Source organism: Bubalus kerabau, chromosome 1, assembly GCF_029407905.1.
Source record: "Bubalus kerabau isolate K-KA32 ecotype Philippines breed swamp buffalo chromosome 1, PCC_UOA_SB_1v2, whole genome shotgun sequence".
Taxonomy (NCBI): Eukaryota; Metazoa; Chordata; class Mammalia; order Artiodactyla; family Bovidae; genus Bubalus; species Bubalus kerabau.
Window position 1 is genome coordinate 132,413,678 of NC_073624.1, and position 144,179 is coordinate 132,557,856.

At 41.2% G+C, this 144,179-nt stretch overlaps 3 protein-coding genes and 2 long non-coding RNA genes across 10 annotated transcripts in view; 2 read left to right on the forward strand and 3 right to left on the reverse strand.

The window, feature by feature from the left end:
* Window positions 1-2,059: 2,059 nt before the first annotated feature.
* Window positions 2,060-24,603, reverse strand: LOC129654842 (uncharacterized protein C1orf131-like). The gene is made up of 4 exons (XM_055584606.1): window positions 24,576-24,603; window positions 23,632-24,399; window positions 3,153-3,549; window positions 2,060-2,967 (listed from the first exon to the last, which is right to left on the reverse strand). Exons 1-4 carry the CDS (start codon window positions 24,601-24,603, stop codon window positions 2,523-2,525), a joined length of 1,638 nt encoding a protein of 545 aa, XP_055440581.1. The 3' UTR covers window positions 2,060-2,522.
* LGALS8 (galectin 8) lies at window positions 23,983-48,231 on the forward strand. Of its 3 annotated transcripts, none has more exons than XM_055588919.1 (11): window positions 23,983-24,118; window positions 26,624-26,771; window positions 36,885-36,973; window positions 37,863-38,073; window positions 39,528-39,647; window positions 40,585-40,641; window positions 41,469-41,495; window positions 41,617-41,739; window positions 42,231-42,319; window positions 43,215-43,380; window positions 46,129-48,231. In XM_055588919.1, the coding sequence occupies exons 2-11, from the start codon at window positions 26,727-26,729 to the stop codon at window positions 46,276-46,278; spliced, it is 1,077 nt and encodes a 358-aa protein (XP_055444894.1). In that variant the 5' UTR covers window positions 23,983-24,118; window positions 26,624-26,726; the 3' UTR covers window positions 46,279-48,231. The 3 variants fall into 3 exon arrangements, with proteins under 3 accessions (XP_055444894.1, XP_055444912.1, XP_055444903.1); XM_055588928.1 differs by lacking the exon at window positions 23,983-24,118 and adding an exon at window positions 24,930-25,080; XM_055588937.1 differs by lacking the exon at window positions 41,617-41,739.
* Window positions 48,232-49,054: 823 nt separating this feature from the next.
* On the reverse strand, window positions 49,055-100,059 carry HEATR1 (HEAT repeat containing 1). Of its 2 annotated transcripts, none has more exons than XM_055588909.1 (45): window positions 99,904-100,059; window positions 99,427-99,587; window positions 98,698-98,914; window positions 96,497-96,638; window positions 94,904-95,005; window positions 94,337-94,477; window positions 93,187-93,398; window positions 92,895-93,028; window positions 91,015-91,117; window positions 89,778-89,888; window positions 89,226-89,343; window positions 87,747-87,854; window positions 82,925-83,020; window positions 82,383-82,471; window positions 81,212-81,423; window positions 80,732-80,857; window positions 79,967-80,154; window positions 77,962-78,145; window positions 77,678-77,814; window positions 76,512-76,704; window positions 72,472-72,641; window positions 71,923-72,081; window positions 69,481-69,723; window positions 69,089-69,220; window positions 68,170-68,273; window positions 67,883-68,026; window positions 67,142-67,260; window positions 66,926-67,047; window positions 65,075-65,203; window positions 63,164-63,394; window positions 61,987-62,113; window positions 60,643-60,803; window positions 58,101-58,147; window positions 57,872-57,995; window positions 57,132-57,272; window positions 56,339-56,628; window positions 55,213-55,363; window positions 54,094-54,252; window positions 53,799-53,933; window positions 53,550-53,654; window positions 53,293-53,461; window positions 52,472-52,626; window positions 51,819-51,977; window positions 50,338-50,446; window positions 49,055-49,358 (listed from the first exon to the last, which is right to left on the reverse strand). In XM_055588909.1, the coding sequence occupies exons 2-45, from the start codon at window positions 99,566-99,568 to the stop codon at window positions 49,270-49,272; spliced, it is 6,429 nt and encodes a 2,142-aa protein (XP_055444884.1). In that variant the 5' UTR covers window positions 99,569-99,587; window positions 99,904-100,059; the 3' UTR covers window positions 49,055-49,269. The 2 variants fall into 2 exon arrangements, with proteins under 2 accessions (XP_055444884.1, XP_055444879.1); XM_055588904.1 differs by having other exon boundaries at window positions 93,187-93,434.
* Window positions 100,060-118,223: 18,164 nt separating this feature from the next.
* On the forward strand, window positions 118,224-120,163 carry LOC129641809 (uncharacterized). The gene is made up of 3 exons (XR_008709456.1): window positions 118,224-118,360; window positions 118,780-118,950; window positions 119,597-120,163. It is a non-coding gene; the product is annotated as an uncharacterized LOC129641809 (long non-coding RNA).
* A 9,055-nt stretch (window positions 120,164-129,218) lies between these two features.
* Window positions 129,219-144,179, reverse strand: part of LOC129658059 (uncharacterized) — a 53,729-nt gene continuing 38,768 nt past the window's right edge. Inside the window, exons 1-5 of one of the 3 annotated variants that reach the window (XR_008717250.1) lie at window positions 139,813-140,230; window positions 134,265-135,306; window positions 133,360-133,742; window positions 130,939-131,112; window positions 129,219-129,600 (exon numbers count right to left, since the gene is read on the reverse strand). This is a non-coding gene — a long non-coding RNA (uncharacterized LOC129658059). Of the gene's footprint in view, window positions 129,601-130,938; window positions 131,113-133,359; window positions 135,307-139,812; window positions 140,231-144,179 lie in introns of those variants that run through there. The other 2 variants (XR_008717251.1, XR_008717249.1) reach the window with 2 other exon arrangements.

The following is a 144,179-nucleotide window of genomic DNA, read 5'->3' on the forward strand; positions in this document are numbered from 1 at the left end:
TCTCGGCACTGTACAGAACATTTGATTTTGTACCATGTTCGGGATCCCAGGTGGAGCAATGGTAAAGAATCTGCCTGCCAGTGCCGGAGATGCAAGAACTCGGGTTCTATCCCTGTGTTGGGAATATCCCCTGGAGTACGAAATGGCAGCCCCCTCCAGTATTCTTGCCTGGAGAATCCCATGGACAGAGGAGCCTGGTGAACTACAGGCCATAGTGTGACAAAGAGTCAGACACGACTGAGCGTGCACAAGCACGTACGTGTGGTGTTTTCGTGAGGCTGCATGTGACGTGCTCTCATTCGTGAGGCTGCGTGTGACGTGCTCTCATACGTTAGCCCAAATATACTATGGGAAAGTGCAGATGAGCCTTCCACATTTATTATGGACATTTAGGGAAATGGAACCCACAGCGTGTGCTTATTTAGTGTTTTGTGGTTCCAGACCCTCAAGTCAGAGGGTCATCTCTCCTTGGATCCTGACACCCCTTTGTGATAGAAGGAGGGGGTCCCAGCATGACAAATGTCCTGTGGGACATGTTTCCAAATTTCCAAACTGCAGATTTCAATCTCAAAGCTGACATTTTTTTCAAGTTTTTTTTTTTGATGTGAACCATTTTTAAAGCATTTTGAATTTAAAATTTGGTTTTATTGAATTTGTTATGATATTGTACTGTTTTATGTTTTGGTTTCTTGGCCAAGAAGTGTGTGGGATCTTAGTTCCCTGATCAGGGATTGAACCCGTACTCCCTGCATTGGAAGGCAAAGTCTCAACCACTGGACCACCAGGGAATTCCCCCCAAGCTTAGACAGAACTTACCCTCATAGATACCTGAATGTGGCTATGGTTCATAAATGTCAGCTGAAATTACCTTTGAGTTGGATCAGAAATGTTAAGACACAAGAGTGCAGATGGTTCAGCTATGGCCAGAGCTAAGAATGCTCCTTTATCTTTATGTTCAGGAATTACAGAGAAACCACGAGACCACAGAGCACCACCCACTCATCTCTCCATTTGGCAGCATTAGTTCCAAAGCCCTAATGGCTAATAATTTCCATCACTGGCTATAAAAGCTTAAGTTTCTTTTATAATTGCATAGCGGAAGTTCCAGGGTAGAAGGGATTAAAAAAAATAGGAGTTGATATAAGTATGTTGTTTTAATTTCACTCTATCATTATTTGCACACATCGACATCTACATTCATTGGCATTTACCTTAGGAAAAGTTGTAATTATTAACAGTATGATATTAGCAGAGAGAGATTTAACCAAAAATTGTTTTTAATTAAAGTTCATTCAGATTCTAGACTTTGACCAAATGAAGGATGACTTTCATCTGTGTTACATACAGAAATAGCAAAAGTAAATCTCAACTGAAATAGAACTATAACACAATTCTGTAATAATCCCAAATAATTTTCTTTAAAGTTTATTTTTAGTAGATAAATACTGTATTAGCCTGACTATGCTGATACTTTACAAAGGTCAAAGTGGAAAGGAAAAGAATTACTTTATGCCTGATTGATCAAATAATTGTTAAACTGCATTCATTAATACTTAAAAGCTTTGTTCTGGAGGAATCCATGTTGAATTGACCACACTATGAACCAATCTGCTTTTGATGAGGTCCTTTTTCTATTAGAAGGATGAATTCTTTTTAGCTAAGTTCCAAGGTACACTCTCTTAAACAAAACTCTCACCTGAAATGTCATGGTGTTATGTGTGGCAATATGCATTTTAGTTGGTTGCAGTAGAAAATTACTACTTGCAAGGGAATGGAAAGCAAAGTAGACACCACACACACACCCAGGATGTATGCACACAGAGGAAGACTCACGTGGAAGGAAGAAATGGCAGCCACTCCAGTATGCTCGCCTGGAAAATCCCATGGACCGCGGAGCCTGGTAGGCTACCGTCCATGGGGTCGCAAAGAGTCAGACATGACTGAGTGACAAATAAAGCACAGAGTTATTTAAATTATTAAATAACTTAATTTATTTATTTTTTTTTTTTTTTTTTTTTTTTTTTTTATCAAAAAGTTGTGTTTTATTTATACAGCTTCTTACAAAGTAGATTTTATACACCTTAGGTAGGCTGAAAATGTAAACTGCTTTTCCCACAAAACAACTGACAGATTATCACATTCTTAATTCTTTCATGATTAAACATTTTTAGAAAATTATAAACCAATTTTAAGCTAATTATTAGCATCTACAAATCTGTAAAATTATGAAATATCTACAAGTAAACGCACAAGGCACCAGTGAAAGTGAAACTTGAGTGAACCTCGCTGAAGAATTTTAAATATTCTTCTCAACAATTCGACTTCAGATTCACGTTGCAGTTGGCCCAATGTGGTTATCATAAAAAGACAGATACTTCAGCAGCTAGAAATTAATTATTTCTTTTCCTTAAGATAAAAAAGTCTGTGAAATACAAAATAAATAAGAATAATCTGGAAGTCTTGTAGGGGTCCAGTTTCGGTCCATTTGGCACTTTCCCATTCCTCTATTTTATAAAATAACATCATTTAGCCACTCTGGAAGAATTTATTTTCTTGATATCAACTTGGCTCAGAATCAATGTCCCATTTTTGAATTTTCCAACCTGTCCAATCTGTCCACTTGACAAAATACTTGGAGCAGACTTCTTCTTTTTTGATTTCCTGTCTTCCTGCCCTTTCCTCTTCTTTTTCTTGAAAATATCTGTGTCCTTGGCCGTTCTCTTTTCTTCTTCCTTTGCTGCCTTCTTTTCTTTGATGTGCTCCTGCAAAACCTTGTAATTCACATAACTATTTTTCGGAGGCCGAGCACCCAGCATAATGGCACGTTCCTGTTCCAGGACTCTCTCCTTTCCTTTTCCATAGCCTGTGATCCCAAACCGGTGCACTTCCAAGCGAGCCTTTTCTAAGTTAAATTCTTGTATAGCCACATCTTTATCAAGATGGTTTTGGTCTTTAGTTTTGGTCTCTCTGACTGGATCCACTAAAGAGCAGGGGACTTGGTACAGCTGAAGGGTGATGCTCAAGGTAGCCCTGGAATACTGCAGGCTTCCCAGGTGGCTCAGCAGAAAAAGAATCATCTTGCCAGTACCTCTTGTGTTCACATGAGTACTTCAGACAACAGACAGCAACAGGAACTCACATGGAGAATCGACTTTGTGTTCTCGTCTTGATCTGGCTTCTGTTTTCTTTTTTTACTTCGGCTGTGAAACTGTACCACTTCTACCAGCTCCCTGTCATTCCTTGGGGGAGAGCAGGCTGCTGCAGCTGCAGAGACTACAGGTCCTGCAGGGGAACCACTGGGGGTCACAGCAGGAGCGCCCTGCAGCTCTTCCTGGAGCTCCTGGAAGAAGCTAGCAGCACTCTTCCTCTGGCCTCTGACAAGAGATTCGGGTTGGGGAGCTGGCTCTGTTGCCAAGGATGCCAGGGTCCCCGTACCTCTCTTCTTCTCTCTCTTTTTTCTGACTCTTTTCTCTTCTGTTTCATCTTCTGTCTCTCCAAAGTCGTAGAGGTTCTGGAGCAAAGAGTCCAGAAGGGCCTGAGAACCGGGAGCTAAATAACTTAATTTAAATTAAGTTAAATTTAAATGACTTAATCTTAAAAGTATAAGATTTTAAATAGGGCTTAATTTCCTCTAAAGTCAGGAACAAGACAAGGGTGCCCACTTTCACCATTACTATTCAACATAGTTTTGGAAGTTTTGGCCACAGCAATCAGAGCAGAAAAAGAAATAAAAGGAATCCAAATTGGAAAAGAAGAAGTAAAGCTCTCACTGTTTGCAGATGACATGATCCTCTACATAGAAAACCCTAAAGACTCCACCAGAAAATTACTAGAACTAATCAATGACTATAGTAAAGTTTCAGGATATAAAATCAACACACAGAAATCCCTTGCATTCCTATACACTAATAATGAGAAAACAGAAAGAGAAATTAAGGAAACAATTCCATTCACCATTGCAACGGAAAGAATAAAATACTTAGGAATATATCTACCTAAAGAAACTGAAGACCTATATATAGAAAACTATAAAACACTGGTGAAAGAAATCAAAGAGGACACTAACAGATGGAGAAATATACCATGTTCATGGATTGGAAGAATCAATATAGTGAAAATGAGTATACTACCCAAAGCAATCTATAGATTCAATGCAATCCCTATCAAGCTACCAGCAGTATTCTTCACAGAGCTAGAACAAATAATTTCACAATTTGTATGGAAATACAAAAAACCTCAAATAGCCAAAGCGATCTTGAGAAAGAAGAAGGGAACTGGAGGAATCAACCTACCTGACTTCAGGCTCTACTACAAAGCCACAGTTATCAAGACAGTATGGTACTGGCACAAAGACAGAAATATAGATCAATGGAACAAAATAGAAAGCCCAGAGATAAATCCACGCACATATAGACACCTTATCTTTGACAAAGGAGGCAAGAATATACAATGGATTAAAGACAATCTCTTTAACAAGTGGTGCTGGGAACTCTGGTCAACCACTTGTAAAAGAATGAAACTAGAACACTTTCTAACACCACACACAAAAATAAACTCAAAATGGATTAAAGATCTAAACGTAAGACCAGAAACTATAAAACTCCTAGAGGAGAACATAGGCAAAACACTCTCTGACATACATCACAGCAGGATCCTCTATGACCCACCTCCCAGAATATTGGAAATAAAAGCAAAAATAAACAAATGGGACCTAATTAACCTTAAAAGCTTCTGCACATCAAAGGAAACTATTAGCAAGGTGAAAAGACAGCCTTCAGAATGGGAGAAGATAATAGCAAATGAAGCAACTGACAAACAACTAATCTCGAGAATATACAAGCAACTCCTACAGCTCAACTCCAGAAAAATAAATGACCCAATCAAAAAATGGGCCAAAGAACTAAATAGACATTTCTCCAAAGAAGACATCCAGATGGCTAACAAACACATGAAAAGATGCTCAACATCACTCATTATCAGAGAAATGCAAATCAAAACCACTATGAGGTACCATTTCACACCAGTCAGAATGGCTGCGATCCAAAAGTCTACAAGTAATAAATGCTGGAGAGGGTGTGGAGAAAAGGGAACCCTCTTACACTGTTGGTGGGAATGCAAACTAGTACAGCCACTATGGAGAACAGTGTGGAGATTCCTTAAAAAACTGGAAATAGACCTGCCTTATGATCCAGCAATCCCACTGCTGGGCATACACACTGAGGAAACCAGAAGGGAAAGAGACACGTGTACCTCAATGTTCATCGCAGCACTGTTTATAATAGCCAGGACATGGAAGCGACCTAGATGTCCATCAGCAGATGAATGGATAAGAAAGCTGTGGTACATATATACAATGGAGTATTACTCAGCCATTAAAAAGAATACATTTGAATCAGTTCTAATGAGGTGGATGAAACTGGAGCCTATTATACAGAGTGAGGTCAGCCAGAAAGAAAAACACCAATACAGTATACTAACGCATATATATGGAATTTAGAAAGATGGTAACAATAACCCTGTGTACGAGACAGCAAAAGAGACACTGATGTATAGAACAGTCTTATGGACTCTGTGGGAGAGGGAGAGGGTGGGAAGATTTGGGAGAATGGCATTGAAACATGTAAAATATCATGTATGAAACGAGTTGCCAGTCCAGGTTCAATGCTCGATTCTGGATGCTTGGGGCTGGTGCACTGGGACGACCCAGAGGGATGGAATGGGGAGGGAGGAGGGAAGAGGGTTCAGGATGGGGAACACACGTATACCTGTGGCGGATTCATTTTGATATTTGGCAAAACTAATACAATTATGTAAAGTTTAAAAATAAAATAAAATTAAAAAATAAATAAATAGGGCTTAAATTGTTTGCCTGGATTGCCCATCAGTATTCAAGATAACTTGTATGAACAAGTCTTCCATTTTTGTGGCACTAAATAATAAATATTCAATAATATAGAGGGACTTCCCTGGTGATCCAGTGGTCAGACTCTGTGCTTCCACTGCAGGGGACCCAGGCTCAACTCCTGGTTGGGAAACTAAGATCCCACAAGCTACATGGCCATAAAATATATAGAAAATGCATGGTCATAGACAAAGATGCTGCGCCTGTTACCTTGTAGGGTAATTTTTATGTGGTGCTGCCCTCTGCTGGAGAATGAAACTTATTTGCATCCTTTCAGGCTTGGTTAAGACCAGCCTGTGTGCGTGTCAGTCACTAAGCTGTGACCCCATGGACTATAGCCCACCAGGCTCCGGCTCCTCTGTCCATGGAATTCTCCATGGCAAGAATACTAGAGTGGGTAACCATTCCCTTCTCCAGGGGTCTTCCTGACCCAGGGATCAAACCCCTGTCTCTTGCGTCTCCTGTACTGGCAGGCAGATTCTTTGCCTTCTGAGCCACCTGGGACCACCTAGCCCTAAGACCAGCCTAGAACCAACCTTCTTTTGATTATTGGTTGTATGTTAGAACCCTTAGAAGTAGCGCACTAAAAAACGGAAGAGTGCAATCATTTTACAGACGGACAAATATTAATGGAATGAGGCTAGCATAATTGAGATAAGGGTTCCTGTCCCCTGAAAGTATCCCCATCATGACAACATCCATCACTCAGATGAAATGTGGAACAGTCAACCCTAGTTACAGTTCCTCACTCTGGGAATTCTCCCTAAACACTCAGTAGGACTTTTCCTCAGTGGAGATTTAAGATTAGCTGTCTGTGGTATCTTTTGTTTTCAGTTTAATGATGCTTCGTCTTGAACATCACAAGAATAGTGGCTTCTGTGTAAAAAGGCAAAGGGATTGATCTCCCTCAGTTACAGCAGACCTCAGGGCAGAGTGCTACTTGTGTCTGCCTCTGTGATACATAAAAGAAACACGGTATTTTAAATACAATCCTAATAACTAAGATCTAGCAAATTTTCTTTCTTTCAGATGAGTGAATATATTGCATTTAGTTTCGAGGCAAGACTATCCTCCTTATATTAATAACATTTTTCCACTTCTGTCCTCCCTGTTCTAGAATCTTCCTCTCCTCTGGGTTCATGTTTCTGCTCTCTTTATTGCTTGTTTTAGGGCCAGTTCCTCAGTCTTTGAATCAGATATGCCTGTGGCCTTCTTAATCCCGGTGACCTGCTAACATTGGCTTCCTTTTTTTGGCTTATACATATAGGGGATTGTCTTTCATATTTAATGACACTTTGGACCTAAGAACATTGAAACTGTTTTCTACCCTTGTAACCAAAACATCTGCAACTGCGTGTACTAGAGGAAGTGACTGAGAAACAGTCTCCCTCCTGATTCTGTGATTTCTTGCCTGGGAGTTCCAGCTCCACCTTCTGAAATGTGTGCACTCGTGTATAAATGGACAAGGGCAAATCTTGCTTCCCATTTGTTTGGAGGGTGTCGGTCGTGATGCTGAGCCAAGTGCTGGGCAAGTGGGCGCTGCACCTGGGGGTCCCATCACCTAGAGGAAGACCCAGAGGAGGGGAGGCTGTTCTCTTTGTCCCCATGGCCATCTGAGCCAAGGAAGCCCCTGAAATCAACTCCACAGTTGAAGAGATCAAAGCAGTCAACAGTGCAACTCGAAATGAAATGATTGCGTTTATCAACCCTTTTGGAAATGTAAAAATTATAGCTTCTCATGGTCCCTGAGCTGAGCTGAGCTCTTCTGCTTGATGTGACCTCCAATGACCATTTTCCTTTGAGACATACCCTCGAAAGCTCCATGGAGGACTTCTTCAGCAATGCTTTTATATGACTGAATTTTTGTGATCCTTTATATGTCTTCATGCTGTACTTTTGAAGATGCCTTCATTTTGATGTCTTGCATGATTTTATATGTTCCTTTATAAATAGAAATTAAACTATCATAATGGGTGCTACAAAATTAAATGGATGTCCACCATAACTCTAATTGGTGCTTTTATGCAGATTCTAACACAATCGTTGATTCCTTTGTTCTCTTGGTCAGTCATCAGTCAGAAACCTAGTGACTTTCTATAATACGTCCCAGGGATGCAAAGATAAGCAAGACCTTCCTACCCTCCGGGAGTTTTAGATGAGGGAGAGTCATTGTACATGACGAGAGACATTCCTGGAGAGGGTGCCACACATACCCAGGAACGGGCAGAACTAAGTGAGAATCGCCGAGGTAGGAGGAAACTCGGGTGAATAAGTAGTCTGATGAAGTGTTTTGGATGTTGTAATACCTGCACGTGAAGAGTGTTTTCACAGTCACTTTCTGCCTCTCCTAACTTTCTCTCTCTGGCCCAGGCTGGTCTACTGAGCTGCCATACGCCCCAACTACCAGCTTGACATCTCCATGCAGCTGCTTCCCAGGTACCTCAAATCAAACCCGTCCTGAAGAGAACCCATGGCTCCCCCGTCCACACTTCCTCTTCACCAGAGTTCCCTATCTGACCATCTACCTTGCTGGTACATCACTCTCAAGACCCCCTCCCAAATGTCTCCTAAATCTCTTCCCTCTACTCCATCCTCACAACCGTCCCAAGCCAGACAGCACCCTTTCTCATCCTGCAACAGCCTCCCAAGTGGTCTCCAACCACTGGACGAATCCTGCCACCCCCACATTAACTCCTTTGATGGGCTCCCACTGAAGATAAAATCCCAAATTTGCAGCATGGCCTCTAAGGCCCCGTGACTTGCGTGTGTGGCTTGTCATCGTGTCCACTCTCCCACAGCGCCTGAAGCTTTAGCCGCACTAGACTGAGGTCCTCAGCTCCCCACACTGCAGCTACACTCAGACCTGGTCCCGCCGCCCTTCCCTAGCCCAGCCTCTTCAGGCCCCATGTCTTGCCTCTAACACCGCTATTACCAGGAAAGTGCCCCTGCCTCTCAGACTTGGTTGTCTTCCTGTTATATTTACCCCACAGCCTCATCGCCGTAATAACCTGATTACTGGTGTCAAGCCCGCTGGGCTGCAAACCACAGATGGGGCCTTGTTTATGGTTCACTATTATCATTAGCACTAACTGGCCTGGAGTGATTCGAAATATGCTGAAGAAATGAAATGGAACTAAGAAAGTAATACTTTAAATAAAGTGAAAGCTTAAAAAAATATTTCAAACAGTATCATGGTTCTTGAGGAGGAAAAATGTTACAAATAGAAAATACCCCAAATGAGGGGTTTTACATACCAAACCGTGAATGCCTCTGGGACACAGGACACTTTTATTTTAATGAGATTCATCCCCTTCCATTCATTTTCTGCTTCAAAGATCAAAGCAAAAATCTCCTGGAATTAGATGGCAATCAATCTTTCACAGAGTTGTGAACCTACTACAAAGCCCCTGAATTGTGGGCTTTAAAGTGCTTTTTCACATGGTGAAGTTTATGTTATGTGAATTGTATCCCAATAGGAAAAAAAACAAACTTAAAAAATAAAGCTGAACCCACAGGGGAGAGTGAAGCAAAAACAGCAGCTCCGAGCAGCTGAGGGAAGCCGGGAGAAGGCGGAGGGGAAAGTGAGGAGGAGGCTGGACTTGAAGCCAGTGAAGATTGCTCTGTGAGTCCAACCAAGCAGGGTGCCTTCCGGCTCCCTGACAGCCAGGATGCTGAAAGCGCTCTGGACCCTGCTGTCCTCTGCAGAGCTGAAGATCCTGCTTCTCAGAGGGGCTGTGGAGCGAAGGACCCTGCTCCAAATACCACCAATTATCCCACCTCTTTACCTTCAGGCCCCTCAGCCTCTTTCCCAGGAAGATACAGACCAAAACACCAAGACAGCCAAGTGATCAGGGCAGTAGCAGTTGGATTTGTCCAGGGTACAGAAAATCATCATGTTTGCTGTAGACTCAATAAAGTAGCAACATGGGAGAACTGACTGGAAAAGGGAAACAAAGAGAAATAAATGGCAAGAATTGGTTCTTTCTCTATGTGTATGTCTCTGAAAAAAGCCAGATCAAAAAAGGGTTATTCTTCTGGAGTGACAGATTTGGAAGAGCTGCTTATACCTCTTATAGATGATTTCTGTTTCTAGTTTTAAATAGAAACTAATAGGGGAAATCACAGTAAGTCAGTCAGCAAACATTTACGGAGCATTTACTATGGGCAAGCCCTCAACTGAGTTCTGAGAATACAATGATAGACCCCAACCCTCAAGGGACCAACAAATCCAGGGATGAAGACAGACAAGAAAACAGGCATCTGTTGTGTTAGGAAGCCAAAGTTTATCTTTGATAGCTAGAATTTCGAATTCAGTCCATATTTTTGTGGGGGAACAAATGGTAAGTTCCATCAGGGCAATTTAATAAAGGAACTAATCACAAGAGTGAAAGGAACCCAAGGAGGAACTAACAGATGTAGGCATCTTTAGGTTTAAAGGAGCAAGTCGAGGGAGAGGTCACTGGGAACACAGATGGTAGCTCATGTTTTTAGCACTGATTATTTTATTATGACACAGTTTATCACTCAGCTTACTGAAGGAGATCTTGGTTGCTTCCAAGTTTTGGCAGTTATAGTTTCGTTATATTGCTATGTAAACATCTATGTGCAGTTTTTTGTGTAGACATAAAGTTTTGTGCTTATTTGAGCAAATACCAGGGAGTGCAATTGCTGGAACACATGGTAAAAGTATTTTGGTGTTTGTTAAGGTCTTTGATCTATTTTTAAGTTGGGTGTCTGTTGTTGCTTTTGTTTAGCTTTAAGAGTTCTTGATATATTCTGTATAAATCCTTTAATAGAGGTGTTCTTTGCCAGCATGCTGTCCCAATCTGGGGCTTCTCCTCTCATTCTCTTGATACTGTCTTTTGCTAGCAGAAGTCTTTAATTTTACCGAAGTTCAGATTATCAGTTAATTATTTCATGAACCCTGTCTTTAGTGTTGTATCAAAAAAGTCATCACTGTACCCAAGGTCATCTAGGTTTTCTCCTGTATTACCTTCTAGGAGTTTTATAGTTTTCCATTTAACTGTTAGGTGTAAGATCCATTTGGAGCTAATTTTTGTGAAGGAGGTAAGGTCTGTATCTAGATTCATTTTTTTGAATGTAGATGTCTGATTGTTCCGGAACCACATGCTGAAAAGGATATCTTTACTCCATTTTATTCCCTTTGCTCCTTTGTCAAAGACCAGTTGCTTCTTTTTATGTGGCTTTGCTTCTGGGCTCTCGGTTCTGTTGATCTGTCTGTTTATTCTTTCAAGAATACTATGGGATTCTTGATTACTGTACCTCTACAGCAAGTCTTGAAGCTAGGGAGTGTCAGTGTTTCTGTTTTGTTCTTTCAATAGTGTGTGGGCTATTCTAGGTCTTTTACCTCTCCATATAAACTTTATAATTAGTTTGTTGATATCCATCAAATACTTGGATTATATTTGATTTCGATTACATTGAGTCTATCAATCAATTAGGGAAGAACTGACATCTTGATAATATTAAATGTGCCACTTCTAGGAATCAATCCCAAAGAGATAGTGTGGCTATATACAAAGACACGTACCCAAAGTTATCACTGAAGAATTACTTATGACAGATGAGAAACAACCCAGGTATCCACAGGTTAAGTAAACTATGCAATGTTGACACAATGGAGTAATGTGCAGCTATAGAAATGAAATGAGGGGTGTCTCTGTGTACTACTGTGGAGTGATCTTCAAGCTATATGTGAAGTAAAAAGAGGAACGTACAGAACTATTCATGGTGCGCTACTTTTTGTCCAAGATGAGAATATGAATAGGTAGAGGTAACCATCCACAAATGTTACCTGCAGAAAGAGGGAGGAACTAGGATGGAGAGCACAGGGGGAGAAGTTAGAATTCCTTGAATGTATCTTGTTTGTAAATTTGGCTTTGAATTCATGTAAATACGTCACAAAATTATAAACCAGAATTAAACCAAAGTTAAATAAATATAAAGCAAGCCCCAAGAATTGAAAGCACAATGAAACAAATGAGTGTAAATAGTATATTAAGGTGGTGGCTTACTCACAGAGATACAGTATTTCAATTACTTAAAAAAAATTGTGTTTAACACATAAAATTTAGCATTGTAACCATTCTAAGTGTACAGTTCAGTGGTGTTAAGTACATTCACACTGTTGCACAACCAATCTCTAAAACTTTGTCATCTTTCAAAATTGAAACTCTCTACCCATTAAACAACTTCCCATTTCCTCTTCCCCCAGCCAATGGCAACTACTATTTTACTACCTATGAATTTGACTACTTTAGATGCCTCATATAAACAGAATCACACAGTATTTGTCTTCTTGTGACTGGGTTATTTCACTTTGCATAATGTCCTCAAGGCTCATCTATGTTGTAGCATGTGACCAAGCTTCCCTCCTTTTTTAAGGCTGAGTAATACTGTATCATATGAATATGTGACATTTGGTTTACCATTCAACTGTCAGTGGGCATTTGGGTTGCTTCCACCTCTGGGCTATTGCGAATCATGCTGCTATGAACATGGGTATGCAAATATCTCTTTAAGAGCCTGTTCTTAGTTCTTCTGGATATATACGCAGAAGTGGGATTGCTGGATCATATGGTAATTCTATTTTTAATTTTTTGAGGAACTTCCATCCTGGTTTCCATAGGGGTTGCACAACTTGGTACTCCCAACAGTGCAAAAGAATTCTGATTTTCCATATCCTTGCCAACACATTATTATTATCATTTTATTATAGCCATCCTAATGAGTGTGAGGTGGTATCTCACTGTGGTTTTGATGTGCATTTATCTAACTACTAATGATGTTGAGCACCTTTTCTTATGTTTGTTGGTCATTTGTATATTATCTTTGGAGAAATGTCTTTTAAAGTCCTATGCACATTTTTGAACTGGATTATTTGTCTTTTTGCTGTTGAGTTGTAGGAGTTCTTTATATATTCTGGATATTAACCCCTTGTCAGATGTAATTTACAAACACCTTCTGCCATTCCACGGGTTGCCTTTACATTCTGTAGGTTGAATCCTTTATACACAGAATCTTTAGGTTTGATGTCCTATTTGTGTATTTTTAAATTTATTATCTGTGCTTTTGGTGTTATATTTAAGAAATCATTGCTAAAATCCAATGTTATGAAGTTTTATTCAAGGAATTTTATGGTTTCAGCTTTTGTGTTTAGTTCTTTAATCCATTTTGAGTTAATTTTTATAGAGAGTGTAAGATAAGCATCCAAATTCATTCTTTGGCATGTGGATATGCAATTTTCCCAGTATCATTCATTGAAGGGACTGTTGTTCCCCCATTGAGTGGTCTTGGCACCCTTGCTAAAGATCATTTGACCGCACACATGAGGGTTCACTTCAAGGTTCTCTATTCTGTTACGTTGGTCTAGGTGTCTGTCTTTATGCCAGTACTACACTATTTTGCCTACTAACTTACTTTCTGAAATCAGGAAGTGTGAGACCTTCAACTTTGTGTTCTTCAAGACTGTTTTGGTTTTTCAGGGTCCCTTGAGATTCCATATAAATTTTTGGATTTTTTTTTGTTCTGCAAAAACATTGTTGGGATTTTGATAGTGCTTGCAGTGAACTTATAGATCACTTTGGGTAGTATTATCAAATTACTTTAAAACACAGAAATGTAATTATTAATATATGTGTGTGTGTGTGTATATATACATATATATCTCCGTATCTTATGAGATATAGCCTAAGGATAGAAAAATATTGCAAATAAACGTTGGTTTGGTTTTGTAATCATATGGTTATGATAATATTTATCCTTTTACCCTGAAACTATTATATAAGATAAAGCAAATAAGTAATTATATAATTTTTTTAGAAACTTTTTTATAAGAAAAGTGAGGTATAAATATAAAAAAAGCTCAGTGAAAACACTGTAATACTAAACTGAAAGAAATCAGTATAAACTCAGATATTTAAAAAATAAAACTTTTCTTCTAGCTCTATTCATTAGGAAGTCTAGAAACCAACCCAGATGCCATGAGTACCCCTCATCAAAACTGTAGTCTCTATATGCCATTTCCCACTACAAATTTCCTTGGAGAAACTACTACATCTAAGTTTGGCAGGAAATGAAAATGGTAGCTTGCGACATCTTGTCATACCAGAAAGCAAGGAAGTTAAGATCACTATGATGAGTCAAAAGAAGTCAGAAGCCAACTCAAAGGGTTGGTTAAAGATGGGATAACTTAAGTATCAGGAAAAATAGAAACATACCAAATATATTAATATTCATGAATTCATAATGATATTTTAGAAAACTAACTCATTGGTTACCTTTTGTGGAGGCTAGGAAACCAACTTATTATTAAGAAAACTAAGTAAAGGGAAGGAATCAAGCAAACGACCTGCCTTTCTGGCATAAACTTCAGCTTGGGGTTACCAAATAGGAAACAATATTTCCTTATAAAAGAAATCCAGCTCATAAATGCAGGATAATGTTATCACTGATATATCACTTTTCAGTTTTTCATGAAATAATGGATCCAGGCAGTGGTGGGGAGAAAAATAACTGATGGGAACTTTGTACTAGATGGATGGATCAGGCTGAGAACATCTCAAACCCCTGACCAGTCTTGATTTCATACAGAGAAAAACCACCCGTGTTGCACAGGTGAAGTATCACTAGCCAGTGAGGTTTCCCTGCTGCTGCTGCTGCTGCGTCGCTTCAGCCATGTCCAACTCTGTGTGACCCCATAGATGCCAGCCTACAAGGCTCCGCCGTCCCTGGGATTCTCCAGGCAAGAACACTGGAGTGGGTTGCCATTTCCTTCTCCAATGCATGAAAGTGAAGTCGCTCAGTCATGTCTGACTCAGTGGCCCCATGGACTGCAGCCTACCAGGCTCCTCTGTCCATGGGGTTTTCCAGGCAAGACTACTGGAGTGGGGTGCCATTGCCTTCACAGGAGGTTTCCCTGAGGTGTGGTTATTGCTAATAGGAAAGCAACCAGAGGACTTCCCCAATGGGTCAACAGCTGAGACTCCGTGTTCCCAGTGCAGGGGCCCGGGTTCAATCCCTGGTCAGGGAACTAGATCCTGAAATCCACAACTAAGAGTTAGCATGCCATAGCTAAAGATCCTGCCTGCAGCAACTAAGATCAGAGATCCTGCATGCCACAGCTAAGACCTGGTGCAGTCAAATAAATAAATATTTAAAAAGAAAAGAAGAACAACCAGACTTGAAGCTTCTTCTGCTGACTTGTAATTGGAAATACATTCCACTATGAAGTCATCTGGGCAAGAAACTGAACCTGATCTTATTAACATTAAAGTCTAACAAGGAGTTTTGAAGTTTTTTCAGATTAATGGAGTCTGAGATTCACTTCAAAGTGATCTGGGGGTGGGGAGAGAGTGGGTTAGGAGCAGATGAAACAAGATAGGACTTGCTGATAAGATATGTCCATGCTGGACCTAGACTGTGAGTGGATGTGAATTCATCCCACTCTCTCTTATGTGTATGTTTTGAAATTTTCAAAATAATTTTTTTTTTATTTTGTAAGTATTTGGACTCAATAACATTTTTCTATTTGGAAAAACCACCTGGATTTCTTACTTGCTCCAACCTGTCACAAAAATTCTTCCCTTGATCTTTTGCTTGTCACTTTATTTTATAATGAGCTATGTAAATACAAGCTGGAAGGAGATTAGCTGTGTGCAGGAGGGGTTGGTTAAATATTGAGAGAGAGAGACTGAGGGAGGCCTTTTAACGATTTTATGTATTGCAGCAACTATGAAGGAACAAAGATCACAATGAAGATTAACAGTTACTAATATCACTCTTTTTCACTTTTAAAAAATTCATATATGTGATTACTGAATGTCTAACTCCCACTAGATTTAAGGAAAGATTGGGCTTTCCTTGTGGCTCAGATGGTAAAGAATCTGCCTGCAGCGTGGGAGACCTGGGTTTGATCCCTGGGTTGGGAAGATCCTCTGGAGAAGGAAAAGGCTACCCATTCCAGTATTCTGGCCTGAAGATTGCCATGGACTGTATAGTCCATGGAGTTGCAAAGAGTTGGACACAACTGAGTGACTTTCACTTCATTTCATCTTCCCAGGTTGCACAGTGGTAAAGAATCCATCTGCCAATGTAGGAGACACCCTGGAGAAGGAAATGCAACCCGCTCCAGTATTCTTGCTTGGAAAGTTCCATGGACAGAGAAGCCTGGCAGGCTACAGCCCATGGGGTCACAAAGACTGAGCAACTGAGGACACATGCACACACATACATACACACAAACATATATATATATATATATAATTTTTTTTTTGGCCACACTGTGCAACATGTAGGATCTTATTTCCCCAACCTGGGATTGAACCTTGCCCCTGGCATTGGAAATGCAGAGTCTTAGCCACTGGGCCATTGGACCACCAGGGAAGTCCTTGGGAAAGCTATATTTTTTACCCACTGTATCTCCAGTGTGTAGCATTTTGTTCAATTTATATACATGTGTGTGTGTATACTTAAAGTTTTAAAGGGTTCTATTTTGTTTTGACTTTTAAATAATTTCAGATATATTCTTATATCAAATAACAGTACAACATGTTCTAGTTAACATACCATAGCCTGCCAAGGCATTCAAGAAAAGTATTTTGAATATGGGACAGCATCTCATTCTTGGAGCCACTGGGATAAATTAATCCACAGTCCTCTGAAGAGCTCTCCTGTCTCCAAGATTCTTTTATTTTATGACAAAGCCATAGTTCTAGAAGCTTGTTTCTCAGACCTGAAAAGACTAGATTTGGGACATGATCCTGTAGAACATAAGAGGTAAGCCTAATCAATCAACACAGGGGGTCTAGGGGGTAAGAAAAGACTTTGAGTTCTATGTGTGGTACCAGTATTGGGGTGTGGGAGACATTAGTTCAAAGCTAGAGGATTCAAAGAGGACATGAGTCCATGTAGAATGGGGGTGGGGAGAGTCAGAAGTAGATGACACCAACCATAAAAATTTCCTTGGAAAGGAGACACACGTATAAGAAATATGAGTGCTATGATAGTGTGAAGAATGCATTCCTAAAGACTGCATAATTTAAAGCCTGCAAAATTCAAGACTAATTTTCTCACAAGAATAAATGGAAACCAGTGTATGTGTTCTCAGAGTTCATAAATCTATATGTATTGTGGCAACTTTTTAATACTGCTTTTATTTATCATCATTATTGCTAAAGGTTCTAGAGTTCTGGCTCCTAAATTCATGGTGGAAAAAAAAAGTAATTATTTAGATTTCTTTATAATGTTTTATCACACGTAACTTGTATTCCGTAATTATTGATATGGGAGCATATTTTCCCAGCAGTGGCACCACCATTTAATGAATGGAGGGCCAACATTTCAAAAATTACTATAATAACAAAGATAACACAGCAGCACAATAATAAGCAAAATCACTACCAGAAATGTTTCCTGGCTTGAAACAACATAGTTCACATCATTGACAAAATATGGCAGGTGTTTGTTTAGTCAATTAATCCTGTGAACAGTATATACAGTTTAAATTCATAAGTCTAAAATCATGTGATTTTTTTTTTTAAATTGGGGCAACATATATTACTTCATATTTTAATTCTTTAATTATAGTTGATTTACAATGTTAACATTAGTTTCAGGTTTATATCAAAGTGATTCAGTGCCATATATTGTTGCTCAGTCACTAATCGTGTCTAACTCCACGATACCGTGGACTGTAGCATGCAAGGCTTCCTTGTCCTCCACTATCTCCCAGAGTTTGCTCAAATTCATGTCCACTGAGTCAGTGATGCTGTCTAACGATCTCATCCTCTGCTGCCTGCTTCTCCTTTTGCCTTTGATCTTTCCCAGCATAAGGGTCTTTTCTAATGAGTCAGCTCTTCGCATCAGGTGGCTAAAGTATTGGAGCTTCAGCTTCAGCATCAGTCCTTCCGATGAATATTCAGGGTTGATTTTCTTTTTAGGATTGAATGGTTTTATCTCCTTCCAGTCCAAGGGGCTCTCAAGAGTCTTCTTCAGCACCACAATATAAAGGCATCTCTTTGGCACTCAGCCATTCAGTGCCGTATGTGATATATACATATAGATATATACACACATACATATAGGATATATATATAGGATTGGGTTGGCCAAAAAGTTCATATGGGTTTTTCTGTAACATCTCATGGAAAAACCTGAAAAACTTTCTGGTCAACCCAATATATATTCTTTTTCAAATACTTTTCCATTATCAGGATATTGAATATAGTTCCCCATGCTATACAGTAGGTCCTTGGTCCTTGTTTATTTTATATATAGTATTGTGTGTGTATTTAGTATTTTTATATCACACTATTCTTAAATTTGTACTTTATGAATGTGGCTTCTTGAGTAAGGGAAGAGGACAATAAAGATAGATGAAAAAAAAAATTGATCCAACCAGAAATGATCCCTCATCTTTGGAAGTCCAAGGCAATTGTCTACAATTTGTAACATTTGGTCTTGTGAACATTTTAGAGAGTTATAAGCAGTATTTTAAAATGAAAAATGAGAGTGCTTCATTCAAGAGTACGGTTTTGTGAAATTTTTGTTTCCACGCTTTTAAATGGGTATGTAACAAGTCACAAAGTAAATGTATTTCTTATTGTGGCTTACTTGATAAAAGGCACCACTGTAGTATCTTCTGCTTAAAAAACAAAAATAGAAACAAAACAAGAAAATAAAAATATTCCCTTTACTTCACTGCTTCCTTAGCCTTAGCACTTTTTGTTCCTCTTCACAGCAAAACTTCTTAAGATATTTATAGTCATTGTTTCCACCACCTCACATGCCTCAATCCACTTCAGGGTCAGTCACCAGTGACTCTATTTGCTAAATTCATCGGTCACTTCTGTGTTCCTTGACCTCTTAACAGCACAACTGGTTGTTCAACTCTCTTAAAACACTTCGTTCCTTTGGCTGCTATGACACATGTGCAGTAGGTCTCCATGGCCACCCCTTCTCAAGTCTCTTTTATTGTTTTTTCTTCTTTTTTTTCTCCCAAGGGCTCTGTCCAGGTCAACTTCTCCATCTATCTACTCTCCCATGTGACCTCATCAAAGTCCATGACTTCATAACATATCATTTCTCCCCCATTTACTCTGCTTAGCCGTGCTGGTGGTCTCTTTGCCTGAAAACCTTCAACGTGTTCTCAAGAGCCCAAAAGACTGCATTATCTATTCCTTCAGTCAACAGTGCTCTTCCCCAAGATCTTCATGCAATTGCCTCCCATCTTTTTTACTTTTTTATTTTTTAAAATTTTTATTGGAGTATAGTTACTTTACTCTTTTTTTTTTTAAATTGAAATATAGTTGATTTACAATGTTGTGTTTCAGGTATACAGCAAAGTGATATATATAATATATATATATATATGTATATGTGCCAAGTTGCTTCAGTTGTGTCTGACTCTCTTCAACCCTGTGTAGCCCCTCTCTGTCCATGGGATTCTCCAGGCAAGAATACTGGAGTAATTTGCCATTCCCTTCTCCAGGGGATCTTCCTGACCCAGGGATTGAAACCACATCTTCTTTGTCTCCTGCCTTGCAAGTGAATTCTTTACCACTGAGCCACCAAAAAAACCTGTGTGTGTGTGTGTGTGTGTATATATATATATATATATATAAACAGCTCATGCAGCTCAATATTAAAGAAAAACCCAATAAAAAATTGGCAGACGACCTAAACAGACATTTCTCTAAAGAAGATATACAGATGGCTGACAGGCACATGGAAAGATGCTCAACATACCTAATTATTAGAGAAATGCAAATCAAAACTACAATATGCTGTCATCTCTCACTGGTCAGAATGGCCATCATCAAAAAGTCTACAAATAAGAAGTGCTGGAGAGGGCATGTGTATATATATATATATATATATATATATATATATATATGTGTGTGTGTGTGTGTGTGTGTGTGTGTGTATGTATATAATATATATATAGAGAGATTATTTTCCATCATAGGTTATTGAATATAATTTCCTGTGCTATACAGTAGAAACTTTATCCATTTTATACACATTGCTGTATATCTGTTAACCTGAAACTCCTAATTTATCCCTCCTCTCCTTTTCCTTTTTGGAAACCAAAACTTTGTTTTCTATGTCTGAGTCTATTTCTGTTTTGTAAATCAGACCATTTGTAACCTTTTTTTTTTTAAGTTTCACAGAGAAGGGATATCATAGATATTTGTTTTTCTCTGACATTATTCCCTTAGTACAATAATCTCTAGGTCCATGCAATGCTGCAAATGGCATTATTTCATTCTTTTTTACGGCTGAGTAATGTTCTGTTGTACATATGTGTGTATGTGCATATATACACTACACCTTCTTTATCCATTCATCATGTGTCAGTAGACACTTAGGTTGCGCCCACGTGTTGGCTATTGTAAATAGTGCTGCTGTGAACATTGGGGTGCATGTTTCTTTTCAAATTAGTTTTTGTCTTTTGTGGATATAAGCCCAGGGGTGGGATTGGTGGGTCATATGGCAAGTCTATTTTTAGTTTTTAAAGGACTCTCCATTCTGTTTTCCACAGTGACTGCACCAACTTACATTCCCACCAACAGTGTACGAGGGTTCCCTTTTATCCACACCCTCTCCAGCACTTATTATTTGTAGACTTTTTGATGATGGCCATTCTGACCAGTGAGAGATGATAGCATATTATATTTTGATTTGATTTGCATTTATTTTTATTTGATTGCATTTGATTTTATTTGCATTTCTCTAATAATTAGGAACACTGAGCATCTTTCCACGTGCCTGTCAGCTATTTGTATATCTTCTTTAGAGAAGTGTCTATTAAGGTCTTCTGCCAATTTACTATTGGGCTGTTTTTTTTAGTATTGAGCTGCATGAGCTGTTAATATATCTTGGACTTTAAGCCCTTGTCAGCTGCAAGCTTGCAAATATTTTCTCCCAGTCCATAAGCTGTCATTTCGTTTTGTTTAGCTATCTCCTTTCTTTGATTTACCAGTAGCTTAAACTTCACCTTTTTGGAGAGACTTTCCCAGGCATGCAACTAAAGTAGTCACCCAAGTGCTCCCAATTACATCATCTTAATCTTCTCCAAAATGCATCACTCCCTGTGTCCCCCACTGGAATGCAGAGCCACTGAAACAAGAACAGTCAGGGTAAAGGCTGGTGGCTCAGGGGTTAGACTACGTGCTCCCAATGCAGGGGGCATGTGGTTCGATCCCTGGTTGGGAAACTAATGTCCCCATGCTGCACAATGAGGTCTAAAAGAAAAAAAAAATTGCTACTTGCCATAAACAAGAGAAGTCAAAACTGCTCCTGTCCTCATGGAGCTTGTAGTCTTGTGGATGAAGTAAAATAAAAAAGTAAATAATACAGCATACTAGATAGAATATGGTAAATGCTAGAGAGTAATAAAGCAAGAAAGAGTGATACAGGATTGTGTGTGTGTGTTTTGGGAGGGTGTCTACAATTTTAAATACAATGGTCAGGAAGGACCTCACTGAAAATTGACACTGAGTAGACTTTTAAGGAGGTAAAGGAAACATCACAAGGAAAGGTTCTGATCTGGGAGTGTGACAAGCACACAGGTGTGGTGAGAACACCACAACGGCCAGTGTGGTCAGGACAGAAAAAGGGAGGAGGAGCATGGTAGGAAGTGAAAAGTCAGAGCGCACAGGGGTGGGGCCAGAACATGAAGTGTAACAGACTTGCACTCAAAGAATAAGCAAAAAGTAGAAGGGGGAGCCTGGTGGGCTGCCATCTATGGGGTCACACAGAGTCGGACACGACTGAAGTGACTTAGCAGCAGCAGCAGCAGCGGAAGGTTTGAGAGAGGAGTAACACTGTTTGGATTGTGTGTTGTCATGATCTCTCTGGCTGTTGTGTTGAGAACAGACTGCAGGGGGGAAGGGCAAAAGCAGGGAAATCAATGAAGAAGCTATTGTAATAATCCAAGGAAAAGAGGTGGGACTTCCATATATTATATCTCTTCTCTGCGTTTAGAAGGGCCCTGAAAGGCAAATACTACAAAGCTCTTTGTCTACTTGTGTTCCTCACCACTGTGCCTTGTCATGGTGGGCACTGAGTATATATTTGTTGATTTTTAAAGATATAAAAAACATACTGAGCTCACTGAACAAAACAGGGACCAAAGTTTTTCTAAGAATAAATTTTTTGGATTTGCACACCTTTTAGTCCAACACTACTGCACCAACCCAGGATTTCTGGCCCTTTCACAGTCCTGTGTCATGCTTCAGTCTTGTTGGACTCTTGGAGACCCTAGAGCCCACTAGGCTCCTCTGTCCATGGGATTTTTCAGGCAAGAATACTGGAGTGGGTTGCCATGCCCTCCTAGATCTTCCCCACCCAGGGATCGAACCCGAGTCTCCTGCACTGTGGGCAGATGTTTTTTTACTGTTGCTAAGCCACTGTTATTTAGTCGCTCAGTCGCGTCCGACTCTTTGAGACCCCATGGACGACAGCAGCCAGGCTTCCCTGTCCTTCACTATCTCCAGGAGTTTGCTCAAACTCATCCATTGAGTGATTGATGCCATCCAACCATCTCATCCTCTGTCGTCCCCTTCTCCTCCTGCCCTCAATCTTTCCCAGCATTAGGGTCTTTTCCAGTGAGTCAGCTCTTTGCATCAGATGGCCAAAGCCACTGGGGAAGCCCATTTACACAGTCCCATTTACACCTAAATTCCATTTACCAAAGAAATAGAGCATTGATGTATATTTATTTCAACTTTGTGGAGAAAGGTAATCAACCCAGGCAAAGTTGTGAAGACATTCAGTTGCTCCTCACTTAATCAATAACCTGTCATTTTAACCTAACATTTAGAGTGTCAACTTCATGCAAAGCATTATTACATTAGGCATTGGGGAATATACAGGACATTTTCCTCTTCTCATTTAAATCCGTGTTGAATAGATCCAACAAGGCTAAGTACAAATTCCAGGTAGTGTATCTTAAAGGTTAAATTCAGCTACTGAAGTTGAATCCTGAAGAGTGAAGCAAACTTGGAAAATGAATAGGAGGAGAGAAATGTAATAGGGAATCAGAATGTGAGTTCGATGGTATGGAGTGTGTAATGAATGCCTCAATTTAAATAAAAAATAATAAAGCCCAAGGATACCGAGGAGAAGGTCCAGGGCAGGGACAGCAAAACCTGCCTTTCAAAGGAAACCTGGATAAAAGTCAAGCAGAGACAAGTAGGAAGATAATAACTTCATGATCCCTATCAGAAAACAAAGTGGACCAGGTGTTCAAGGTAGCTTACGTAATTTTGTACTTGCTGACTTTTTTTTTACGGCCAGTAGGTCAAACTGGCAGTCAGTATGGGCCCTGGACAGGAAAGCTGGTTATTTGTGAACACCTACAACTGGGCTCTGTACCGCTGACATTTTTTCCTGATAAAACTAAAAAAACGGCAACACACAAAACTGGTGGAGAAGCCGCAGTGACTTAAGTCCAAGTTAGATTCAATGTTTGGCGGCTCCAGACTGGACGAAGTCCAGCTATGCTGAACCCATTTCCCCATTACTTTACTTACACCCGAAGGTGTGGCCCAAAACGGGGTGCTTCGAAATCAGGTTCTCTTTCATTGCACTGGTTGGACTCTGACCCCAGGCAGACAAGGAAGCAAACCTAGAGAAATAAATACCTGACACCTACCCCGTTGACCCCCGCGACCAGGGAAGGTCAGAGACGCCCCCCTCCCTACCCCAGTCCGCGTGGAAGGGGCCCTCGCCGGGTCCAGGGGGGCCTGTGCGGCGTCCACACCGGTGCTGGAGGCCGCGCACACGCAGGCGGAGGGAGCAGGTGGTCCCTCCTCTCTGCCGCACTTCCCGGCCCCTCAGTCCCGACTGCAGGAAAGAGTCTAGGAATTTTGTAAACACACTCTGCCCCCTCCCTCTCTGCCGTCCCGCAGCAAGCCGGTCGCGCTCCGCGTCCCCAGGCTGTGCAGGAGGCCCAGCCCGGTGGCGGGCAGCATTGAGGCCGGGCCCCCAGCCCAGCGGAGCCGGGAGCGCGACCCGGACACAAACGCAACGCCGACGGCGACGCCCGGGGCGCTCGAACCGGGAAGTGGCGGCGGACTGACTCCTCTCGCTTCCGGTCGCCGCCCGCGCGCGCCCGGCCGGGAACGCGGACCACGCGCCGCTGCGGACCGACAGCTTCCAGTGCTCAGCGCCTGCGACGCCAGTCCCGGGGTGAGTCGTCGGGGGGCTGTCGCCGCGGTGGGTGCGCCGGCCGAGCAGGGGGCCGGGCGTTTTTGGCCCTGCGTCAGAGTCAGACGGCGGGACTGGCTCCCGTCTCCCCGTCTCGCGTGTTGTCACCGCGGAGGATCCGGCTGGGCGGCGGGCATTGCCCGGCGCGCGGCGCCCCAGGGATGAGTCGCGGTCCCGGGTCGCGGCCCCCGGGCCCTCGGCGCTGGCCCCGCTGCTGACCACCCCCTCCTTCGGGGCTGCCTTCGCACCATTGACCTCCCCGCCTGGGGCTGAGCGCCGCCTTCACTCGGTGGGATCGCGGTCGTTTCCTTCCCAGTGTTTTAAATTAAATGACGGGCTCTTCAAGTTGAATGGCAGACCTCCTTGGTCCTCCCGGACTCTGAACACTCTTTTTGTGAGATGCAGAGTCATTGACTGTAGGATTAAACGTTAGGGAAACGCAAGTCCTTTAACTGCTTCAGCATCATGATGGCTTCTTGGGATGCGAACCAAGTGTTAATTAATTAGAGCAGGACTCGTGCCTGTGGATGTTTCCGGGAATGATTGGTTTCACACGGGCCTATGGCTTAAATTGGATCACTCTCTGGACACAAGTAAATTCTGAATGTGGCCGTGGAATCTCTGTATCCTTTCTTTTTTGGTCTTGTTGATACTTCCCGAGTTTGATGGTGCAAAACAAAAAGTTTTGAGATTTTTGACTAACGTAGCAAGTTAATAGATTGCGGTCACATTTATAAACCAAGAAGGATACAGTTGTGTTTTTTTTTTTTTTTTTGCCAACTTTATTGGGGTATATGTGACAAACAGAAATTGTATATATTTAGGGCATAAAACTTGATGTTTTGATTACACCCACTTATTTCTTACAGATCTTTGATCAGAAATTAGGGGGACCAGGATGAGTGTTACTAGCTAAGTTAGGTGATTTCGGTGTCAAAAGATAAGTGCCGGTGTTAGCAGTTTGGGCTCTATTCTCTCGGGCATAGCCCACTTCCAGGATACTTGAGTTTGTTTTCGTAGTTTCTTTCTTACAGTTTCCTTGTGTGCCCACCTACACTCCCTCTCAAATGCCAGCAATCATGTGTTGAATTCTCATGCTTCACATCTCTGATTTCTTCTTGAAACCACATCTCTCTGGCTTCCTTCTTTATTAAGGGCTCATGTAATTACATGGGGCCCACGAGATAATCGGAGAAGGCAATGGCACCCCACTCCAGTACTCTTGCCTGGAAAATCCCATGGATGGAGGAGCCTGGTAGGCTGCAGTCCACGGGGTCGCTGAGGGTCGGGCACGACTGAGTGACTTCACTTTCACTTTTCACTTTCATGCATTGGAGAAGGAAATGGCAACCCACTCCAGTGTTCTTGCCTGGAGAATCCCAGGGAAGGGGAAGCCTGATGGGCTGCTGTCTATGGGGTCGCACAGAGTCGGACACAACTGAAGCGACTTAGCAGCAGCAGCAGCACTAGATAATGGAGGACAATCTCCTTGTCTTGACATCAGCTGATTTGTAACTATAATTTCACCTACAAAATCCCTCTTGCTGTAATTTAACATAACCACTCAGTTTGTTACATCCAGCGTTGGAAATGCAGTTTTTTTTCTTAATAGATTCAAAGTGATAGATGTGATCAGTGTGTATTGCCCTTTGGTATAATGATAGAATAAGTGGAAGTAAAATGTCAGAAGCTTTAGTTCTGTTTCTCTTTTAGTTCTCCTTTGTCTTCAGGTCTTCCCTGGAGCTGTTAAATGTGGTACTGATGGGTCCTTTTATCTTGAAAACTGTTGCTGATCCTCCACACCCCACTTTTTTTCTAAGCCACAGGGAAGTTAATATTTGAGGCATTGGATTTTTTTTTTCTTTCAACTTGTTTAATTTGGAGGAGGAAGAGCATTCCCTTCTACTAATAACAATATATAAAACTTCTAAAGCATGTGCTATTCCATTGTTTTATTTATTCATTTAATCTGTAGAATAAACCTGTGAGGTGAACACTATTATTATTCTCATTGTACAGATGAGAAAGTTTAAGTGAATATCTCTGATGATTTATAGGGGTATTTCCTACCATTTGGTTTAGTATTTTAATAATAAGTTTTTGTTTTTGTTTTTGTTTTTGTTTTTGTTTTTGGCCGTGCTATACAGCTTGTGGGATCCCAGTTCCTTGACCAGGGATTGAACCTGGGCCACAGCAGTAAAAGCCACTAGCCACTGGGAACTCCCAGTAATAAGTATTTTTAATAAAGTTTCCAAGTTAGAAATGTTCTACAGATATATTTTTTAAATTTAATATGTCCTGTCCTCATAATACAAAATTATTTAGTAGAGTACATTTGATAAGAGTTGGAGTCAGATCTTTGATTGTAATAGCATCCTGTTATTTGATAAATATCAGTAAAATAATTTATATATTTAAAAATAGTTATAATATGAAGGAAAATGGTGTATGCTTATTTTTCTTTCCCTCTCTTTTGATTTTACATAGGGCACGTGCCTCGGCTTCAATCTGGGAATTCTTTAAGTGAAACGTATTTAAAATCTTAGACCATACCCGGAAGAGAGCCCAGTCAACAATAAGGTGGAAGAGAATGATGTTGTCCTTAAACAATCTACAGAATGTCATCTATAACCCGGTAACTGATCTCCACAATCACTTTTTGCCTGTGACAGTGTTGAGAGCAAGTCCAAAGAGTAATATCAGATTGGCTGGAAAGTTAGTTCAGGTTTTTCAATAACATCTTACGGGAAAACTCAAATGAAGTTTTTGGCCAACCCAATAATTACCTGGGAGATAGTGGAGGACAGAGGAGCCTGGCATGCTGCAGTGTAAAGAATCAGGACATGACTTAGCGACTGAACAACAACAAATAATTACTCATTGCAGGGGGTGGGTGGGGGCAGAAGTAAAGTTCAGTAAACATAAATGGAGCAGCTGCTATGTGATGGAATTGCAGTGGGTGCTGACTAAAAGCCATTTCCAGCCCTTGCAGCCCCACAGATGCTTAAATTCAATATTCAGCTCTCCTCTCAGTACCCACAATTCAGCATCTGGGAATTCAGCCAATCGCCAATAGATAGTACGTATTTACTGAAAAAAAAAAAAAAAAAAAATCCAAGTGTAAGTGGATTCAGACCTGTGCAGTTCAAACCTGTGTAGTTCAAAGGTCAGCTGTACGAGGTGATGAGACATGCTGTAAATAAAGAACATGGAGGAAGAGCGATGGGAAAGCCACTCTGATCTTGGTGGGAAGAAGGCTCAGACCATCATAAGATGTAATTTCCAGAGGGAATGGATTTCTTTCTGTACGCATTTTCATTTTCTTTTTTAACTAGACCTGTTCGTGAGAAGTTCATTTCTCAGCTTTCCCTCTGCCTTTCAAATCCTGCTTGTTACTTGAACAGGGGGAATGTTCAAAGCCAGTGGTAAGGTGGAGAAGGAGAAAAACTAATAGTCTTGTGTGAACCTCAGGCCAGTTCAGGAACCCGTGAATGTAATTGCTAGAATTTCAGTAATGAACTGGTTTAAGTTCCTGTGGTGGGAGAATCTTTAGAAATGTCTAGTTTCTATATGTCCGAAACTGAATCTTGAATTTAGATCCAAGACAGAGTTGCTGCTTGTTTGGTTTGCTTTTGTTTTTTTTTGGTAAACCCTCTGTAGGAGATTCCTGGTAAGAGTCCTTCTAGTAAGGCCTTCAGCCAGTCTTATTAGTGTAAGTGAGTTCAGTTTTTTGTTATTTTCTTTGTAGCTCTAGCTCTTTTTTTCCCCCTAATGTTTACTGTCATTGTGTAAGAATGAGGTACAACCACCATATAAAGCAAAGTCAGTTTTGGAAGAAATAGCCTTCACTTCTAGTAGGTTTAAAAAGGAACACTTGCTGAACACTTGAATTTCTAGGTTTAAAATGTCAGCTAGACATTTTAAAAGATTTTGTGCATCTCAAGAATTAAAAACATCTCAAAGTTGTAGACTTGACTTTCTGCAAAGATTGAAAGAAAAAAAGAAATACTCTCCCTGCCAAGGGGAACCGAAATGTAACCCTTGCTCAAGCCAGGAGGGGTGGATGGTCAGGTTAATGTTCAGCTCTGCCCTGCATCACAGAGACACCTTATTTGAGTGTTATTTAGAAAACAATTTTATAACCTGAGATCTTCGCCTGTCTTGATACTAGCGCACTGATGTTTGCTCTGGTTTCTGGGGTTAGCACCCTCAACTGCAGAGTTGAAACAAAAATCAGCTGACGTTTCATTTCCTGAGGACAGGGCACTTGGAACAGATGCTGCATTCAGGACTCCTGGTGCTGTTCTGAGAATGGTTCATGACAGCATGTTTCCAGAGTAGATATCTTCCTGCATTCTGGGTATTTCCTTAGTGATCAGTTCACTCAACTGGGAAGTGTTGATGGAGTTTCTACTATACTCTTCATTAAGCTTGTGAAAACACAGAACTGCCGTCTTTCTATTTTTATCTCTTTATATTTCTAACATTTTGGTCCACGTGTATTGTCTCTTATATGTTAAATTTCAGTTCCTACTGATATGAATTCTATTCATTCACATCAGTAAAGAAACATAGAGTTAGTTTTAAGGCATTTCTTATTTTGAGAGCATGGAGTACAGAATGTGTCAATTATAAAACTGAAGCTTCTTTCAAAATTATTTTTTAATGCATAATGTTTTTTTGAATAATATATTGGTTTGGCCCAAAAGTTGATTCAGGTTTTTCTGTCATGTTATGGAGAAACCCAAATGAACATTTTGGCCACCACACTTGTCTGCATGGTTTGCTTGATTGTATAATTTCAAAAGTATAACTATTTCAACAATGTATTCCAAATACAGATGCAAACTGGATTGCTTTGGGGATGTTGAATAGCCTTCACAAGGGCTTTGTCTTGGTTTGGGGCAGCTGCCACCAGCTAAAACAGTATAATTAAAATCAGTTCAATAAAAATGACTTAAAATATATTTAAAAATGGTGGTAGACAAATTCTGTTCATATTCACTCTTGGAAAAGATTAAGTCAGTTGTATAACTGGCCTGTATAATTTTTTTCCTATTTAGTATATTTCATCGACAAGTTCAGTTGATAGAATTCCAAGACTTAAGAAAGTCAGGCTCACTTTTCTTTCCACTCAAATTGAGTGAGTAATTTGGAAGACAGTATCTTCATACCAGAAGTTCCTTCAGTGAAATCTCTTGTTTGGCAACTCAATAATCTGCTTAAATATTTTATTATTGTTGTTTATAGAGGTCTTAGGATGTGATCAGGTGTGAGTTGAGAAGTTATTTAGAAATTAATCCATTTGGTTCTCGCTTTTAGTTAACAAGCCTTTTGCTAATATTAATCCCACCCTGAAAAGCTCATGATTCCAATTTCCTTAGGGACCTTACTTCCACATTGATTCTTTTTTCCTTAGTATTCTAAGGACCTCCCTTTCTACCTTGCAGTTTAACCTTAAAACACAAAACGATAAAATATCTTTTTAATCTCTGAAGATCCTTCCTATTTGTTCCCTTGTTCTTTTGCTAACTTCCTTCCTGAGACAGTCGATTTCTGTTGTCTTGATTTCTGCACCATGACTCTGCATTTTGATTTTTTTTTTCTGAATCCTAATTTTTTTGAAATTCCAAGTTTATATTGGCATATTGGTGATTTACAGGGTTGTGTTAGTTTCAGGTGTATAGCACAGTGATTCAGTTATAAATATACACATATCCATTCTTTTTCAGATTTTTTTCCCATGTAGATAATCACAGAGTACTGAGTAGAGTTCCCTGTGCTATATAGTAGGTCCTTATTGATTATCCATTTTGTAAGTAGTAGTGTGTGTATGTTAATCCCAAGCTCCTAATTTATTCCTCCCTGCGCTCTTGTGTTTTTACCTGTAGTTTCATTTCTTTCTTGTCTTTTTACCACTCTCGTCTTCAGTGTCTCTCTTTATTTCTTTGCTCTCTTTTCAGTTCATTCAGTCATGTGCAGCTCTTTGTGACCCCATGGACTGCAACACGCCAGGCTTCCCTGTCCATCACCAACTCCCTAAGCTTGCTCAAACTCATGTCCATCGAGTCGGTGATGCCATCCAACCATCTCATCCTCTGTCGTCCCCTTCTGCCTTCAGTCTTTCCCAGCATCACGGTCTTTTCCAGTCAGTCAGTTGTTTGTATCAGGTGGCCAAAGTATTGGAGTTTCAGCTTCAGCATCAGTCCTTCCAATGAATACTCAGCACTGATTTCCTTTAGGATGGACTGGTTTGATCTCAGGGACTTCTCTATAGCTCAGATGGTAAAGAGTCTGCCTGCAATACAGGGGACCTGGGTTCAATCCCTGGGTCAGGAAGATCCTCTGGAGAAGGAAATGGCAACCCACTCCAGTATTTTTGCCGAGAGAATTTCATGGACAGGGGAGCCCGGCAGGTTACAGTCCATGGGGTCACAAAGAGTCGGACGCGACTAAGCAACTGACACACAGTTTGATCTCCTTTCTGTCCAAGGGACTCTCGAGTCTTCTCTAACACCACAGTTCAAAAGCATCAATTCTTTGGCCCTCAGCTTTCTTTACGGTCCAACTCTCACATCCATACATGACCACTAAAACCATAGCTTTGATTAGGTGGACCTGTGTTGGCAAAGTAATGTCTCTGCTTTTGAATATGCTGTCTCAATTTGTCATAGCCTTTCTTCTAAGGAGCAAGTGTCTTTTACTTTCATGGCTGCAGTCACCATCTGCAGTGATTTTGAAGCCCAAGAAAAGGAAGTCTGTCACTTTTTCTGTTGTTTCCCCCTCTGTTTGCCATAAAGTGATGGGACCGGATGCGTGGTCTTTGTTTTTTGAATGTTGAGTTTTTCACTCTCCTCTTTCACTTTCATCAAGAGGCTCTTTAGTTGCTCTTCACTTTCTGCCATAAGGGTGGTGTCATCTGCACATCTGAGGTTATTGACATTTCTCCCTGAAATCCTGATTCCAGCCTGTGCTTCATCTATTTCTGTGTTGACTGATCACCTTTTGAATATGTGTACAGTTTGTATATCGTTCTGTGACCTCCAGCTCACTTAGATGCCCTGCCGGCCCTTCAGGACTGTGAGTTCAAAACAAAACTCCCATCTTCTTTCCAAACCAGTTTCCCTTTTGTGGATGTCCATTTCTTTCAGTGTCCTTCCATGCTGCCAAGCCCCCAACAGTTTGAAGTTAATCTGTCGTCAAAATTTTAAATTCATTTATCCCAAATTCAAATGACTTTTCCTTATTATTATGTTAAAAATACAAAGAAAAGATATGTACAACGTTTTTAAAATTCAAGCAGTATTTCAGGATTTCATTAAAACATAAATTTTCCTTCTACCTTGATGCTCATTTACCCTCCCTAAAGGTAACTTTTCTACCAGGTTTTTGTATATCCTTCCTGAGACTATATGTGAATATCCAAGAGTGAACATATGTTGTGTGTATCACCTTTTGTATACTGTTTCTTTACATGCATGTATCATATTGGATAAGCTGTGCTATACTGTGCTTTATTCCATTTAACACATTTTGGAGGTGTCAGCATAGAGTTTCCTCACTTATTTTAGTGGCTGTGTAATTTGCCCACTGTGTGGATGTACTGTGACTTATTTAACCAGCCCCCTGTTAAAGGGCTAGATCTATTTATGATTATCCAGGGCTGTAGTGTACATCCTTAGAGCTGCATCTTTGTGCACATGTGCTAGTATTTTACAAGAGAAATCTATAAAAGTGGAATCACTGTGTCAGAGAGTATGATATCCGTTTCATTATCTTTTGGTGGAGGCAGGAGTGAGGTCTTCCTTCCTTATTTTTCCATGTTAGAGACATTCCCTTTTTGAAATTGACTTCTTTGACATGACTGCCCTGCTCTGTCAGATCCTTCTTTCTTCTTTCTTTTCTCACTCCCTGCATTGAAGTCTCCCATATACCCTCAGTTGTAATGATTCACCAGCTCAGTCATGCCTGTGGCTGTGATGTGTCCCAGTGAAAGGATGGAGAGCAAAAACCACAAAGGGTAGAGGCACATGGGGCCAAGTCCAGGGGGAATCGGAACAGGATTTCAAGGGTATCCTGCCAGTGGTGTCACAGGGGATGGACTTAAATCTCCCAGCAGCTAGCTGTGACCGTGTGACATTTTCTCTACTAGGGAAGCTCATTAGAGACTCACCACCCGGGGTCTTTATTGGGAGATGTTGTGTAGATAGCATCTGCCTGCTGCTGCTGCTGCTAAGTCGTGTCAGTCGTGTCTGACTCTGTGCAACCCCATAGACGGCAGCCCACCAGGCTCCCCCGTCCCTGGGATTCTCCAGGCAAGAACACCGGAGTGGGTTGCCATTTCCTTCTCCAATGCATGAACTGAGTGAAGTCACTCAGTTGTTTCCTACTCTCAGCGACCCCATGGACTGCAGCCTACCAGGCTCCTCCATCCATGGGATTTTCCAGGCAAGAGTACTGGAGTGGGGTGCCGTTGCCTTCTCCGTAGCATCTGCCTAGCAGGTACCAAAACTCCAGACTCCCAGCAGGAAAGCAGGTGTTCAGCATAAGTCATGTTTGCACAAACAGTTGAGGTGGGTAACCCCCCCTTCTCAGTTAGGGTGGTGGGTGCTCTCCCTAAATTCACGTTTCTTGGAAGGAGGCCTTTCAAAGCCAGCAGCCAGGTCTGCTGTGTTGACACCGCACAGCCTGTAACTGACCACCATTGAGACTTTGCTCCTGACTTCCTCTCTCAGTTTGTCTAGTATCTCTCATTTCATTAAGTCATCATATTTTCTCTGAGTGCTGAGTCTTGGCCATTCACTTAATGTTGGTCCTGAGTCTCCCACTCCTTTCAGTGTATTTCCCCTTAGATGTCTTGCCAACCTTTCACACTAAGGGTGTTCACAGCTAAAGTCATCATCTTCCTTCTGAAATTTGTTTCTTCCACAGTTTTACCATTTTAGGTGGGGGCCCCATGTAGACAGTTTTCTTTGATATAGCTCAGTGTTTATCTTCTCCCACCCCCACCCGCTCAGCATCTGCTGCCATTAGCGTGGATCAGGCTCTTATCTCTCCACGCCAGGCTTACTTGCTGCCAGGCGGCCTCCCCGATATTCCCCTGCCCACTGGATTGTTGTTCCCAATGCCACTTTTGTCTTGTTACTCTAACGTCTGTCTCTAACTCTGTCTTTAACTGCTCCCTTACTGTTTACTGTCTCCCGGATAAGTTTTGTCTTTCCCTGCCTCTCTGTCTTCGTAGCTGGACATTTCTACCTGAACTGGCTTCCTTCTCCTTTCTGCCTAACCATACTTTTTCCCCAGGTCACATCATACCTCATTCATCAGCTGTGGCCACCTCAGTTACAGCTCTTTATATATTTTTCTGAAGCATTTATTCAACACTTCCTTCCTGCCCCATTTCTGGGAAGATGCTGACTTGGCCAGGGCTGGTAGTTGCAAAAACAGAAGCCAGCTGCTAATTTGAGCAGAAAAGGAATGTATTAAGTGATGTCAGCAGGCTGGACCAAAGAACCAGGCTTGTCACCCATGTCATCACAGACAGCAGCCCGAACCGGGCTCAGGGCTGTCTGCGCAGCCGACCAGCGGTCCTCTGCGCCCTGGCGGCGCCGGCGCCACTGCTGCCTCTGGCCCACGTGGAGCTGCTGCCCCCTCGGCCCGAGTGAGCACGGCAGGATTCTGGCTGCGGCTTGTCATGACGTCCAGCTTAGAGTCTGAACTGGGGGTGCTGACGGGCAGATCTGCATCGTGTGCCTTCATCACAGCTTGGATGAGGCTCGTGTTCATAAGATAGAGGGTTTCCCATCTGGAAGGAGGTTCCAATTCGAAAAGCTAGACAGAGTGTCACGTTTCCACTAATCATCTTTTGGAGGGTATCTGACTTCTTCCCAGATGTATCATCAGCTCCTCCTGGATGGACGGAACTCATACTTCTTTCCAGCTGCAGGCTGCCTGACCCAACCCTGGTGTAGAGCAGACATCTGATAAATGACATAAAAAAGGCAAAGCAGTATGAATCAGCTGGGATGTTCAGGCAGGTTAATGCCAAACCTGAGTAAGGCTTAAGTTTATGATACTGTCTCCAGTGTGTTCAGGTCTGTATTGTATTGTTTCATGTAAACTATTTGTGAAACATCAAAGCCTCAAAGCTTGGAATTGCCTTGAAAACAGCACCCTTCTCCCTTTCCACAGGAGCCTATTTGTGAGGGAGTAAGTGGGCTGAGGGGCTTTTGTTTCCTTCACATGGTCCAAAAAAGTTGAGTATTGCTGATGGCTCAGCAGGTAAAGAATCCGCCTGCAATGCAGGAGACCCTGGTTCATTTCCTGGGTTGGGAAGATCCCTTGGAGGAGGAAATGGCAACCCACTCTAGTATTCTTGCCTGGAAAATCCCATGGACAGAGTGGAGCCTGGCGGGCTACAGTCCATGGGGTCACAAGGAGTCAGACATGACAGAGCAGCAGCAGCAGTGGTATTAATATAAATTAGGGTGCATTCCTAAGTAGAAAGTATTAATATGGCAAACAAACAGCAAATGGCCCAAATTTATAGCACAGTTGTTTCTCAGACTGATACAATAAAAAAATCTGTGGTAATAAACATTATAAATGCTTATTATATAAATCTGGAAAATATACAAATATATAAAGAAGAAAATTAAAATCTCATTCCTCAAGAAAAGTGTTGTAACAGTTTTGGCTTACTTCTTTAGTGTTTTCTCTTTCCTTTTTGATGTTTATTATTAACTTGGCTGAGACCACACTGTATGGAGTTTTGTAGGCTACTTTCTCACTGATAATTATTTCACTAACAGTTCTGTGTTATTAAATATTCTGCATAAATATAAGTTGTGCTCAGTTGCTAGTCATGTCCGACTTTTTGGACTGTAGCCTGCCAGGCTCCTCTGTATTCTCCAGGCAAGAATACTGGAGTGGGTTGCCATTTCCTACTCCAGGGAATCTTCTGGACCCAGGGATCATACCTGCATCTCTTGTGTCTCCTGCATTGGCAGGTGGATTCTTTTACCACTGAGCCACCTGGGAAGCCCAAATATAAGTTGAAAATATAAAAAAAAATTGAAGTCACAAAAACGGTTCTCATTTTATTAAGAGATATACATCATGAAAGATGCTGCTGTTTATTCTTGCCTGTGGCCAAGAGACTTCCACGTTCTCTATACACAGAAACCATCCAGTCTGATGTGTGGCTGTGGCCATGCTCTACACATCTGTTATATTTTTCCTTTTCTGGTTTGATGCCCCATTCATCTCCCCCACGCTGCCCCCAGCAATGGCTGTGACACCAGATGGTCACTGGCTTTGGTGATTTCTTGTCCTACTGCTTAAGGCAGCAACACTCTGTTCAGCAGCTGTTTAGTTGCCACGCCTCTATGTGAGGCCTGTCAGAACCCAGTTTCCAGAATGGTGAGAACTCATTCATTCACCAAGTGATTGTAGATCATCGTCTGACCTCTGTCCTGGGGGTGTAAAGATGATGGCTGGGTCCTGCCCCATGCAGCTCAAAATCTAGGCATATGTTTGCACAGGAACAGAGTAATGAGTACCATGATGACCCTCAGAGGGGGCTGACTCAGTTGGCCCAGGGAGTCCGGAAAAGGCTTCACACAGGAGATTGTGTTTGAGATGGGATTATATGGCCTCTTTTGTTTCATTTCTTACTTCTTGACAATCAAAGCTACCTTGATCAATTTTAGCGTAGATGTCATAACCCAGGTGAGCTCGGTATGCTGGTATGCTGGCGTCTGGCCTGCTTGTCTCGGTCGGTCAGAGGCTCCAGATGGGATGTGGTTGGGGTGCAGGAGATGCAGCCACATAACCAGTGGTCAGGGAGGATGGTGGAGCCACCCAGGGGAGGGGAGTGAGAAGATCTGATCGTGTGTCAGGCCCCAGACAAAAATGCTGGGTTCCAGGTGAGGAAGGGGCAGGTGGGAGACCTGAATCCTGTGTGAGAACCCCTGTCAGGGCCCAGGCCTGCACCCTGGACCAGGCGAGGTCTGTAGATCCCATGTCTTGAGAGACCCACAGGCACCCTGAGTGCATCCTTCAGACCGTGCGGGTCTCTGGTTCCCATGGGGGGTGCAGTATGGAAGCCCAGTGGGTAAGGTAAGGCACCCAGTCCCAGGTATGGTGGAGCGGCTTAGTGGAGTGCTGTCTGCAGGCAGTGTGTGCTTGTCATTGTCTTCTTCAGCGCTAGAGTAGGGCCTGGCCTGGCCTACATCATGTTGGGATCATCCGTGGAACCTTAGGAAAAACAGAGGGGCAAGGTGTGGCATTTCATACAACCCTTTGCCGGATATTCCCATGTGCCTCAAGTGGTAAAGAATCCGCCTGCCAAGGCAGGAGACTCAAGAGACATGGGTTCAGTGCCTGGGTTGGGAAGATCCCCTGGAGGAGGAAATGGCAACCCACTCCAGTATTCTTGTCTGGAGAAACCCATGGACACAAAGCCTGGTGGGCTACAGTCCATGGGGCCACAAAGAGGCGGACACTCTGAGCACGAACACACGTTCCAGCCAGATAAAAAGTACTCGAAATAGAATGTGTCTATTTCTAAAGAACCCAGAGTGGTTTGCAGGTGTCCTGCTGTCTCTAAGCTATGTTGTTCCTGCTCAGCTGTTTGAATGTTGAGGACTTGGAAAAATGCTAGGGTCTGAGCAAATTCATGGGCAGCCTTTAAGAGTGTAGTCCTTTGATTTTGTAAGTGACCATTTGTTAAAATTATTTTTCCTAGGTAATCCCCTATGTTGGGACCATTTCTGAGCAGTTGGAGCCGGGAACGTTGATTGTACTACGTGGGCATGTTCCTAGTGACTCGGACAGGTAAAGTCATTGTGTTAGATGAGAACACAAGTAAAGTGCATCTTTGTGATTGTGGGACAACAGCAAATAATGTAGGAGAGACCATCTGGGTACTTGAGGCTGATTTTGCTTTTGCAACAGCCTTGGCCAAGGTGCTGAGGAAACTGGAATGAAAAACTGAAATACAGGTGATTTGGATTTTTATTGCTGTGAGTCTGACTTTAGTGTGCAGAATTAGAAACACAGCTAGTGGAGGGAATTGTGGTCAGATGACAAGGACGTGGCCTAGTTACAGTGTAACTTTCGCACAGCGTCTCTTCAAACCTGTCCAGGTGGTTTTATCTAATGCTTGCCTTGGGCACAAAGTCTGGATGAGCAGTATCAGCTGGAGTTGGACTTGGCTCTGTATGACTGACGCCCGAGTAACAGTGGTTTAAATAAGAGGCGAATGTGACGTCTAAAGGGGACAGCCCGACAGCTGAAGGCCGTGCCATCGAGCTGGCAGAGGCAGGAGCCCCTTCCTGCTCGCACCCGCTGTCCCAGGGTGATGTCTTCTTTCTCACGGTTCCTGGAAGCTGCGACTCTGGTCCTCACGTTGTGTTTCTGTATCTGCCTGGGTCCATATGTGGTTTTTGGGGGGAAGATTTGGGGTGGACAGGAGACAGATGTCAACTGACTGTTGAGGCTGTTTCCTGTAGTTTTCCTTGAATTCTTCCCTTCCACTCCGTTGGCAGAGCTTGGGACTCCTGGGCCAGCTCTCCTGCAGGGAGGCTGGGAAATTAGGTGCTTATTCTGGGCCGTTCAGGCCCCCTGGGTGGGTGAGCAGAGGAGTGGACAGGGGTCAGCAGGCCTGGGTTTCCACGTGGCCACCTTCCTGAGTCCCCACATGGCCCATCTCTTCCCTCCACAGGTTCCAGGTGGACCTGCAATGTGGCAGCAGTGTGAAACCCCGAGCAGATGTGGCCTTCCATTTCAATCCACGCTTCAAAAGGGCCAACTGCATTGTCTGCAACACTCTGAGAAATGAGAAGTGGGGCTGGGAGGAGATCACCTACGACATGCCTTTCAAGAAAGAGAAGTCATTCGAGATCGTGATCATGGTGCTGAAAGAGAAGTTCCAGGCAGGTTTTGGAGGGTGGAGGTTGACTCCTCACTCATGACAGTGAGCATGAGGGAAGCCCTTCACACACGTGAACTCGCCCATACATCTCCTAATTCCAGAGAAAGGGTTTGGCTTTATAACTCTCCTCAGAAGTAGGGCACGGCGGGTACCTTCCCTTGAGGTGGGAACAGCCTGGCTCCTGTGTCCCTGCTCATGTCACCATGCAGGTCCAGTGTGACTGAATCTTTGCTGGATTGTTCTCCTTGCAGGACTGAGTTCGTTCTGAACTGGCTCAGGCTTACACTGATGATGGAGAGTTAACTGCAGGCACTAGAACCCTGAGTGTGGGGGAGTCTGAACTGACAGACACATGGGATCCTGGCGTTGGAGTCGGGGCCAGGGGGTTGTTCAGTTCCGTCCTGTGCTGCCTCGTCCCCTAGGATCCAGAGATTCTAACCAGAGGAGATCTTAGAAAGCCCACGTATCGTCAGGACTGCTGAGCACTTTATCCCTAGTGTGTGCAGAGGTGGAATGTGGTCCCGAGGCTGCTCCAGCCTGTGGAACCTCCCAGAGCAGAGACTTGACGGCACAAAGGGAAATGTCCCACCCGAGGTGCAGACCCCTCTGACCTTCAGAGCCTGCTCCCACCATCCCTCCTCCCCAAAACCTCCCCCTCCCCCCATCCCTCCCTCTTCTGGCTATTGGAGTCCTTGTGTCTGTATAATTTTTTTTTTAACACCTGTCTGTACTGTTGTGCTTTGGTTTTTTTTCCTGCCTTTCTTTTGCCTTCCATCGGGATTTGCAGCTCCCTGAGGTCTGAGACCATATTGTGTTCTGCGTGTCTTCCTGACACTCCATACACGTGTACTGGCATCTGGGAGGGAGGAAGAAGGAGCCCGGAGCACTGGTGCCCTCTCGGTCAGGCACTGGGCTGGAGTCTCACGAAGGGGACAGGGTCATCTCCTCCCAACAGCGGCGTCTGGAGGGCGCATGCTTCCTGCTCACAGATAGGAATTTCAGAGAACTTGGGTCATTTGCCTGGGTTCATTCATTCAGCAAATTACCCAAATGTGTGTGGAGCACCTGCCTTGTGCAGGGTGGTCTCCAGAGTCTGGTCCTCAGGACAGCAGGGTGATGAGGTCGTGGGGCAGGTCTCTGCCAGGGCTCATGGGCACCCAGGTTGTCTCATGTACAGGCCTGCTACACACGGGGATGCGGTCGTGTGTTCACCGATGTGTGATCCGTCTGGAGAGAGTGTCCCTGGTGCTCAGTCAGATGAAGAACTCGGAGGAAGTTAAGAGTGCCGTCCGCTGTGGTTGCTTTCATTACAGTTTGGACAGACGTGTCATGGGGAGACCTGTGGGAAAAAGTCTCAAAATAAATCTGAGTCAGCAGATTTAAACTTGGATAAATTAATAAAATTCATTTATTAACTGCTTTATTGGAGGGGGCTGTTGTTTTCTGTTTGTCCAGGTGGCTGTCAATGGAAGGCATACCCTGCTGTATGCCCACAGGATCAGCCCAGAGAGGATAGACACGCTGGGCATTTACGGCAAAGTCATCATTCACTCTGTGGGCTTCAGCTTCAGCTCGGTGAGAGCCCTTCCATAGGAGGTGGGGGGAGGGTGGTCTGGGGGTCTTCTTTGGTGACATTTTCTGATGAAATGGTAGGAAACATCTTTAACTAACATCATCTATTGAGATGAAAACAGTGTAAATATATCCCTCACTAGTGTGTTAATTTCTTAGAAGTAAATATTCAGACTGCTGCTGCTGCTGCTGCTAAGTCGCTTCAGTCGTGTCCGACTCTGCGCGACCCCATAGACGGCAGCCCACCAGGCTCCTTTGTCCCTGGGATTCTCCAGGCAAGAACACTGGAGTGGGTTGCCATTTCCTTCTCCAATGCATGAAAGTGAAAAGGGAAAGCGAAGTCGCTCAGTCGTGTCCGACTCTTAGCGACCCCATGGACTACAGCCTACCAGGCTCCTCCGTCCACGGGATTTTCCAGGCAAGAGTACTGGAGTGGGGTGCCATTGCCTTCTCTGAAATACTCAGACTAGTAGAATGCTAATCATTGACTAGAGCTTTATTGCCTGTAGATGTCAAATCTAGCATGGTTCTAACAAAAAACCCGAAGTGATAACCATGAAACAACCAACCAACCTTTTATAGCTGGAGTGGGGGTATATTTCCTTGACGTGGGAGTACCGTGGAGTAGTTCTCTCTAAAACTGTTTCCCAGCAGTGGGATGTCCAGTTGAAATTGCTAACCTGCCCTCCACAAACAGTAAAACAAATTACAGTCTCAAGACTCTGATTCATTCGCTCCGAGTCTTCACACTTGTTCCTACCTCTGTAACTTTTGTCAGTTTGGTAGTAGGAGAAGGATGCTAATGTTCCTGCCTTTTTAGATATTTTGGATATTTGCATATTTTCCATGTTTAGTACCATTTATGATTTTTTTGATATGTCAAGAAGATTATATTTACAATTCTGATGGATGTTAAACATTAATCTGAACTTTTTTTCAGGATTTAGGAAGTACCCAAGGATCTACTCTGGAACCGACAGGGATAAGTAAAGAAAATGTAAATATTAAATCTCTTAAAGTTTAAAAATGTCTAAAAATGTTTAAAAATGTCTTTTTTAGTTGCCATGTAAATTTGGTGGCAGGCAGGCTGAGTTTTTTTTAAGTTATGTTTTTAATATGAAAACTTACATTTTTAATATGAACACTTACATTTTTAATATGAAAACATGTTTTTAATGTGAAAACTTAAATTTTTAATAATATGCTGAAAGTTGAAAATTGAGGCATATACTTCAGGGTGCCGGTTGCATTAAGTTTTGCTGTTTAGACTCTGATCTGACCAGTCTCCACCAATCTCATGTACAAAAAACTCTCTTAACTGCCGAGTAGGGCTGGCAGGAGGTGTTTCTACCTAGTGAGCACAACCAATGCATCAGTAAACAACTTCCACGTTTCCACTTGTTCCCCATGGAAACAAGTGCAGTTCAGACCTTTTAGCTGTTATTAGTGGAGAAAAGTGAGGCCTTAACTGATCTCAGCACATTCATAAGCAGACTCTAATCTCAGCATCTGGGGAGCACCCTGGAAAGAAGTAAAACATGTTTGACCCTGTGTGTGGCCTTTGGAAAATGCTTAGCTCATGGTGGAGGTTACAGAATTCAGACAATGAACTGGACAGGCAGACTGTCCGCAGCCTGCGTGGCACTCTGCAGCTCCCTGCAGGTGTTCAGAAGGCGCCGGCACCCACATGTCCCCTGCCCAGGGCTGGGCAGGCCCTGCTGCCCCAGGCTCTGAGTCGTACAGCCAGGAACATCTGATTGCTCATGTTATACCGTTTATTTCTTGCCTGTCACACATTCTCCTTTTGTCTTTCTTTTTCAATAGGTACAAAAGCCTGGCGGGTCACAGCTTGTAAGTATTTTTGCTATATAACATGTGGAACCTTTTTATAAGAGTGTCCAGGAAATGAAGTTTAAACCTTGGAAGACAGTTTCACTTATCCATACCTTACTGCAGAACTGTTTCCCTACAGCCTAGTAATAGAGGAGACATTTCTAAAATCGTCCCCAGAACTGTCTACACCAAGAGCAAAGGTTCGCCGGCCAATCACACTTTGACTTGCGCCAAAATACTACCTACCAACTGTTTGTCAAAGGTGAAGAGCCAAAATTTTCCTAATTCTGTGTAATGAGTTAAGTTTTAGTTAGCTGGTTGCATAACCTCCACCCTCAGTCCAAGCTCGAAGCAGCCACTTGGTGCTGGCATTGTGTGTCATGGACGGAGAGCAGGTCCCTGAGGCCCGAGTGTGTTTCCGTAACTGCCCCCGCCTCGGCCGCCTCCCCTCCAGGCTGGACACAGAGCACGCGCCAGACCCCAGCCGAGGTGACTTCTCAGAGGGCGTGTCGGAGGCTCAGGGCCCTCCCCACATCTGTTCACGTCATGGTCTGAAATAGCCTCATGGAGAGTCTGCTGGGAGCCGGCACAGTGCTGACGGCCGGGGACCCCCGTGGGACCAAGGCAGGCTCATCTGTCCCTTCACGGGGGTCACAGGGTCACGGCCTTTAAACATGTCCCGGTGTCTCCAGGCAGTTCTCCCACAAGATCTCTTTCTGAGGTTGCCTGGCACTGACTGGGGTTTCTTTGCAGACTCTGCCGTTCGTAGCAAGGTTGAACTCCTCCATGGGCCCTGGACGGACCATCGTCATAAAAGGAGAAGTAAATACAAGCGCCAAAGGGTCGGTATCGTTAAGTGACCTTAAAAGTGCAGATGCGGCTGTTGTGTCTCTTACCCTGTCACAGCAGGCTCGTGAGCTGCAAGTCGGGCCAGCACCATAGCTTCATTTGAAAAATAAGACAGCTAAAGCCAGAGGCAGTTAGACTGCTAAGGACAAAGTTGGTGGCAGAGCCCTAGGCTTTTTGTGGCTAGACAGGAGGGTGGCTTTTTGTCCACAAGGCATGCCCTCGCCTTGAACTGCAGGGCAGCCTACAAGAGCAGATCAGTTTTGTCAGGACTCCTCTTGTCATGGACTTAAAAAATTCCTACTTTGATAATCTTTTCCAGCGATGTCCAGAGTTCTGAAAGTTTGAAGTGAGAGCTATTTTCCCAGGTGGCACTAGTGGTAAGGAACCTGCCTGCCAGTGCAGGCGACATAAGGCTCAGGTTCAGTCCCTGGGTTGGGGAGATTCCCAGGAAAAGGAAATGGCAGCTTGCTCCAGTATTCTTGCCTGCAGAATCCCATGGACAGAGGAGCCTGGCGGGCTGCAGTCCAAGGGGTTGCAAAGAGTCAGACGCGACTGAGCACGTACAGTACCCTATGAAGAACAGGCTACTTGTAAATGTTGAGAGAGCTTCTGCTTTGGAGGGACCCTATTCCTGTGACAGATGTGCTCCTTCAGGTCACTTATTCTAACCCAGTAATTTCTTCCCAGTAGGATCTATAAACACTGATTTTTAAGCTTTCCATATTTTCATTTTGCAAATAACATACTTATACCAATGGTATACTGTCTCACAATTTTAAATACCACCTTCGGTGGCATTCCTGGGTCTTTGAGTTTAATCCTTATTGTTAAAACAGCACCCCTCTCTTCTCCTTGGCTAATTAATTTTTTCTTTAATTCTCTCAAAAGCTTTACTGTTGATCTGCTATCAGGAAAATCCAAGGATATTGCTCTCCACTTGAACCCACGCCTGAATGTGAAAGCATTTGTAAGAAATTCTTTTCTTCAGGAGGCCTGGGGAGAAGAAGAGAGAAATATTACCTGTTTCCCTTTTAGTCCTGGGATGTACTTTGAGGTGAGATGATTATCTTCTTTGAAAACAGTACAGGAAAAAGAGTCCTGGGGGTAGGGGTAGGATAAATTGTTCATCCTGGGCTTCCCTCATAGCTCAGTTGGTAAGACTCCACCTGCAATGCAGGAGACCCTAGTTCAATTCCTGGGTTGGGAAGATACATTGGAGAAGGGATAGGCTACCCACTCTAGTCTTCTTGGGATTCCCTGGTGGCTGAGCTGGTAAAGAATCCTTCTGCAATGTGGGAGACCTGGGTTCAATTCCTGGGTTGGAAAGATCCCCTGGAAAAGGGACAGGCTACCCACTCCAGTATTCTGACCTGAAAAATTCCATGGACTGATACTCCATGGGGCCAAAAAAAGTTAGACACGACTGAGCGACTTTCACTATTTAAATCAAGTACAGCTTAATATGTGGAGCTTGTGTGTGGTTTTGTTTAGCTGGAGACTGTTATTTTGAATGCCGTTTTGTAACGTAGGTAATCAGCATAAACGGCCAAGCCAGTCGAGTGCCACATCATTTACACTGGAATTATCTCATGTTTGTTTTCATGATGACAGTTTCTGTGTAGCCCCTATTAGTTAATAGGAATTTTAACAGGAACCTGGTCTCAGGGCTGAGTAACATGTTGAACCCTAAGTGACCACGAGGACATGGGAGCCGAGACTCCTTGCCCTGTTGTCTTGGTGACATGCAGCTGAGGTGGCAGCACTTTCTAAAGCGATCCTGCTTGTGCACCTTCAGAGAAAGACACATTTACACCATCAGGACTTGAAGGCGTGTAGTCCTGAGCCCCCAAAGGTGGAGTATCACAGCACAGCCTTTCCCCAGGTGTGCTTCCAGGCTGCTGAGCCCAGTCTCCTCAATGTGTCGGATGCCATGTGGTCACTAGCTCACGTGACTGACTCCTCATGTGGTCACTGAGGGTCACTGATTTCGATCATGCCTCTGCATTTTAAATTGTCACGTGCTCTGGACAATTCGAGCTTGCCAGACTCCCCAGAGTTGCTGAAAGCATGAACATCAGGCTGAATAAAAGGTGGCAATTTGACACTAGTTTTATTAGTAAGTTCCAGTCTAAGGCATGCCCTGGTGTGTGGAGTAACAGACAGAAATGAGCCAAGCACAGGCTCCTGAAAGTGACGGATACTGGTTTGGGATTCAGAAGGATGTGGGTACACTGCATTTTTTGGATGTTGTGGACGTATGGACAAGTCGCTGGAGGTGGGAAGCGCGGCCCCAGGGTTGCTGACTTGGCAGGGAAGGAGCGGTGGATGCTTTGGAAGAAGGTCGAGGATTGTGTTTGATGACTGGGAACTGGTGTCTTCTTTTTTGACCCATTTGAGCCCCAAGTTTGGGACTACTGCATTAATATGAAAGAGGACAATAATAAATTCTCTTAAATAATCTTTTCCTGGTTTTCTACTTCAGGAAGGGTAATTGACGTCATGTTGGATCATTGTGGTTTTTTGTGGTGCTAATTTTTTCATTTTAAAAATGTCTTTCGGTTCTTTAACTTCATTTGTGAGCTTGTTTTTTATAAATTCAGTTGGCACAGTAACGTGTCCAGCAGGCTGTGGGCCACTTATCTCCCATTGTTAACATGCTGGCTCTCCACTTGCTCTGATGTCCCGTAGAAACTGTTTCCACAGTGTCTGCCTAACGCCAGCCTGTTTTCCCTTCTGAGCTTGTTGGGGTGGTGTGTCCTCTGTTCTGTGGAGATTGTTAAATGTTCACCAGAGAAGTCTTTCTGCCTGGTTCAAACTGGGGTTTCAACCATTGTGGGCACAGGACCCCCAGTCACCGATAGCTCCCCCAGTTCTCTACATCACCCTTCGGCCTTTATCTGTGTCAGTTACTGCTGTTATCCGTGGAATTTCCCCCTTCCTAATCTCCCCCAGCAGTCATTTCTACTAGTTGTATCAAAAGAAAAAAAGACACTCAGTTTGCTGCTTTGAGGATCCAGACTTTGTGCCTCCGTCTGCCTCTGGGGCGGAGGCAGGGCACGAGGGGAGAGCCGTGGACTCGCCCCGCTGGGCTGTTCAGTGAGGGTGGAGACAGGGTGGAGTGAGTGGCTGGACTGGCACAGGGGATGGTAGCAGGGAATAGGTTGAGGTGGACGGGAGATTGTTCTGTTAACTCGGAAGGGCTAACACCAGTGATGACTATGAACTACATCTCTGCCAGAATGCAGAGCTTCATAGAACAAGGAGCTTTGACCAGCGTTACAGAAACAGTGTGCTGAGCAGGGGTGGCAATCAGAGTCACCAGGCAGCTGTGCAGTCCCCTCCAGCTGCCCTAACCCTCTGGGATTTCATATTTTCTGAGCTGCCCCAAACCCAAGTTTGAGGCAGAGAAGTGAGGACCGAAGCCCCTGGGTTCCTAGCCCATGGGCAAGAAGCAGCTCGCCCTCCTTCAACTGAGTTCCCATGTGTCTTGAGGAAGGCGACTTCCCACTTCACTGACAGCCGGGGCAGGAGCGGGTGCATGCGGGGCAGGAGCGGGGGACCGAGCGACCAGCGGGCTTCAGGCCACAGTGAGGTTCCAGGCACGTGAGAGCCACTTCCCTGAGTGGGACAAGGCAGAAAGTGCTGCCACCAGATATGCGTTTGTCAGAGCTTAGAAACCGTGGCAGGGTGTCAGCGCTGGCAGGCTGGGAGAAGAACTAAATGGTGTACTTTTTAACACTCTGTGTGCAAGACACAAAACCTTCTAGAGCCTGGGGAACCCTCGTGTGTGCTTTCCTTCCAGATGATAATTTACTGTGACGCCAGAGAATTCAAAGTCGCAGTGAATGGTGTCCACAGCCTGGAGTACAAGCACAGGTTTAAGGAGCTGAGTAAAGTTGACACGCTGGAGATCGACGGTGACATCCACTTACTGGAAGTGCGGAGCTGGTAGCCGACACGAGGGCTGCAAATGCTGAAATACAGCATGACCTCGGTAACACTGGCCTTGGTAAAATGGCTCTATCATGACATGCTTTATTTACATTGTTAAAGTCCTCAAGTCCCGCTGGGTGTGCTCAGTCCCTGCCGCGTGCCTTGCCGAGCCGAGTGAGAAGACGGATGCGACAGTAGTCACGGCCATTACCCTAACAGGCTTTCCTGCTCTCTCCTCTGCACCTTGGCTGCCTCGTTTAAACCTACTTTGCATTCAGCAAGTATTTAGGAAGTGCCCACTGCAACAGAGAAAGCCAGCCTGCACTGAGCATTTATCTTCTCACGTGTGGTGGGAGCCAGGGATACACAGTGGGGCGCGTACGTTCCCTGCTCTGCCAAGCCCTGGGCCACTGTTGCTCCTTCACACACTAGACTCACCAGGGACTTAGAAGAATTAGTCTATTAAGTCTCCTAAGGGCACAAATTTATAGGTGACGCTTCCTCCAGTGCTGGCTCAGGGTTTGATTGTATCCCATAATTGGGAGGTTTGATGTTGATTTATGTCTGGAGATTTTCTTTAGCATGATAAAATATCTAGCTCTGCTAGTTGGAAGCATTACCAAATGATTAACACTTTGAACTCTAAACGCAGCACAACGATAAAGGCAAAAAGCAAAGCAAAACTGAACCAAATGGTGTTGAAATTAACGACGTCAGTCTTAAGGCCACTGATTTCTGTACCAGTAAATGCATATTTTAGAATATTGGAGTTTCGAGTGAGCCAGAGGTCTCCTATGCACAGACTCTACAGAGAGTGTAAGGTAGACAAGAGACGGTCTCAATCTGTAAAATGTCTGTGGGTAACAAAGCAGTGTCAAGATTAGATTTAATGACTGTTTATAAAGCAGGCCCTATCAGTAAACTACAGCAGCCGAGACCAGTGAGTGGAGAGGCGCTGGTATTCTGCCCCTGGTCAGTGCAGACCAGCACTGCCCCTGCCCGTCTGAAGACGGGTCCATCATCATTAGTGACGGAGATCAAAACATGGTTCTGCTTTTAGTGATTAAAATCAGAACCTGTATCAGCAAGTCAAACTGTTGCATTTCTGTAATTTTTGTCTATTATTCTTTGAAGCAAGTTTGGCAGAAGTTCTTTGTAGAATTCTCACAGGTCAGATCTTGTTACAGGGAATTTCAGAGGTTTGTGAGTGGGGGAGGGAGAGAGCTAGATCAGTCGCATCATTTTATCATGTTAAATTGCTGGGCTGAATTCTGCCAGGATTTGGGGATATTTTCATAACAGTTTGTGGTTAGGTATTATTTGTATCCATATATTGCAGAAAATACTATTACCAATCTTACTCCTAAAGGTACTCAGTGTGGACACTTTTAGCACTTAATTCTTTTCCATCTTTTCATGTTAATTTATTATGCGGAGTCTCACCAAACTCAAAAAAAAAAAAAAATAGTGGAGGTGGGGATGTTGGGAAAGCTGTACAAGGCAAGAAGGGTCTAGAATCCCCAGGGTTATTTTTTTCCTTCAGAAAAGAACATCAGAGGGCCTGACAGATGGCAGAAAGTGTGGACCACTTAGAAAAAAAGAGAAGCCCCCTTACCTTGTTTTCTTTAATTCTTAACCACAGTATGTTTTCCTTTTATGTGGACAATACTAAGACAGTTCTTTGATAGAGTAAATATAAAATCTTAAGATCATTTTTAGAAAATAAGCTGTTACCATTTATTAATAAATCCTGTTGTGACATTTCTTAAAGAGAAATATGCACTCCTAGCAAGCTCTGTCTCCAGGCGCAAACCAGCCTTCTGCTTGCAACAATTCCACACTAAATTTCTATATTAAATTAGACCAAGGGCTTTCAGACTTTAACAGAGCTATGGAACAGTTCTTAGATGCCTTAAATTTTTAAAAGGCATCAATTAATGTCCTAAACAAAATAAAGGCAGATTTAATTCGGCTTGAGCGTTCACTTTCTAGCTTCACCATGACATGGTATAGAGAGAACTTTAAAGCTTTGAAAAAATTCTTTTATTTACTTTATTCCTCAGTTCTTGCTTGGTTAACTGCCAATGGAAATGTGAGCACATCTAACTGGAGGGGCTCCTTCTTGCCACTGAGTGTTTCAAGGCCCTGGCTATTTGTAGGATCATTGGGTGTGGTGGTTCTGTTAACAGTCTATTGCCTCTACCACTCCACCCTACCCCCAAGAGACTGAAGGATAAAGGACAGTCCAGAGTAGAAGATGCATTCCAGAACTACCTGCTCTGTGGGGCACACACAAAAATTAAGACTGAAGTGTTATCCACCCAGAACAAAAAGTAAAAATCCAGTGGCTTCAGGGCTGAAAGCATTCTTGTTGGGTGCTGAGTAACTGTCATTTTCTTAAAGAGCTACTTTGAGTGAAATCCCTGACATGGATACCATGCAAAAGCTATCCTTTACCACGAACATTCAGGTTTTATAGTCCAAATGCAGGTTAGCTTTGAATGCTAACATTAAACATGTATGTAGTGACAGTAACATCAAGAGACTGTAATCGGTGCTGGGGCTTCCCCGATGGTTTATCGGTCAAAGAATCCACCTGCGATGCAGGAGACCTGGATTTGATCCCCAGGCTCGGGGAGATCCCTTGCAGGAGAAAATGGCAACCCACTCCAGTATTCTCACCTGAAGAATCCCATGGAAAGAGAAGCCTGACGAGTTACAGTCCAAAGGGTCCCAAAGACTGAGCAACTGAGCACACACTACACACATAATCAATGCTGAAACAAACACAGCAGTCTGTATAAAAATACCACGTATCATTTACTCTTTGTAGATTCTGTACAACCGGCAGGAAAGGCTTCTGTGGTCGCATAGATCAGGAGGGAATTTTGTAAAGAAGTCCAAGTAGGGTTAAGGCACCAAAAGTAATATGGTCCTGAACACCCAGAATAAAGATATGAAAGAGCAGTCTGATCCCTGAACAGAGTACGAAATACCCAAACCCAGAGTTTCAGAAGTAGCTCTGGAGAGGCTCTCCCAGGATGGTTTCCAGCTGCTGGATGGTCTTCTGGCACTGGTGCTCTACCTCTTCACATTCATCTAAAAAAAAAAATCAAGTCAGTCTTCCTGCCTTGGTTCTCGTCAGCCTGGTCTGCACATCCTGCTCTCGCTGCGAGTCCCTAAGTCAGGAGAGAAGTGAAGCACAGTGCTGAGGCGGAAGCCATCCTGAAGTCCCTCCTGCCTTTCTCCTTCCTGCCTGCCTCCCCTTCTTACGGTCTGGTCTTAGACTAGGGAAGCGGAGAAAGACCCCAAATAGTGGTGCACAAATGAACATTCCAGACACCTAGCAATGCTGCTCTGTTTAGTCATTCACACAGCCCCCTCCCGCGGCAGGGGGGAACAAAGGTGCAGGCACCTGGTTGGGGATGCGCAGTGAACGCCCAACGTGAAAGCATCAGTCCTTGCCTCCGCCACCCCTGCTGGTATCTGTACTACTTCCTGGGCTGCATGGTAGCACCATGCTCACTCTGCTCTGTGTGCAGAGCTGCACAAACCTGAACTTCAACCCCAGTTCCACCTGTCACACTTGTTATCAGATTACTTAATCCTGTTAAAGCCTCTAATTTTTTCCTTTATTAAAAAAAAAAGGGATACGGGCATGTGCCTGGTGAGGATTAATGAGCTCATCCACACAGAGTACAGAGTAAGTGCTGGGCATTAACAGTGCTACTCCATTGTATCCTTAGTGGCACTGGATGTTTTGATACAATAACCCTGCATCTGTGGACCAAAATATTCATTCATAGTCATGTATGAGGTTAAAGCAAAACAATATTATAGTCTGTACTGTCAGCAAAAAACACAAAGGTAAAGACAGTATGGATTATGCTGTAAACAAATCTCAAATGATGAGGAGGCATTTGCTTTCTAACTGTTCCCTCCACCCCACTCAAAACAGGAGCTCAACCTCCAGGCAAAGGGCTGGAGCCAAGAGCTCATCACAGTCTCTCCAAACGCACATTCCCACTGGGCACATTCCCACAGAGGTTTAATTACTTCTTAGAAGTTTGGGAATTACCTTCCATCAATTCAGCTAAGAACGGAATGGACTCTGGTAACAAGACGATGTAATTCTCTCTCAGTTTCTCAGCCAGTGCTAACACAGTTATCAGAGCAGCAAATCGAACCTGAGAAGATGGAAGAACCATTTTTTTTAAAAACCAAAGAACTATTACAGCTCTGTTTGTTAATTTATGATCTAACTTGAGACATGCTCTGAATCTTAAACTGTTATTTCACTCTCTCCATTCAAGCTTCATCTTAGCATACCAGTTCATTTAACAGTTTGAGACCTGTTTTATAACATGGGCAACCTTGTAAGTCACAGCCTTTCAATCTGTGTTCTAGTACTGCAGGCCTTTCATTTGAATTTTTTTTTTGTAACATTTTCCTTAAACAAAAACACTAAAAAAAAGCCACATGCAAATTGGAGTGTGTCACCAAACGTGACTGCACTGGAGCTGCTGGCTGGCCTGGCTGGTGCCCACCTGGCGGGCGCGTGTCCCCAGCCACTGCAGGCAGGACTCCTGCCCTCAAGCCCGACTGGGGTCACCATGTGGCGGGGTGAGGGGCGGCACGCTCCTCAGCCTGACTAGAAGACACTCACTGTGTTGTAAATGTCCTAGTTTTGGAACTTAAGATTGGAGTGCTGCTCACATGTCTTGCCTGTGACAAGGAACCCAAGCAGCTGTTTGCTTTGTTAGTCATTCACTCTGAAACAAAAGCCATGTTAGTCCTCTTTCTGGTTTGGGGTAATTTAAAGAATATCTGGATACAGCAAAGTGAGATGTTTAAAAACATTTGTAACTGCCTATGTTCAATCAGGATTTTCCTGATCTGGTACAATCGGAACATGTTACAATAAATCTAATGCAGAAACTTTGTAAGAACCTACAATTTAAAATGTAGGGGTACACTGGAAGAGCCTCATTGTTTCCATTACTTCCAAAAAACTAAATGTTGTGAATTTCAACCAATAAATCTATTAATAAAATTCTGCTTCGGTCTGTTTTATCCACTGAAATTCCAGTGTAATAATCAGCTTGCGAAATGGTGATCCATCACTAGGATAGCTTGAAAACTTTAAACCTCCACACATCACTTCCCCATGCTGATGCACGTTATTCCACAAAGTCCTAGGCCGGAGATGTGTATACAACAGGATAATACACTGCTCGAACTCAAAAGGAATGGTCTGTGGACAAACACAGCATGTGTCTGGGGGTACACTGACAGGTAAATGGTGCTTAAGAAACACGAGGAACTAAAGTCTTGACATTATTTAAAAGTATAAAGCATTTTAGTGGTCCTGTCTTAACACACCATGGGCGTGGGAAGGACTGCTGTTTATAAATGGCCTGTAAATGGAATTCAGATTTCTCAGGTTCAGTCTTCTGCCTGACACAGGCCAACCCCTGGCACTAAACACAGCAGTGCAGGTCCTGCAGCCATGGCCACGGGTGCAAGTGCACAGCATCCATGCTGCACACGGCGCCTGACCTTGGGTGAGGAGTCCCTCGTCTTCAGCAGAATCTGGTAGTTGAGTGGTTTCCAGAGTGAGTCGTCGGCCATGGCCACTGAGAACTGCGCAAGGCACGGTATCAGGTGCTTTGTTACCCGTTCCTGGAACTTCTCTTCGCCTCCAAGCCTGTTTTCCAGCTGTTGACAGTGAGACAAGGACTGAGCAGTGGGTCTCTTGCTGTTTGAAAAAAATACTCAACGTATATGATATTTTACTATCCTTCCTAATAGCAGGCTCAAAAACCAGGTACTATTTATTCTATTACTCTCTAGAGCAAATTTACCACCTTCGAGGAACTCAAATGGAATCACAGCCCATAGCATCACCCCTTTTCCTCTGCAGAAATAGAGAAGAGCAGCCAAACCCTTACACATTCTCAAGAAACTCAGTTTTTAAGAAGTAAAAATTTAATAGACCTTAATCATGCCTTTTATTTGAAAAATTAAAAACTCAGTCAATGCCACTGTGAAGACAAGTTACATTTGTGAGAAACATGAAATCTATTTTGAAATTAAAATTTCATAAAAAGGAGAAGAAAACCCAGCAAACTGTGGTTCTGGTCAACATAAAGCCTGCAGGCATGTACCACTGATTGTCCCAATTGTTAACAGCAAATGGTTCCACTGGTTACCTGATCCACCAGGGGCATCATCAAGGCTTCCGCTCTCTCTCTACTTAGAAAATGCCGGGCGTCAAAAAGGAAGATCTTGTATAAACAGTTCAGAATCGACTGGAGTAGCAAGCAGCACTTTTCAGGATCATTTTCAGAGTCAAAAAACGCTTCATCTGTAGATTGGGGAGAGTAAAAATGGAAACAAAACCAAGAAAAGCTGAGTTTCAAATCTCCAGTGTTTAAACTCAAATCACTATTATAAGAACTATAAGTAGAGGGGTATTTCTAAAATGATCTAGAAATCAATCAGGATGAAGGAAAATGGACGTCTCGGGACTGGCTCACTCTTTCAGAGTCGTTAACATTCTCGGTTGTTAAGATTGCTTAGTCTGGCAAATGGACTGCTTGTTATTAGTATTAAAGAATAAATCAATTTTAATGTTTTAGAGTTAATTCTAGAAGCAAAGAAATGACCTTTATTCTTTCTCCCAAGTGAGAAAATTAATATTGTGTGTATGAAAGCTGCTCAGTCATGTCTGATTCTTTGCAACCCCATGGACTGCCAGGCTCCTCTGTCCATGGAATTCTCTAGGCTAGAATATTGGAGTGAGAGCTGTTCCCTTCTCCAGGGGATCTTCCCAACCCAGGGATTGAACCCAGATCCCCCACATCGCAGGCAGATTCTTTCACTGTCTGAGTCACCAGGGAAGCCCCAATTAATAACATGCTAAAACAGTGTCTGACAACTGACTATAAAGTAAGAAATTTATCTTCCTTACTATACCTTGTGTAAGGTACACAGAGCAAGTGTGCCAACTGACCTAGAGTCCGCTACCTACCTGTTTTGGAGATGTTCACCTGGTTCAAGGTGTCAGCAAAAGGCTTCACTAAGTGACCAGCAAACAGGGTAAAAAGCCCTTTTAGTTTTTCAGCAATGCAATCTGCCAAGTTGTAAAATGTCAACAGCCTGTCCTTGGGAGCATCCTCAGTCTTAGCCCAATCAAATAGCTAAAAAGATAAAGAGTAATAATATTAGTTTCTTCTATGGATCTTGTGACTGATACGTGAGTAAAAGAAGTGGAGGAAGAAAGCTCACCTTGAAGAACAGGGGTCTGAATGTGACCTCAGAAAGTTTGACCACCATGGCTACAAGACAGTCAATGATGTAATTTTCCGTTTTTCCGATTTCCTCCAGATCATTCTAAAAACAGAAGAGCTAATTTATTAGCCAGAGTACTGACATCTAGGTCTAACTCTGGCAGGTACAACAGGTTACACAGCTAGACTTTTCTCTGGCTCTGAGCTAGGTGGTAACTTCAGGACAGGCGGGTGGAAACACGCCTACCTCAGCGTGCTGGGTGCGGAAGTCCAGGGCCTCCAGGAAGAACGTGGTGAGCTGGGGCTGGTGGGAGGCGAGCTCCTCCTTCCTCATCACCCCAATGTGCTCGCGCAAGACGCTCATAAACGGGCCCATGAGATTCTGAAAACACACAGGAGATGTGCCCGTTTTTACTACTCCTAGAGTTCATTAATGCCATCTGTAATGGCATTAAATAACCATATTCTTCTTTAAGTGAAAATCTAAAAATTTCAGTACCACATCTCCGTCCTCCCAAGTCTAATACCCTGTACAGTCTAACCTTCCAGTTCTTCTCAATCTGCTTGTATGTCTTGTTGATGGCTGGCAGTAACACTCGGGGTGACAGCGTGGTAGCCAGTGTCTTTTTAAGGGACGTGAGACGGACATTAGCCTGGGAGGCAGGACCCATTTCACTAGTGATTTTCTCCAAGTGAATCACCTGTAGGAAATAACAACCACCATTAAGGCCACCACAGGTCCTCGCTGAGAGCGTCTGTCTACACACGCACAGAAAGTCCTGGTGAGGATGGAGAAGCCAGTCCACGTGCCAGTGACTGGGAATGCTCAGTGCACTTAGCCTCACACAGAACTCCTCATGCACCAACCCCAAACGTAAGAATAAATAAAAATAAAGACTTATTTTTAATATTTAATGTAAATTAAAATAGAAGAAAATGGACAGATGCCTCTTTCCGAGGAGGAGTCAGGGATGCAGGCAAATGGTGGGAGGCAGGACACAGAGGGCAGGGCTCAGGACAGTGATCTTAAGAGGACAAGGATCCAGGGACCATGAGGAAAGCTACGTTCTTTGCTGAAGAATCTAGAAAGCTGCTCAGATGCAGAGGTCCCTTTCTTCATGATGTCTACCTTCAAGGTGTGGCTAGAAAGTATGTGAATCAATCAAGTCATCTGCGTCCAAGCAGCTAAGGCTCCTAACCTCATAAATGGCCAGTGATCAACACAACACAACAGATCAGGGGCCATTCTCAGGCATTTTCATTTGGCTAGAAATGCCAATGGCCCACTGTCTGAATTGCAGCAGAGGCATTCCACTCTGAAAGACACCTTAGGGTCAAGAAACCCTCACGTTAGGAACAAAGCAGTCATGCCCATTTCTACAAGAAGCTCTATCAGCCCAAGTCCAAAGAGCTCACAGCAAAAGAAAGCAGTAAAATACATCCTGCAAAATCAAAGAAGGAAAGAGCCTCATGACAAAGCAACGCCCATACCAACCTCATGACTGAACTGGAGGGACAGCGAAAGTGAGAAAGGCACACATTTGGTAAGAAGCACATCTTGTCAGAATAAGAGTCTCCGTGCCAAACGAAAAGTTTCAGGCGCAAATAAAATGATCGAATCTCTTAACTTTTTCCTTCCCCTACTGTGGTCACTGACTCACCTGCGACAGGACCCCTTCCAGGTAGGGGCTGATGAAGTGCGGCAGGGTCTCAACCACCTTCTGCAGGGCTGCCAGGGCGCTGAGCAGGTAGACCTCACCCGAGACCAGCTCGCGGGTGCTTCTCATGGTTGTCAGCAGTGGCGGCATCAGGCTGGAAAGAAGGGACACAAGTTTCAAAACTTAAAGCAGAAACAGAGAATGGAAGACGGAGCAGAAGTCACCATGAAAAAATCCAAACTGCCATCCGTGCCCCTTACATTCTGACGTCCGAGCCCATGAAACATCTATACATTTCACGTAACCAAGAGCAAGAGCTCTCCCAGGGCCCATAGTACCAACACAATATCACTTTACTTAAAACATGACAATGTCTTTCAGCTGAACACTTGCTATGTGTCAGGTAAGCATGGAAGCAATTGTACTCCAATTAAAAAAAAAAGACCAAAAAAAAAAAAAAAAAAAACTGTTACTGGTCTACAAAGAGTAAGTAAAGAGACAGCAAGCTCTTAAACATTTATAGCAGTTGGGCAGAGTAATTTTATGTCTGTGACTCTAACAGTAATAAGAAATTTTGTGTGCCTGTGTTATTTCATTTTTCTAGTTATTTTTACTGTATTTTATGAAAATAGCAGTCTATGCAATTAAAAAAATTTTTTAATCCCCCCCCCCCCCCCCAAAAAAAAAAGCCTTGCATGCACTGCCCCATCATTACCCCATGAGACAGGCAGGCACTGTCTCGGTTTGTAGGTGGCAAAGCTCTACAGGCTAAGTAACCCTGGCAAGGCTGCACAGCCAGCGATACAGCCAGGAGTGGCCACTTCCGGCCTGGGCGGCACGGGCCAGTCACGGCCCGACCACGGAAGGAAGGGCTCCTCCATGAAACGGTGCCGTCACCACTGCTTCCTAGGACTGCTGGCCCAAGGGGAGCAAAAACGTGCCAACACACATCACAAAGGTAAATGAGAATGCTGTGTTTTCCAGTTTGAAGAAAAGATCACTTCTCTAACAAATAGAATTTTATGAAACTTCTGCTAATGGGCAAAAAAAAAAAGTCACTAAGGTTTTAGTTCCCAGTTGGTAGCAGAAACCTTGTGCAGCGGTCCTGCCCCAGGTCCCCTCGGCGTACCTGGGGAGCTGAGGGATGGCCAGGGCTTCCAGGGTGGAGACCACCTCGGCCACACATAGCAGGGCACTGCCCAGGACGTTCTTCTCCTCCTTTGCACCCAGAGCAATCAACTTCACAGTGGTGTTCAGCACCGGGACGAAAGGCTCTGGGTTTTCTGCACCGAAATTCTTGCATAAGAGCTTTAACGTATACAGAGCCGTCTGTCTGTTTATTGGTTGGTCTTCTAACGTCTTTCTTTTATGCTTCACCATGGCCACGAGGACGGGGACCAGGTCGAGGAAATGGTAAATCTGAGGAAGACAGCCAGAATTCCCAAACAATTAAAGCTGCAAAGAAATGCTAGTCTTCTGTCCATTTTTACTGCTTGAGATTGCTTAAATGGAGATCAGACCAAGAAGTCCTAAGCCATATGATTATACACAAGCAACCATTTCCCCACTTGAGTTACTTACGAATAAATGAATGCATGTGCTTGCAATCAGTTCTGTATTTATATAAAGCACCCTACCAGTTTGGAGTGAAAAAGAACTAGAATCATGATAAAGTTAAGGCAACATGTGGTCAATATTAAGCAAGAATTCCATTTGGTTGCAATTCTACTCTAATAGCTCTTATAACACATATATAGTGCTCCTACCAGAGTTCACATCACATTTAAACACACAGGATCACAGCATTATTGGATAATAACATACTTATTTAAACTGTACCATTAGAGAAACTACAAGGAGTTAACTGCAGCTCTGATGAAGCAAGGACTGGGAAATGGGTCTGTAGTACAGTCTTCACTTACAATTTTCTTCTTCCAGGAGGTTTTCTGCTGTAGCTTGTTGTTCAAAAGATCCAAAGCTTTCCGGCGAACAGACGGCAGTGGGTTCTCTAGCAGTCCTCTGATCACAGGAATGAAGGTTTCTGTGGGCAGCAAGGCGTTGACCTAAACAGCAGGTTCACATTTAACAAAAGAGGAAAATATAAAATACAAATGGGAAGATGAATCATTTAAGACAGACTTCCACTCGCTGCACACCTTCCAAGTATTTCTTGGAATTCTTATCTAGTTCTTACACTCACGTTTCAGGGAGGCATGACTAACCACATTTATCAAACACACAACAATAAAAGAGGATGCTATCATTAAGCTAACTGCTCAATGCCGGTAAGCAATTCAGCTCAATTTTAAACAGTGGCCCTGGCCAGTAATTTTACTGATGAACTACATACTGCATCTAACAGGTTATCATTTATTCCACTTGAATAAACTGGAACGTTATACAGTAGGATATGACTCAACATTTAAAGCTAATGCTTTAAATTTACTGAGATACACGATCTCATAATCAGTAGATAAGCAACTGTTTTTCAGATAAAATGATCCCTAGGCATCAAATTCTTTTCCAAGAAAAATCTGAGCTGTATTCTATTAAGAGAAGGTATCGCTAACTTTATTCTTAAAGTAAAACTTTCTGATAAATAACTTGACAATGACATAGCACAGCAACAAAACACGGAAGATGGACAGAAATAAATGCCCACCTTGTCCAGCATGTCGTAAGCTTTACTGAGGAGTGCTCGCCAGAACTTCCCAGTTAGCTTGTCTGCATTTCTCTCCATGGACTGTGCTACAGCATTGATGTAGCCCAGAACTGTTTCTAGCAACCTGGAACACAGGAGACTCATGTGAGAGTTTTAACTTCTTCCAGCTTTCTGATTAAAAGTTTGAAATTATTTCCAAATACAAATTAAAGAAAGAAAGGGAACATACCTCTGTTCCAGGCCTGTCAACACCTGAGGACCGCCACTTTCAACTACCTGATTTTTAAAGAAGAACAATATGGACATATGTTCATTAGAACAATATGGAAGTCAGTGATGAAAAATCACTTGAAGTAAGTGAAGTGAAACTTCAGAAATTCTTCAACTCACTTCCCAGTGTTTTCTGATATTACAACTTAATCAGGTCCAAATCACCCCCATCATACTGTATTAACTCCACTTCCCTTAATTTATTTTGATTACATTTTATAGATATTATCTATAAAGTACTACAGATTCAAAAAATACGGCAAATGATTTAACACTTACCTATTAATTTTATGAAATGTTAATCTTTTGTGAGGCCTGTATCTAATTTTAAGATGTTAATAAACATGAAGGGTACAGCTGTAATCCCTACTTCACTGCTCTCTAATCCCAATCTCCTCCCACCCCGAGCCCCACAAACTTCAACCTGCAGTTAAATGTCATTAGAGAGTACATAGCAGGCAGCAACACGCTTTCCCTGATGACGTTCGATTTTGGGGGGTCTCTCTACAGTGAGTCATGGTGCTCTAGTTCACTTATTTTAACTGCACACACTATTCCTCCTGATGTATCACAACTTATTCATTCACTCTCTTTGTGGATATTTAGTTTATGTCACCCCCCTCATCCTTTTTTCCTTTAGTGACAGCGCTAAAAAGAACCTTTCTCCTTGAGCACCTAGCCAAGTTTTGTAGAGAAAGGGAACTGCTAGATCACAGGGGCCAACACCTTCACCCTGATGGGACACTGCTCAGCGCTTCCTGAAGTGGCAGTGCCGAGTCCCGCTACCCAACCCCGCACAGAACAATGATCGTGTCCCCATAGCCCTGCGGCTTCCTGTACTAACAACTTTAAAATTTCTGCCAGTTTGATAACATCACAGTGGCATCCCCTTTCATCTGCATTTTCCTTCTTACTAAGGAGGTCGTTTCATCTCACTGGCCATTTGAGATTCCTCTTCAGTGAATTCATATTTCTTGCCAATTGTTCTAATAGAAACAGATGCCTCTTGACTTATAAACAGCTTAGTCTGTGGTTTTCTTTTCATTTTGCTTATGGTGGCTTTTTACTAAAGTTTTTAAGAAATTCTTCTTTCCATCCTCTGGTTGTTTTCTTTGATTTTCTTCTCAAAGTGCCAAGCACTCCTTTTCACATTGAAGTTTTTAATCTACCTTTTGTTTAATCTAACTTTATGTGACGTGAGCCTTTCCCCCTACTTGGCACAAATCATACCAGACCTAGGGCTCGCGCACTTCTCTCCCCGCTCTGTCACACGGTGCCACCCGACATGAGAAGTGCTTTTTACATCACGTGGGTGTGGCCAGCTGATGTCCAGTCACACGGATCCACTCGCATCATCAGGCACCGCCACTGTCCTCGACTCTGCTTGACACAAGCAGTCTACACTGGTCACTCTCAAGCAAGCTTGCTTAGCTAATTACTAGTTGAGCAAGTTTGTCAAGTCCTCTTCTGATTCTTACACTTTGTTCCTTTAGCTGAGTGTGAACAGTGACCCAGAGCACCCTTGTTCCAAGCTCTGATGGGCACACGTTCAGGCCTCATTATGAAGTGTGGTATAAACCATGTCTTTATCAGGCCAAGGAGATCCACCTACCTCATGATGCTGATGATCACTGTCCTTAAGTCATGAGTAAGTACAGAATTCACTAAGCTGTTTGTCTGAATACTTCAGTGATCACAGATTTCCTGTCTCGATCATGCATTATAAGGACAGAGATATTCAAATGCTCAGCCATTCTTGTGTTCCTGGTCATGACCCTGACTCTTCTTTCTGTTTCTTCATGTCTTCGTTTTGTTTCCATATGTACTTCTTTCTCTCTTGTTGTTTAAAGTTTAGCACACAAACAGAAAGGTGCACAAATAGTGTGTGCAGAGCTCACTATATGTGGTAAAGAAACAGCATATATTCGGCACCTCAGAATTCCTCCCCTACCTGACCCCGACTCCTGCCCTCTCCTCCTTCCAAAGATAGACACCGTTGTTACTTCTAAAACCACAAGTGTGTTTTGCCTGTTTTTGAACTTAATATGACAGGAACCACAGGATGCATTCTTTCTGCCTTCTTTCCTTCGATGTTATACTGATGAGTGTCAACCGTGTGTCAGTGAGGTTCACCCGCGTCCAGTGATGACCCTTTATCCACCCCACTGCTGATGGACACTTGGACTGTTCCAGTCCTGGCGCCATCAACAATGCTACCATTAACATACTTTTCAATGTCTTTGGGTGCACACATTCATACTTCTGCAGGTATGTACCATTTGAGGATAGAACTGCTGAGCCACAGGGTTTATGCATACACAGTCTTAGTAGGTCGTGCCCAACACATATTCATGTTGAAGTGAACAGCACTATTTGTTTTCTATTATAGGCATGCCTCATGTTTCCATGAGAGACTTGCCAAGCTATTTTTACTAGCCTAAATCACAATTTTTTCAGAACAAGCAAAATTATATCATAAATACATTTAAAGAACATCTCACCTTTCTGATAAAATTGTTGGAAGCCAGGAGCTGAGACATGAAGGACACAGACAGAAATTTAAAATGCCGCAGCTGCTTGCTAGTGTGCGCATCTATGTTAAAGACCTGTAGCATTTCTTCTTGTGATTCGCTCTTGTTAGATACTGATTTGGGAATGGTTTCTGAAAAAGAACAACGAACAAGTGACCTCACTCATCTTCGACCTGATATTTTAGTGTATAGATACATATATTAATGAGCATGGTAAATACATACAAGTTTTAGAGAGAACTCTGTTATGCATAAAATACATGTATATTACTAAACATATCCATATAATATACATGGAAAGAAAGTGAAAGTGTTAGTTGCTCAGTCATGTCTGACTCTGCCACCCCATGGACTGTAACCTGCCAGGTTCCTCTGCCCATGGAATTCTCCAGGCAGGAATACTGGAGTGGGTATTATAGCATTTGCTTCTCCAGGGGATCTTCCCAACCCAAGGATCAACCCTGGGTCTCCTGCATTGCAGCCAGATTCTTTACTGTCTGAACCACCAGAGAAGCGCTATTATATATATATATATATAATAAAATATATATATATAAAAAATTTGTTATATCCACTTTTTACTCTTCTAAATTAGTGAAAGATATATTTACAAATAAAATATCCAACAGCCCTGAGAATAGAGTATATAAGACAAAAGCAAACAAACAAAAAACAAGGTAACTGAGACAAACAAATGGAAGACAAAGATATTGCAAAGAGAGTCTAAACGGGCTCCATGCCCCATTTTTGAAGCCACAGAGGCATGTACTTTGATGGCCCACAACGGACTGAAGGAGGGTCATCCCTCCCCTTCAACATTTAAAACTAAAAGTTGAGGACCTTTGTCCTTAAACTCTGTAAAATTCCACACTCAAATGTATCGAATATAAAAGGGGTATGTGTCTACTGGTGGGCCACTTACAAATCACTGTCCTAGATGGGGAATCAAAATTCAGGCTTTGTTGTACTTAGCCTGTCACCACAGATGGCTCGCATTTTAATGGAAAGCTAAGATACAGCTAGTAAGGTCCTACTAACTTGCTGTCTTTTTACTATAATTCATCCCACTCAGAACACTCCACAGCTCACATACCAGCACAGAGACACAAAAACCAACGTTTGAGGAATGGCAGGTAGAAATCCTACTTACTGTTTTCTACAAAGATTTGAGAAGGTGACAGCCATATAAATTACTGACTTACTTTAAAAAACCCTTCTAAAGACATGCCATGGGTTCTGAGGATACAGTGCATAATCTTCTGCTTCTCTCAAGCTTCCAGATCAAACAATAATTAACATCTGACTTACACCTACCTTCTTTTTCCTCTGGAAGCTTCAGTAAGTACTCAAGGATGCTCATCAAGCTTTGGATCTGATGCTGGACACTAAACTCACAACAGACGGAAATCCAAAATTCAGTGTCTGCCTCTAAAATAGCATCCTGTGTAGAGAAAAGGAAGTAATAAAACTGTACCTCTCAAATTTACATTACTTCAGTTCAGTTCAGTTCAGTCACTCAGTCGTGTCCGACTCTTTTCGACCCTATGAATTGCCAGGCCTCCCTGTCCATCACCAACTCCCGGAGTTCACTCAAACTCACATCCATCGAGTCGGTGATGCCATCCAGCCATCTCATCCTCTGTCGTCCCCTTCTCCTCCTGCCCCCAATCCCTCCCAGCATCATGTCTTTTCCAATGAGTCAACTCTTCGCATGAGGTGGCCAAAGTACTAGAGTTTCAGCTTTAGCATCATTCCTTCCAAAGAACACTCAGGGCTGACCTGCTTTAGAATGGACTGGTTGGATCTCCTTGCAGTCCATTACATTACTTAACAAGTACAAATAAGGGAAACATTTTAAAAATACTTCTCAGCACACAAAGCCACTCCACACTGACCATAAGGATGGTCATGTATATGACTAGAAGAATCAGATAGTGAGCTCCTTACATAACAAAGCCAATTTACAAGAATTAAGAGGTTTAAGTCCAGGATAAACTGCATTATGATTGCTGGTAGAACTGAATTACTTAACACAGGTTCTAGATCTATTCCTGGATCCCAGTGTCTAAGAAGTCATTTAGAAACAGCCTTGGACCTGTAAGTCCCCCCTCATCTCTCTCAACAGGGCTCTTCAAAACAGTTACCTGCATCTCACTGACCTCTGTAACACTGACTCTCTTCCCCTGCCCCCTGAAATGAGCCACAGTTTAATTCCTGTACAGCCCTATGCTGTTGGGCTATGACCCACCCAGCATGGCACCAATTGTTTCTTAAATTCCAGTCACCCTCAGGAGAAGTCCTGTTACTCCCAAGGATATTCAGTGCCTTAGGCTCTGGAAGTAGGTCCAAAGAATATAAAAAATGCCTTTAAAAGCACTTCTGAGCTCATGAGCATTAAGCAACACCAGCCACAAGTTTAAAGTGAAAAGTAATGCAAAATCTATGTGAAACACCTCCCATTTTCTCTTGTCACCCCGCTCTGTGCTCTGACCTTTTCTCCATAGGCGGCCGCCAGCACGGTTTTAGTGACGTACTGTTCAAACAGCAGGACCAGGAGAACCCAGAGGAACCTCTCTGCGCCCAGCGTGTCAACAAGCTGGACAAGGACGGGCAGGCGCCTGTGCTCGGGCACATGGGGCAGCGCGTCCACAAACACGTTAATGATCTTGACCACGATGTCCTCCACGTTCCTCGTGACTTCGGCGGAGTCGCCACCATCAGACTGCAGGGCAGCAAGCAGGGGACAGCAAGGAGAAGCCAACTCGCCATGAGACAAGCTTTAAGTAGACTCGAAAAGTGCCCCCAAGATAGTTATCAAAGGAATTCTAACAATCAAAGACCAATCAGTACGTTTTCAAGGAGTACAAACTACGTTCCCATGATGCTGCTGCTGCTGCTGCGTCGCTTCAGTCGTGTCCAACTCTGTGCGACCCCATAGATGGCAGCCCACTAGGCTCCCCCGTCCCTGGGATTCTCCAGGCAAGAACACTGGAGCGGGTTGCCATTTCCTTCTTCAATGCATGAAAGTGAAAAGTGAAAGTGAAGTTGCTCAGTCGTGTCCGACTCTTCACGACCCCATGGACTGCAGCCTACCAGGCTCATCCGTCCATGGGATTTTCCAGGCAAGAGAACTGGAGTGGGGTGCCATTGCCTTCTCCAACGTTCCCAAGAGGGGACCACAAAGTGCAAGACGTGAGCCCTGCCCGGAAGGAGGCATATCGTCTTGGCCAGACACCACACTCCCGTGAAAAAACCACAGAGGCCAACGACAGGCCCTGAGAGCAAGGCTGCTCTCGGGGCGTCCAGAAAAACCAAACAGGATTTGAGCTATGCCTGGAGAAGGACAGTGTAATCTAACAAGTGCAGCAGTACAAAGCCAACAGCCCCCTGCTGCTTTCAGAATACAATTCTGACCATCTGGTATGGGTGCATGAAAGACAACTGCTGAATCAATGAAAGAATGAAGAAAGAGACACGAACAGCTAACCCAGCGCCCCGACTTCCACCCGACTTTGCTTTCCACATCCCTCACACACACTGTGCACAACCCCAGGCCGGGACTGCCAGCTGTTTCAGAGGACAAATCCTACCCTCTTCATACCAGTTTCAGGTGCATTTCTTATGAAAGTCTGTGGTCATTCTGGCCCGTATGGGCCTTCCCCTACAATGAACTCTTCAGTGTTTATCTATCCCACTGGCATACATCACATGAATGCATAATGCTATTTTCCTTTTTATATATGTGTCCCACACTGGTTAATTTGCTGGACACAAAGAATACCAACCTTACACCAAGATTAAAAGGAGAAGGTGCTCTGTATGGTCACTGAGAGAATGGTCAATAACATGAGAAAAGAAAGTAACAGCAGTGGAGGTAAAGTGGATAACCATGCCCGTTCATCTTCAAGGCTATTTTTTAGTTTCAAAGTCTTCACTTCTTCCTGAGACTAGGCTGTTAGAGACCAGGTCTCAGTCATCTCTTTGTGTATTAAATTTCAGAGAACACTTGGTAAACGTCTGTTAAATTGTATGTTAACACATTTGCCACTGTACCTTTAAAACTTCCTATCTGCACAGACCTAAAGGGTCTCATCAAACTGATGCAATGTCCTGAAATAAAACCTGACTATAAATTCACTTTGTCAGAAGAATGTTAAGGTACTTGTTTAATTTATACCCTTGCAGTACAGCACAATCAGCTAGGGATGTTTATAGATATTTCTGGAAAAGATGTTATTTCCAAGACTACTCCTTAGCTTCATCACTCTCAAATTTAACAGGCACTGATACCTGAGCGTTCTGGACAGGCTTTTAATGTCATTTATTAACTACTACTTGAATCTCATGCTATGTAAAATCTTAAAAATTAAAAAATAACCACCAATGATGGCAGAAAACTCACCTGAATAAGTGCTGGAATAACCATTTTCACTGTCTTGTTGATAACCTGAAAACTGTAAGTATCATCTAGACGCATCACATTGGCTCCCATAAATGTAAAAATAGACATGATGTTGTGTAGAACTTTATCCTGAAAGCAAACACATTTTTCAACATTTTCCATCTTAAGCAGATCAAATATCAACGATTCACTACAACTCAGCAATAAAAAGATATAACCCAGCTTAAAAACAGGCAAATGATGCACAAAGACATTTCTCCACAAATAAACAATTGATAAGCACATGAAAAGATGATCAACATCAGTTATGAGGGAAATGCAAAATCCAAATCTGGAACCACCGATTCGGACGAGTATAATAAAAAAGACAGACGGTAATAACTGTGAGGGAGTGGACAAATTAGAGTGGACAAACTAGACACTGCATGGTGGGCACAAAACGACCTCACTTTGAAAATGGCCTGACAGTTTCTCATGAAGTTAAAGTTAGCATAGACCCGGCAATTCTACTCCTACTGAAAATACTGAAAACACGTTCACACAAAGCCTCCTATATGAATGTTCACAGCAGCATGATTAACAGCCAAAAAGTGGAAACAACAAATATGTCAATTAATGAACAGATAAAAAGTGGAAACAACTTAAATGTCCATCAATTACTGAACAGATAAATGAAATAATGCGCATACAAGGGTTTACTGTTGTTTAGTCTCTAAGTCGTGTCTGACTCTTTATGGCCCCGCGGACTTAGCCTGCCAGGCTCCTCCGTCCATGGGATTCTCCAGGCAAGAACACTGGAGTGGGTGGCCATGCCCTCCTCCAGAGGACCTTCCCACCCAGAGACTGAACCATGTCTCCTGCAGTGCTGGCAGATTCTTTACCATTGAGCTACCAGGGAAAGTCCTACAACGGTTTACTACTCAGCCATAAAAGGAGTATTGATTCAAGCTTCCAAATGGATTAGCCTTGAAAACATGCAAAGTGCAAAAAGTCAGACACAAAAAAGGCCACATATTATACGATTCCATTCACAGGACATGTCCAGAACAGAGGAGTAGATAGGTGGCTGCCAGAGGGGGTGGTGCTGGTGGTGAAGGGAATGGGGACTGAACGCTAATGTACATGGGGCTTCTTTCTGAGGCTGATGACAGTGTTGTGGAAATCCATAATGGTGGCAGCCGTGCGACTCTGTGAGTACACTAACCACGAAGCTGCACACTTCTAACAGGCAGATTTTCTAACAATATGAACTATATTTCAATAAAAACAAAAGAAAAATATCAATGATTCTCCATTGTTTCTGGATTATCAACCCCTTTGAGGGTTACTGACTCTGTACCAAGGGAAAAAAAAATCCCCTACACATTAAATCTTACACATCATTTCAGTAGATTAAGAGACCCACAGAAGCTCATGGAAGAATCAAAAATCATCAGTTAGGAACATATCCCTTAGATGAAAATAATTTCCACCTCTTCAAAAATCTTTAAATGATGTATTTCTATAAGGAACACGATTTCTTTAACTGAGGTAGTTTATAATCAAATTACTTTTAAGTCCACTTACTGGAGTTACCTTGCACCAAGTACCATGCTAAGTGCTAACCATAAATTATCCAGTCCCACTCTCACGATTCTGTAAAGGTTACTGTATTTTCCACTTTACAAAAGGTGGAGCCAAAGCTTAGAGAGATCAACCAGCTCACTGCCTCAACTAAAGAGGCAGGCCTGGGAGTCCACCTGCACTGTAAGGTCCAGAATCCCACAGAATCCCAACCATATGCGCCTATATATGTCCACGGAGGAAAAGATCCAAAATATCTGCATAAGCCTTAAGATCATTAACACTTACAGGAAATATTCCAGCAACAGTACCCAAGAGCAGAAGGGCATGGTGATGGGTCTGAGGCATCTCAGAAACACGGATGCACTGGACTATCAATTCCACATTGAATTTCTCCTCATCCAGAATGTCTATAGGGCAAGAAATAAAATATCTCCAAGTGGTAAGTACATTCACACTCAGAGCAGATAATCCTTCCCCACTTGCTTCCAACAAAGTACGCACCTTTGGGTATTCTGCCACCTTCTGGAGACAGTTTTTGGCAGATGTTAAGCAGACAGCTGAGAATTAACTGTTTGGTGTATTCCATGCTTCCCTGCTCGGGTGGCAAAGGCTCCAAACACCTTCAGGAATCCCGGAAGAGAAACGATGGGAAATGAAAGGGTTGTACAGTTTCAGTTCTGCAGTAATGACCAATGCCTAGAGCATGTATTAAATGACGAAGAACTAAAATATTAACATTTTGTCTGTAAACACAGTGTGAGATTTCTAACGCTGATTCTTCTATTGCAGGCAGGCGCTGATGTCCCATGACCTCTCCTTTCGACCGAACTTTCCATCAACCCATTTTGAACCTTCTTAGAGGACAACCTTGAGAATTATTTTTCTTCAGGCGAGAGCACACATCCACCATGCAAGGCACACACTATGGCTATCTAATGATGCAGGGCTAAAAGAACCAGGTGTCACACTACATCCTTAAACAGAGGTAACGATGCCCCAGGGACATGGTATTGACCACAAAGCAGGAAAGCAGGCTGCAAGGTGAGTGCTCATTTACCACACATACAGGATGAAGGTTAGTTTCAGGCCTTGGCAAACAGGTTCCTGTAACCATTCTTTAAATCTTCCAACTATAGTATTCAACTTGCATTGTTTTACAGACTAGCTGAGCAAGAAGAGAGTGTGAAAACAGGCAAGAATTAGAACCTTATTCTCTCACAGATCTAAGGCAAGTGTCATTACCTTGACAGCAGGTTAAAAAGAGTCGGTATCAGTATCTGAGGATTTTTGAGTTTCTTTTTGTGCTGCAATAATTCCAGGATGAGGGTTACTCTTTGCCAGTAAGAACTGCCAACTTCCTGGACAGATTCTTGATCTTGTGATTTTCTGGGAACCGGACGAGACAAAAAGAAAAGCAAATACTGTCAATGTTAAGTACGGACTATTGTAACTAATTATGCCACATTGATGGGCATAAAAAAAGTCACGATGGTTCCAAACATTCACGGCCTGGGGACAGCCACGCTTACTTGTGCTGCATCTTCTGCCTCCTCGTCTGCTGAATTGTGCCTAAGGACTTGGCTTTATCTGGTGGCTCCAGTTCTATTCTGACTTGTTCAGCATTAACAGAAATCTAGAATATTAAGGAGGAATGGGTGATGATAGGATTCCATGGGATACCATTAGAGCAGTTTACGCAGATTTAGAGAGATACAATGCAGACATCTCTGTCCCATTTTACGTCTCCCTATGACCCTAGAGCCCAGTCCAATACCCAAAGGGAAACTTCACTGACAATCCCTTATGTATTCCTGGGGAATCTTCCATACACCAGCAGCTCCATAAAGATTAGACACACGCAGGAGCACATTATCACACTGCTCTGTACCTCAATTTGTTCCACTTAGAACAAATTTTCTTAGAAATCTAAGAAAATATAATTCTGAGAACTGCAGAATCTGGATACTAGGACTTCACCACGCTATTATGTATTTTTGTGAAAGAAAGTTTCCCTAAAAAGCACAACAAAGCAACACACAGGGTAATTAGGTGGTTATTCAGATCTACAGCTAGGTTTTAACATACAAATAAACCAATGAGCAGATTCTCAATCCCATTCTATGTGTCATTGAACAGCTTAAATTAAGTAGAATAATAATCTGTGACCCTGTTGAACATCAAGTCACTATACCTCCCTGTTCTTGCCTAGGAGGTGAGTAACACCTAAACTAACACACACCCTACCGTTCAAAACTAAATATTTCATACCATAAAAGTAATAGTGAGGACTTACAACTTTGATTTTGCATTTCTCTATGACCTACTTTTCTATGATTCTGGCTAATGGGAATATCTGACTTCCTAAAGGAATTACAAAAGGGAGAAGGCTTAAACATGGCATTACTTGGAAGAGAGTAAATATTAATAAATGACAAGTTTGCAACTTACCCCTTTGAAAACACTGCTAACAGTCTGAGAACAATGTGAGTTCTTACAGTTCACCAATAAATCAAACAACACGCATAAAAGCTTCTGCTGAACCTTTTCATCTGTTATAGCTGCAAAAAATGGCTTCGTAATCTAGAGGTAGAAAAAAGGCAATTGAGATCTATGAACAAAGTTGAATTCTAAAAATGATGTTTCCATCATTGTCTTACAATATGAAATTGGTCCCCATTTTGTCAGTTTAAATAACTCATGTACATTATCCAGTTTTGCAAAAATGGGTCAAATATATCATATTCCTTTGAAACATGTTCAGACCATTTTATCTTCTCGAAGTAAACATTACAAATATTCAAAAGCTTAACATGCTTTAATCTCTGAAAGAAATCACTGACCTTTTCGAGAGCTGTAATCTGAATGGCTGGCATTCCGGTGCAAAGTTCCTTTGTTGTGTGCACAGCTTTTATAAATATATCTAGACTCTTCGGGTCCTTATGTAAAAGAGAAGCTGAATATTCATTATATTTTCCCAGAGTGAGATGCAGGGCAATGGCCTCATCTTTCAGGACAGCTGTGGGCTCCTTCTGGCTCTTTTCTAAAAGTTGTTCAATCATTGACAACAGCTGAGAAAGCACCAGCTAAAGTTTGGAAAATTTATTAGTAAATAGTTATTTATACTGATACAAGTTTTTCCTTGCTGTACAAAAACATCCAAAGATATGTTGTAAGACTAGAAGCTTCACACAGAAGGAAAAAACCAACAGTAATGACCTCCTAGGCATAAGGACAGCTATTAATCCAACTAAGGCACCCAGGTCCCTCATGACAGTTCAGTCTGTAATAATCAAAAGCTCTGAATCTTTCAGCAGTAATACTCTGTGGGCATTCTAAGACTTTCTAAAAACAGGAAATACAAACTGAAGTTTTAGACTACAAAAATAAAATTAAGCTTTTCCACACATTTCCAACTTGGTATAATTAATATTAATTCAAATTATATATGTGAAGTCTTCAATAACTAAAGCAGCAGCCAGCAAATTATGGCTTGCAGGACACGTTCAGAGGACCATCTGTTTCTGTAAATTTTGTTGAAAATCACAAGTATGCTCTTCTGTTTACATACTGTCTGAGGCTGCTTTGGCAATATGATGGCAGAGCAGAGCATCTGCAACAGAGTCTGTACAGCCACAGGGCCTAAAATAGTTATTATCTGGTCCTTTACAGCAGGGATCCCCAACCCCAGGGTTGTGGACCAGGGCTGGGCTGGGGCCCATTAAAAACTGGGCCACACGGTAGGAGGTAAGCAGCAGACGAGTGAGTGAAGCTTCATCTGTATTTAAAGCTGCTCTCCATCACTTGCTTTACCGCCTGAACTTCTCCTACCGTCAGATCAGCGGTGGCATTAGATTCTCACAGGAGCATGAACCCTAACCTTAAAGTCAAGGCGCACTATCCCAAAATGGCCACAAAACAGAAAGAGGGTGCACAATAAAAGTAATGCACTTGAATTATCCCGAAACCATCCCGCCACCCCTTCTGTGGAAAAACTGTCTTCCACAAAACCAGTCCGTGGTGCCAAGAAGCTCGGGGACACTGCTTCATAGAACAAGACTGTCAATTCCTAAACTGCATCAGGAACAACACAGAGCTGACACAGGCCATCTATTTTCTTGGCCTGGACAATGTAATGAAATGTCTTTTACTCCATTTTATCCCTCTTTTGGGCTTCACTAGTGGCTTGCGGCTGCTGCTAAGTCGCTTCAGTCATGTCCAACTCTGTGCGACCCCATAGATGGCAGCCCACCAGGTTCTGCCATCCCTGGGATTCTCCAGGCAAGAACACTGGAGTGGGTTGCCATTTCCTTCTCCAACGCATGAAAGTGAAGTCGCTCAGTCGTGTCTGACTCTTTGCGACCCCACGGACTGCAGCCCACCCACCAGGCTCCTCCATCCATGGCATTTTCCAGGCAAGAGTACTGGAGTGGGGTGCCATTGCCTTCTTCATCACTAGTGGGTCAGTGGTAAAGAATTCATCTGTCAATGCAGGAGACTCGGGTTTGATCCCTGGGTTGGAAAGATCCCCTGGGGAAGGAAATGGCAACCCACTCCAGTATTCTTACCTGGGAAATCCATGGACAGAGGAGCCTGGCAGGCTACAGTCCACAAGGTCACAAGAGTCAGACTTGACCTAGCGACTAAATAACAACACGACCCCTCTCTTACTTCTCCAACTTGCAGTCAAGTCCCAAGACTGGTAAGGTCCAGAGGAGTTTTTGGAACACAAGGATAAGGAGCAGTTTTCTCTGGCTTACAAGCACAAACCATCACACAAGTGGTTCATAAACCTCTTTCTTTTGTAATACAGGCTTCCCTGGAACCATAGAGAAAGCTCTGTTTCTCACCCCCACCTCTCCAGAAATGTACAGCCATGTATATTTTAAAAAAGAGTAAACAATTTTGCAATATACATAGACTTTTATGCTAAAATATTATTATTTTGTGGAGATTTTCACCTGCGAATAAACACAAACTGTTTTTCATCAATGCATTGTCATCGGTTTTCCCTGTGATTTTAAAAATCATTTAACATCAAGTCAATGAAGAGGCAGGGATAACACACAATTTTAAAATGGACAGAAATGCACTGCTGCTTGTTTTTTGTACTCTGTATCTTTTTCCTCCACCTCAGCTCTTCTCTCTTTCACATTAATATGAAAGTATTCACGCCTGGGTGTGTATATACATAACTCTCACGCAGTCTTGTACACACATGATTAGTTAAAATAATCTTCACTAACATCACCTGCAATGGATACAGCCCACTAAGTTACACATACCTCATTGTTGGTATCCTGAAGTACTTTCATCAAACCTTTTGTAATATAAGATGGGCAACTATATACACAATAAAGGAGGTTTTTCAAAGTTTCAGATAACTTCTGATGAGATTTCAGCTTCTTTTCACTCTGCAGTTCCTCAAATAAAGCTGCCAAGTCCTAGGATACAAAAAAGGAAACTGGCTTAAAGAAAAAGGGGTGGGGGCTCCATGTGCTACTCAGGGAGATGCTTTCCCAAATGATGCGACACAGCTCACGATTTTTCATTTCTCCTTGAAACCTGAATAGGAAATGGTATCACTACCCGTCTGGTAGCTTACTACCAACACTGGTCTTTTAGCCAGTAAAAAGATAGCAGAAATACAACATGATACTGCTATCTTTTTAAGATTAGGGGATAAAGATGTGCAGATATTGACATATCAGTTTCTAAATTCAATGACTTAGCCAATCAAATGCCCTGCAAAGCAGAACGTCAACGAAGGGGAGAAAGGCTCACGTGTCCACAACGGTCTGCACACTCTCCATCTTCTCTGCCACTGAGTTTACCTGAACAACGTAGGTGGCGTCTGAGGTGATCTCCTCTGCTTTAGGAACCACGTGATCTATGACCAGATGAAACGGGGACGCCACTCCGCTGAGAGCCTGGAGACAGTGAATGGCAGCCCTGCGCACTTCCTTTATGGGGCTACCCAGATTAATGAGTAGAGAGATCACCACTAAAACCAAAGGGAAAAACATTTAAGTAACAATTGAAAACATTGAAACAGCACAAAATTGCAACAGTATCAAGAGGTACATGATGAAAGCTTTCCTCCCAGCACAAACCCCCTCTCTGAAGTCACTGTTTAATCATTTCACTACCCTAGAGAAATGCTAGATGTATACTGGTGTGCTTGTCTGAAAATACAAGAGACCAGAGCACACACATCCTGTTCTGCACAGCCGCTCTCACATCTCAGTGTACACTGGCAGTGTTTCCCATACCACTACTGATACATACATATCTAAAGTACATAGCCTTTTAAAATTGTACACAAATGCCAGATCGTGTTGTCCATATTTTTAAAAACTAGTACCTTACTAGTACAAGTTTAGATTGTTTCTAGTCTTTTGGCATTAAAACCGCTGCAACAAACACCCTGCACATACACCCCTGAGCAAGTGTGCAGAGGAAATAACCCGCTCGTGCATCAGGCTTGGCAGATATTTTATTCTGAACTCATGTTTGCTTTCACATTCTTTTTGACGTGGAAACTTTATAGCTTTATAGAAGAATCTTTCTTCTAGTTTTATGTTGCTTAGAAAGGTGCTCTCTTTAAAAAGTATCTACCTCTATATTTAGATAGTGATCATATGTACTCCACATTTTCTAACACTAAAGCTAAGTTTTCTTTTTAATGTGCAATCTTTAGTTCAGCTCACATTTTTGTCTAAGGAATAAGGCTGGAGTCAAACTTCTTTAATATTTCCAAATGACCAGCCAGATGTCCTGTTTAATATTCAACCTAAGAACCCCACAGATCTGGGATGTCAGCTTGATCATTCATACACCTCACTAGTATTTGAAAGGCATCTATTTCTGCCAACTAGAACCTTGTTCAATAAAAATGATGAATTTAACAAGAATGTTTCTGTTTCCCCAATTATGTGGCAAAAATACTAGCTTCTGATGTGAGAAGTATTTGCATCATGTTACTCCTATTCTGTTGTTACTTAATTAGGAATAGCTACTGATTTTTATCTCATGCCTTTTCAAATCTTTGGACATGATTATATGAGTTTTCTCTAGCCAATTACATAATAGAGTTCCTAGTTTTGAACCAATTTTGTCCTGCTGGAATGAATTCTGGGGAAATGTTTATTCTCTAAAATAATGCTCCTGGACCCAACAAATATTTTATTTAGAATTGTTGCATTATTATTCAAAGTACCCATTGCCTTTTGTCTGTCAGCATGTTGTGCTGGTTTTAAACAAAATCTGGAAGCTTTCCCTCATTTCCTTCATTCCCTGCCCAGCTCAACAACATCGAAATAAGCTGGCTTCAAGGATCTGGTAAAATGAATATGTGAAAGCAACTGAACCAGGGTTTTTTGAAAGAGAAGTCTCTGGGATAAAGAGAACTAAATTCTTTTTATAGTAGTTAGTTATTTATGCTTTATTCCATGCTATTTACTGGGGTAAATTTTGGTAATTTTTATCTTGCTAGAAATGATCCATTCTACATATACTATTTCTGGAATGCCAAGAAACAGTATGACAAGTGTTCATACCTTTCTGAGGTCATATAAAAGTTAGACTTTTCTGGTCTCCAGAAAATTAATTTATAAAATAAAGCCAGAAATGAACAGCTGAAAAGTTGAATTCACACAAAGGGCAGCTTCAGGCCCAGGTATCTATTTGCTAGAATTTCCAGTCCTTTTTCTTTTTCTTTTAAACAACATCATGTTTTTTGTAATTATATGAAAACAAATACCAGCCAAGATTTCTTATGGATAAGGTATGGCTAGAAGCTCACTGCAGAGAAGGAAATGGCAACCCACTCCAGTATTCTTGCCTAGAGAATCCTGTGGACAGAGGAGCCTGGTGGGCTGCTGTCCATAGGGTCGCATAGAGTTGGACCCAACTGAAGCAACTTAGCATGCATGCATGCACTGGAGAAGGAAATGGCAACCCACTCCAGTGTTCTTGCCTGGAGAATCCCAGGGACAGAGGAGCCTGGTAGGCTGCTGTCTCTGAGGTCGCACAGAGTCGGACACGACTGAAGTGACTTAGCAGCAGCAGCAGCAGCAGCAGCAGCTCACTGCACACTCACAGTCGAGTGGTCTGAGGACAGGTGCAATGAGTAAGCGACCTCTGGGCCTAGGCGATGCTAGTGGTCCTTGAGCTTTCAAGCAGAGTGGAACGCACCTCTCCTGTTTTTAACAGAGTCCTGTGACATGTCTAGGCAGCATAAATGCAAAAGTACTTTAGGAAGGGGGAGGTGACAGAAAGCAAAGTGGCAGGAGTATGAAGGGAGTTCATCTTGCTGCAATACTACAGGAAAAGTTAGGTCCTCTGTCGTGCTGCCTACAAAGAGACATGGCCCTCAGAAGCCCCTGCCTTTGATGCTAAAGGATAGCACATTTCATACCTAACTAGAAAATCTAACTACTTGTGACTTTTTTTAAAAAACTCACAAGTTTAACAGTGGAGAACTATTCCCATAAAATATGGCATATCTCCATATAAAATATTCTGCATTTAAAAAATATATAATTATATATATATTAATATAGAAAGATGCTTGCAATATATTCAATGAAAAAGTTTAAGAAATGTGCAGGAAGTTCACATCCAAAAAATCTAAATACATCTTCTTAAAAGTAAATCCAGGACTTTCTGGTGGTCCAGAACCCATCTGCCAATACAGGGGACATGGGTTTGACGCCTGGTCTGAGAAGACTCCTCGTGCCACAAGGCAACTAAGCCTGCATACCACAACTACGGACGCTGGAGCACCCTAGAGCCTGTGCTCAACAAGAAAAGCCACCACAGTGAGAAGCCTATGCGTCGAAACTAGAGTAGCCCCTGCTCATCACAATTCGAGAAAGCCCGCATGCAACAATGAAGATCCAGAGAGCCAAAACATGAATTAAAAAAAAAAAGTAAATCCATTTAAAAAGAGGACTGCAATTTTACAGTAAGCACTGGAAAAAGAATTACATTCATGGGATTTACTTTGTAAGTAAAACTTAAAATTGTATCTATCTCACATACAACAAAATTTTGATTATAATTATGTCATCTTTCAAGGAGCTAATAAAACACTGAGAAACTGTTCTGAGGAAAATGTAGGATCATTCACTTTGCTTTCACAGACCACTTATAAAGAGTGATTTGGGAAGACAAAATCAAGAGCATGTTCAGATTTCCCACAGGCCACTCTTCTTCCTCTCATACTAAAATGATTCTATCATCCTCATCAACTTTCTCACCTTCAGTCACTATAGGGTCTGATTCTGCCAGATCCTCTCATTTGTCAATAACTTTATAAGTCAATCCACTTCTCAAAATCATATTCATCAACTTTATGAAATTCTGCATGTTTTGCAAAATTTACAATTTCACTTATAAAAAACATAAGTTTTATTTTTGGCTGTTTCATTACTGAGTGCCCAACCTGAAAATTATACCAGATAAAAGAGATAAATCCAGAAGGGTTGCCTGAATGGAGACCAATTTTATATAATCAATCAGTTAAATGCTGAATTGTATTAAGATGGTTTGGTTTCCCTAGATAGCCCTGTTACTACTCAAAAAATGAACAGTTGGATAGTAAAAACCCAAAATTAATCACCTACCATTTTTGCTATCTGTTTTGGCAAGATTTTGCAATTTATATTTAGAACTTAAAAGCAATGTAAAAATAACCACAGTCTACATATACACAAATACACACGCACACACATACACCCCTCTACAGAGAGAGAGAGTGTGCACTCACACTAATAAAAACAAATTCTCCAAACCACAACCTTCATACATCTCACACAGAGAAAGCATTACCAGCTGGTCATGACAGAACAGGACAAGGATTCTTAAGTACCTGGAGAAGCTGCAGACGCCAGCTGATGTCCCTGCTGCGTCTTCTGAGGAGGGAGCAGGGCGCGGCCCACGTAGAGAGCTTGCGTCTGCAGCGCCGCTGTCACTCTGCAGTTGAGTGGGTTTGAAAGGCTGGAACCATAGGTCCATAAAACAGAAAAGAACTTGAATAACTGAAGAACATTTTCTAAATGTACCTAAAAAAAAAAGATAGTGAAGTTAATTTTAGTCAAACAGCATGTAAAGTCTTAGTCGCTCAGTCGTGTCTGACTCTTTGCGACCCCATGGACTGTGGCCCGCCAGGTTCCTCTGTCCGAGGGACTCTCCAGGCAAGAAGACTGGAGTGGGTAGCCATTCCCTCCTCCACAGGATCTTTCTGACCCAGGGATTGAACCTGGGACTCCTGTATTGCAGGCAGATTCTTTACCATCTGAGCCACCAGGGAAGCCCTTTACTCAAATAATTTGCTTCCAAATCTTTCCTCTAGTGTACAATTACAAAAAACAATTTATTGCAATGTTTTGCTTTGTCTACTCACTTTAAAATTCATCTCTGCTGGGTACTTTAACCCACTGGGAAAGATATAGACACGTTCAGAGGACTTATTGGCAGTGGTATTCAGAGGACTTCTCTATAATTTTGGGCTCAAGCAACGAAAAGGATGAGGTCACCAAGCAGACAACCCAGACAAGAATGATGTTAGGAAGCCTCACTGAGAAAGTACTTTAAGGACGGAGTGACCCATGTCAGCTGTGTCAAATGCTGTTTAGAGGTTAAGACAGGATAAAGAACTGACCACTGGGCCTGGCAGCATGGAGGTCATGGTGCTGTGACGAAATCTCTCCACTGAGTGGCTCTGCACGTCCTAAACTGCCTCTCTGAACCCCAGTCTCTCTCTGGTAATGGCATTAGTCAGCCAGATATACTGGGCTGTTGTGATTATTAAATACCTGAGCAGGACTAATACATTAGGAGGCCAGCAGCAATGTCAGTCTGTCCAACCTCCGGACTGCTGTCATGATTCAGCACAGCTTTACCAGCCTGCCTCCATCATCACGCACTTCACTGTTTAAAGGTCTGCTTTCTTTTTCATTAAAAACTACCAAAACTGAAATCATCTATAACATCATCTTCAAGGGAAGAGTATGTCTGAAAAAGATGACCCGGTACCTTTATGAAAAGTTTCATCAGAACCCGAAAGTGAATGGCATCAGCACCACTGAGAACCGTCTCAAAGAGCCCAATGAGCAGACGCAGGTAGTCTCTGCTGTCTTCTTGCAGCTGTTCGGGATTCCACCATGTATCATCTACGGGGACGCGAAGAGAACGGGAAATGGCGCATAAGCTTATGTGAATAAACCCTGGGAACTTTTCATTCAAGACAAAGAACACTGGAGAATCAATACTTCAATTTTCCACAGTAACACACTCAAGGGATTCATGGCTTGTCTTACCTTTAGGAAAAGATTTAGGAGCCTTTAGAGTATGAATAAAATTTTTCAGTGAAAACAAGAGTAAAACTGAGTCCTCCACGGCAATCCGCTGGCCAGTTTTGAGCTGTTTTACGTAATGTGCCCACAGCTCCAATGGTATCCCTCTGTCCATCATCAGCTCAAAATGCCATTCTGAGGAGATCTCCTGAAATGTTAAAGCAGAGCAAATACAGCACTAATTTAAAGGTGTCCTGAACATGACTTATAGAGATGGACTGCAGTGGCTGTACAATTGTGTAATCTGCAAAATTTTGTCTATACATGTATTTGGGTAGGGAGATTAGTTGTTTTAATCCGATTTTTGAAGACATCTAACCATCACTATTCACAAGAAAAGACACAAATAAGTTCAGCGTGGCTTCATTTTATCTTAAAACCCATCCCTAAATCAAATGTTATTCCTGTTAATTATGCTTTATCAAATAAAGGGTAGGCATGTTTCTAAACAGAAGATAAGGAATTGCATTTCCAAGAGATCCTTGAAGAGACTTTTCTCATTTCACACTTTTACTGCTGATCTGAAGAATAATACATGGTCAAATCCCCAGATTTGCAGATGATTCTAAACAAGAAGCATAAAGTCAAGGTGCATAGGAATTACACTAAAATGCCAACAGGAAGCATGAGAAGTGGTGCAGGAAAATGACAAATGAGGCTCCGCAAGGCAAGTGCAGAGTAATAACTTGGAAGTAAAATAACCCAAAGCCAGACTTTCAAGATAATGGCTCTGGTGGTGGATTTCACTGGCTCAATGTGCTGCTGCTGCTGCTGCTAAGTCACTTCAGTCGTATCCGACTCTGTGCGACCCCACAGACGGCAGCCCACCAGGCTCCCCTGTCCCTGGGATTCTCCAGGCAAAAACACTGGAGCGGGTTGCCATTTCCTTCTCCAATACATGAAAAGTAAAAAGTGAAAGTGAAGTCGCTCAGTCGTGTCCTACTCTTAGCGACACAATGGACTGCAGCCTTCCAGGCTCCTCCGTCCATGGATCTACTTCAGCCGAAAAGATGCTCAAAACTTTCAGAAAGGGTATCAGATATAAAACAACATGTTATCTATCCATTAATAAAATGTTCAATTTGTCCACACTTTACCACTGAAAACAAGTAGAGTCCAGGTCACCATGCATTCAAAAAAATAAAGAAAGAAGTTAAGAAGGGCTCATCTGAACTATGTTTTATTTTTTTTTGGCTGAGCCTCATGGCTTGTGGGATCTTAACTCCCCGATCAGGGATCGAACCTGGGCCCCAGCAGTGAAAGCACAGAGTCCTAGCCACGAGACCACCAGGGAATTCCCTAGGCTACTTTTTTAATATATGAAGATTCATTTCTATAAAATTTACAAAAATTTAGCTATAATGGCTGTGATAGAACTTATAAAATTCTAAGGGTATAAATGAATGTGAAAAAGACGAGATTTGTTGAGTAACTCCTACAACAAGGAACACAAGAAATAAAAATGATACTACTGTAAGACGCTATTTATGGCAGATATTAAAAGAAAAACATCTGTAAACTCAAGGTGTGGTAGTAGGTAAAAATATCAATATGTAAGACTGTCAAAGATAATAATATGCTTGCAAAATCCCCAAAAAAATAATACAAAAGATCTATTTTAGTAAACAACAGAACAAAACAATATTATTCAAACAGTAATGTATCTAGTAAATTCCTTATCACTAGATGTAGTTAAGTATAACTCGGAAAATGGCCCAATAGAGATAACACAGAGTAGAGTCAATTATCAGACACAAACACTGCAAACCTGAAATCCCACTACTTAATCACATTTCCTGCAAAAAGAAGAGAGAGCCTAATTCATTACCTAATACTACAAAAGGCCACTTCATATTCTACTCCTAGAATCCAAAGACTCAGCATCTCAGCCTCCAATTTTCAGTTCTACTGTGACTGACAAAGTGGTCTCAACATTCGACTCTCCAGAGACTCTGCACTCCTCACTTACCACTGTAGTAATGACATTTTCAAGCTTCTTTATTTTTTTCTGCAACAAACTGAAGACTCTTGTTGCAAATGGAAAGTGAGTTTCTTTCAAGGACGAACAGCAGGAGACAAGCACAGCCATGACTACGTGAAAAGTCACCTTCTGCTTCAAGCTAAAGGATTCCTTCTCTCCAACACTTATTAAATCCTCTACCTTGAAAAATAAACAAACTCCATTAATGGTGGCTCTCGGTTTGCATAAAAACAATTTTCTCAACCTCTGCCTATCTAGGTATCATTTGTTCTATATTCAGAGATGATAAATATAAAACCTTAAAAAATAATCATTGACTTCTGAGTAATTATAAAAATAATTTTGAGAAATTACAATGAACATAATTGCACCTGCCAACTAGGTAAATGTTTTTATGTTTTTAAAAGGTTTATTTACTAAGGCAAAAGAAAACTTCTCCTCTCAGATAATATTTTCTTCTTTTAAGAAAAACATGACTTTAATACTTTAAATGAGAGGAAAAAAGATTAAAAAGTGTACATTATATTCCTACTGGTCCAATAAACAACCACGATGAAATAAATTCTCCAAAATGTTAAGGATTTCAAACAATCTGCAAGATACACTAAATAACACTATATATTTTTAAAACAAAACAAAGTACTCAAGAATGGAAAAGTTATTTTAAATAAAAGAAGAACTTAGTAAAGTAACCACTGAGAGTCCAGAAAGATTCTGAGAAGGAAACCCAGGGTGTGGACTTCAATAGTGTACCTACCATCTTTAACATTGAAGAGGGATTCCCTGAATTTATATTGTCAGCCAGCAACTCAATCATCTTCTGATTCGCTACACCAATTAGTTCTTCTGACTTTGTGCTTTTAATCACATTTTCAAGAGCTATTTAGAAAAAAAAAAAGAATGCATATATAAGAATCAAACACCAGGGGCTCTTATGTCACCAATGTGTCTGCATTCACTTGAATGCAGAGTAAGGAATTTAGGCAAAAGTTTTACAATGTTCCTGTGAAGGTTTGCTTTTTATTTTTCTTTTCATACAATTTAGAATTCATCAGTGGGTCAGCTTCCTTTTCAAAGTATACTTTTCATATTAGCAAAAAGTTTTAAAATTATTGCTGGCATGTAACATAAACGATTTCAAATAACAATCACTGTCCATTTTTAATTGTCATTATCTTCCTTCTTTAAAGTGTCACTTGTTCACTTTTTCTGAAAAACAACTTCATCTCTTACCTTCTTTCCAGCCTCTTAATAAAGGATGCAAAGAGCAAATTCCTGATTCTGATAAATAAACAGCCATTTTCATCTCAGCAGACTCCATATCATCACTGTTGACGACCATAAATGGCAACAGATGCACCACCACCTGATTCGACAACTGATCATTTTCACCCAGTATTTCCTCTTTAACCAGTATGCCTGCTGCGATCTCAAGTACCTTGTACCTAAAAGATACATAAACACATTTGGTTGAGACACATTAGAGACTTCAGTTCAGCAAAAACTCATCATTATACTTTCCCAGCTCAACTGACACTATCCTGGTCTCTTTACCAAACACATTACTAAGAAACATCAAGACATCACTTAAAATCCATGCTAACAAAGGAGTTATTTGGGGCATGCATTTTGAATCAATTCTGTCAAATCATATTTATTTTGAAAGTGAAAGTCGCTCAGTCATGCCCGATTCTTCACAACCCCATGGACTTAGTCCCTGGAATTCTCCACGCCAGAATACTGGAGTGGGTAGCCCTTCCCTTCTGGGGATATTCCCAACCCAGGGATCGAACCCAGGTCTCCCACATGGCAGGTGGATTCTTTACCAGCTGAGCCACAGGGGAAGCCCAATTTTTTTTTGAGAGATCATTAATTATAACATCAAACATAGATCACACTATACTATGTCTCAACTCCACTAGAAATCCAAGATTCACTCTTAAGTTCAAAAAATATCTGAGCAGATATTATGTTCTGTTCAACTACATAGGATATAAAAACTTGTAAGACACACTCTCATTCTCTAAAGAGCTTAGTCAGTTTTCCATGTAAAAAGCACAGGTGCCAAAAATGAAATAATAAAAGCTCATCAAATATTATAAAAAGTGTCATGTGCCTCTAGTCTATTTTTTATTTAATGTATTTGTATTTGTTTTTAGTTATAAAGTATTATTCTTGTTAAGAAAAAAAGACCCCACAAAATTATATAAAGTAAAAAATTAAAGTCACCTCCCATCCTACTTCCCAGATCTTAGCATTATGTCACATATTATATTGCTTTTTCCATTTTATTAAGAAAAATTTCAAACACAGAGAATATTATGACCCATACAAACCCAAATAAAAGTGAACTTCATACAAGAATTTCACTAATTTATTTGTAAGAGGAGATATAAATACTTACCATCCCCTATTTTTTGAAAGTTCTGCTCTTCGAAAGAGATTCAGGAGATGTGAAACTGTCACTTCTGAACTAAAGTGTTGTTTGAAAATCTAGAGAGAAAAAAATACCCATGAGTAAATTTTTACTTGCTTCAAATATGGTGCTTATTAAACTTAAAAAAAAATTATGAATTATAAAGAATATATCCCCCCCCCCAAAAAAAGAGAATTTATCTCCCAAGAATCCCAACATAATTTAAAAGTTGTATGTGAGCAGTTTCTCAAAAGTGGCACTCAGGAGCCAATTTCCCATGAACCTCGGGAATTTACTAATAATAAAAAGCACTTTCCCATTTTAAAAGAACTTCCAGATATATAAAGCTGTGTAATCTAACTACTCCTATGTGCTCTCCCCAATTAAAAGTCTGTGATCTCAACAGAACTATTTCCAAAAAGGAATAATTTACAAGTATATTCCTGCCTAGAGGTGATTCATGTGATGAAGAAGGATAAGTAAATATTTACAAGCAAAACATGCACTTCATGAACAACAAAGTTACTCACCTCAAAAGCACTTACAGCCGACAAAACAACATCCACGCTGTCATCATCTAATCGGGTTAAAATAGCTTCTTTTATGAAAGACTCATCGATACTCTCCTGAACAATAGAGGAAAAAATTAATTTAATTGTTGCTAAAATCTCTTGAGACTTTAAATTAGAAAGGAAGTATGGTTTTGTGAAAGGCATCCCAGAATTCCAGTCAAGGAACACAGGCTCTGCTGCCCCTGGTGCAAATTCAAAACTAAGCACAGATGAATTGAATTTGCATTGAACTAGGCCATCTCTAGAAGTCCTTTTGAGATGAATAATTGTTTGGTACAAACTTTTTCCGGTATCCACTGAAAATATAACACGTGTAATTGAAATGCAATTTTTATTTTGTTAAAATGAGAGAAAACCTACATATTGAGAGAGATTACAGAACCAGATTGTCTAGGTTGAAATCCCAGCTCTACCACTGGACAAGCTATGAGATCTTGAGTAAGTTACATAACCTTCCTAAGCCTCGTTATTCTCATCTGTAACACAGGGCTAGTAACAGTACGTCCCTCAAAAGGTTGCTACAGGATCAAATAATACATATCAATACTTAAAACAGTGCCTTAGACATCAGCAGTGTTAAAATTAAGCATATTAATTTGCAAAGTTTTTATAAGGATGGTGACACGCACTCTGCCAAAAAGAAGTTCATGTTTTTCTTTTAAATTATGAAAGAAAATAAAACATAAAATCATTCACAACAAAAATAGAAGACTCCTTAAGAAATAGAGGAAAACAGAATGGGAAAGACTAGAGGTCTCTTCAAGAAAATTAGAGATACCAAGGGAACATTTCATGCAAAGATGGGCTCGATAAAGGACAGAAATGGTATGGACCTAACAGAAGCAGAAGATATTAAGAAGAGGTGGCAAGAATACACAGAAGAACTGTACCAAAAAGATCTTCATGACCCAGATAATCTTGATGGTGTGATCACTCGCCTAGAGCCAGACATCCTGGAATGTGAAGTCAAGTGGGCCTTAGAAAGCATCACTATGAACAAAGCTAGTGGAGGTGATGGAATTCCAGTAGAGCTATTTCAAATCCTGAAAGATGATGCTGTGAAAGTGCTGCACTCAATATGCCAGCAAATTTGGAAAACTCAGCACTGGCCACAGGACTGGAAAAGGTCAGTTTTCATTCCAATCCCAAAGAAAGGCAATGCCAAAGAATGCTCAAACTACCGCACAATTGCTCTCATCTCACACGCTAGTAAAGTCATGCTCAAAATTCTCCACGCCAGGCTTCAGCAATACGTGAACCGTGAACTTCCAGATGTTCAAGCTGGTTATAGAAAAGGCAGAGGAACCAGAGATCAAATTGCCAACATCTGCTGGATCATCCAAAGAACAGGAGAGTTCCAGAAAAACATCTATTTCTGCTTTATTGACTATGCCAAAGCCTTTGACTGTGTGGATCACAATAAACTGTGGAAAATTCTGCAAGAGATGGGAATACCAGACCACCTGACCTGCCTCTTCAGAAACCTATATGCAGGAACAAACTGGTTCCAAATAGGAAAAGGAGTACATCAAGGCTGTATATTGTCACCTTGCTTATTTAACTTATATGCAGAGTACATTGTGAGAAAGGCTGGGCTGGAGGAAGCACAAGCTGGAATCAAGGCTGCCAGGAGAACTATCAATAACCTCAGATATGCAGATGACACCACCCTTGTGGCAGAAAGTGAAGAGGAACTAAAAAGCCTCTTGATGAAAGTGAAAGAGGAGAGTGAAAAAGTTGGCTTAAAGCTCAACATTCAGAAAACGAAGATCATGGCATCTGGTCCCATCACTTCATGGGAAATAAAATGGGGAAACAGTGGAAACAGTGTCAGACTTTTTTTGGGGGGGTTCCAAAATCACTGCAGATGGTGATTGCAGCCATGAAATTAAAAAACGCTTACTCCTTGGAAGGAAAGTTATGACCAACCTAGATAGCATATTCAAAAGCAGAGACATCACTTTGCCAACAAAGCTCCATCTAGTCAAGGCTATGGTTTTTCCAGTGGTCATGTATGGATGTGAGAGTTGGACTGTGAAGAAGGCTGAGCGCCAAAGAATTGATGCTTTTGAACTGTGGTGTTGGAGAAGAGTCTTGGAGAATCCCTTGGACTGCAAGGAGATCCAACCAGTCCATTCTAAAGGAGATCAGTCCTGGGTGTTCATTGGAAGGACTGATGCTAAAGCTGAAACTCCAGTACTTTGGCCACCTCATGTGAAGAGTTGACTCATTGGAAAAGACTCTGATGCTGGGAGGGATTGGGGGCAGAAGGAGAAGGGGACGACAGAGGATGAGATGGCTGGATGGCATCACTGACTCGATGGACGTGAATTTGAGTAAACTCTAGGAGTTGGTGATGGACAGGGAGGCCTGGCATGCTGCAATTCATGGGGTTGCAGAGTTGGACACGACTAAGGGACTGAACTGAACTGAACCCAATTGAATATAGCTCTCCCTGTAGGTGGTAAGAAAAAAAAAAGTAAATAATCCTATAGAAGAAAAGTGTAGATCAGAAGGGAAGGTTGGGAGAGAAAAAGTAAAATCCTTCAAATCCACAAAACTAAGTCAAAGTATAATGTCAAATTTTCCTCAAAAGCTAACAAGTAGCCCAATAGCTCAATCTGGAATTCAAGAACAGAACCTACTTGTGTCCAGACATTAATGGAGAAGTGAAAGGAAATCAATGCATGCGAGGACAGACATTAACTGCAATTACAGTACCTAAGCCTGTAAGTTGAACATACGTATACACTGCCCTTCACTGAAAAACTAACAAGTCCAGGGTAGGACTGGATTAAGAGTAAAAGAAGGATGCGAATGACTTCAAGAATATTAGAGGAGATTTCAGGAACTCCTTTCTTATTCTACTCACTGAAATCTTCCTATTACAACAAAGAACAGTACTCACTGAGTTTACTTATCCAACCAGTCAGCAAGACAAATCTACCAGCAATTTATGAAAGAAACATAATTTGTACCAGATCAGGAATGAATCAGCAAAGCAGTATTTTTCAAATATGAGTACATCAACCATTTTCACAAGTATAACTGTTTAAAAATCTAAATTAGAACATTTTCAAAATACTTATAAAGTTGTAAGTTAAAAGCTAAAAAACTAAAAAAAAAAAATAATAAATTTAAAGCAGTAATTATGATTAGCTGAATTAAATTCTACGTGCAGTATGAATCTGGTTTTAATGGCCACGACACAAGTTTAGAGTTCAGCCTGTTTACACTGCTAGCTGCTATGAAGAAATGAATTTCTCCTACTGTTTTTCTCTAGTCCAAAAATTTCCCAAATATGCAAGCGGTAGAGCACGAGGTGATTTTAGATATTACATAGGTGAACATTCTTATTTCCAACTGTACTAACTATAATAAAATGTACATACAATTAGCACTTCAAACTCATGATGTAAAAGCTATGTGAAACAGATGAAGAGGATAAAGAAGTACAAGCCTACTAGGTATAAATTCAGTAAGTTACAAGGAATTAATTCATAGCACAGGGAATATAGTCAATATTTTGTATTCACTTTGTATGAAGCATAACCTATAAAAATACTGAATTACTAAGCTGTTCACATGAAATATAATACCGTACCTGAAACTATTACAACATTGTTGGTTAATCGGCTATACCCCAAAACAAAATTAAAAGTAAAAAAAAAAAAAAGAAATGTAATACTTAAATCAACCATTATTGTTGTAGCTTAGTCACTAAATCATGTCCGAGTCCTTTGTGACCCCATGGACTGCAGCCCACAAGGCTCCTCTGTCCAATGGATTTCCCAGGCAAGAATATAGAAGTGAGCTGCCATTTCCTTCCCCACGTGATCTTCCCAACGCAGGGATCAAACCCAAGTCTCCTTCATTGCCAAGCAGATTCTTTTACCACTGAGCCACCATGGAAGCCCCAATCCACCATATTTTAAGAAAACAAACAATCAAGGCTATGTGAAAAAGCAGTGAGTCCATTTAAAAGAAGCTAAAAAGTAACATCAGTTGTAAGCTAATACAGCCAAAAAAAGTGGCTGAATGACTAAAGTTTGGAAAATACCACTCTACTCGAATCACTGCAAAGTCTTTGTAAAATATTATTTGGGCATAAAAGCTTTATTTACAAATTACGTCAGCTTCTGTACTTAAATTTTAAACACAAATGAGACTGGCAGGTACCAAAACTGAACAGGGTTCCAAAAGCTATCATTCTGATATCCTCAAATATGTTCATGTTAAGTAAGACTGTCAAATTCAAATTTCAAAACTGAAAACTCAGATAATTTGTGACCCTCTATAAATTCATCCCTAATCCCAGTTTGAAAAACTCTCAATTAAAGCTAACCTAATCATCTGCAATGTGGAAACATATTGATAACAAATTGCTACTAGGACATGAAAGAAAGTGAAAGTCGCTCAGTCGTCTCCGATTCTTTGCGACTCCATGGATTTTACAGTCTATAGAATTCTCCAGGCCAGAATACTGAAGTGGGTTGCCTTTCCCTTCTCCAGAGGATCTTCCCAACCCAGGGATTGAACCCAGGTCTCCCACATTGCATGTGGATTCTTTACCAGCTAGGACATATACAGGTTAAAAATGGTGGCTTCCAGTACGTATGGTCCTAAATCTTTGTCCAATGAACTCGCATCTGCTTTATTAGCTTTACCTCTATAATTAAACAATATTGATTCTAGGTGGTAACTTCAATTTCTTACTCTAGAATTACACTGTTCATCACAAGGATAAAAACATCAAAAATGAAAGCTATTTGACACAAACCTCTGGTGTTGTCATGACATTTTTCAGATGATTAATGGCCAGAAGTCTCACAGGAGCAAGCGGATGATTCAGACTGAGCATCAAGGAGGTATCAGAATCTGCTAAAAACTATAGGATTCATCACAATTAGCAAATGATCTCACCATTAAATCTGAGCAGCATATAATCAAGAACCAAAGAAAACCACACCACGCTGACATATTCTAAACCATCTAATTTCAGAAAGCAAAATGTAAAGTAAACCAAAAGTAAAAAGTAAAGCAAAATCTTTGCCTCCAAAACACAGTATGATTTGTAAATAGATACAAAAACCTGTACTGTGAATGCTGTGATTTCGTGTATGCTGCTGCTGCTCAGTGGCATCAGTCGTGTCCCCTGTGCAACTCTGTGTGACTCTGTATGACCCCATAGAGGGCAGCCCACCAGGCTCCCCCTTCCCTGGAATTCTCCAGGCAAGAACACTGGAGTGGGTTGCCATTTCCTCCTCCAATGCATGAAAGTGAAAAGTGAAAGTGAAGTCGCTCAGTCCTGTCCGACTCTTAGCAACCCCATGGACTGCGGCCCATCAGGCTCCTCTGTCCATGGGATTTTCCAGGCAAGAGTACTGGAGTGGGATTTTGTTTATAGTTGTGTCTATATGTAGGTTTACATCAGTGAAGTAATTTATGAAGTGATTCTGTGTTCTTTATGTATATCTGATGGCAAGGTGAAAAACACCTAAGATAAACCACTGGGTATTAGCACCTAAATTAAAATATGTATCAAAAAAATTGATCACTTAAGAGGGAATGCATTTCATCTATTAAGAAAATGATGTGACACTGGAGTTGTTGACAACTTCATTTATTTATGTAATTAGACTAAGAAGGAAGTCCATCAACCTGTGATCTGGAAATGAAGTACCACTAAAGATGAAAGTCTAATCATGGAAGAGAAAAACCAAAACAATCACATTTCTCTTCATAACATTTGTTTTCAAGGCAAACAATAAGAACTACATAAATGTCTAACTTCTAGCATAAAGACTTGGGGCATATTGTCCCTAGAAAATTTCTGAAGTCCTAACATAATCATGAAACAAAATCTATTTCCCTTTTCCTAATCAATGACTTACATAGCCACATGTGGCTGGCGGGTGCTGTGCTAAGAAGTGAAGATGCAGGAGAAAGATAAGGATCTCTAGAAATCTAAGTTAGGCCATCTTTTGGTGACTGCTAATGAGTATTAGATATAAAATTTCCAAATAACACTTTTCCTGAAATAAGCATCAGGTTCACAGTTATTTAAAAATTACTGTACCTTTCTGCAATTATTTAATTCCTGCCTCAGAGTCTTACTTCTGGTAACTAAGGCAAACTGAGTACATCTTCTCTTTCCATGGAACTTCTCAAACAGAGGAGTGAAGTAGCAAATTTCCTTCCCAAGCTCTTCAAATAATCCCACGAATATCCGGGTCACAAATCCCCTGAAGAAAGTTACCTGATACTTTCCTCCACTTGTAGAAAGAGAGATAAATTGGTGAAAAAGCTCCTGCTTTTTCAGGTCTGTAATTTCCTTTAGGCGTTCCTCTAACACAGCATCTAATGTTTTGGGGTATCTGGGATGAAATTAAAGAGTCAGTTCATTATTCTTAATAAAGTTATTAACTACACAGACCATCCAGGTATAAAAGAAAAAAATTGTAACTTTTTAAAATTACTAAGATTAAGACTTAAATTTTTGACAAACGGAATATGTAAAACCAAATGATATTGATCGAGTTTGTTACTATGACTATTTCAACAACAGTCTATATAAAAAATTATACTCTCCATAGTCCCCATACAACCTTTATTCCCTCTTATATTTCAAATATATTTAAATCCTATAATTGTCCCTTCCTGAAACGTAGAAAAGAAAAACAATCCCTTTATAATTCCTTCACTTTATTAAGTAACTTGTAAATCATCTTTTTATAAAACCAGAGGTACACATTAATAAGTGCACGCACACACACACACACACACACACACACACACACACAGAGCTTACCTGCTTTCTAAAAGTCTGATAAGTGGAAGAAACTGTTCATTAAGCAAAGATACTTTATCAGAATCCATTTTGTCCTGGGAACTATATGAAATATACTCTTCAAAAAGAAGGCTGCAAAACAAAACAAATACTAGCAGGCATCAGAGTTACTATGTATTGAACACCTACTACGTACTACGTGCTTTAGAATGTATTATCTCTGTCAGACCTCTACAGGGTAAAAACTAGATTAATTTTACAGGTACAAAAACTCAGACTAAGAAGTCTTACAATTTGCCTGAGGTTAAACAAGAACAGCAACAAGAGGCAATACTCAGTGAGCCCTATTATATCATAAAAAGTGGAGCACAGTTTTCAATCCCTGTCTGAATCCACAGTCAAGCTCTCAACAGTACTTTGCATATTTAACCTCATTTAATTCACAAGCCAACTTGGGAGCAGGGTGCACAAATGACACACCCTGTAGATGGGTACCTGCCCAACGATACACAGTGACAAAACCAGATCCACACAGCCTGACCTTCAGAACTTACTACTCTACTTGCCTGGAGGTGATAAGAGGAAGGATTTAACTTATGTCTGGGCTTCCCTGGTGGCTCAGATTGTAAAGAATCTGCCTGCACTGCAGGAGACCCAGGTTCAATCCCTAGGGTTGGGAAATCACCTGGAGGAGGAAATGGCAACCCACTCCAGTACTCTGGCCTGGAGAATTCCATGGACAGAGGAGCCTGGTAGGCTAGAGCCCATGGGGTCATAAAGAGTGACTGAGCAACCAACACCTCCACTTTTTTTCTGACTACATGACTACATTCTTTTCACTGTATCAAGCTGCCCTTTCAGTAAGAAAAGAAAATGGGAGACTCTCAACTATCTTTACTTAGTGGTTTAAGTTTCTTAATGACATTTACTGATTACCAACTGTGATACATTGTTTCTTGCATTTTGGTCCACTTAATATGAGGAAATTTTAAACAATCACAAATTACATATAATATAACCCAAATTTATCTTCACTATTAACTCTGCATGATCACATATATACACTAAAGACAAACAAGAGAAATTACTTCTTTTTCTGTTGCCACAATCACTTGACTAAGTACTTACAATTAAATGAACATGGACAAAGCAAAAAATACATTATAAAGGGATACTGGAAAACTGTTAACCAACCCTGAGAAGTATACTAAGCCACAGAAATACAAATATCAAAAGCATGTCAAAAGTAAGAGCTTACCCAGCCAACAAATGGTCTAAGTTGTTCTTCAGGGGTATATTTGTAAGTATGGCTTCTAAGAGTCTCCTATAGACTTGACCATCCATCTCTTCAGTTTCTTCTCCTTAGCACACACAACAAATTAAAATTGACTGGAGAAAAATGTTTTTGCATGTGCATGCTATTAGGTTTTTTTATAGCAGAAAATCTTTCTACAGGAATAACTTTAAGACATATATCCACATCCAGCTTTATACCTATTTTCAAGTGTACTTCACCTATTTGGTCATTTGTATTTTTTAAAATCATTTTGTATACATCACCCTCATTTATCCTTTAGTTGAAATCCTCTAAATTTTTTAAAAACAAGTACTATCATGCCTCTCTCATTAATGAAACAGAAGTCCAATGAACACAGTCTTTCCCCAAGCCACATTACAAGTGGTGAAGCTGGGACCTGAATCTACATTTCAATAAACTCTCTGAATACAGACCACACTTTCACCTCAGTGCCTCCTTACTGAAGCAAGAGCTGCCATCTTCCATTATGCAAGAATGAATGTTGGCCCTGACTTCATTACTCACCACCTGAACAGGGAATGTACCCTTTCTTTTGTGCTAGTCATGTTTCTAAAACTCATGTTTAAACTGAGATTGGGTTAAGTAAACCTTGTTTTCCAATAAATGGATGTACTTTAGAGACGACTTTCTTAGGATGTCTTTCTTAGTCTAGTAGCAACAGCACCAAGAATGTCTTCCTTATCTTTCCATATTTATTGAAAGGTGAAAAACACAGAATGCCAATAATCACCTTCTAATTAACTTCTGGGCTTTTTTTAAATCTGGATTTTCACACATGAGATTTTTCATCTTATATTTTCAATGACTCAAGGGAGAAAAACTTTTTTGGGCAACTAGATATTTATTATAAAGGAATCACTAAAGTTTATTAAATATCTAGATGAAAAGCGAAAGTTTGACTCAACAATGTGTTTTAACTATTTTAAAATAATTCCATAGTCTTTTTTCATGTAGAAACATGTAAAAGAACACATATTAAAAAAAAAATACTATCTAGATAGTGTCACAGAGTGACGTAAGTCTGAAAAACAAATATTTTGTGGAATCTAGAAAAACTGTATAGATGATCTTATTTGCAACAGAACAGAGAAACAGATATAGGTAACGAATGTATGGATACCAAGGGGGAAAGGCAGCAGGTGGGAGGAACTGGGAGATTGGGACTGACACATACACACTATTGATCCTATGTATAAAATAGGTAATTAATGAGAACCTGGGCTTCCCTCATAGCTCAGCTGGTAAATCATCTGCCTGCAATGAAGGAGTCCCACTTTCAATTCCTGGGTAGGGAAGATCCCCTGGAGAAGGAAATGGTAACCCACTCGAGTATTCTTGCCTGGAGAATCCCATGGACAGAGGAGCCTGACAGGCTACAGTCCACAGGATCTCAAGAGTCAGACACGACTTAGCAACTAAAACACCACCACCAATGAGAACCTACTGTATAGCATAAGGAACTCTATTTAACGCTCTGTGGTAACCTGAAGGGAATGCAAAAGGATATAGGTACATTTATAACTGATTCATTTTGCTGTACAGGAGAAACTAACAAAGCATCGTAAAGCAACTTTACTTCAATAAAAATTAATTTAAAAAAATACTGAGTGTATTACTCAATAAACAAGGTTCTCCCTTCAACCAATCTGCTCCCCACCCTAAATGTTTCTCATGTCAGAAAAACAGACAAATTACACAAAAAGAGTTGGACAGCAGAAAATTCTAGAGATCTAAAAGATATTAACCAGGGTGTGGTTTTATCTTAAGAAAATCAAATATGAGAAAGTAAATTTTTGGACACAACATGTAAAACCATTTACCTGTAATCTGATTAATCATGGAGACAACCAGGTGGGGAAGCATGTAATGCAGAAGAGGACTAATGTCATATGTTTCAGAAATCCCTTGAAGTAGTGTAATAAGATTAGGAACATTACACAAGTGAGGAAATGGCCTTTGAAGAAACAAGGACATAAGATATTGACTTTACATATTAGAAGACAATGAACGGCAGTTTTTTAAAATAGCATAAAATTTATCCTATGAAAAAAACTACTCAAAATAACTTCATTCACCTCCAATTATCATCATTCTCAATTCAATTGTACGTACTTTTTCCCCAGGCTCTCTGGCTTCTGTCTCTGAAGGAGCACTATCAAGCAACTCAATCCATCCTTGATCAGAGAGGGAATTCTGATCAGTGTTCTGATAATCTGTGAAGCCAAGGAGTTAACGAAGGTATCTTCCATGGTCACTTTCACGGAAATCTGACATATTATCATGTATGTTGCAGCTCTGTAATCTGGTAAAGATGATTTCAATCCCTGAATATTTTTTAAAATATAAGGAAAAGCGACAAACTATGTTATTTTAGCCTAATGAAAAATGTTACTTTGACAAATTGGAAGTGTCATAAATTAGAGATGAATACAACCTAATGCACACTGAGAGTCAACACTCCTCGGAAGTGAAAAATCAAGATGCTGGCCCCCTTTCCTGAGGGGACATGGAAATGAGACAAGACTCTCAGATGACAGAAGGGATCTCAGAAGGTCTCCTAACTCAAACATCCACTACACATGCTAAAAGGAGCAAAGGAGTCTTCTGTTATATGCAAACATCCACCTGTGTAAGGGAGACTTCAATCAGAAACAAAACAGTATCTGATTAAAGACAATAATTTGGGGACACTGGTGGGGGGGGCTTTTGCAGTTCGTCTATGGGGGACCTGGAAAGGCAGGAGGCTATGAGGCACTAGGGCAGGAGAAACATCAAGAAGTCAATACAAAAGGAATGAAAAGAGAGCCTCTGCCTTGAAGAGATTTTCTAATCCATTCTCTTTTAAAAACAATTTCACTTTTTCTTTTTTTTTCTCAAAGATTTTCTGATTTAGACCATTTTTTAAAGCCTTTACTGCATCTGTTACTATATTGCTTCTGTTTTGGGTTTTTTGGCCACAAGGCATGTGGAATCTTAGCTCCCTGACCAGGAACTGCATCTGCACCCCCTGCGTTGGAAGCCCAAATCTCAACCACTGGACCAGCCAGAAGTCCCCCAGCGTTCATTCTTAAGGAGCTCCCTAACTAAGATTCCACTCTGCTAAGTTTTTAAGAAGTCATTTTTTTTACCTAAAAATTAAATTTCATCAACCATCTGAAATAAACTGCCAATGTAAAAATATTTATGCCTAAGTGAAATTTTCAAAAGCAAGAAAATTTCTTCCAGTACAAAATAATCTATTTTACACATAAGCAGGGCCAACCTTTTGAATATATGGAAACAGCTTGGCAACTATATTGTCAGATAAGTTCTCGGCAGCCACCAGAGCAGACACGATGGTAGAGGCATAGAAAGTTAAGAGCACCCTCAACTGACTGGAACTCCCAGGATACTCAGCAAAAGCCTGGAACAAAAATCACAAACCAAACACATTCAGAAGTGAAAAGCTAATGAGATTTAAGTATAAAAATATTTATAGCTCTCAACTACTTCAGGCTGACACTAATTTTACCATATTAGACAAATACATTTAACAGTTCAATTAAACATGGCAAGAATAAACAAGCTTCCTGACATTTTTAGACTGTGTCTTTGTTTAAACAGTCATTGTAAAGAATTTAGTAAGGAAGACAATAATTTATTTTTATAGAAAAACAGTTTTGAGGATGAAAGACTGATCTAGCTGCTCATGTTCCAAAAGAGGAGATCACTTGACAAAAGGCACTTCTTCAAAGTCCCACTATTACTCCAAAAGGCCATTTGCTTTCTCCAGGCCGAGGAAACAACCTTCTAATGGAATCACACGTTCATGAAACAGTGTACTACTCACCTTCACAGATTTTGTCACCAGACTACAAATGAAATCCATGAATCCAAGATCTTTGTAGCAGTGGGTAACCAAAGTTCCTTTAGCTAAGGGCACTCCAGATTGCTGTTACAGACAGAAAGAACCAACTGTTAACTAAGGATAATTCACCAACTCATCATTTAAGTACCTATCAAAGTAACAGCTTCAAACTGCTACAGTTCATTAACAAAATATAGTCTTCCATTATAACTCGTGGTAAAGAAGAGATTAACATATAAAATTGTGCAAACTTAAGAAATTCAAAAGAGAAGGGCCTGCAATGTGTGTGGAGGTACTCAGTGAAAAATGGTTACTTATCATGTGCTGCATTTTGATATGTATTTATCTAAATCCAGATTCTCTAGATTCTTAGTAACTCTATCATTTAGACTTGGTTTTTGAGTCAATGGGATATGGTTTTGTCACTGCTTTACAATAACACTAGTAACAGAAACAGACTAGGAACCCAGTCAACTTATACTGCTCTTCCCACGACCTAGCACTGTGCATGGCATATGTAAGTGCTCAATAAATTTTGAATAGATCAATGAAAAGATAATTTGCAGCAAATTGTAATAGATAAGTGTGGTTTGGATACCCAAAATAAGTGTGTCTAGAGAACAGCAGGGTCTGTGTGTAGATTAGGGAAAAAAATAATGTTACTAGCAAAATGAGTAAAAGTTTGGTAGGCTTTACTACAGATTGGCCTTCTCTTCCTGAATATTCTTTAGTTTAAGTGCTTTACATCCAAATTCTTTTCTTCTTCTAATTAAAATTTCCATTCCTTTCTCTTTACTAATTCTGATCATGGACCACCTGTCATCAGAAAGTTACTCGTTCCAAGGTCACAGCCTATTAGCCTACTTTCATCCCATTTGCTGCCTGCTGGCCCAAATCACCACTCAACACTTAACAAAATTCTTGCTAACAACATACATCTACTTTCTTTACTATAGTTACAAACAAGGTGGTAATGGCAAGTCAGTTGTTTTCCTATAAAATTACGCTATCTGATCTCAGCCAGAGCCTTCCTGTAAGGCAATCATCCTATTATTTATCTGTAAATTAATTCTTAGCATCTTCTTCACAACAATAATTTCCTGATGTCCTTCAAGTCTTTCTTTTTTTTTACTTTTTCTAAGTATTTTATGCTTTTCTTCACCTAGCTTTTTTAAGCTTTTCAGTTCCAAAATTCTAAACGCCAGATAGCATAGTATAATGGAAAGACAAGCTTTAGAATCAGATCTAAAGATTCAAATCTTGACTCTGCCACTTTAGAGCTGCTTGAACTTTGGTGAGTAACTTAATTCTCTGAACCTGTATTCATCTGTAAAGTTTTTTTTGTGTGTGAGAATCAAAGATAATAAAATACAAACTGCCTATTCTACTATCACATACCAAATAAAAGCCAGCTATTATTCATACTAGTTTCAAATGGAAGCTAGGAAATAAAAGGGATGGAGGTAATACTTGGTGTACTCTTAGGAACGAACACCAATGGCTTTATTTTTTCCAAATAATACCTTTTATGAAGCCTTGCAATTAATACAGATACATGTCATTCAACAATCATACCTTAATTGGTAATAACCAGAACCATTTGTGCTTTGAATTATTAATTTTTAGAAGCTGTATAACCCGCACAAATATTCTTGTCTCGTGGTATGGCAGAACACAAGCAATGAGGCTATCTTGATTGTAAAGATGGATATGGAACCTGGAAAAAAAGAAGCAAACAATTCAAACTGATACAAAACTTACAAGCATGTATTTCCTTACATGCCCAAATGGTACATCAGTGACCTAAACCCACCTAAAACAACGATAAAACTAGAAGCAAGGTATAGCACACTTAAAGCACAGGCATTAAAGTATTCAATAGGGTTGGCCAATTCTTATGCAGTAATATTTTTAAATATTCAATATCAAAATTGACATCCATTCACTTTTTCTCAACTTAAAAAAAACCCATTTATTACATTAACATGATTTTGGGATCACTGCAGTCAAACCAACAGAAAACCAAACTGGGTCAACTAGGCAACACTCAATTCCTCTCTGTTCTCCAAAGTTCACCTTCCACAGCTGTTTCCTCAGTTTACCTAACTATTAATATCATGATCCTAAAACCAGAAGACTAATTACAAAGAAAATCATATTGCCTTCTTTGAATACAAAAATTATGTAATTACAAGCATATTTAATTTGTCCATGAATTTTACAAAACTTGATAATGGTCATGCCACGTAATTAACACAAGAGATTTATTAATTCTGTCAGATTCATTAAATCCTTTCTAGCCTTTAAGATACTCTTGCCTGGAAAATCCCATGGCTGGAGAAGCCTGGTAGGCTGCAGTCCATGGGGTCGCTAAGAGTCGGACACGACTGAGTGACTTCACTTTCACTTTTCACTTTCATGCATTGGAGGAGGAAATGGCAACCCACTCCAGTGTTCTTGCCTGGAGAATCCCAGGGACAGCGAGCCTGGTGGGCTGCCGTCTATGGGGTCCCACAGAGTCGGACCCGACTGAAGCGACTTAGCAGCAGCAGCAGCCTTTAAGATCTAAATCCTTTCCAGGCTTCTTTCTCAAGATGTTTTTCTTAATTCTCCCAGCCAAGTGATCCCTCTGTCTGTCTAAGCTCTCCTATCCCTTCTCTCTTATAGCACCATACCTCTTGCCTTTTATTAGTTCTACATTAGGGCTTTAGTACTAGCCAAGACATCACTTCCTCCATGAAGCTTTATTCAACTACTTCAGGCATCACCATACACTCCCAAAACCTTGTGTACACCCTTACTGTGGCATTTATTTCACAATGGTAAGAAAGGGCAGTATATTTATCCTTGTATTGAACTTAATGTTTGCTAAATAAATAAGTTACATGAATAAATAAATGCAAAACCAAAGGCAAAAAGTACTCCTTACAATAATGATCTATTTGGGGGAAATTAAATGCTAAAAGACAGAAGGAAATAGTACAAATTTGACTCTTTTTTTGTCTGAAGAATCTAAGGATGTGATAATCAGAAGATCCAGGTTAAACTATGTTTTCTCAATGACTCACTGGCTTCCCTTACCTCCATGCCTCCAGTTAATGAAGTGGAAGCCTTTCTACTTTTAAAATATACATAAGAAAAAAAAAAATGTGTTAACTATGATGTGATACCAATGTGATGTAAATAAATGAGAAAATAAACTGAGTAAACTTAAGACAATTTCAAAAGGAGATGAAAGATCACGCCTTGGAAACAAATTTATATCACCGCTTACTAGTCAGGTGGCTCTGCCAGCTTAACTTTCTACACCTGTTTTCTCAATTGTATAATGGGGATAAAAGAAGCACCTCCCCCACAGGAATGTTGTAAGCACTGAGGTAACACATACATGCTTACCATCCGGCCTGGTGTAGTGTTCCATACACATTAGCTATTACTGCTTTTCTTAAGTTATTATTCTCTTCCCAAGCTACCATTTTTGTTATTTTGGCAAGAAGTTCAATAACACTCATTGCCCCAAATATGAAGTAGCAATTTGTAAGAGCGAAGTGACATAAGCCCCTTAGAACTAATGAGGTTAGACTATTTACTCAAGATCTTCTAAAAAGTAGTTTTACTTTTCACTATCAATAAAAATGAGTTCAACATAGAAGGACATGCTTATCTCACCCAATACAAACCGTATTTATCTCAATATTTAAATTAATAAATGTTCTCATTACTTAAAAACATCAATGTTATCATCCCATAATTATTTCTGTAATTTCATTTGCTACCTGTGGATCAACCACTCCAGACACTTCTGTGCAGGCTTCAGCAGGAAGTAAGGAGACAAGTGAATAAGAAACAATGAAATGTTTTCATCCAGCTGTTTGTTCACTGCTTTGGTCTGAACGCTGCGCTCCAAGGTTTTTGCTAGCTGGCTGAACAACGGTGCTTCAAATTGCTCAAAGGAAGGATCAATTCCAAGCAGCTCTTCCAGGCCAGTGCATCCTAGGAAAACTCCAGTTTATTTAACAATTCTTAGCAAGTAAACTCACCTCGCACTTCTTTTACAGTTTTAGTTTTCTCTAACACTCTCTCTTTTAGAATAATACAGTCCCAAACATAGATTTCTATCCAACATAAAAAATAAATTTCATCTCACCAAGGAGAAGAAAATGTACCTCCAGGCAGGGGGCCTTTTTTCTTTTTTTCCAATACAATTTCAGTACAATAACTAGGCCAGTCCTTGGAAGACCCCTCCCTGACCCCCTAACCTCTGCTTCCAGCCTCTTCCTTTCTACACCTTAGATGACTCCCCCCAACCTTGGTGTGAAATTCAGATACGGCAACCTATACACATTTTATGCATCTAGAACGTAGTTATTTGCCATTCTCTTTCCCTTAACAACATAAGTCGAGTTAGCAAGTTACAAACCGCTAAGAGAGCGGATCAGAAAACACAGCAACATCGGGGTAACACAGGCTTCCCAGGGCTTTTTCTAAGTTAAAAGGCAGCCCACCAATGGCAAAGGCGGTGTCTCTGTCGATGGTGGCCGCTTCCTTGGGGTCAAACAACAAAGAGGCAACTTCATCTCTAGATAAGAGACTGGAGTCACTCTGAGGGAGGGCGAGTCGTTGCAGCTGCTGCGCTAAGGACGTCATCTTTCACGTTGGCAGACTTCTAAAAACACAGGTTAAGAAACAGACCCACCGTGAGAACCCTCTACAAAATAGTAAGACGGCGTAACGGGCAAACAGCAAATGTCTCACGTATAAGCAACTTTCCTCCGCACTCAGCGCGGCTGCGGACACATCACCTGCTGTCCAGGAACCCCCATACGCCAAACGTGCAAACCTTAAAGCAACAGCGATAATAGCTAATGACATCCCCGAGGGCCGCGCCAAGCGTTTCTCAGCTTCAACTCCGCGGAGACTCGAAAAGCCGAGGACATCTTACCCTCCCCTGCATACCGCCCCGACTCATAGCCCCTGCTCACCCAGAGCTCGACTCTGGACTGGACTCAGAAGCCAATGAATCTTCACAGCAGCTCCCACATGGGTACCAAGAAGCCCAGCTCTCGGCCGGAAATGTAGAGCACGCCTCACGCGAACTTCCGGTTTCAGGCACTACGGCAAGAGAAGAGGTACAAGCTTGCCGGAAAGCGAAACGATGACTCCGCCCCCAGGCAGCGAAGCCCGGCCCCTCCGCCGTGCGGTCCTGATCTGTTGGAGGCTTGTGGTCTGTACTTGGCTGGTGCTGGATTTCAGTTTTCTGACTGGGCCTTTTGTGATCTTTGACGTTCCGTAGCAGGAGTCTATGGGGTCGCACAGAGTCGGACACGACTGAAGTGACTTAGCAGCAGCAGCAGTAGCAGCAGCAGCAGAAATCTTTCATTCAACATACTTATCCAGATTTTTACTACATACCGGCAGCATGGCGCAGTGGTTAAAACTGAACCATGCAGTCAGAGCCTGGGTTGATATACCCGCTCTAGGGCTTTGGGCTGCGTGAGCTACACTGAATTCTCGTCTCTCGGAGTTCGGTATCTCCTCTATAAAATGAAAACAGGCTGAGAATTTCATCAAATGACCTACTGATCGCAGCGCGAGCCGCTCTGCAAATAAAATGTTGGCTACCACTATCCTGAAGCTTGGGGCCAGCCACTGTATTTCCGGAGTACACGCCCTGTGTGTTTTGTTGTTTTGTTTTTCACTAACCCTGGTGGAATACAATTTACAAACTACATCGCACACTTCCGTTTAGCAGTTCGATGAGTTTTAACAAAGGAATAAGTGGGTATCACTATCTGTCCATTCAAGACATAGAAAGTTTTCCGTCACTCGCAAAAGTTCCCTCTGGTCCCTTGGCTGTGTTGCCCGCCCCACTCCTGGTCCCAGATAACCACTAGGCATCTTAGTATCACTATAGATTGGTGCTGCTGAAGAGTGTCCTATATGAGTATACCACAGTCTGTTCCCCAAGCAAGGGTATGTGCCCAAATAGAGTGAACTGGCCCCTCCAAGAAACTGCACGGGATGCGGGAGTGAGATAGGATATCCTACCTATATTTTTTAGATGCATTCCTTTCTCTTAGGACGTGGAGCTCTCTTTGATGCAGGGTGTCAGTCTTTTTTCTCAAAGGTTGTTGGAAACAGAGATAGTTTGAGGGGCTCCCTTCTCTACTCCATGCAGATCTCTCTTTTTTGTGAACACAAACTTTCATTTTTGTTTTGTTTTAACAGCATCTACAACAACCAAAAAAACTTCTCAGTTACTTCCAGAGATAGCTAATGATCTTTTGCATGGGGTGTTGACTGCCTTGCAGAAAATGATGTGGTTTTTATAAGTCCCAGGGATATCTCTTTCATCCTTAAAAACAGATCTCTCAAAGGAATTTTTCTTGTTGTTCTTTACAAAAATGATCAGCTTTGGGAGAAATGAAAATAGTGAGAAATGAAAATCAGGCCTATTTTTATCCTCAAGACACATTAGTTTTTTCGCTTAAAAAAATCCTCATATTTTTACAAGCCTCATCAACATGCAAATAAACAGAGAGATGCCACAAGTGTTTGGTTCAAAGTGTTTGGTTCAAGTGTTTATATTAGTTTCAGTGATATATGGTACTGTGCTGAATTTTACTTTAGAAGTAAATGACAAGAAAAAAAATTTTTAAGTAAACTAGAAAAGTAAAAAGAACAAGACAGAAATTCGTAAATATAATATCTGTTTTAAAAAACATGCTGTGACCTTGAATTGTGTATTTTTCTCCATTTTAAAAGAATTGTTTGGATGTATTCCTGATTGTTTTCTGATTACTACCTCCTCAGTTTTTGTGATTATAAACTTATCTCCTGGTTTGATTATTCAGCTGAGGACCAGAGCAAACTTCTTTTCTGTTGTTACTTGAATTTAAAATATTGGTCATAGATTATCTGTTGCTCTGCAATTCCTCTTAATAACCCTTTTAATGCATTTTGCCATTTTACACACATTAAATCCAAAATTTTAGCCATAGTGATCTGTATTTCTTGACGCAAGGGTAAGCATTGTTTTCAGACATGGTATATTAACCGTTCATTCATTCATTTGATGGGAGATGTCACATGGCAGAGTGATCGATTCTGCTGCTTATTTCAATCACTATTCATGGCAAGGACTCTAACCCCCAAAAAACAAGTTTGTAAGAGTGACTTGAATAAATGAGCTTTTTTTTAAAGGACTTTTGAAAGCCCTCCCTCACCCCATTCTTCTTTACTCCAGAGCACAGATACTTTCATTCCATATGCACTTTATACCAAGCTAGGCATACAGTGTGGATAAGACAGGTTAAGTTCTCTGCTCTTGTGGAATTTACATCCCACCAGGAAGTGACAGGTAAAAAGCAAATAGATAAATCAGAAAAACATTAGGTAATGTAATAAAAGCTCTGCTGGCAATAATAAAAAGCCATAGGATAGGGGTAAAAGAAGGAGGGCATCATTAATTTCAGTGTTTTGGAGAAGGACCTTCTGAAGAGGGAACATTTGTGATTATAAATTCTTGATAAACTGGAAGTACCCTAGACAGGATCAATCTTGATGTTCACTCCAATCACACCAAGGCTATTTTATGCCTACCAAATATACCAAGCTTGTATTTTCTTCACAGAGTTACAACTACCTGGAATGATCTGATTTGTTTGCTTACCTATTTATTTCTTGTATCCACAGAGAATACTGTCTTCACACTGGCATGGAGCCCATCCCTAAGATTTTGGAACCAAGGCAAAGGTGCAGAGGGAAACGCAGCTGTCAGTCTAAAATGCTTAAGAGATATAAATCAACCTAACACCCCGTAACCTCCAATATGTTATAACCTTTAACTTTGATGAAAAAAAAAACAAGTATAATGACAAAACAAAAATATTTTCATATGACTCAAAGACAGCAAAATACAAAAGATGACAGCATTTAATTATTATCATACCTGTCTGGATACAATACGGGCTTCCCTGGTGGCCCAGCGGTAAAAAATCTGCTTGCAATACGGGAAAGGCAGGCTCAATCTCTGGGTTGGGAAGATCCCCTGAAGGAGGAAAATGACTACCCACTCCAGTATTCTTGCCTGGGAAATCCCATGGACAGAGGAGCCTGGCGGGCTACAGTCCATGGAGTTGCAAAGAGCTGGACACAACTGAGTGACTAAGCATGCACACATGCACACACTGGATACAATATTGATTGACTGAGAGTTAATAGATTTCCTATATATTTAGCCCATAGAATTTTGCCTTCATAGCAGCATAATTATCAATTATGTTGTTTAATTCAGACTTTCACAAATTGTGTCCTATTGACAAAAATGATTGAAAAGATTAAAAAATAAAATGTAATTACATTCAAAGTGTACAAAATTTGAATATATTTTCATAAAAATATAAATTATGTAAAAAATCCATACATTATATTTTTCACTTATTCTCAGTGCTTTCAAAAGAATTATCCTCAACAAGGCAAAAGCACAGGTTATAATGTCAACATTTTAACTAAAATTAAATAAAGCTAATTTTTATTTTTGGAAAATATTATTACCTTATTATAATAAAATATTCATAAAAGTTATTCACAAGTTTGTCATTCCATGTCTATCTAGTTGCCAGTGTAAAGAATCAATATCCCACCACATCCCCTCTGCCAAAAAAAGGAAAGATCAGTATTCCTTTTCATTCATTCTATCCTTATATCTGTGTTAGTCACTCAGTCACGTACAACTCTTTGCAACCCCATAGACTGTAGCCTGCCAGGCTCCTCTGTTCTTGGGATTCACAAGGCAAAAATACTGGAGTGGATAGCCATTCCCTTCTCCAAGGGATCGTCCCCAACCAGGGATTGAACCCAGGTTTCCCACATTGCAGGCAAATTCTTTATGTCTGAGCCACCAGTGAAGCCCTTATCTATATCTACCTATTTTCAAATTTAGGGTCATATGAATTGTTTAATCGGAGAAGGCAATAGCACCCCACTCCAGTACTCTTGCCTGGAAGATCTCATGGGCAGAGGAGCCTGGTAGGCTGCAGTCTATGGGGTTGCTAAGAGTCGGACACGACTGAGCGACTTCACTTTCACTTTTCACTTTCATGCATTGAAGAAGGAAATGGCAACCCACTCCAGTGCTCTTGCCTGGAGAATCCCAGGGACAGGGGAGCCTGGTGGGCTGCCGTCTATGGGGTCGCACAGAGTCAGACACGACTGAAGTAACTTAGCAGCAACAGAATTGTTTAATGCTGTTAAAGGATCTTTAGTTACCACATCCAATTGTTGAGAATATATAGTACAGTAGTTCATTTGTACCTCCAGAACCGTAAATTGGAAAACAAAAGGAAACAAGAAATTGCATGTTTGGAACTACTTAGAAATAATACTTTATACTACTATGCAAAAATCTAGTATGTACATGCAGTCTAAAAGGAAAAGTGTGATGAGTTCATCAATTTGTCTTTTCTCTTACTTAAGCACTTCTGGATTTGAATCCTCCCCCTATACTAAAGCAGTGTCCAGAAATAGTACAATCCACAAACCTTCAGAACATTCAGACAAGGTTGTCTTTTATTTGAGAACACAGGGTGAGAAACTGTTTCCCTGAAGCTTAAGTATATAAATCAAAGACTGGAGATGGATTCAGAGTTATGGAATGTGCCACAGCAGGGCTAAATGGCAGTTTCTGAAGGACAGACTTCTACATTTTAAAACAAATTTCTCATGTATTTGCGATATTCATGTGCAGACCTTGGGGAGTTCATCTTTCAGTGTCATACCTTTTTGCCTTTTCATACGGTTCATGGGGTTCTCAAGGTAAGAATACTAAGGTGGTTTGCCATTCCCTTCTCCAGGAGACCACGTTTTGTCAGAACTCTCCACTATGACTAGTCCATCTTGGGTGGCCCCACACAGCATGGCTCATAGTTTCATTGAGTTGGACAAGGCTGTGGTCCATGTGATCAGTTTGGTTAGTTTTCTGTGATTGTGATTTTCATTCTGTCTCCCCTCTGATGGAGAAGGATAGAGGCTTATGGAAGCTTCCTGATGGGAGAGACTGACTATAGGGGAAACTGGGTCTTGTTCTGAAGGGCGGGGCCATGTTCTGTAAATTTTTAACCCAATTTTCTGTTGATGTGTGGAACTGTGTTCCCTCCCTGTTGTTTGGCCTGAGGCTAGACTGAAGTAGGGGTAATGAAGGTAATGGCGATCTCCTTCAAAAGGACTTGTGCACACACTGTTGTATTCAGTGACCCTGACCCTGCAGCAGGCCACTATCGGGCCATGCTTCTGCCAGAGACCCCAGGACACTCACAGGCAAATCTGGCTCAGTCTCCTGTGGGGACACTGTTTTTGTCCTGGCTCCTGGGGCGCACAAGGTTTTGTTTGTGCCCTCCAAGAGTCTGTTTCCCCAGTTCTCTGGAAGTTCTGTAATCAAATCCCACTGGCCTCCAAAGTCAAATTCCCTGGGTGGGGGGAGGGGATGGTTTCTCAGTCCTTTGCTGGATTCCCATGTTGGGAAACCTGTTGTGAGTCCTAGAACTTTCTTAACAGTGCTAGAATTTTTTTGGTATAATTGTTCTGTAGTTTGTGGGACCTAACAGAAGCAGAAAATATTAAGAAGAGGTGGCAACAACACACAGAAGAACTACACAGAAAAGATCTTAATGACCCAGAATACAACGATGATGTGATCACTCACCTAGAGCCAGACATCCTGGAGTGCAAAGTGGGACTTAGGAAGCATCACTGCAAACAAAACTAGTGGAGGTGATGGAATTCAAACTGAATTATTTCAAATCCCAAAAGATGATGCTCTGAAAGTGCTGCACTCAATATGCCAGCAAATTTGGAAAACTCAGCAGTGGTCACAGGACTGGAAAACGACAGTTTTCATTCCAATCCCAAAGAAAGGCAATGCCAATGAATGTTCAAACTACTGCCCAATTGCACTCATCTCACACACTAGCAAAGTAATGCTCAAAATTCTCCAAGGCAGGCTTCAACAGTATGTGAATTGAGAACTTCCAGATGTTCAATTTGGATTTAGAAAAGGCAGAGGAACCAGATATCAAATTGCCAACACATAGAAAAAGCAAGAGAATTCCAGAAAAAATCTACTTCTACTTTATTGACTACACCAAAACCTTTGAATGTAGATCACAACAAACTGTGGAAAATTCTTCAAGAGATGGGACCACCAGACCACTTTACCTACCTCCTGAGAAATCTATATGCAGGTCAAGAAGCAACAGATAGATCCGGACATGGAACAATGGACTGGTGTGTCAAGACTGTATATTGTCACCCTGCTTATTTAACTTCTAGGCAGAGTACATCATGCGAAATCCCAGGCTGGATGAAGCACAAGCTGGAATTAAGATTGCTGGAAGAAATATCAATAACCTCAGATATGCAGATGACATCACCCTTATGGCAGAAAGCAAAGAGGAACTAAAGAGCCTCTTGATTAACATGAAAGAGGAGAGTGAAAAACCTGGTTTAAAACTCAACATTCAGAAAACTAAGATCATGGCATCTGGTCCCATCACTTCATGGCAAATAGATGGGGAAACAATGGAAACAGTGACAGACTTTATTTTTCTGGGCTCCCAAATCACTGCAGATGGTGACTACAGCCATGAAATTAAAAGACGCTTGTTTAAAAGACACTTGCTCCTTGGAAGAAAAGCTGTGACCAACCTACACAGGATATTGAAAAGCAGAGACATTACTTTGTCGACAAAGGTCTGTCTAGTCACAGCTATGGTTTTTCCAGTAGTCATGTATGGATGCGAGATTTGGACTATAAAGAAAGCTGAGTGCTAAAGAATTGATGCTTTTGAACTGTGGTGTTAGAGAAGACTCTTGAGAGTCCCTTGGACTGCAAGGAGATTCAACCAGTCCATCCTAAAGGAAATCAGTCCTGAATATTCATTGGAGAGACTGATGCTGAAGCTGAAACTCCAATAGTTTGGCCACTTGATGAGAAGAACTGACTAATTGGAAAAGACCCTGATGCTGGGAAAGACTGAAGGCAGGAGAAGGGGATGACAGAGGAGGAGATGGTTGGATGGCATCACTGAGTTTGAGTAAGTTTGAGTTTGAGTAAGCTCTGGGAGTTGGCGAAGGACAGGGAGGCCTGGCGTGCTGCAGTTCATGGGGTTGCAAAGAGTCGGACACGACTGAGTGACTGAAATGAACTGAACCGATGTGGATACCTTAGGCTGGTCCAAGGATGCTGTTGAAGACAGGACTTTCTCAAGGTTGGTGCTGAATCACTGCTCCAAAGTAAAGTGCCTGGCATATCAGTTCAGTTCAGTTCAGTTCAGTCACTCAGTTGTGTCCGATTCTTTGCAACTCCATGAACCGAAGCACACCAGGCCTCCCTGTCCATCACTAACTCCCGGAGTCCACACAAACCCATGTCCATTGTGTCGATGATGCCATCCAACCATTCATCCTTCTCCTCCTGCCCTCAATCTTTCCCAGCATCAGGGTCTTTTCAAATGAGTCAGCTCTTCGCATCAGGTGGCCAAAGTATTGGAGTTTCAGCTTCAACATCAGTCATACCAATGAACACCCAGGGCTGATCTCCTTTAGGATGGACTGGTTGGATCTCCTTGCCGTCCAAGGGACTCTCTAGAGTCTTCTCCAACACCACAGTTCAAAAGCATCAATTCTTCAGTGCTCAGCCTTCTTCACAGTCCAACTCTCATGTCCATACATGACCACTGGAAAAACCATAGCCTTGACTTGACTAGACAGACCTTTGTTGACAAAGTAATGTCTCTGCTTTTGAATATATTATCTAGGTTAGTCATAACTTTCCTTCCAAGGAGTAAGCGTCTTTTAATTTCATGGCTGTAATCACCATCTGCAGTGATTTTGGAGCCCCCCAAAATAAAGTCTGACACTGTTTCCACTGTTTCCCCATCTATTTCCCATGAAGTGATGGGACCAGATGCCATGATCTTAGTTTTCTGAATGTTGAGCTTTAAGCCAACTTTTTCACTCTCCACTTTCACTTTCATCAAGAGGCTCTTTAGTTCTTAACTTTCTGCCATAAGGGTGGTGTCATCTGCATATCTGAGGTTATTGATATTTCTCTCGGCAATCTTGATTCCAGCTTGTGCTTCCTCCAGCCCAACGTTTCTCATGATGTACTCTGCATAGAAGTTAAATAAGCAGGGTGACAATATACAGCCTTGACGTACTCCTTTTCCTATTTGGAAGCAGTCTGTTGTTCCATGTCTGGCTCTAACTGTTGCTTCCTGACCTGCATACAGGTTTCTCAAGAGGCAGGTCAGGTGGTCTGGTATTCCCATCTCTTTCAGAATTTTCCACAGTTTATTGTGATCTACACAGTCAAAAGCTTTGGCATAGTCAATATGGTTGACAGTAAATATTTATTAACTGAACAAATGAATGAATGAATGAATGTAAATGCGTGTAAGCTCTAGCTCTATCTCCTTCCTGTTCAAGAAGTGTGTATCAGAATGCAAGTAAGTCAGAGTAGCATTGTTACAGGAATAACTTAAAATAGGATTATTCTCACTATATTATGACTGATGGCATACTGTCTCCTTGAAAATGTATCTATTGATGAGAAACAAAATAAGATGTACATAATTAACACTGTAAATGTAGCATGTGAAATCTATATGTTAGCCAAGTGCCAACAAATAGATGACTGGTTCAGTGAGGACTGAGAAGAATTTGTTTCTTCATGTTGTGTCCTGCACAAAGCCATATACATTATTATGAATCTGAGCACTTGTGATCTTGCCACCCAAAATTACAACTATTTTTTTCTGGTTATTTTGAAAGGCACTGGTAGGAAGTTGAAAAGATAAAAAAAAATTGGAAATCAAACTATAGCAAATACCTGCTATATCTTTAACAACCAGCAGATGACACCAGAGCATTTTTCTGACCCCCAGAGTGCATTCAGCTGTATCTCCAGGTACCTTAAAGGAGCTACGGTTTCCAAACTTAAGGTTTGAGTGTGATATACAATGATAAAAATTGGTTCATTAAATCTTCCACATAAATTAAGATTTTTAATAAAAATAATGTTTTAAAACATTTTTTGGAAAGCAATGGGACTTTTACATGTTTATATTTTCTTAGCTAATGAGAAGCATTCACAATCATCTGTTTAATAAGTACCCTAAATGATACGTGTGGGTAGCCTGAGTCCTGTTACTCCCACCCCATCCTAAGTTAAATTCCATTGAATATTTGCCACTGGAAAGATTTTTTGTTTATTAGAGTAATGGTGAAGTAGAGAACCAGGAAAGCCAGCAAAGTGAAGTAAATCATTATCAGAAAACTTTGGGTGGGAGTGGGGATCGGGGGAAGGACTTGGCTCTATGTGAGTTAAATTTGAAGAAAAAGTTGGGGCAGAGAGAGCAGTTTGGGGGATAAATTGAAGAGAAGACCAGTTCTTTGTATGACATGATATTAGACAGATAGAGGTAAACAGAAAAAAATACAATTTATTTGATTTGTGTTACATTTGAATTCTTCCTTTGGTATTTTTAAAAGACTTCTATGAAGATTCAATTTATTTTCAGTTCTATTTGGGATCCAGACTAATATTCTTGTCGTGTAACTATGCTGTAGCTAGCTTCATGACCCAGTAAGTCAGACTAGTTTTCTGGAGTTATTTAAGTGTAAATAAAGTGACAAAAAAACATATTTCCTAGTGATATGATTATATATTAGAAAAGTCAAGGATTCAGTTCTGAAAACAATTGGATATAGTATAGAATATAGGACATTAAATCAGTGCAAGTATAAATACACATAGAAACATACATGTGATGTCTAGAACGTTTTATCTGTAATTTCACAAAAACAAACTGAGAAAAAAAGACCCATTTCCAAAGCAAAACACACACATAAAAGTGCCTGAGAGAAAAATGTATAAGGTCTTTGAGAAGAAACTATAAAAGCCATTAGAAAATTAAAATGAAAGGTTTGAATGAATGGAGAAGATTGATAGCTATATTATGCTCCTGGATAGGAAGACAAATATTATGTAAAATGTCTGTGTGCCATTTCCGAGTTAATATACATATTTAATTCAGTCTTAAGAAAAATCCCAGAATGTTTTTTTTTAATTTGACAAAATGTTTCTTAAATTGATATAAAAGAATAAGTATAAAAGAATACATCTTAAAAATTCTCAGAGGAACACTTAATGGAAAAGTATAATAGGGAAGATTAGTATTATCATATATTAAAAATATATGACAAAGCAGCTGCCAGTAAAAGAGTATAGCTCTGGGGCAAAATTAGACAACTAGATCCTCAGTACCCAAAGAGCTGGGTTTCCCGGGTGGCTCAGTGGTAAAGAACCTGCCTGCGATACAAGAGATGCAGGAGATGTGGGTTTGATCCCTGGGTTGGGAAGATCCCTTGGAAGAGGGTATGGCAACCCACTCCAGTATTCTTGCCTGGGAAATCCCATGGACAGAGGAGCCTGGCTACAGTCCATGGGGTCACAAACCAGTTGCACAGGACTTAGTGACTAAGCCACCGCCGCCACCACCACCACCCAAAGAGCTAGATAATCAAGAAATAAACCCCAATTTTAGTAAGCATTTAAAATAGTACAATGTAAGTATCAAAAACAATCCGGGAAGAAAATTTTCACTAATTGGTGTTGGGGTAAATTCTTTGAATGGAGTAAAAAAAAAAATCAAAATGTATAATCTCTTCAATCCATATGTAAGAAGGGACTCCAGATACCTAAAGAAATTATAGTCCTGAACAGAATGGAATAACAGGTACCGTTTTTACACTCCTACTGGAAACAACCAAAACGTGGACAAATATACGAAAGGCTTTTCAAGACACTGTACATCAGGCAACTAAGTTGTCAGTGGTCCTAGAAAGAAATGAGATAAGCAAGGTGAGCCTCATGGTTGCCCCAGTTTATCACCTTGGGTGAGTCTCCTGGCCGCAGCCCAAGAAGAGGAAACCCAGGCAGAGCAGGATGGACTCTCTGAGCTGAAGAAATGGACCTAAGAGTGCAGGGAGGACACAGAGGCTGAAATTTGTAGAAGAGTATGAAGAGAGAATCTGAAAGAAGGCTCTGGAGATCTGCAGAGGGCCCCCTCGAGTAATGGTTGGCACTTGCTGATGAGGGAACTACCTCAAGCTGAGGAAAGAACAGTCTGAAAGAGTCAGAGGGGACAATACCTGTATTCACACATGACCAGGAGTGAAATTCTATCCAATCATGAGGCTGTCATCTCAGTCATTTCACCAGTGAGAAAGAAACTACAATGTGTGAGATGAAAAATACACTACATGGGAATAATGACAAAGTAAATACCACAGAGGCCTTCCTAGGTGACTCAGCAGTAAAAGATTTGTCTGCCAAGGCAGGAGAAGCAGGAGATGCGGGTTTGATCCCTGGGTCAGGAAGATCCCCTGGAGGAGGAAATGGCAACCCACTCCAGTATTCTTGCCTGGGAAATCCCATGGACAGGGGAGCCTGGCGGGCTACAGTCCACAGGGTCGCAAAGAATTGGACATGACTGAGCAACTGAGCACACACACCGGTATCACAGAAGAAAAGAACTTGAAAGCATAGCAATAGAAAGTAATCAGAATGAAACATCCAGAGAAAAGAGGTTTTGTTTGTTTGTTTAATGAACAAAACATCAGTAAACTAAGGAACAATTTCAAGTGGACTAATGTGTTTGTAATTTGAGTCCCCAAAGAAATGGGGCAGGTAGAAAAAATATTTGAAGAGGCAATCACTGGACATTTTCCAAATTTATGAAGAATGATGATCCATAGATCCAGGAAGCTCAATAAGCACCCACACAAGGAACAAGATGAAAACAACACTGAGTCTCATCCTAATCAAATGCTGAAAATCTATATTAAAACAAGTATTAGAAAACCCAGAAAATAATGGAGCTCATATTTATCAATATGAGGAATGATGTGAGAAAAGAATTTCTAGATGTTTCAGAAAACAATTATTGAGGAAAAGTTCAGCAGATATAACTACATATAAATGGCAAATTTAAGTATCTTCTGTTTTTTAAAATAATGGGTAAACAAACTAAATGACCTTTAAAAGACAAGCAACAGAGTGAAAAAACAACAAATACAGAAAATAAAAGGATAAAATATGTATATATGTATGCTTCTAACACATAGCTCATAAGAATAATGATAAAAACACTGAGTTCAATAGATAAACAGCCAAAAAATATAAACAAATGATTCACATGTACAAAGTCCAATTATTAAATTTACAGGAAAATGTTCAACTCTGTAGGAATGTAGATTAGGGTAATGTACCATATACCTACTAAATATGTACCATATACCTACTAAATATGTACCATATACCTACTAAATTAATGTACCATATATCTACTAAATTTTCTACCTAGTAATGTTTATTCCTGGAAAAAGCAGATTTTAATTTATATATTGATGCATTACGAGTGATACTATAAATCAGTATCACCCTTTCAGACGCAATTTGGAAATATACAGCAGGAATGCAAAATATGTTTATATCCATTAACTTCTAATTTCATGTCTGTTAAGTCTGTAGCTGTCCAACATGCCACAGTTGTAAACAGACTGTTGTCACTTTATTATGTGGAATGGTGGATTCTAAAAAGTAAAGTTACATATAATTAAATGTACAGTTAATATACAAGTATAGATTTTAAATATAAGCATATAGTTTAACAGTTCAAAACAAAAATAATCAAAGATCAGTTGAAAAATGAAAAAAAAAATAATCAAAGGTCTTTTCCTGAATTATCTATGCATACCAACCATTTTTACATAATGTTATTTTTCATTTGAAGTCAGCTTCTAATATTTGAACTTTAATATAGTTAAGTTTTCTTCATAAATAGCTCCATATAATTGATTAAACAAAATCTGTTAACAAGTATTTAAATAAAAAAGGACATTTTGGGATATGCTTTTTAGTCCCAGTTTGATTGAGAAATAATTGGCCTACATCACTGTATAAGGCATACAATGTGATGGTTTCACTTACATATATTGTGAAATGATTACTACAATAAGTTCAGCTAAAATCCATCTTCCTGAGTAGATTCAGTAAAAGGAAGAGAAAAAAGATTTCTCCTTGTGATGAGAACTCGTAGGATTTATTCTCTAATAACTTTCCTATCTATCACACAGCAGTGGTCACTACAGTCATTATGTTATAGAGTACATCCTTCATACTTATAACTGGACACTGGTACCTTTTGAATTATGTTATTTTTTTCAAGGGCTTTTCTTTAGCATTAGAACAAAAGAGCATACTTTGAAGAAGATATTCAGTTCTGGGAATCAGATTTCTATAACAGAAAGAATAATGAAATGAATTCACTCTATTTGCTATACATATAAAGACAAAAAAATTTTCAGTCTGTATCTCAGAGGACCTCTCTGTAAAAATCATTTATACAAATTTTAAGCTACAAGTGTAATTACAGACATTAAAGAATTTAAGGCCTTAGATTAAAAGGCAATGTATTCCTATATAGACAGTTATTATTTTGGACTATCAGATAGGTAAATGGGGAATCCATTACATTAAAGCTTCAAAAGTGGTCACATCAAAGTTCTCTGAACATTTTAAAGGTTGGAAGGATGGTCATATACCTTTAAAAGTTAATTGGATTAACAATAGCAAAGGGAGTTCTATTTTATTTCACACGTTGTTAGCCTTGTGTTTTCATTGAATGTTCTGTCAAACATTTCAAAAGATCACAGAATCTTTAGGGAACCATGGCTATTGTACAAGAAGTACATCAATAAAGACTATAAAAATAACAGAATGAAATGTTATATATCCTTTTCCCAGTAATAAGGAGCTAAGGATCACTGTGCAAGAGATATGATTCATTCAGAGTTTGCATGATTTGTAACTAGTTTATACACAATGCTTTCTTAGAACTCACACCACGATCACCACGATCATAAAATGAGTCTCCAAGTACATTCCAGGTTTTCCTGGAGTGTCAGTTCAAGTTAATTCAGTGAACGTCAACTACATCTCTGCAGTGTGCTTGACACTTTGATAAATGATGGAAAGATGACCAATGTTCTCCCAGAAAGAGGTGTTAGCAGAGTCTAGTAGTACAGAGGCAGCCGTTGAAAATAACCTCTGCTATCTGTGTAACAGACATGAGACCAGAGATTGAGGGCACAAAAGGGGTCAGCTTTCCTCAGGGAGTTCATCTTCCCAGGGAAGGTGACGTGTGAGCTGCGTCTTGAAACATTGAAAAGAAACAAACAAGGGGTGACATGCCTGGGGATGAGTTATTTTGAGCAGTGGATCTACCTGTGAAAAGTCACTGAAACAAAGCAGAGAGTTTGGGGAACTGCCAGGCTGATAGGAACGCGGAGTACACTCAAGCAAAAAAGGCAAGAAAGGAAGTGGGATTGGGAGACCAAGATTGGATATGGAAGATGCTCTAAGCCAAATCTCTTTAAGGCAGGAAAGTTGTAAATCGGGTCAAAGGAGCAAAGGCTGCTGGCAGAGACCAGTAGGAGGTGATGATTATGATAGTTCATCCTTGGGGTTATGTTACCATTCTAATAAATTTCTTCACAAATGCCATTTAGAAATTATTTCCTGCATTTTAGGGAATTTGGGAGGGGTTTGGATACGTGTCCTGGTGGCTCAGACGGTAAAGCGTCTGCCCGCAACGCGGGAGACCTGGATTCGATTCCTGGGTCGGGAAGATCCCCTGGCGAAGGAAATGGCACCCCACTCCAGCACTCTTGCCTGGAAAATCCCATGGACGGAGGAGCCTGATAGGCTACAGTCCATGGGGTCGCAAAGAGTCGGACACGACTGAGCGACTTCACTTTCACTTTGGATACGTGTATCTGTATGGCTGAGTCCCTTTGCTGACCACCTGAAACTATCACAACACTGTTAATCGGCCATGAAAAGTGAAAGTGTTAGTCTATCATGCCTGACTCTTTCTGACCCCATGGACCGTAGCCCACGAGGCTCCTCTGTCCATGGGATTCTCCAGTCAAGGATACTGGAGTGAGTTGCCAGGCCCTTCTCCAGGGAATCTTCCCAACCCAGGGATCGAGCCTGGGTCTCACACATTACAGGCAGATTCTTTACTGTCTGAGCCTATACACCAATATAAAATAAAAGGTTTATTTTTAAAAGAAAAAATAAATTATTTCCTTCATTTTATAGTATGATTGACTGAAAATTTAAAAGGCAAAAGTTTTGAAACTGTGCAAGGATTTTATGAAATAAAAAGCTACCAGAAAGGAAAGTGTCACACAAAAGCCAAAGGTAATTAAGACATAAGCCTCTGCCTATGTCTGGAGCTCCGTGGAGACTCACAAATGCCTTAATTTAGGAGCTGGCTTCCAAACTGCCACTTAAAAGAAATAGTAACTCAATGGGATAAGTGAGTGCCAGAGTCGGAAGGGCACATCAGTCAAACTAACCTTGCCCTGGGTAGATTTTCCATTGCTCTGTCATAATCTTTTTTTCCCCTCCTGAGGCTGACGATTTTATTAGCATTAGCATGACATCTACATATCTAAATTTAGCCAGAAAGACATTAACTGATATAGTTTCATCAGTAGAATTACCAATAGTTACAGAGTCCATGTCAAATATTGAGCTTTTGTCCTTGAATTGTTACAACATGTAGTACTGAATGAAGGATTATGTATTTCTGGTGTTTTTGTTACTTTTTTTTTGGTGCTTTTTTTTTGTTTTTAGTTAAAATTGCTGACAAAGCAACATCTGTCTTTCTTCGAATCAGATGAGATTGTCAGATCCCATATCTCTAACTAGATCTCCCACCTCCTCTGGAATCCTCAGCAGAAATCTCAGGACTGTACATTATAGTTTTGTAGATAGATCAGAAACGGCCCAGAAAAGTCTATTATGATGCCAGACATTTACGTCTTTAGGGAAGGCAATTTTGTTTTCCATGTAACTCCACATGTAGTCTTTTGTATATTAAAAAAATTTTATTTTGCCACATCATGCAGCATATGGAATCTTTAGTTCCCTCACAAGGGATCGAACCCACACCCCCTGCATTGGAAGCACAGTCTTAATCACTGAAGAGCCAGGGAAAGCCGCCACATGTACCATTTTAGAACCAAGATATCCATAGAGATAATGCAATCCAACTCTTCCTCTTATAAATTAAGAAAGTTTCAGTAGGATTCCATTTTCACTGACCATAGTGGCAGAATATAAGAAGATATGTGATATTTAAAGTTGGCAAAAGTGTCCAGGAGGAACATTCTTGTACCCGATTAAGGAAAATATCAAATGGTATGTTTTGGGAGGGCAGTTTGGCAGCACCTACACAAATTTTTAAAATTTGCTCATTTTAAGAAAGCAATCCTGGGACTTCCCCGGTGGTCCAGCAGTTAAGACAGTGCACTCCCAGTGCGAAGGCCACAGGTTCCATCCCTGGTCAGGGAATTAAGATTCTACATGCAATGCAGCATGGCCAAAAAGCAGAAAAAAATAAAAAAGCTATCCTAAAGAAACCTAATACATACACATTGAACATATGTTCCAATGTGTTTGTTTCATAATTTTTAGATGGTGAAAAACTGGGGGCAATGTAAATGTCCATCAGTAATGGAAACTGTTTCATCACTAGGGTATCTCTGTAGCATGAAATATAAGACTGAAGTTGGATAGAATGTCCACCATATAGTATTAAGTGGAAAAAGCTAATTATAAGATAATATATGGAGTTTGATCCCATTTTTATTTTAAAAATATGTTTTACCTTGTTATAGAGAAGTATATTTGAATGATGTACACCAGATTTTTAACAGCGATTACATTACACCATGGAGTGGACTCAGAAAGTGAGGCAAAGTAAATTTTTACTTTACATACTTAAATATTGCTTACAGTTTTTTTTTTAACAAGCATGCAGAACTTTTATCTTTTCTTTTTTTGGAAGAAAAATCTGAGTCTCAGGTAAGTGAAGTAATTTGTTCAAATCACTCAAACAGTTAGGGAAATGACAGGATGAGAATCCAGGTTTTCTAATCCCAACCAGATGCTTTTTCTCCCAAACAAGGCCCTGAGATACTTCACCTGAACATCTAGCTTCCTGAAGGGCTTCCCTGGTGGCTCAGATGGTAAAGAATCTGCCTGCAACACAGGAGACCTGGGTTCGATCCTCGTGTCGGAAAAATCCCCTGGAGAAGGCAATGACTACCTACTCCAGTATTCTTGCCTGGAGAATTCCATGGACAGAGGAGCCTGGAGGGCTACAGTCCACGGGGTCAAAAGAGTCTGATATGACTGAGTGATTAACAGCACACACACACATTAGCTTTCTGCAGATCTACTCAGGTTGCATATTTCTTAAGAAAGTAGGTTAAAAATAGGGCTTCCCTAGTTGTCCAATGGTTAAGACTCTGTGCTTCCAAAGCAGGGGGCATGGGTTTGATCACTAGTTGGGGAACTAGGATTCTGCACACCACATGTTGTGGCCTAAAAATAAGTAAATAAATAAAATTTTAAATTAAAAAAAAATTTTTTTAAGAAAAAGTTAAAAAAAAGAAAGTAGGTAAAATGTATCATTTCCTTCTTTTATCAAGGCAAATAAACTTCTGAGCCTCTTAACAATATATCCTTCTAAAAATTTTTTTCTCTAGTACTGTTATAATCATCATGGAAATATTCATTTACAACTACTATATTTTATTTATTGACCAGTTCTGACCATTTCCCTAACTACTAGCCCACAAAGACAAGATTGAAATTAAGTTGGATCTTATTTCATAGTTAAACAGAAGACCCAGACTTTCCAACAGAGCTCATAAGTCTATTCGCAAACTACAGAGGAATTTGCTATCATGTTTCCTCATCTGTTCTTAGAATATCTTTTGCCGTCTTACTCAACCATAGTTGTTATTTTTAGCTGTATTTTGGTATTCATGATGGATGGCACCACTGCTCTTCATAAAATAAAATAAAATATATGAAATCTTTGTTTAAAATCGACAGCAATAATAGATTTTTCCATATGTCTAGTTTTTTAAGTTTACTTTTAGAGATTAAAAAATTTTCAGTGTGGAGTTAGAATTTTCAAACTTTGGGAGTGGCCATAATATGTGGTTGATCTTTTACTCAATTGATAAATGAGACATCTGAAAGTAATTCAATCAGGTCTTCCGCATTGCAGGCAAATTCTTTACCATCTGAGCCACCAGGGAAGCCCGAAGAATACTGAAGTGGGTAGCCATTCCCTTTGCCAGGGGATCTTCCTGACCGAGGGATCAAACTCAGGTCTCCCATATTGCAGGCAGATTTCTTTACTGTCTGAACCACTAGGGAAGCCCGTAATTATTGGGTTGATCTTTTTCTCAATTGATAAATGAAAGGAAGCATCTAAAAGTAATTCAAGGGTAATTACATGTTTAATTGAATACTTAATTATGTTGGAAATGTCACTATGCTAAATAAAAAGAGATACCAAAATGTGTATCTCAAATTATCCTTACTCAGTAATCGTGTGTATTTTATATCTAATCATATATGCATAAAATAAGAGCTTGAAAGAAACATATGCCAATACTAATATTAACTCTGGATGATGAAACTCTGATTTCTGTTTTCTTCTCTGAATTCCTTGCAGTTTCTCATTTTGTTGAAAGAATGTTTATTTTCAACATCGGGAAAAAAGACCTAGAAGCCAATTTAACTTGAAACAATACTTTCTAAATGTCATTTTCTGAGAACAATAGTCAACTTTAGGCACTTCTGGAAGAGAGTGACATAATCTCATTTTAATTTGTGTGTATGTTCTCGCTGGTTTGCTAAGCAGGAGACACCAGTTCAATCCCCGAGTCGGGAAGATCCCCTAGAGAAGGAAATGGCAACCCACTCCAGAATTCTTGCCTGGGGAATCCCATGGACAGAGGAGCCTGGAGGGCTACCATCCATGGGGCAGCAAAAGAGTCCAACACAACATGGCGATTAAACATTCTTGCTGGTGGTAAGGTCTAATTGAAATTTGACTTTTTAAAAGAAAAATTAGCCTTCAGTGAAGAGAGAAAAGGAAACTAAATGACAAGAGAGGGAAAAGAAGTAGACTGACTTGATTTGCCTGGGTGGAGCACAGATTTCAAACTAGGATGTGCAAAGCCAGGGACTTCCAAGTAGGGACTTGACGGTAGAAGGGAAGGTGTGTTATAGAGTGACCGGGAAAGGAAACTTTCTTCTGGGCACAGGAAAGCAGCAGCTGTAACGGGGTTTTCCTTTCCTCACCCCATCCTTCAGCCATGCCTTAACACAATCTCAAGTACGTGGCAGGCTTTTTTCTCTTTTTTTAGGATGATAAATGAAGAAAGTACAGCTGTTTGAACCTAGATAGGACTGAAGTAGTGACAACAATTATAGGGGGAAATCCAAGATGCAGCTCACTCTTGCTGGGATCATGATGTTGGTGGACAGCTCTGTTACTCAGCTGAGGCCAGAAGAGTTGGTACCTGAAAGCCCCGTCGTGGATCCTGACATGACAGTTAGGCAAAGAGTAGACTAAAACGGGGAAACTGAGCTAATTATCATAAAATACAGGAGTTGTAGAAGGAAAAAGAAAAGACCAATGATCTAATTAGTTATTTGTTGTTTTATTTTCCTAGGAATCAAGAAATGTTGAGTAGAATGGATGGATGGATCTAGAGATTATCACACTAAGTGAAGTTCATCAGAAAGAGAAAGACAAATGCTATATGATATCAGTTATATGTGGAATCTAAAATACAACTCAAATAAACTACAGAAACAGACTCAAAGACATAAAGAGAACAGACTTGTGGTTATCAAGGGGGAGGGAACGATTGGGAGTTTGGGATTAGCAAATGCAAACTATTATGTATAGGATGGATAAACAGCAAGGTCCTACTGTAGAGCACAAGAAACTATATTCAAAATGCTGGGATAAACCATAATAGAGCATGGTTCTATATGAATATATATATATGTGTATAACAATCACTTTGCTGAAGAGCAGAAATTAACACTGTGAATCAACCACACTTCAATAAAACTAAAAAAAATTTTTCATACATTAAAAAAAGAAAACATTGAGTAGGAGATAAAATGGTCTTAGTCATACTAAAGATAGATTGATAAGTGATATTAATATCTATTATTTGATGGACCACTGACTTTCAAAATAAAAATAACAGCTGTTATTTGATAGGCTGCTGACTTTTTCATCTTGTAAAAAAAATTTAGCCTCTTTCCATGCTTCAATATTCACCTCTGTAAAATAGGATCCACATTATACTCGTCCATATTCCTTAAAGCAGAGACATTACTTTGCCAACAAAGGTCTGTCTAGTCAAGGCTATGGTTTTTCCAGTAGTCATGTATGGATGTGAGAGTTGGACTATAAAGAAAGCTGAGTGCCGAAGAATTGATGCTTTTGAGAAGACTCTTGAGAGTCCCTTGGATTGCAAGGAGATCCAACCAGTCCCTCCTAAAGGAAATCAACCATGAATATTGATTGGAGGGACTGATGCTGAAGCTGAAACTCCCAATACTTTGGCCACCTGATGTGAAGAACTGATTCATTTGAAAAGACCCTGATGCTGGGAAAGATTGAAGATGGGAGAAGGGGACCACAGAGCATGAGATGGTTGGATGGCATCATTGACTCGATGAACATGAGTTTGAGTAAACTCTGGGAGTTGGTGATGGACAGGGAGGCCTGGCGTGCTGCAGTCCATGGGGTATTAAAGAGTTGGACACGACTGAGCAACTGAACTGAACTGAACTGAATATTCCTTAAAAATGGTGTAAGCATTAAAATGCACTGCTGAAATAACAACTTATAAACATATCATGATATGTTAGCATTTCGTATTCTTGGGGGAATATTCTCTAGCCCACTCAGTCCTGGTGAGTAACAGTTGTTTTGGGTGAAGTAAAAAATAGTAAGGAATTATTTATAGTAAGTTCTCAATAGTACTGGGGTTATTTACTTGGTTCCTTATTTTTCTTCCTCACTCATTCTAAAGTTCAAAGTCAATTGGATATTCATTACCAACTGCTAAAGTTGTGGTCCAAAGTAGGAAATGTAATGCCAATTCCTTCCATTTTTCTTCTTGTTAGTCAGTTTCAGAAGTCATATCAAGAAAGACAGTTGAAACTATAGCTTAAAACAAGGAATACTAGATTATCTGTGAATTTCACCTGCCTAAAGCATCCTTAACCAGGGACCATGCCATTTGCCACTTTTACCTCCTCTAATAGTTGATGGCATTGGGGAAGGTGCAGTGGAGTTGGTTTCTTAGAACAAGTAGAGTGCAAGTTTTGGAGATTGGGGAGGTTTTGTTTTTTTTTTTTTTTGTAATAATGCATAGAAATTAATATTGCTTGCATATCTCCACAGAATATCTTGATATCAGTTTTAAATCTTCTGAAACCAATCTGTTTGTCAAAAAAAACCCCCCACTTATTAAGAGCTTAATATATCAAAGGGAGTTATACTAAGGGGTTAGACATACAAAGATAAATAACACAGTCCTCAATCTCAAATAGATCAAACTCTCAAATAAAAATAAGCAAAAAGTTCTAAAACTAGGACTTTTAATACAAACGAATATATTTCACTGTATTTTTTGATATAGCTAAGTTAAAACAAGAAATAGAAAATCACCCATTTTCCTTATCACCTAAAAATAACCACTTTTAATATATACACATAAATGCATATATTTTAAAGAAATCATGTTTGAAATCACTACTATTTTTCCACACTGCTTCCCTACTCCAGGAATATTTTTCCATGCTAAAATCTCTGTTAATAGCTACAAAATTTGAGGGTACTATACTTTATGGGGGTCATAATTTATTTAAATATTTCCCAAACATTTAAGCTCTGGAAAATATTCCACATTATTAAAAAATATGGGCTTCCCTGATGGCTCAGTGGTAAAGAATCCACCTGCAATGGAGGAGATGCAGGAGATGTGGGTTGACCCCTGGATGAAGAAAATGCCCTGGAGAAGGGAATGGCGACCCACTCCTAGTGTGTTGCCTAGGAAATCCCATAGAGAGAGAAGCCTGGCAGGCGACAGTCCATGGGGCTGCAAAAGAGTCAGACACAACTGTGAAGCAACTAAACACACACACACACACACACACACACACACACACACACACACAATATACTCCAGAGAGGATTCTGAGTCGGTGCCACCTGAGTGAGGCTAAATTGTGACTTTACTGTCTGTGCCTCACCTGGACCAGGTAGCTGCAGCAGCAGCAGCCAGAAGCAGATCCTTTGTTGTGTGTGTGTGGTTGGGATGCTCTCTAGGTACCAGGGAAGAGCATGGAGTCTAATAACATCAAGAAACTCTTGCATGAAGACCATAATGGAGAGACTCCTGGGTAGAGCATGTCCTGCTAAAATCTATGCTCCCTCCTCTGGTAGGTTGGCTTTGAATGTGTGAGTGTGTCCGGTCTTCTTGGCCCCAAGAGGGCGAGAAGAAACTTGTGGCTGGGACTTCTCTGGTGGTCCAATGGTTAAGACTCCACAGGGAGCAAAGGTTCCATCTCTGGTTGGGGAGCTTAAGATGCTGCCCCGTGTGACAAAAAAAGAAAGAAACTGCTGGCAGACAGATCCTGAAGTGGTCTCCCATATCCCCTTTACTGGTCTTCATGCCTTTACGTTTCCTTTTGAGTGAAAATGGGGCTTGTGATTGGTGACTTGCTTCCAACCAATGGAATATGGCAAAGGTGACAAGATATGTGATTCAGTTCAGTTCAGTTCAGTCGCTCAGTCGTGTCCGACTCTTTGCGACCCCATGAATTGCAGCACGCCAGGCCTCCCTGTCCATCACCAACTCCCGGAGTTCACCCAAACTTATGTCCATCGAGTCGGTGATGCCATCCAGCCATCTCATCCTCTGTCGTCCCCTTTTTCTCCTGCCCCCAATCCCTCCCAGCATCAGTCTTTTCCAATGAGTCAACTCTTTGCATGAGGTGGCCAAAGTACTGGAGTTTCAGCTTTAGCATCATTCCTTCCAAAGAACACCCAGGGCTGATCTCCTTCAGAATGGACTGGTTGGATCTCCTTGCAGTCCAAGGGACTCTCAAGAGTCTTCTCCAACACCACAGTTCAAAAGCATCAATTCTTCGGCAATGTATACAATTGTAGCATTAATTTCACCAGGAGACTCTCTTCCTTGTTGGCTCTGAGGAAACAAGGGACTGTTGGGAATATCTACCTAGCAAGGAACTTAAGGCAGCTTTCAGCTGACAGCCAGAGGGAAATGGAGGCCCTCAGTCCAACAGCCCATAAAGAACTAAAGGCTGCCAACAACCACATGAACTAGGATGCGAATCCTTCCCTACTTGAGCCTCAGATGCACCCACAGCCTCTGCTGATGCTTTAATTTCAGGTCTGTGAGATGCTGAACTGTGCCTGGACCCCTGACCCACAGCAAGTGTGAGATAATGAACGTGTGGTTTTGCAGTAACGTTGGTACCTAGCAACGATGACTAATGCAAAGTTTGATAATGCCCTGAGTCATCACTGGTCTCTAGGCTAGGAAAGTAAGAAGAAACTGGGAACAGAAAGATTTTGTCTGTGATCCTCGATGAGACTCTTCACCCGCCTGGTTCTGTACTGTTAAGTCATAGGAGGAGCAACAGCTTCAGCTTTTATTACATGAAGGGAGCCATCAACTTGGGCAATCCAATATCAGACCAGAAGAATGGCTGTAATTTGGGAATTGTTAAGAAAAGCATGCTGCAACCTTTAGAAGGAAAGGAAAAATGAGCCATGGGAAAAGAAGGAACTTCTTCCCTGGAAAAAAGAAAAAACAAAGAAAAATGTACCTTATTTCCAAAGATGTGGAAATAGCCAAACAGAGGAATATAAGTCAGAACTAACACAATACATGTTGCTGAAAATGATTACCAACATCTTGGATTTTAAAAAATAAGAAAAGAAGTCACTTCTAGAACTGATATAGTAGCTCAGATGGACCAATTTTCTTGCTGATAAAAATCATTAAGTCTTCACAAATTGTTTAAAAATCTTATAATTTGAGGTAGTAGAGAATTACCCATAGCAGGCAGACACTGCAGAGATATTCCTTGAATAATAAGCTGTGAACCAGTAAGATCTCTCAAAGTGACCTCAGCTCTTTTTCTCATTTATTAATTCTCTGCAAGACACCAGCCAGGCACTGCTGAACCTCTGAGTCTGGGGTCTGTTGATCCCCTCCTATGTCCTGGCCTCTCCTTGAATCTTCTTGCCTCTGTGGACTCAGAATTGCAGTGTTCCTCACTTAGTGCCGGCCAAACCTCTGACTCAATATTGAGGTCTCTAGCCCTTCCCTTCCCCATGTCTCGTTTTCCTTTTCTTCTCAGGGCTGCAGAAATTACCACCTTATGAACAACACAAGGTGGATTTGGCCTCTGAGCATCACCATCCCAAGTCAGTATAGTCCTAGGTCATATTGCAGGGCTTCCCTGGTGGATCATATGGTAAAAAATCTGCCTGCAATGTGAGAAACCCAGGTTCGATCTCTGGATCAGGAAGATCCCCTGGAGAAGGGAATGGTTACCCACTCCAGTACTTTTGCCTGGAAAATCCCACGGACCAAGGAGCCTGAAAGGCTACAGTCCATAGGGTCACAAAGAGTTGGATACAACTAAGTGACTGACAATTATGTCATATTGTAGACCACTGCCCTGTAAGGCCCTAGTCCCCTAATATCTCCTTGACCTCTTCACCTATTTCTGTTTTTCTCTCTCAAATCCAGCCACATTTGCATTGTTGATGTTTGCTGTTCCTCTAACACAGGAGACACATTTCCACCTCAGGGCCTTTGAACTTGCTGTTTCCTCTGCCTTAAAGTTTCATTCCCCAAATATGTCCATGGCTCTCTTTCTTTTCTCAGGTCTTTGCTTAAATATCACTTTTTTTTTAATATAAAGATTTTTTTACGTGGATCTTTTTAAAATTTTACTGAATTTGTTAGTTGGAAATTGGTCAAGAATCTACCTGCAATGCAGGAGACTCGGGTTTGATCCCTGGGTTGAGAAGATCCTCTAGAGAAGGGAATGGCAACCCACTCCAGTATTCTTGCTTGGAGAATTCCATGGACAGAGGAGCCTGGCGAGCTACAGTCCATGGGGTTGCAAAGATTCCGACAGGACTCAGCAGCTAACACATGCACACATTGAATTTATTACAATATTGCTCTTTTTGTACCTTGGTTTTTTGGACCTGAGGTTTGCGGGATCTTAGCTCTCCAACCGGGAATCAAACCTGTACCCTCTGATTGGAAGGCAAAGCTTTAACCACTGGATCACCAGGGAAGTCCTTCAACTATCATTCTTTTGGTGAGCTCTTACCTGCAAATTCCATCTAAAATTATCACCCCACGACCTCTCTCATGAAGCACCTATCTCTTTTCCCTTAGCACTTTTTATTTAATAAAAATAAATTATTTTTATTTAATAAAAATAAATTTTGTTTCTTTATCCTGTTTGCTATCTGTCACTCCAGCTAAAATATAAGTGCTGGCTGTGGAGGCATGGATTGGTGCATGTTTTTTTTTTTTTTTCCTTTTGTTACTTCTGTAGTATTTAGAACAGTGACTGACATGTCAATCATTACTTGAATTTCTCAACTTGGTTTAAAAGATTCTTTTTCTCATAGTACCATTTCTCCCATAGACTTTTAGGCTAGTACTAAGTTGCAGAGATGTCTTGGTGATCCACGATTACGGTTTTAATATTTCAGTTCCTTTTGACTAGAAGTACTTGTTCTTAAGTGACTAAGGCGAAGTACATAGAATATCTAGGAGTTCCCAATGGACAGAGTCATGGGTTCCAAAGTTCATTTATAAGTCAATTGTTTGCACATCCTGAACTTATTTTCAGAACACTATGGGCACAGCTAGTTAACTGCAGGGAGTCTGAGAAGACTGGATAATGCCAGAACTGGGAACCAGATATGCCCACTGGGATGGGGCAGACCCCAAAAGGACAGCAACAGGTGCACTGAACTCTGAGGGTGTTCCATGCAGCCAGCAGGAGACACTGTCCTGAAGGCCAGGGCACAGGCAGCAGTTACATTAGAGAGAATCCAAAGAAACGGGGTGACCCCATTGGGAAGCAGAGTTTAGCAAATGGCCGTCTGCTGCTGCTAAGTCGCTTCAGTCGTGTCCAACTCTGTGCGACCCCATAGATGGCAGCCCATCAGGCTCCTCTGTCCCTAGGATCCTCCAGGCAAGCATACTGGTGTGGGTTGCCATTTCTTTCTCCAGTGCATGAAAGTGAAAAGTGAAAGTAAAGTCGCTCAGTTGTGTCTGACTCCTAGCGACCCCATGGACTGCAGCCCACCAGGCTCCTCTGTCCATGGGATTTTCCAGGCAAGAGTACTGGAGTGGGTTGCCATTGCCTTTTCCGAAATGGCCGTCTAGGAGTAATGATACTTTAAAGACGAGTTGATCGAAAAAACCATGAAGCTCAAAGGCAAGCCAAAGAATAGAGAGAAAATATTTACTGCATATCTGACAAATGGACCATATCCAGATTATTTAAGGAACAACTTCAAATAAAAAAGGAAAGATAGATGATCCAACAGAAACATGGGCAAAAGTCTTTAGAAGTCATTTCAAAAAAGACAATCTCTAAATGTCTAATAAACACATGGATATGTTCTTAGCATCAATTGTAACAGTCACACTAAAGCCACAGTGAGACTTTACTACACATCCCCCAGAATGGCTAACACTTGGAAGACTGGAGATCGAATGGTATTGCCATAAGAACAGACACATAAATCAGTGGGACAGAAATGACAGCCCAGAAATGAATCTACACATACGTTATCAATTCATTTATGAAAAAAGAGACAAGAAGGTGGAACACATGTACAATCACGACTGACTCATGCCGATGTATGGCAAAAACCACCACAATATTGTAAAGCCATTAGCCTGCAATTAAAATAAATTAATTAATAAACATAAGAGAAACAAGAATATACAATAGGGAAAGGGAAGTCTCTTCAAGAAATGGTATTGGGAAAACTGGACAGCCACATACCGAAGAATGAAACTGGACCACGCTCATACCATACACAAGAAAGTAACTCTTTAAACCTGGTTTAAAGACCTGGACATAAGACCATAGACTATAAAATTCCTAGAAGAAAACATAATCAGTAAGCTCCTTGTCATCAGCGTTGGCGATAGTTTTTTGGATTTGACATCAAATGCAAAGAGAAAAATAAGTGAGATGTCATCAAACTAAAAAGCTTCTGCACAGCAAAGGAAACTATCAACAAAATGAAAAAGCAACCTACCAAATGGGAAAAAGTACTTGCAAGTCAGATATCTGATAAAAGTGAAAATCCAAGATACATAAAGAATTCATACAACTTAGTAGCAAAAAACTAAGCAGTTCAATTAAAAATGAGCAGGATAAACATTTTCCCAAAGGAGACATACAGATGGCCAACAGATATATGAAAAGATGCTCAGCATCACATTTGAATCAGTTCTAACGAGGTGGATGAAACTGGAGCCTATTATACAGAGTGAAGCAAGCCAGAAAGAAAAACACCAATACAGTATACTAATGCATATATATGGAATTTAGAAAGATGGTAACAACAACCCTGTATGCGAGACAGCAAAAGAGACACAGATGTATAGAACAGTCTTTTGGACTCTGTGGGAGAGGGAGGGGGGATGATTTGGGAGAATGGCATTAAAACATGTATAATATCATATAAGAAACGAATCACCAGTCCAGGTTCGATGCAGGATACAGGAAGCTTGGGGCTGGTGCACTGGGATGACCCAGAGGGATGGTATGGGGAGGGAGGTGGGAGGGGGGTTCAGGATGGGCAACACCTGTACACCCGTGGTGGATTCATGTTGGTGTATGGCAAAACCAATACAAAATTGTAAAGTAAAAAAAAAATAATAATAATAAAAAAATTAAAAAAAAAAAGAAAATGAAAATCAAAACCACGGTGAGATATTACCTAACACCTGTTAGAATGGCTATTATTTAGCAAGACCAGAAATAAGTGTTGGTGAGGTTGTGGAGAGAATGGAACACTTGTGTTCCATTGATTGGAATGTAAATTGGTGCAGCTACTGGAAAACAGTATAGGAGCCTCAAAAATTTAAATAGAACTACTGAATGACCCAGAAAATCCTATTTTGGATATTAATCCAAAGAAAATAAAAACCTTAACTCAGAAAGATATAGGCACTCCAATGTTCATTGCAGCATTATTTGGGCTTCCCTGGTAGCTCAGATGGTAAAGAATCCGCCTGCAATGCAGGAGACCTGGGTTTGATCCCTGGGTTGAGAAGATACCTTGGAGGAAGGCATGGCAACCCACTCAGTATTCTTGCCTGGAGAATCCCCAAGAACAGAGTATTATTTACAATAGCCAAAATAAGGAAATAACCTAGGAGTCCATTAATGGATGAGTGGATAAAGAAAAACATGGTGTATTTTATGGTATAAAGTATATTTTATACTTTATTACTCATAATAATATTATGGAAAATTATTCAGCCATAAAAAGATAAGGAAAACTTGCCATTTGCAACAACGTGGATGAATTTTGAAGGCATGTGCTTAGTGAAATAAGTCAGACAGACAAAGACAAATACTATATGATCTTGCTTAGGTGTGGAATCTAAAACAAACAAACAATTGAACTCATAGCTAGACTGAGGGTTGCCAGAGATGGGGTAGGAAGGTGGGAGGATGGGAGAAATGGGTGAAGGGTGTCAAGAGGCACAAATTTCCAGTTATAAAATAAATAAGTCCTGGGGATGTAATGTACAGCACGGTGACTATAGTTAATGAGGGGGTTGACTCATTTCTGCTCCAGCATGTTGGGGCTGGGAAGCCTGGAAGGCAGGGGTGACTTGTTGTTGCCTTAACTCACACCCCAGTTGTTGATGCTGGTTGGTGGCTGGGACCTCAGTGGGACCCACTGAGGGGATACCTCATTAGAGAGGGGATACCTCTCCATGTGGTGGGGAGGGGATACCTCTCCATGTGGTGGGGAGGGGATACCTCTCCATGTGAGGGGGAGGGGATACCTCTCCATGTTGGGGGAGGGGATATCTCTCCATGTTGGGGGAGCGGATACCTCTCCATGTGATGTCTCTGCTAGGGCTGGTCTGGGCTTCCTCACAACACAGCTAAGGATTCCAAGAGAACAAAGCAGAAGCTGTGCCACTTTTTTATTGTGGTAAAAAACATATAACATAAAATTGACTATCTTAACCATTAAAAAAAGAAGACACTTCCCTCGTTGTCCAGTGGTTAAGACTCCATGATTCCACTGCAGGGGATGCAGGTTGGATTAGTCAAGGAACTAAGATCCTATATGCCAGACAGCATGGCCAAAAAAGGAAAACAAACAAGCAAACAAAAAAACCTGTCTTCTTTTCAAGCAAAAGTTAGAGGAGATATTTCCCAGCTTGTTGGGTTGGAAAATAAAACTATTTTGTATTTTCAGCATCTCCAGCCTCTTCGAATATTGGCAGATGTGGCGGAAGTGACATTCTGGGACTTCCAGTCCCAGCACTTAAAAGGCACCGTGGCTTCTCCTTTCCCCATCATGGGATCCAGTTGCCTAGAAAGGAGTTCAAGATATACCACTAAATGATGAGAAACCAGAGGGAGAGCAGAAGGCCCAGCCAGCCCCCAGCCATTCGGCTTCGTTGTTCGCAGCGTGCAGCCCGTAACATGCAGTTAAGGAAGCCATGTTTGTGGTCTATCCTCAGGGGAGCCCCAAGCTGAGCACAGCTGCATGTGGGACCTCAGCCAATACCTCATGGAACAGAGTCAAGTCATCCCCATGGAGCTCTGCCCAGATTGCAAAATCAGGAGCAGATAAACGGTGGTGTTTGCTTCAAGACACTAAGGGTTCAGGTGGTTTTCATGCATAAAGAGACAACTGAAATACCTGGCACTAGGCAGAACACAAATAGTGTGACAGTTTCATATTCCTTAGCCCAGTGTACCAGGTCCTAAAAGATCTCTTCCTCTGCCTGCTGTTCTGACTTCCTCTGGTATTACTCTCTGTGCTAGTCAGCTTGTTCTTTCATCACAAAATACCACAGATTGGGGGCTTAAACAACAGAAATTTCTTTTCTTACAGTTCCAGAGGCTGGAAGCCCAAGGTCAAGGTTATCATCTTGCATATAACATTACCATCTTACATGATAAGTCAAAGGTGTATCATATATTTGACTCCATTCATGAAACACACATTAGTTGATCACACACTAGTTCCCTGGGACTTGAAGATAGATCAGATATGTTCCTTGACCTCCCAAACATTGCCCCTGGCTGCATACGGTGCCTGGAGGAGGGCAGAACATAGACAGAACCTTGAACATAATGTGATAAACATTCTAATAGAAGTGTGCATAAGAAGAGGGATGGAAATCCAGGTTAGGGAACAATTAATTCTGCCTGGAGAAGCAGGTCATAGAGAACAACAGATAGGACATTTTAGTTGCTCCCTGAAGAACGAATAGCAAATGGTTAGGAGGTGAAAGGCAACATTTCATACAAAAAAAAGAGTGTGGGGACTTCCCTGGAGCTCCAGTGGTTAAGAATTCATCTTCCAATGCAGGGAACGTGGATTTGACCCCTGGTGGGGGAACTAAGATCCCACATGCTGTGAAGCAGCTAAGGCCCCACACTCAGCTACTGAGCCCATGCTCAGAAACAAAGAGCCTGTGCATGGCAATGAAGACCCAGCCCAGCCAAAAGGAAAAATAAAAGAAAAGAGTATGAAGGATAATAGGCTTCCCGGGTAGCTCAGCTGGTAAAGAATCGATTCCTGGGTTGGGAAGATTCCCCGGGAGAAGGGATAGGCTACCCACTCCAATATTCTTGGGCTTCCCTGGTGGCTCAGATGGTAAAGAATCCGTCTGCCACGTGGTACATGTGGGCTCGATACCTAGGTTGGGAAGATCCCCTGGAGGAGGGCATGGCAACCCACTCCAGCGTTCATGCCTTGAGAATCCCCATTGACAGAGGAGCCTGGCGGGCTACAGTCATTGACAGAGGAGCTTGGCGGGCTACAGTCCATGGGATCGCAAAGAGTCGAACACAACTGAGTGACTAAGCACACCTGAAGGAAAAGATAAGTGTTATGTTGGCTTGATATGGGGAGGGTATAGGAAAGAGGGTGGGCAGCAGGTAGGGATGGAGAGAGGGGCAGGACTAGGTTATAAAATGCCTGTGGATCATAATCTGTACTTTGTTCTGTAGGTATTGGGGAGATGAGAGCAAATCCTACTCTTGACAGAGACCTAACTCTGGATGTCAAGAACTTATCTTTCCACCACTGTAGTCCTAGAAATGATTAAGAACCCCCTGGGTCTACACTACTAGCAAGGATCCCCTGGCCAAGGTCAGAAGTTACTGAGCCTTGGAGGCTGGGAAGAAGTGGGGAGCAAGGATTGGAGATCCTAAAGAGGAAGGGACTTGGGCAGGAGATGTGGGAACAGAGAGGGGCTGGGCGTGGACTGGGCAGGGCTGGTGGGTGGAGGTCCCTCTGGGTGGTGAGTAATGGTGTGACACAGCGAGTGGGTCAGGGGCAGTGAGGGACAGCATTGGGCCCCAGCCTCTTTGGGTCTATCTTTTCCCATCTTCCTCTCACTCTTCTCATCACAGACATGTGGAGGAAACAAGGTGGTAGGGAGGGGAAGAGGTGCAGAAGCAGGACATAGGTGACAAGATGAGAGTCTTTGCATTGTCAATACCAGGGACTAGTGTTGGGGAGGGTGCCTGGTGAGGAGGCTAAGGTGGAAAGAAACTCTCTATCTCTATGCCGCCCCCTCTCTATCTTTTCTCCAGCAAAGCTCTTATTTTCAACAGATACTCACTGTAGAAACAAGAGAGGAGGGGGCGAGGAGGGGTTGTTATGTGGAAGACAGTATTGGCTAAACTCAGACATGGTGTGATGCAGCGATGATTCTGCAGTGGCAAAGGAACCCAGCAGAGACAGGCAAAGTGTGTGTGTGTTCCCAGGAGCAGGCGGGTACCTCAACTGTTATGAAGCGGAGGGACAGGGAATCTCTGGAATTGCCCAGTGGGGGTGTTGGGGAGGGGCAGGTGCAAGCGGCCTGCGTAGATCAATGTCCTGAGGTCAGGGAGGGGCTGCCCAGGCCCAGAGCCTCCTAGCAGAAGGGAAGCCACAGGGCTTGTCTCAGTGGTTCTACTGCGGAGGCTTCTGAGGTTCGTGCCAAGAACTCCTTGATGGACTCCTACAGGATTGGCATTGACCTTCAGTGGAAAGAATGGCTCCCCTAGGGCAAGACCAAGAGGGTGTAAATTAAAGAAAAGCATGCTAGTCATCTGATGGTCAGATTGCTTGCTTTGTTTTGGTTTTTAATTAAGAAGTTTAAAGGACATATTTCAAATTTGCTTTTAAGCCTTTCTCCAAACTCCTAGAATGGTTCCAATTCTATGCACTGTTTTTCTATAGCTATATATATATATATATATATATATATATATATATATATATATAAATAAAGATTTCAGGTTGCAAAACTTGCCTTCTCCACTAAGACTTCATTCTATTGCTATTAGAAGTAACTGTTTAAATTTAAATGGAGTCAGTTTAATTATTGAAAGCCTATAAAAGAACAGTATTTAGGTAACTCTAACATGTATGTATATTTCAAAATCAAAGTATAAGAACTGTCAGGGCTTCCCAGGTGGCCCAGTGGTGAAGAATCCTCCTGCCAATGCAAGAGAGTCGGGAGACACAGGTTTGATCCTTGGGTCGGGAAGATCCCCTGGAGGAGGGCATGGCAATCCATTCCAGTATTCTTGCCTGGAGAATCCCATAGACAGAGGAGTTTGGTGGGCTACAGTCCATGGGATTGCAAAGAGTTGGACATGATGGAAGCGACTGAGCAGGCGTTTTATATATATATATATATATATATATATATATATAAAATGGTTTTAAAAAGATGAGAAAAGAGCAAAAATCTCAAAAATAAAAGGTATCATTCACTAAATTATACAAGGAGTGTATATATATATATATAAATACATGTATATATCATATTTCACTGTTAGCTCACTGCTGTTATTTTTGTTATAACAGTAACTAACATCTTTTAAAAAGAAGGTTCTGAAATCTTGCCCTGGCTTCCAGAATTCTGGGGAGAATAGTCCATTGTAAGGACTAATTATGTATTCACTGCCTGCTGTATGGTCTGCTGGGCAAAAATAAAGATAACTACAGAAAAGATGGCTTTGGACAAATTTGGCTAAACATAGCCTTCAAGTGTGTAAACTCTATCCTCTTCCAGGGTGCATTTCCAACATCAAATAGTGATGAATTAAAGCTTTACTTTACCTTCTCAGTAATGAGTAGGCTCGCTCGACAGGACACTTCAAACAGGAAATAAAAGGCAACGTCATTACATTCTCTGTCCACAAGGCTGTCTTACGCATTTAGTTCCAGTCCATTCAGCTTACAGAGTCCTGGCTGTGAACATCCTCTGAGGTTACGATGCTGTTCGGGTGTCCGGCGTCATCACTTTCCATTCCCTCCGGCGTCTGGAGTCTCATTTTAGCTGCCGAGATCACGCGGCTTGTTTATCACGTCACTTGTGGATCCTGGGGCTGTTTCGCCTCTACAGTCCAGTGTCCCTACTCCCAACACCCAGGGTCACGTACCGTGCGTGTGATTTAGAAGATGAGGATCTAACCAGAAGGCTTTTCCTGCAACAGATGTTTCTAGAGGAAAGTGTGAGACACAGGGTACAAACTTACGGTTAGCAAAGGGGAAGGAGGGTAGGGACAATTAGGAGTTTGGGATTAGCAGATACATACTACTATATATAAAACAGATAAACAACAAGGTCCTACTGTATAACACAGGGAACTATATTCAATACCTTATAATAAAATATAATGGAAGTATATGGTTGTAAGTTTCATATATATATGTAATATATATATATCTGAATCATTTTGCTAAGTGATACAGCATTGTAAATCAACTATACTTCAATAAAATAAATAAATACAGAAAGAAAGTGTGAGCAAGGCAACTTTTCAGTTTGCTGCAATTAATTCAGCTCCACAACCTAGGTAGCTGTAATCCACATCGCCTTTCCCCTAGAGTAAGCGACAATAGAATAAAAATCCCCCTCCAAATTCCCAGGGCTCCAATTGTCCTTCAGATCCTCCCACAAGTCCACCAAGACCGCTATCACATAGGTGGGGGCAGGGATTCTCAGTAACCCATTTTCTCACCCAGGAATATCTCTTTAGGATGATCACTTTTACTTCATTGCTATTCAGTTCCAGACCTAGAAACGTAAAGAGGGAAATCCAGAAATAGAATTGGAAGACAAAGAAAGCAAGCAGTGGAACAAAATCCTTTCTGAGAGTTACAAGGACTTTGTGGAATTTCCTTTCTTAATAATCCTCAGGATCATCAAAAATAGGTTCCGGCTGCCCTTCTGGGTCCTGCAAAGTTCTTGGTCATGTACCCCCTCCTAATTTGAACACCAAGTTGGGCAGGTGGGAGCCCTTGGGGCAGGGGTCCCTTACAGAGCAGCTGCACAGAAGCCTCGGGAGCTCAGGGTTGCCAGCCCTCCCATAGCGGCTTGCCAGGTTTCCAGAGTGTTAGAATAGTAAACAGTTGTTTCTCCGAAACAGAGATGGGGTTATCCACAGCCTCACATGCTAAATTTAAGTTTAATGAAGCTCTTTCCTAACAACCCAGATCAGTGATTTTAAACAGGCTGGTGGTGAGGCGAGATCCATCTCTTTGGGTTTGGGGGAAGGAACTGGCAAGTGTAGTCTGAGGAAGCTCCCAGGTGATTCCGTGTTCCACCTGCAAACCCCAGTGCCTCTTCAGAAAACCGCTGGCACAGATCTTGGATGCTGATGGAGGCCCTCTCTGGCTTCTGCAATTTGCCCACAGTGCTCCTGACATTTCAGAGTTAACCTCTGAAGCACTTAGGGAAGATGATACAAGCCTCCCTCTGCCAATACTGCCACGTGAACTTTTTCACACAGAGCATAGAGAGAAAGAAGTGCATATAATCAAACGTTGACAACAGTTGGCTGAGTAGTTAAGTTTGATCCTTGGAGCAGAAGATCTTCATCAGAAGATCTCAAGTGTAAATTTGGATGTCATCAATCACATCTTCCATAAGCCCTGAAGCAAAAGTCTGATGGTAGAGGCAGATACATCCTTCCACTGCCCTGACTCAGATGCGTTTTCCCGCTCCATACCCCATTCTCATGCCCTGAGCTTTCAAAGGAAGCGTCCTTCTTGCAGAGATGCCTGGAAAGAGGGTAAAACACAGGCATTATTTTTCTGAGCTGTGATGGGAAAGATCTTATGACTTTTGAAATCCAAATGCATACTAGGGAAACAAAAATGAGCCTGCATTTTCAAAGCTGCTGGTCATTTTCTGTTTGGTAAGGCACAAAGAATTTTACATAATTGTGAGGACAACTGTTCCTTCTGAGGCTAACACTTATATTGGCCATTTACTTATGCAAATAAAAGATAAAGCCCCAAATTGGAACATGAGACCTTGGCAGACACCCCTTGATGGATTCCAAACTAATGACCACGTCTATGCCACTCTGGTTCTCAAAGCGGTCCTGAGACCCTTTCAGGGTATCTGTGAGATTGGAACTATTTTTCCAACACAAAGACAGAACTTGGTTTTGCTACTCAGACTCTCTCACAAGTGTATAGTCAAATTCTTCCAATGTTATATGACATGTGATAATGAAACAGATTGCTGGAGCTGATAGGAGAATCTGGCTATCTTCTATGAACATACTGTATAGGGACCTCCCTGGCAGTCCAGTGGTTGAGACTTTGTCTTCCAATGCAAGGGGTACAGGTTTGATCCCCACATGCCTCAGCAGAAGGTCAAAACACAAGGCAGGAGCATTATTATAACAAATTCAATAAAGACTCTGATAATCATCCACATCAAAAAAATCTTTAAATGACAAAAGTCAATTTTACAACCTAAACAAAAAGAGACATAATAAAGATGTGCAAAAAATGCTACTACATTCACTATATTTTTTGAAAATATAGTTATGTTTCATAAAAATATACTTTGTGTGAAACCAATATTATGGGTTTGTTATTGTTATTTTAAAATGAAGTAATAAATATTCTTAAAATTTCTGGCTTTTTCTTCTTAAAATTATTATTGTGATTAAATATACATCACAATTTAACATTTTAACTGTTTTAAATGTACAGTTCAGTGGCATCAAGTGCATTCATATTACTGTACAACCATCACCACTATCCATATTCAGAACTTTTTCATCATCCCAAACTAAACTGTACCCATTAAACATTAATGCCTCATTAGCCCTTTCTCCCAGGCCCTGGTAACCACTATTCTCCTTTGTTTCTATGAATTTGACTACACCAGGTACCTCGTACAAGTGGAATCACACAGTATTTGTCCTCTTGTGGTTGGCTCCCATCACTTAATGTTTCCAAGATTCATCTATGTTGCATCAGAATTTCATTCCTTTTTAAGGCTGTATAATATTCCAGTGTAAGTACATACCACAGAATCTCTGTTTTGTCATTTGTAATCAATGGCTTAGCGATTTTAAGACATTTCCTTTTACTTATTTTTTTGTGATTTCTAAGTAGTTAAAATACTGATGTTTCAACATAACTGGTTTTCATCATGTTCTTCTACTCAAATAATGCAGGAACTTTCATTATTGCTGATTGGCATGCATAACAGTACAGTTACTTTGGAAAATGGTTTGGTAGTTTTTTTAAAAAAAATTAAATATAGATATTTACTTGATAGTAATATGCCAATGTCATTTTCTTAGCTTTGACAAATGTTCCATGAAATTGTATTACGATGTTAACAACAGGGGAAACTGGGCATGTTGGAATTCCTTACTTACTCTCTTTACAACTTTTCTGAAAATACAAAATTGTTCTCAAGTAAAAATTTTTTAACTAAAATAATCCTCAATTTTAGTATCTGCTATGGTAAATATTGGGCTTCCCTGGTAGCTCAGCTGGTAGAGAATCCACCTGCAATGCAGGAGACCCCGGTTCGATTCCTGGGTCAGGAAGATTCGCTGGAGAAGGGATAGGCTACCCAGTATTCTTGGGCTTATACTGGGCTTCCTGGGTGGCGCTAGTGGTAAAGAACTGTCTGCCAATACAGGAGATTCAAGAGATACAGGTTCAATCCCTGGGTCGGGAAGACTCCCTGGAGTAGGAAATGGCAACCCACTCTAGTATTCTTGCCTGGAGAATCCAGTGGACAGAGGAGCCTGGCAGGCTACAGTCTGTGGGGTCACAAAGAGTTAGACATGATTGAAGTGATTAAGCACACAGCACATGGTAAATCCTGAGAGATATAAGCCACATAAATAAAAAGCTCTTTATGGTTCCACCGGAGAAACTGAGGAAAACAAACAGGAAACAAATATTTCTTTTCCTGGCCTACCTTGCAGCCAGCATGGCCATGTGTCTGAGTTCTCACCAATGAGACCAGGAAATAGGTGAGAGCTGTTTCTTAGAAATCTGCTTTCCCCCAAAAAGTCCAGGTGGGAGACAAGGACATGCTGGCATGACCTGTGCCCTCCCTCTTGACTGGAATGCCTGAGCTGAGGCATCTGTGTTGCAATTGTGAGGCACCACACACATGGCCTTCTGGATATGCAGCCTTATTATTCTTTTCATCACCTTAGACTAATTTAAGCTGTCAGTAAAACTTTCTGCTCTTAGCATCCAAAGCATGGCAAAGGATACAGTTACCTAAGATGCTCTGTGGCAGGCAGCGCTGCAGATCCTAGCTGCTGAATGTTTATTCATTTTTTTCCCTCTTACATGTACTTACAGATTACTTTGTGCCTAAAACAAACAAACAAAAACACACAAAAAGAAAGTGTGGACTCTGGCAGAAGTATGTTTGTGTGTGTTTTGAAAGCTGCTGACAGCTCAGTGGCTGGGCAGAAGATGAGGGCCCTATCTTCCATCTCTGGCAAGAGCAGAGCTGCTGAGGCTCCAAAGATATCATGTGGGGAGAGCCCCGGAAAGGGCTCAAGGGCCAGCTTCCCCTTTCCCCACACCTGCCAAGCCCCAGCACCCTGGAATGATGCCCTTCCCATTTAGTGCTACCCAGAGATCCGAAGTGTGAAGACTCACCTCCCCCAGCATCATAATCAAGGAGGGGAAAAGGGTAGACCTAGCCCACTTATGTGGACTTCCTCAGAGGAAGAGGCTTCAGAGAAGAGAGCCTCTGGGGTGCTTTTACCTCCCTTCATCAGTTGGCTGATCCATTCCGCTTTCAACCTTGCTTCCTCTCCCATCTATGTGTGCTGGAGAGAAGGTGGGTTGGGATTAAAAGCACAGAAGCTAATGACTCTGCCTGGCTTACCTGGGAATCTAACACAGGATGCTGGCCTTATGACCTTCACAGCCCAACCACATAAAAATTTGGTGATACAAGATGCGGACATAGAAAATAGACTTGTAGACACAGTGGGGGATGGAGAGGATAGAATGAATGGAGAGGGTAAAATGAATTGAGAGGGCAGCATTGACATAAATACAATAGATAGCTAGTGGGAAGCTGCTATACAGCACAGGGAGTTCAGCTGTATGCTCTGTGATGACCTAGAGGGGTGGGCTGGAGGGGGCTGGGAGGGAAGGTCAAGAGGGAGGGGATATATATATACATATGACTGATTCAAAATACTGTACAGCAGGAACTAACACAACATTGTAAAGCAATTATCCTTTAATAAAAAGAAATTGGTGGTACAGAAAGAGATGGCAAAGGTTTCCTGAATCTCAGATCACACAAATACCAGCTTTCAGGGTTCTTCAGTGCCTCCTCAAATTCACAGCTGAGATTTACCTAGGCAGTAGATAGAATTGATGTTTCCATGTAACTTGGTATTGGAAAAAGGAAATATTATAGAAAGAAAAAAATAACAGGACAAAGAAAGAAGTTTGAGGGGGTTCTTTTAGGTTAACAATAAAAAAGACAGAATAAAAGCTAATTCCCATGCCTAAGGGAATATTCTTTTATCCATAATGATTATCATAAGGAACAGGAAAAATGGAACTTGAATGTTTATTTTGTTGTGGTTAAAGACAGCAGTGAAGGAGAAGGAGGAAGGCAAGGAGGAGGAAGAGAAGAAAAAGAGTAAGAAGAAGAAGGAAAGGGAAAGAGGAAACAACAAGCAGAAGCAGAAATGATTGCATCTAGCACAGTAAAATAATATTTTAAGTATAACTAGTAATATATGGTAATATGCTACATTCACAATCAGTATGTAATTATAAATATAATTTCCTAGATCATTTGGCTTCTACATTTAATTAGAAAATATTTAATTATAATATGTATAATTAAATGTATAAAATAATAATAGCATTCCTGTATTTTTGGAATTAGTAAAAATGGAATTATACAATGATATAAAAGTGTACTACTGAAATTTATATGAATGTGTGACGAAGCAAACTGAACATTTTCTCTTTCTAATCTGCTTTTCATCCCTGGATGAAATGAGGTGACATAACTAGAGCCTTCCTCATCGTGTTGGCCCATAGTACGTGGTGCTTCATAAGTTTTAATCGCTTAGGTTCCAATCTTGGGATCAACCAATCAACATGCATTTCCTTGGGATCAACCAATCAACATGCATTTCCTTGGGATCAACCAATCAACATGCAACCAATCAGTGCATGAAATGTAACTACTATTGTACATTTCAGACTTGGAGGGAAAAAAGGCCAATTCCTAATCACAAGGCTACTTACCTCTACTTTCAGATGTATTCCAGTTTGGAAGGCAAACTTTCTGGTCACCCTATGAATAAGTGACTGTGGACTGTGATCATGGCTCAGAAGCATCCTTCAGGCTGCATATTATCTAGCTTCTTTTTCCCTTTCCTTTCCTTTCTCCATGTCACCGCCAGATTTTTTGGATGTTTTTTTCTGAAAACAAGAACATTCATTAGCAGCTCTTTCACATGAAAATAAAGAATTGTAATCTTCATTGTAAGTCCAGCAGTGAATCATTTCTTGAAAAGCTGTATGCAAAACACTGTTGTTCTTCTCTTGGCTTAGCCGATGAAGACAAGCGCAGAAGCTGGGTGGCACAGAGGTGATCCAGAACAAACTCGCTGTTCTTCAAGTAGTCTGACCTAACCCTATGGGTCTGAGTGTAAGCACGGTATTAAATCAGTAGGTGACAGAATGAGACAGCAAAGTAGATCTCTGATATTTTAAAACATTATTATAATGAGTGGTACAAGGAAGATGTGTTTTTGGATGTCAATTATCATTGGTATCAAAGGGATTAAGGAATTAAAATTTTATTTAGTCCCTGAGCAGTCAATTAAGATGTGATCCACCCAAGCAATGTGATTTGAGAACTTAGATTCTTGTTTTAATTCCTCTGAAAATAGTAGATATTGCCTTGATCTGAATTTAGTATGGCCCTTTTGGCAATAGGCACAATTTGTGAGAATTATCTGTTCAGCAGTGGGTCATGCGTGTGTGCTCAGGGGCTCAGTTGTGTCCAGCTCTTTGCAACCCTATGGACTGCAGCCTGCCAGGTTCCTCTGTCCATGGGATTTTCGAGGCAAGAATACTGGAGTGAGTTGCCACTTCCTCCTCCAGGGGTCCTTCCTGACCCAGGGCTTGAATCCACCTCTCTGTGTCTCCAGCATTGGCAGTCGTAAAGGCCATTTTACCCTCCATATATAGAGGGCTGCCTTCAAGTTGGGCACCTGGTTGAGCCCTGGAACCCTTAGTGTGAGAAATGCACTCAGTTCAGACTCACAAAACTGTTACAGGATGGCAGGATTCAGAATTGACTCTTGTAGCCAGATTTCCCCTCCTGAAATATGTATATTTTTGGTACAAGCAATGTTACATTAGTGTTCAGTGTGCTTAGATACCTTGTGAACAGTGCAAAATTTCAGAGGTGAGGGGTATGTTCAATTAACCTTGGTAGAATAAAAGCCAACTCTTTGCTGGAACCTAAGTAGTATCTTGTTGGTTTGGATGATAATCTTATCCTAGGCACTGGCATACTGATACAAATGCTAATCCTCTTATGAATAAGTTTGATTGAATTTTTATTCTGGCTTCTATTTTTGGTCTCCTTCTGGAAAATGGGCTTCCCTGATGGCTCAGATGGTAAAGAATCTGCCGGCAATGCAGGAGACCCAGGTTTGATCCCTGGGTTGGGAAGATGCCCTGGAGAACGGAATGGCTACCCACTCCAGCATTCTTATCTGGAGAATTCTATGGACAGAGGAGCTGGAGGGGGTGGCGGGGGGCTACAGTCCATGGGGTCGCAAAGAGTTGAACACTACTGAGGGACTAACTCTGCCAACTCTTCTGGAAAATGTCTTATGTGCCCCACAAATATCCTGTCGGGCCCACATTTTGAGGTGGATCGCAATCTATGCTGCTGCAAAAACCCTCTTGCTCCAATGCTGAACTCAAGCATTCTGCTGCTAAGTTCAAAGAATGGTAACTTTCTCAGCTTTCAGAAAATAATGATTTGATGGCTAGGATTTTCTCAACTTCAAATTATTTTTTTCCACACTTTTCTTTAAGAACTTGGGTTGATCAAAGACAAAATGATTAAACAGATAGCAAATAAATTAAAACTCATGCTTTGATAGGTTTCCTGTTTTCTTTATGAGTGACCCAGGCAGTTCAAATCTGTGTTATTCAAAAAAGATCAGAAGTATTCGTCTTCTAAAACACAGACACTCCTGCTGTGTGTGTGTGCTTAGTGCTCAGTCATGTCTGACTCCTTGCGACCCCATGGACTGTAGCCCACCAGGCTCCTCTGTCTATGGAATTCTCCAGGCAAGAATACTAGGTGGGTAGGCATTCCCTTCTCGAGAGGATCTTCCCGACTCAGGGATCGAACCCAGTCTCCTATATTGCAGGCAGATTCTTTACCATCTGAGCCACCAGGGAAGCCCTGACATTCCTGCTACAACCTATTAAAGGCTTTTCTGCCTAGGGCAGTGAGGAAAACCCAGATGTCTTGGTATACAGAGGAGAGGGAGGAGCAAAGGAAGTGGGAGGATGAGACTGGACCTCACCCTGCCCTATTTTAACAAGGACTTGCCCAGTTCTGCATACCAGCCTCTGCTGAGTGGATGAGCAGACTGGCAAAACACTTGTAACTAAAAGAACAATTTCTCAGTAAGCCTGTTTCTTGGGGTGTAGAAACAGCTGAAAGGTTCTTAGTGGTTTTTAAGATGCCTTTTCCAAATGACACTTGTTCACAACCCAAAATTTATTTGTAGAACCAAAACTTTGAACAGGACGGGCTACGTAATTTATGGAGCCCAGTGCAAAATGAAAATGCAAGGCCTCTAGTTGAAAACTGAAGACTTCCCGGCGGTGACAGCAGAGCATGAAGCCAAGCACAACCTTCTGAGGGGAGGGGGCGAGCCTGGGGTACTGCACGGGCTGTGTGCCCATGAAGAGCTTGACTCAGCAACTTTCCTTTGACTAGTTTTCTCAACAGCCACAAACTAGTGTTCTTGGGGGCGAGGTCCCTAGAAACCAGCAACAGAGACCTAGGGCAACTTGTGGGACGTTCCCATCTTGGGCGCCTGCCTGTGTTTTAACCAGCCTTCCAGGTGATTCTGTCTCACACTCATGTTTGAGAACCACTGCCACATGATGGATTTTGGTGCTTAAAATGATGGAGAAGGACAAATGTTGTATGGTATCACTTACATGTGGACTCCAAAAAATGCAATGAACTAGTGAATATAGCAAAAAAGAAACAGACTCACAGATATAGAGAACAGTCTAGTGGTTATTCGTCAGGAGAAGAAAGTGGGGCGGGTCAAAGAGAGGGGTGAGGGATAGAGAGGCACAAACTATTATACATAAAATAAATAAGCTATGAGGGTATATTGTACAACACAGGGAATATAGCCAATATTTTATAATAATTATAAATGGAACATAACTATTAAAAATTATAAATCACTATGTTATACACTACAACTTACATAATATTGTGTATCAACTATACTTTGATAAAAAATAAAAATAATAAAATGAAATACCATGTTAAAAAAAATAATGGATTTGGAGGGTTTTATCTTCCTTTTTTAATTGTTATCTTCCTTTTTTTAAACTCATTTTACATTTTATTTTTTGGCTTGTATTATGTGGGATATTAGTTCCCTGACCAGGGATCAAATTCATGCCCTCTGCATTGGAAGCACAAGTCTTAATCACTGGACCTCCAGAGAAGTCCCCAAATGATGAATTTTGGAATGGAAGTAATCTCAGGGATCATGAGGCCTATCTCATGTACAAGAAAATTAAGGGTGGGGTGAAGCAGAGTGAGGCCTAGAGTTCATGGTTAACTCTCTACTCACCTGCTGAACAATTTTTAGAGCACCGAATGGTCTATGGTTCATCACTCATGGTCATCTTCCCAGCCAAGCCAGCTCATATCCCAGTTTTAAAGATGAGGAAATCAAAATGCCAAAATTGTTCAGTGAGTCCACAAGCAGAGCTGGAATTAAAACCCAGAATTCCTAAATGCCCTGCCCAGGGCCCTCTGCTCGGCCTACAGGTAATGCGATACAGGTGAGCTAACCGGCTAGCCACTCTCCACCAGCATCCAAACCCAACACCAACCAATGGAGCCCAAAGTCCCCAGGAAATGTGCAGCTCACGGTGGCTCAGTTTGGAGTCCTGGCAAGGACTGATGGAAGCCTGGGTTGTTCTGAAGAAGCTGGTGTTTGTGGTTCATGCCGTGTGGACTCATGGATCTCGCCACCGGCACAGAATTGAGTTAGGAGTTTTCTCTCCTAGTCTAAGGCTCTTTAGGAGGCCTGTAACACCCTCTTCTGTATCCTCATGTCTTCTCCTTGCATTCCTATCATTCAGTTACTTTGAAAGTCTTGGCCTCGGCTTATCATTTTTTCCATTCTTAGGCCAAGGCTATTTGTAGTTTCTCCACCTGTCACCATGTATGTTAGGCTGCAAAGGGCGAGTGCAGCTTCATGAATTGCACGATCCCAACTCAAGCTCCTTTAGAACACCATGCTTTCTTTGAACGTTCCATTCGAGGGATCCTTTATGAATCTTCACAGCTTTTCAGCTGTGCCCTTTCACTTGGGTTG

Bases quoted from the DNA above. Each gene is read 5' to 3' on its own strand.
- LOC129654842 (XM_055584606.1), bottom strand. From the start codon at position 24,603: ATGATGCTGAAGCAGTTAAAGGACTTGC. The intron at 3,550-23,631 runs GTAGGGAGGGGG...TAAGTTATTTAG, and splicing joins CCCCTTCCACGCGGACTGGG to CTCCCGGTTCTCAGGCCCTT. The intron at 2,968-3,152 runs GTCGATTCTCCA...GGATCCAGTCAG, and splicing joins GATCAAGACGAGAACACAAA to AGAGACCAAAACTAAAGACC.
- LGALS8 (XM_055588919.1), top strand. From the start codon at position 26,727: ATGATGTTGTCCTTAAACAATCTACAGAATGTCATCTATAACCCG. The intron at 41,496-41,616 runs GTAAGTATTTTT...GTTTCCCTACAG, and splicing joins AGCCTGGCGGGTCACAGCTT to CCTAGTAATAGAGGAGACAT. The intron at 43,381-46,128 runs GTGAGATGATTA...CTTTCCTTCCAG, and splicing joins GTCCTGGGATGTACTTTGAG to ATGATAATTTACTGTGACGC.
- HEATR1 (XM_055588904.1), bottom strand. From the start codon at position 99,568: ATGACGTCCTTAGCGCAGCAGCTGCAACGACTCGCCCTCCCTCAGAGT. The intron at 91,118-92,894 runs GTAAATGGTTTT...GTGTGTGCTAAG, and splicing joins CATGATTAATCAGATTACAG to GAGAAGAAACTGAAGAGATG. The intron at 58,148-60,642 runs GTGAGATGTTCT...TTTAAAAATCAG, and splicing joins CCAACAATTTTATCAGAAAG to GTAGTTGAAAGTGGCGGTCC.